The 144,179-nt window shown below is 42.1% G+C and overlaps 1 protein-coding gene across 2 annotated transcripts; it reads left to right on the forward strand.

The window, feature by feature from the left end:
• The first annotated feature begins 6,101 nt into the window (after window positions 1-6,101).
• LPIN1 (lipin 1) lies at window positions 6,102-110,499 on the forward strand. 2 transcript variants are annotated; one of them, XM_089671083.1, is made up of 20 exons: window positions 6,121-6,323; window positions 7,519-7,614; window positions 14,056-14,381; window positions 19,190-19,309; window positions 20,566-20,695; window positions 26,080-26,401; window positions 30,544-30,637; window positions 32,250-32,440; window positions 42,861-42,954; window positions 49,165-49,234; window positions 65,507-65,584; window positions 65,744-65,836; window positions 74,928-75,007; window positions 79,478-79,619; window positions 87,686-87,834; window positions 90,431-90,517; window positions 92,958-93,110; window positions 95,467-95,581; window positions 98,020-98,123; window positions 106,125-110,499. In XM_089671083.1, exons 1-20 carry the CDS (start codon window positions 6,132-6,134, stop codon window positions 106,282-106,284), a joined length of 2,796 nt encoding a protein of 931 aa, XP_089527209.1. In that variant the 5' UTR covers window positions 6,121-6,131; the 3' UTR covers window positions 106,285-110,499. The 2 variants fall into 2 exon arrangements, with proteins under 2 accessions (XP_089527207.1, XP_089527209.1); XM_089671081.1 differs by lacking the exon at window positions 65,507-65,584 and having other exon boundaries at window positions 6,102-6,323.
• Window positions 110,500-144,179: the final 33,680 nt, after the last annotated feature.

Consider the following 144,179-nt stretch of genomic DNA (forward strand, 5'->3'; position numbering starts at 1 on the left):
GCACCCCCAACACACAAGTACCCTAGTAGCCAATGGATCTGTGCTGCACCACAACCAAAGGCACGACATGTACATAAGGGTGCTTTGCGTCATCAGCCCTTAAAAGAGGTTCAATAAATAAAGTTGCTTGTCTGGTTTTTCAAAAGTTGCACCCTGCTCCAAGGCTAGGTTCACATCTATGTGGCTCCTGGGTACAGCAGCCCATTTATTTGAATTGCATTTCTTGCAGGGAAAAGGTCCCTGCACTTTTTTTTTTTTTTTTTTTTTAAATGCAGCACACGTAAATCACATGGTGCTTTTGCACGTTTCCATGTACAGGAAGCAGCACTGTGTTTTTCAGTGTAAGGGGTGCCATTAAAGTGTTACTAAACCCACAACAGTAAAATCAGTCTGTATACGCAGTAAAGCATGTTTGTTATACTCACTGTGGAACCTAAGGGGTTAATCCTCTGCATTGTGTAAAAAGGTTGTTTGAGCCTGTCTTCTCTGATCCTCTCCTTCTACTGTCCCCCATCTATCTGCTGATAGTACAGAGCTCTAGAAGTCACTCTGCACATGCTCAGTTTGGTGTGTATTGTTAGAGAGTTTTTTTTTTTCTTTTCTTGGGAGGGTGCATGTGATCAGCACACACAGGGCCAATCAGCGCTGTCCATACAGAGGTCAGGGTTTCTGCATCCTTCTAGAGCAGAAAAAAACTCCTCCTACAAGCTTTAACATGTGTTTTGTAGAACACTGATAGAAGTCACAAGACTGCTCTAACTGCTGATGAGAAAAGGTATTTAGCAGTTTATATTTACTTCAATAATTGCATTTCCATGTTCAATGTACTGTGGGAGACCAAATAGAGAATGCAGGGTCCTGGGGTTATGCAGCCTCTTAGAACAATCAGTTGGAAATGAAAACTCCTCCTACAAGCTTTAACCAGTGCTCTGCTGGACACTGATAGAAGTCACAAGACTGCTCTAACTGCTGATGAGAAAACATATTTAGCAGTTTATATTTAGTACAATAATTGCTTTTTAATTTGCAGTTCATAGTGTGAACTGGTCCCTAAAAGCATGTTCATGCCATGCACTAAATAAATCCCATTACTGCATGCTGTAACACACAGAAAAAGTCTGAAAACTTTTGGGGCTAAAAAGTTTTGGCTAGGTTTCAATTTTATTCCATGGTTCACTATGAACAATTTATTTATTTTCACTGTAGCACTTAAATACTAGGACCTTTTTTCATTGTTGATCAAGCAGTTAAAGAAATGAACCATTTGTTATATTTGCCACATGTGTGAGTAACGCCCAGGAACACGTATGTCATTGTAAACTCAACCCCCCCTTCCGCCCGACCACACGCTGACACCGCAGACCTGTACTTGTATGACCTCTGTTAGTGGAACAAGTTCTTTGATTTGCAGAGGAGCACGTGAGCTGAGGTTTTCAGTGGATGCTTTTCATCCGATTAAAAGGACAAACCTTGAAGATCAGGGGAAAAATGAATGAACATACAGCGTTTTTATGATTCGTGTATCAATATTGCTGTTGTGTGTTTCTAGAATTTCCAAAGGTGAATAAGGTGTATAGCAGACATCTGAGAAGTGTAGAGCGAACAGTTTAGATCCGTATCTCCTTGTGTGAGTATGGATTTGTTGTTCCACTCCTTGTTTAATGTGCAAATAGCACCTCTTTGTATGTTTATGGTACAAATTCATGAAGTGCGGGGTATAGGAGGCTTCTCTGTTCTCTGACCTGTCCTGTCTCCTAAAACTACCCCATCTAGAGAGAATCCAGGATGAAGAGAAGGGGGTCACATGCAAGAACAGTCCCTATGTGCTCCCTGCGTACCTCCTCTACGCTCCCCTGTTGCCCCCTAGGAGCCCTCTATAAATACCAGATCCTTCCAGGTATGAAGGAGTATATTATTATTATTATACAGGATTTATATAGCGCCAACAGTTTGCTCAGCACTTTACAATATAACGGGAGACAATACAGCAACAATACAGTTCAATACAAGAGGGTTAGGAGGGCGCTGTCCCTTGGAGCTTACAATCTAAGATGGCCTGCTTCCTGGATGCAGTACTTGGGACTGAGCAGCCACTTCGCAGACCTGGACACAGCGCTTGTGGAGGTTGACGTTAGCGCCATGCAAACTACTATGCCATACATTGTTTGGACAAAGGAACAAAATACCAAATTATCATTGGGTGTGGGAAAACCGCAATTCATGCACATTTTCCGCACTGCATTTACAATTGCACTGCCCTTGCGAACTGCAGTGGGTGTCAGTACAATGTTAATGACACCCCAAACACAGAATGCAAATGCGTTTCTAAAATTGGTGCGGGCACTACTTTGGTGAGATGCAGTGCGATTTTATGCCCTTTCAAAATGAATGGACTCAAATTGCACCACACTAAATTGCATGTGAATTGCATAGGGATGCGGCGCGGTTCCTGTGAGATTAATATTGTAAATTTAGACTTGCTGTAACAGATGAAGTATATACATTCTAAGACAAATCTGTGCACAGTGTGCCAAATTGTCTTCAGCAAGGCTTTGTTCAGCCCATTTAGCTCAAATCAATTCATCTTCCCAAGACATACTATTAGATTAATTCTTCTTTCATACTTAATTGGCTGTAAAGTATATAAGCCATTATATAACTGTTTTGAATGCTGGATTGTAAGCTTCTTTGCATCCAGCATCCATAAAAACTGTATTTACCATTATGGCACTCATAGGTTGACGCCAAAAGCTGCATTGTTGGAGGATTCAGTATCAAGTCTCAAAATTGTGGAAGCATTTTCCTTCATTATTTCTTTTGGTCAACTTTTTGATAGAGATTGGAGATCAGGGGCGGAGTGACAACTCATGGGGCCTCCGGGCAATAGGGGATCATGGGGCCCCTGTGTCCTTGCAAAAACTCACAAAAGCCTATGGAAAAGGTACCAGGGGCATCTCATGGGGCCCCCTACTGAACCCGGGCCCTCGGGGAGTGCCGAGTTTCCAAATGGTCAGTCCGCCCCTATTGGAGACTAAGGGGTTTATTTACTAAAGCTGGAGAGTCCAAAATCAGACTCCCTTCTGCTTAGAAACCAATCGGCTTCTAACCTCAGCTTGTTCAATGAAGCTTTGGCAATGAAACCTGGAAGCTGATTGGTTTCTATGCAGAAGGGAGTCTGATTTTGGACTCTCCAGCTTTAGTAAATAAACCCCTAAGTGTTGGTTCACACTAGTGAGAATTCTGATGTAACTTGAGTTGCACAGAATCGTATGACGAAGGAAATCACATTATGTTTAATGGTGCCTGTTCAAATCGATGCGTCACGGCGCAATTTTGCAAAAGGTTCCTGTGCTACTTTGGTGCGATTTACAGTGCAACTTGGCCCTATAGTTGCACTAAAATTGCAACAAAGTCGCACTACATAATTGCAGTGGAAATCGCAGCAAAATCACATCGCTGTAGTGTGAACTGAGCCCAACTTTGGACAGGACCTATAATAATCACATGACATAAGGGGCGGGGCTTGTACAGAAGCAGTTTATTCGTTAGGTGTATTCGTCCCCAGCGCTGATTTAATTGGCTGAAAGCCATGATCTATTGGCACTACATCGGAAATTAAAATGATACTCCTCTCCATTAGAGATAATGACTACAAATGATATCCGGCAATAAAAGCTGTTGTGAAACTTCCTGTGTAACCGTGCTACAACCCGCCAAGCCCGATGCTCCCTTAGCTGATGGTGTGGGATTCAGTTCTGGGCTGCAATCCATAAAAATTCTGAAACATGGAGGAATGTGCATCTGTGAAATGACACCAAATAAATAACAGAGTGGAAAATATATAAATTCTGAGAAAAAGCCAGGAAGACTAGTGATGTTTACATACAGAAGACCCAGCTGGGAAACATCATGACATTATACAGTCTCAATATATGGCCCCTCCAGACACAATCGGGCGAAGCGTCACTTTTGAATTTATTGCTGGCGTCCTGGTGCTTTCTAGTGTTTGAGGGACTGGCGCTCCCAGATTCTATCTGGATGTCATTTACACAATCTTGCTTCACAAAATAGGCATGAGACCATTATTTAAAGTTGCTCTGTCGTTAATATTTACAATTAATTTGGCCTAATAGGGCACATGTAATCGTAACAATATCATATTTTCATCATTATTTTGAATACATTTTTCTTATAAATCCGCCATGTGACTTGAAGCCATGGCAGAAGATCACAAGGCCTGTGGGTAGCAGGAACAATGAGGAGGCAGTCTATTGTTTTCTGACAGACTGTCCATGCCTGGTAGATTTCTAAGGAGATAAATGGGTTTGAAAGGCACACCACTGTGCATTATTACTTAACAGGAGGCAGAACTGGCATATATAACAGGCCCCCCCCCCCCCCATGTAAATATGTCAGAAATGTCAACCCGGAAAAAATATTTATAGGGTATTAAGAGGATGGCAAACAAATTGGGTGAGGCTACTTAGAAAAAGGGGAATTGCTTCTCATGGATATATGTTGAAAAATGCTAACCAAATCCCATTATACTTGGCTTCGGCAATGTGGTTCAGGAACCTACATCAGGTTGGGTAGCACTCTTCTCAGTCAGAGCCTTCCCTGTAGGCTTAGATGGTGGAAATGATCATCTCTGACCACACGCCCCCTTCACCAGCACCCTTTCTATTTCACCAACGTATCACCCAAAACTTATCCTTTTTCACCAACCTGCCACCCTGAACCCCTGACCACACTCCCCCGCCATTAGCACCCTTTCTGTTTCACCCACCTATCACCCAGAACTCCTATTTCACCAACCTGCACCCCTGACCACACTCCCCCGTCATTAGCATCCTTTCTGTTTCACCCACCTATCACCCAGAACTTCTACTTCACCAACCTGCCACCCTGCACCCCTGACCACACTCCCCCCATCACCAGCACCTTTTTTATTTCACCCACCTACCACCCAAAATGTATCCTATTTCACTAAGCTGCCACCTATCACCCCTGACCGCACTCCTTCAGTCACTAGCACCTTTTCTGTTTCACCCTCCTACCACCCAAAATGTATTCTATTTCACCAACCTGCACCCCTGACCACACTCCCCGTCACCAGCACCCTTTCTATTTCACCCACATACCACCCAAAATGTATCCTATTTCACCAACCTACCACCTATCACCCCTGACCGCACTCCTTCAGTCACCAGAACCTTTTCTGTTTCACCAACCTACCACCCAAAACGTATCCTATTTCACCAACCTGCACCCCTGACCACACTCCCCGTCACCAGCACCCTTTCTATTTCACCAACCTGCCACCCTGCACCCCTGACCACATTCCCCCAGTCAACAGTACCCTTTCTATTTCCCCCACCTATCACCCAGAACTCCTCCTATTTCACCAACCTGCCACCCAGCACCCCTGACAGCATCCCCCCCATCCTATTTCACCCACCTGTCACTCAACACCCTTGACAGCCTTCCTGAGTCACCTGGCATCCCCCCACCCTGTCACAGAGCACCCTTTCTAACCCACCCAGCACCCCTGAAAACAAACCTTCTATCACCCTTGATAGCATTTCCCTAACACCAAACACCCTTGTCACTGCTCCTGCTGACACCACCTCTCTGCTCCCCCTTGTCACCCAGCACCCTGACCTGTCATACGGCACTAATGACACCCATCAAGCACCCCAGCATCACTCTCCTTCACTGTGCCTCTCACTTTGATTAAGAAGTCCCTGCATGACCCTGAAATGCCATTGGTTCTATGTCTTCCACGTAATCAAGGTTGTTCTCTTGCAACTACAGGTATGCTGGCTTCCACTTTTCAAATGATATCTGTGTGCTGGGCATTCTTAACATAAGTGCTCTAGATATTCTGGTATGAAGCACACTTGAAAGCTGCACCTGCCCACCTAGAATGCAGTGCATGGTGCCTGGACAGCCCAGTCTGAGTGCTGTCACATGGGGGCCTTTGCTTAGCTTTGTGCAGGCATTGATCATTCTATTGCAAGCTTTACCCTGGCATACCATAATGTGACAGCTTGATTATACCCCTTCGATAAATGTTTCTGCTTTATAATTATATAACAATTTCCATTTGCTGATTTTTGCAGGCTCAAACAATGAATTACGTGGGTCAGCTGGCTGGACAAGTATTTGTTACTGTGAAGGAGCTGTACAGAGGCCTGAATCCTGCTACTCTCTCTGGCTGTATAGATGTCATAGTAGTTCGTCAGCCCAATGGCAACCTGCAATGTTCACCCTTTCATGTACGTTTTGGGAAGATGGGAGTTCTGCGCTCCAGGGAGAAAGTGGTAAGGATGTGTTAATATAATTATCATTTTTTTTACTACAGTTAATGTGCGGACCCTAAGATGGAGACATTTTGGATCAGTTTTTTTGCATGTTGGTTAGGATTTTCACGTTTAAAATACTAAATTATCAGCAGCTACTTTCTTGAATTGTCTATTAAGCAGGCCTTCTTTTGGAGCTGCCCCCACCTGCTATCCCCGTCTCATATTCATTACTGTTTATGTGCCTGCCAGGGGCAGACTGACAACTCATGGGGCCCCCGAGCAATAGGGGATCATGGAGCCCCTATGTCCTTGCCCAAACTCAAAAAAGCCTATGAAAAAGGTACCAGGGACATCTCATGGAGCCCCCTACTGACCTTGGGCCCCCGGGCAGTGCCCGAGTTTCCAAATGGTCAGTCTGCTCCTGGTGCCTGCCCTTCCTAGATTTAGCCCCTGTACATTCTGGGGGACATTTATTAATTCTGTCGCATAGCCAAGCAATGCTAAACAGATGCAGTGACATTGATCATGATACAGATTTATTACATTGCTACTTGATTCTTAAAGCCCAAGTCCAGGCACAACCATAAAATACCATTGCAGTGCCTTCCCTCCCCACGCTGCAAGAGTTATATGCTCATTAAATTCAAGGGGTTGCAGAAGAGGCTAGATTACTTACCTTTTCCTCACTCCAGCAGGTTCCCTTCAGCAGTGTGCTATTCCTCCTGCAACATCCTCTTTTATGCTGCTCCCAGCCGAGGCTGCACTGCTGACTCCACCATGGACAATGCAGGGTTAAAAGCCCTGCATTGTACGTGATGAAGTTGAGGGTCTGCTCACAGACCAGAGCTCCAGGGAGAAGAGAGCTGCGTTGGAGCCTGCTGCAGCAGGAAGTTTGGTACGTAGTCGGGTACACTTCTTGTTCTGCTTAGGCTTAAAGGGTACGTTCATCTTTTAGAACATGTTGCACCAATATTTAGGGCACAACATATAGGATATTCTTGTTCCATCCCTCACTGCCCCTCTGTCAGTGTGACAGCGGGTGGGGGTTCCTCTCCCCCCACCCGCTATCAGATTTTGAAAACTACCAGTCACGTCCTCCACTGCAGCAAACAGACTTGCCCCACTATATCCAAAACTAACAAAACGTTTTGCCTATTGATACACTTTAATTTATAACAGACTAGACTTAAAATAACCTGTTATTTGCCACTAGGTGGACATTGAAATCAATGGAGAATGTGTGGATCTCCACATGAAGTTGGGGGACAATGGCGAAGCCTTTTTTGTTGAGGAGACCGAGGGTAATGAGGTAGGTCATTCTTCGAGTGTAATAGTGATAAACAGGGCTTTTTTTTTCTCAGAGAATTGGTGAAGGAACTCCTCACCTTTTGAGTCACTCCTTGTCTCTGCCCCCTACCCACCTCCAGGGACTGTCCCTTGGTTCCACTCCCTTCCCACCTCCCAGTACAGCCCCCTTTAAAGAATACAGAACCAATTATAATTGGTTATCATTTTGTGGTGCTAAGCAATTTGTATGTAATCTGTTAATAACTAGAAAAGCCGTAAAATACAGTAGATCCCCTGGAGGCAGAAACAATTGATCCCCCACACAATATACCCCCCAGCAACGATGCACCCCCCCCACAACAAAATACCACCCCAGCAACCATAGACCCCCAGCAGCAATAACAGATCTCCCAGCAGCCAGCATCAATAGAATCCTCCGTCAACTGGAGATCCCTCCTAACAACAACTGACCCCCCAGCAACAATGGACCCCCATGCAAAAATAGATTCCCACCATTGACAATAGATCCCCCAGCAGCCGGTATCAATAGACCGTCCAGCATACCCAAGCATCCCTTGCCATTACATAGATTCAGTGCTGGAGGTGCCGGAACTACGTTCCCCCATATTCCTGCTGAAAAAAAGCCCTGGTGATAAAACTCTTGGGAATTGAAGTATATATTCTGTCTTGGACGCTTTGGTCATTCATGGTATTGCTCTGCTATATAAAACTGTATCAGTCATCCTGGTTGAGAATGTGGCTCCGCTCCTTTACTGCTTAGGCCAGTGAGGCTGTACATCATTATGATGGACCAATAGTACAGAGCAAGAGGAGGTGGGCTAAGCTGTATGTTGAGAACGCTGATCAGTTATTGCATCCTTGAGATTCAAAGTGCCAATATACTCAATAACTAAGCTGAGCTCAGGGGCAGTTGCTGTAATCTGCATGTTGCAGTGCTGGCAATTTAGGAATTTCAGTGTCTATTTCAAGTTCGCTTTAAAATATAGTACAGCCATTCTCCATCAGGGTTCCTCCAGAAGTTGCCACGACTTCCTCAAGCTGTGGCTAACTAACCTTCCATCTGATGGTACCTTCATAGTTCCAGGTCCAAAGCCACTTGGCCAAGCCAAAAGAGGTGACATTCTGGCCACCACTGTAAGTGGGGCATTCTTCTTCCCACTGCCTGCCCCCCCCCCCCCAACAGTGTAAAGGGCATTTTCCTAATAACCTCTGACGGACTAATCTTCAAAGGTTTCCTGAGACCTGAAAATCATGTTATAGGTTCCTCTGTGATAAAAAGGTTGAGAAAGGCTGGTATATTAGGAGAATGTGGGTGAATATGCAGCAAAACAATACTGTGTGTTAGTAAGGAGTTAGCGCAGTGGGTGTGTGAGTCTTAAGCTGCAATGTGATAAATATTTTCTTTTGAGTTTCATACTGCTTTACCAGTACTTCGATGTGGTGGCTGCTTTAGTTTTCTTTATTTAGGCTTTTTCTCCTCCTAGATTGTAAGCTCGAAAGAGTGGGGCCCTCGAACCCCTCGTGTAGTGTATTGTTACTGTCTTGTCTCATGTACTGTCCCCCACTATAATGTACAGCGCTGAGCATACCCTTTGGCGCTATATAAATACTGTATAATAATAATATTTTCACCTGGCAATCCAGCCAGTTAGTCTGTTTTTTTTTTTTTTCAACCTATTCTAACAGAGCAAGCTGTTCAGACATAGTAGTAGTTAGAGAGTGGAGACTGACTGTTTAACACTGACAGAGATGTTTACAATGGTCAGATTATAATCATTTATTTAAAACCTTTATTTGGAAAGGAACAAAACTGTTTTCTGTAACTGCTTAAAAAGTGTTAGCTGGAGTTTGGCTTCAAACTGATAGTGCAGTGGTTGTCATCCCACAAGGTATGGGGGGCCTCAAATGTGGTCCTTGACCTCACCAAAGGGACACATATAATATTCTGTATATGTAATGCTAGAAAACACAGTCAGAAAATGCAGACATAATAGAAGTGGTGATGGAGGTGCAGAAGAAGTCATGCAGGTTTGGTTGGAGACTGGGGACATGCTGCAGAACATACTATACAAGGCTAGTAAAAATCATTGCTGTTACCACATTAAAAATCAATGTGCTCATTCCCACTACAGACTGCTGGGGTCTGAGGGCCGCACAACAAGTACCAAAGGTCCACATGTGGACCCTGGGCTGCAGGTTGGGCACCAATGTGTTACTATATCTAAATCTGGCAGTACATCTAAATCTGGGTATACACATGCAGTTTCTTTTTTTTTCGTTTAGCCAGCGAGTTGAACAAAAATACCCTGACAGACCCCCCGCATCAACACATACGATGTTGATGCAGGGATCTCTGCCGTTGTTCTGTTGTATTCTAACAGGGGCACATTACCCCCTCCCCCCCCATCAGAATACACAGATCAGAGCTTGCATCCATTGCTTATGTGCTCTGGTTGAATGCTGGTTTTCCAGCATGATCGTTATTACACCGGCATCTGTTGAACAGACAGTAGTACACACGTGCCTGTGTACCCCACACTACCCCATTCCAGAGGTGTCTCTGTCACTCCTTCACACGGAGTGTACAGTAGGCAGTCAATACAGGAGTTTTGCTACTGTCCAAATCACCAGGGGGAAACCAGGTAAAAAAGCCTAAGAAAAGAAAACTAATGCAGCCACCATATCTAATGATTGGTAAGTTGCAATATATCACATTTTTGGTTTTGGGTTTAATACCGCTTTAAAAGCTAGGGCACCACAGTGGCTAAATGGTTAGCACTTCCGCCTGGCAGTACTAGGGTCGTTGGTTCGAATCCCATCCACGGCACCACCTGCCTGGAGTTTGCATGTTTTCCCTGTGCCTGCGTGGGTTTCCTTTGGGTACTTCGGTTTCCTCCTACACTCCAAAGAAATGCTGGTAGGTTAATTGGATCCTGTCTAAATTGTCCCTAGTATGTGTATGTATGAATGTGAGTTAGGGACCTTAGATTGTACACCCCTTGAGGGCTAGGGACTGATGTGAATGTACAATATATATATGTAAAGCGCTGCGTAAATTGAAGGCGCTTAATAAGTACCTGAAATAAATAAAATAGAAATTAAAAAAACCAGCCATATTGTACTAGACATATTAGTGTCACCCTTCTCCCTGCAGAGATTCCAGCCATCAGAGTGAAGAATATACTAGAAGTTCTCTCCTATTTGTGAAGGTGACATGAGTAATTAGTCAGCTTCTATTTTCTAATGTCTTTGCTCTTTGACATTCTTCAGAATACAGGCTGGTCACATTCATGTAATACCCCAGTGATTTCATGGGTCACAGACAGACGTGGTTTTGTCTTCTCTTGGCTGGCTCCTCGGTACACAAGGGCCTGTCCGGAGTGGGTAGGGAATTTCTTGGCAAGGTCTGTGAAATGCTGAACTATAAGCAGCTACTTTCCTGTTGATATACCAGACAGATAAATGAATAGTCTCTTACACAGGCCCCTCTGATGGTGGTGTCCTAATAGATGTCTCCTGATTACATTTCTCCCTTTAATGGCCTGGTGACTATTGGACAAGTTTCTGAAAATATGCTCACTGACCTCCTTCTGGCAGGACATACAGTCTCTGTGTAACCTGTGATATGTTGACAGCAGCCTAATGCAACAAGTTGACATTGTGTCCATGGCTAATGCCATTAGCAAACAGTGCAACTATGCTAAATGTCCACTCACCAACCACTTTATTAGGTACACCTTGCTAGTACCGGGTTGGACCCCCTATTGCCTTCAGAACTGCCTTAATTCTGCGTTGCATAGATTCAACAAGGTGTTGGAAACATTCCTCAGATATATTGGTCCATATTGACATGAGTTACTGTTGCCTTTCTATTATCTCGAACCAGTCTGTCCATTCTCCTCTGACATCAACAAGGCATTTTCCTCCACACAACTGCCGCTCACTAGATATTTTCTCTTTTTCAGACCATTCCTTGTAAACCCTGGAGAGGGTTGTGTGTGTGAAAATCCCAGTAGATCAGAATTTTTTTTTAAATACTCAGACCAGCCTGTCTGGCACCAACAACCACGTTATGTTCAAAGTCACTTAAATTCCCTTTCTTCCCCATTCTGATGCTTGGTTTGAATGTCAGCAAGTTGTCTTTACCACGTCTAGATGCCTAAATGCATTGAGTTGCTGCCATGTGATTGACTGATTAGCAATTTTTGTTACCAAGCAATTCAACAGGTGTACCTAATAAAGTGGCCAGTGAAAGTCCACATTGCTGTTAATGATATGATTTTACCACTACAGCTGTATTCCAGTTCTGTTGGTTTTGCAACACAAATGCTTTTAATTGGCACAGATGTTTTCAGTACTTGTACCAGTAGGTTGTACATTTTCTGTGCCAACAAGCGTATGGCACTAATGTGAATGTTGACCATATGCTTCTAAGCTTGCCATCAGCCATTCACCACCTGCCGATTCAAGTGGCTAAATGCTTGGTGCAAACTGGATAAGAATGCCTTTGCATTGCAATGAAGTTGATCATTTTCCACTTTGGTTGTATAATATGTCTATTCACATCTTGAATACTATGAAACAGATTGCTCTCTACCTTTCCAAGTGACAGTGTCAACTGGTTTTTTTTTTTTTTTTTTTAATAAATTGAAGACTGTAGAGAGTTTCTTGAATCAGACAGAACTGCCAAAGTGAAGGGCCAGTTCCAGACCATGTGATATTATACTGAGATGATTCAGTGTGGTGATAATTATTGTATTATCATTGTATTGTAAAGCGCTGAGCAAACTGTTGGTGCTATATAAATCCTGTATAATAATAATATAATAATACCAAAAATCTAGAAACAAACCTTAAATATAGTGCTCAGCTTATGTCATGGCCTTCTAAAGTGGCACCTGATCCATACAGCAGCTACCTCCAGGCATTTGTTTGCATCTTCACATTATCCTCCGAGAAGCTGTGCATACCCTCCAGCACATGAGGAATACCAACCACAGCTTCTGTGGTCCATATCTGCTCCCCCAGTTCCTGCAGCCTTCCTATTAGTCTGCAAGGCCGCTCATTCCATTTGGTGACCAATAGAAATGCATAGGAGGAGATGGGCCAAGGATAAGCCAGGAAAGCTTGTCCGTATTTGATAGTAGAATGTCTAGGTTATGGGGTTGCTTAGGCACTCTAAGGATAAACTGGGATACCTGTTTTTTTGGACCTGGGGCAACCTTAACCTTTAACCTCTTATTTAATGTGTACCAAACATTTCTCATACAGGAAACAAACCTAGACTGTAAGGGTAGAAAACAGTACTGCTGCCATCACTGAATATGCCAGGGAAAATATCTATTGCAAATATAACTGATCTCTCTTTTTGAGTTATCCGCCTCTTTTCTGAAGATTTCTGAAATAGAAATGTCCCCAGAATGCACTGGCCATGCTTATATTCCCCTAGAACGGGGGTCTCCAACCTTTCTAAACTAAGAGCCAGTTTACTTCCCTTCAAATTTTAGAAGGGCCAAACTGTAGCCAGCAGGAGTAGAACATGTCTTCGTGTCAGTGGGAGTAAACAGTGTCCCCTTTTTGGTATTAGGAGGACAAACCGTGCCCCGTCGTTGGTGTCAGTGGGAGGAATAGTGCCCCATTAGTGGTGTCAGTGAGAGGAATAGTGTCTGGGGCAGGAACTATGCCCCACTGTTGCTGACAATAGGGGGAATATTGGTTCAAGGGCCGGATAAAAGCAGGCACATCCGGCCCCCAGGACACAGTTTGGAGACCACAGCCTTTTTGTTTTGGTAGATATGGCCATCTTGTGTTGTAATTTAGTATATTCTTTAGGACTTTATCTCACTTGTATTTGAAGACTAACAGTGATGTTCCGGTTTTGTGGTTCAGCACCAGTTCAGTTCAAAAGTCCACAATTTTTAATAGAAAACTTAATCAGACATAACAGCTGTTCCAAGCGTGTGGGACACAACCCCGCGGGGTGCCCACACATCTTTACTATTATTATTATTACAGGTACTTGTATAGAATCATCAATTTATTCAGCTCTTTACATATATATATTGTACATTCACATCAGTCCCTAACCCTTAAGGAGCGTACAATCTAAGGTCCCTAACTCACATTCATACATACACATACTAGGGCCAGTTTAGACAGGAGCCAATTAACCAACCAACATGTCTTTGGGAGGTGTGGAAGGAAACCAGAGTACCCGGAGGAACCCCACGCAGGCACAGGGAGAACATGCAAATCTTTATAGAACTGGTGGGGGATTGAATCTTTCCCTGCTAACTCCAAAACAGAAACCTCCTTTTCGCTTGAAGCTCCCCTTTAATGAACATTGCAATAAACATTTTATTATAGTTTGGTATGTTTATCTGTTAGTATAGAAAAGGTAGAGGTACCCTCTCAGTAACTAGGTTGTCTTGTGTTGTCACAGGAATCCATCCCGTCATACTTGGCAACCTCACCTATCTTACTGGAAGGAGCATCCCTCATGGAAGCCCAGCTGAAGAGAAGTTCAGTAGAGTGGACTAGAAGTCTGGACTCTGCAGGTTCTTCCCAGATCCCCGGAAATACTCACTTGTCCCAATCCAACACAGACAGTACCACAAGTGGATCTGTGAAGAAGAGACGGAAAAGAAGGAGGAAATCCAAGCTGGATAATTTAAAGAGAGACGATAATGGTGACACAACAGAAGATGATGACATGTTTACCATGGAGATGAGCTCAGAGGATGAGACAGAACCTTTGGAAACCGCCAGGTAGATTTCAAAGTGCTGGGGTTTTGCATTAATTCAAATTCCAGTTTTCCAGCTGATAAAACAGAAAATTCCAACCTTGAGGGCAGAACCCCAAAACTGATCAGCCATTATTTTGAGCCTCCTAAAATGCGGTGGTGTCCTTCATCTACCTGTTAGACCTTACTGTTGCTTGCCGTCTTTCTCTCTTTTTTTTGTATGGGTTTTTTTTTTTTTTTAATATTTTGATAGCCTGGTTCTCTTGTCTCACTTGAGTGGTAGACCTGCATGAATAGAGAGAAACAGTTCAAGTAGCCGTAAAGTAAAGGTAGAAGATTTTTTCGTTACCTTAAAACTGAACTTCACCCTAAAGGGAAAGTTCAATTTCATGCCTTCTTCCCACTCCCCTCCTTTTCTGCATTTGGCGCTTTTTTTTTTGGGTGGTGGTGGTGGGGGGCTCTTTCCCTGGTTTTAACAAGCAATCCAACAAGTTTGTTCCGCCTGCTGCAACCTTCTCAAAAGGCTGAGGGACCATTCACAAAGTGCAGTGGGCAGCTGGCTGTGGAGCTGTAAGGAATCATGCCGGTGTTGGGGACCCAAGGACTGGTGAAAAATCTGTTCCGGATCAGGACAGGTAAGCATCCTTTCATTAAAAGTAAGCAGCCACAGTAGAGATGAGAATCTGTCTTGGTAGTGTTACCCGCACACTCCGTGGATTGGTAAGTAGATGGTCTCCCTCCCAACTCCCCAGGTGCGGTGTGAGACTCGGTTACTCCCTGGGGTAGTCGGCCCTGTGGGGTCCCCTCCACCCTCCAGGTCATGGGTCTCCTTGTCCCTACCTACTCTCCTTTCTCCCTCTGCGGGTTGGGCAGTCCTGGGGTTCCCGGAGTGTCCCCCTTTGTGTAGTTGTGGGTCTGGGCTGGTCTCTACTGGGACACTTCCTTCCCCCTGGAGCTCTTACCTTTGCCCCTGCTGGGGCCTTGAAGCATCTGGCTGGTCGGGAGGGGGGCGGGGCAAAGGGGTGGAACACACTCCCCCCTACCCAGACATCCTGCTTCATGTTGTTGCCCAGCGTCCTCTTCCCTTATCTATACCTCCCAACTGTCCCTGATTTCGAGGGACTGTCCCTGATTTGGAACAAAGTCCCTCTATCCCTCTTTCCACCTCATTTGTCCCTGATCTATATAATTGTATACAAAATGCACCATTTCGCTTTCAAAAAAAGTCTTTCTCAGTTCTAAACCTTTCATCAAAGTTCGAAATTGCTTCATTTGTAAACTTCAAACCCCAATACAACAAAATAGTAGTAGTAAAAAAAAAAGCACTTGTTGGTTTAACTAATCTTTTTTTGTATAATTCTCCTTTAAGGGGGCAGCGGGGGGGGGGGTGTCCTATGTCTACATACATTTGCTAATAGGTGTCCCTCGTTCCCATCTCAAAAAAGTTGGGAGGTATGCCATATCCCCTTCCAGGTCTGTGGGGGCGAGGAGTTACGGGTTGCTGTGAGTGGATCTCCATGGTGTGGGGGTCACTGTCATGCAGACTGCAGTGTCTGCTGGTGTTGGCCCACCCACAGGTCTGCATTTCACGCGGTCAGGCATTCACTAACTTAGGCTGCGGCTTGCAGCCTGCTGGAGGGGGCAGTGCTGTGTGGCTGGATGGCACCTGCAGTCGCCGTGCCCAGTGTCCTCCTGGCTGTGCTGGGGAGGAGCGGGCGGCTGAGGTGGCCATCTTGCTTTTGGGCAATGCCCTGCTCAGCTGTTTCTCTGTGCCCATTCACTCTCGCTGCATAAACAGTGGGCGGAACTGCCAATGCTATTGTTTGTGCCCTGCTGCTTATGTCGACAGCCATCCTTGAGTGGCCTCAGACAGCGGCCTTCTTTTGCAAAGACCCTTAGCTGGCAGCCCCCTTTTCATTGCCCCATAACTGGTGGCCCCCTTTGTGGAGCCCCTGGATAGTGGCCTCCTTGGCTGGCCTCAGATTGCAGTTTCCATGGAGAGACAGCTGCCTCCCTTGCAGGGTCTCAAACAATGGCCTCCTTAGCAGGACTCAGCCATTTCCATGGGTGGGCGGCAGCTTCTTTTGCGGGGCCTCAGACTGGGGCCTCCTGTGGCGGCCTCCTCTGGAGAAGCCTCAGATGGCGGCCTCAGCCGGAGGCCTCCACTGCGTTGATGGCCAGCAGTTCTCCTTGAGGGGTCTGAGTTGGTATCCTCTTTGAGAGGCCTCAGTCAGTGGTCTCCACTTGCACGCCCTTTCCTGAGTGGCCTATGCTGGAGGCCTTCTATGCGTGGGCTCAGCCAGCGGCCTTGGTTGGCTGGTCTCCTACTGAGCCTACAGTCGAGCCTTTTTGGTATACAGGCTTGTGTCCATTAATGAACTCAGAGAAAGTGATTTTACAGTAACAAACAAATCCAATTTTTTTCCACTACAAAGACTCATGTAAAAATGTTTGCTTCCATCAGTGCTGCCAAAACTCCTCCACCCTCTTTTCAGACTGATCCTCGCCCTTTTTATTGGACATTTTTATTCAAAGTAAGGTCAGTAGCACTTATGCTTTTTTCCCTGCAGCTGCGTTTTTGTGTGCACAGCAGGCCATTCATTTGAAAACACAGGGAAAAGGTCCCTGAACCATTTCTAAAACCTCAACCACACGGAAACCACATGATGCTATGCATTTTTGTTCACAAGAAAACATCTTGCAGTTTCCAATGTGTGGGGGTGCCATTAAGAATTAAATTGGTTGTAAAGGTAAAAGATTTTTTTACTTTAATAACTTCTCTACATTAGGTAAAAAAAACTTTTGCATGCTTTTCTCTCTCCCGGCTCTCACAGGTTTGGCTGAGAGTAAGGCTACTTTCACACAGAGGAGTTTTTCAAGCATTTTTGCATTAAAAAAAGCACCTGAAAACCATTGCACAGAGCAGGTAAGTATAACATGTTTGTTATTTTAGTGACATTAAAAAAAAGAATCTTTAGTACCACTTTAATGACACCCCTGCGTGTCTGCTAAACAGCAGGGGGTTTTTGCGCATGCATGAACGTGTGCTATTTTACACACAATCCCACACCTGCAGAGATGTGAACCTACATTTAGAGTCTCTCACCACCTGATATGAGCACTTTTACTGTTTCCCTGTAACTATATACAGCACACGAATCTGGACATGGCTACATTTTACATGGGTAATTCATCTACAAAATATAAGGCTGCGTTTGCATTACAGTAGTGTATGAATGCACTCAAAATTGTGCTGTTTTGAACTTTCAGTGCCATTCATTAATGGATATGCATTTTTACACAAGAAATTTGCAAAATGTGCTGCTAACATACACTCAAAACTCAAAAAGATCCTGGCACTTCTTTTCCATGTCTTAGATTGTAAGCTCCAAGGAGCAGGGCCCTCCTATTCCTCTTGTATTGAACTGTATTGTTGCTGTATTGTCTCCCGTTATATTGTAAAGCGCTGAGCAATCTGTTGGCGCTATATAAATCCTGTATTATAATAATAGTAATGTTTGTGTATAGGGCAACTCATTGAATTGATAGGCCTGCCCTGTGCGCAAAATGTGACATTGGGCTAAGGGACAGCAATGTTGTGTTGAAGTACTGTAATCTGAGTATTTAGTGACATCTAGTGGAAAGATATCATGTTGCACCTAGGAAAAAAAAAAAAAAACCTATCAGACACATAATTAAAAAGCAAATTTTCCCAAATGAATAAGGCTCCTGTTAGCATCACCAAATCTCATTTTTACTTTTATTTTAAAAATACTAATTTAAAAAAGGAAACTGTTATCTTTTGGGATTACTTTTAGTTGTTTTTTTCCACGTTTATACATTTTAAACTGTTTTATATCAAACAGTTAACACATAACATTTAACCACCACTATCTGCGATCTGGCCATTAATATTCTGACACATGGCTTCCTGTGCCATGAGAATGTTATCAAAGTTTTCAGGTGAGAGCTAGGAATGAGCACCTATCCAAATTCCCAGCTCTCTCATGCTGCTGTTTGTGTCTGGTCTTACCGTACTGATCAGAAAGCAATCTGTGTGGTTATGACCATGTGATCATCATGACAGCCAATCATTTTGATCACAAGCAGGCTGGAGGTTTATTTGCAAATGAACTTCTCAATCCTGCTGATAACACTTCAGCCCGAAACTGGCAATGTGCCTCTGTTTAATACTGTAGCTGTCATATGCAATTACAGTTTAAAAAAAATTAAGAAAATATTTTCAAATTTTTGTCTTTTGTCAGTCTAAGCAGGGTATTTATTAAAACAGTCTATCAAATAACAGCCTTATATGTTCTAAACAATGTAAAAATGGTTAACCTGACAACAACTCTATAACTAATTTTGCCTACCTAAATCACCACATGCTTCTATTGCTAAATTTGGTATGGGTGTCTAGGATTCAGTGATCTCTGTCCATGAAACGGTTAGTACATGAGAAAGTATTTTTACACAATTATGGGTTAACTAATGAGGTAGTGAGGCAGACCATTGTTTGTTTGAAGTGCTTTGAATCCTTGGACTTGGCAGTCTGATAAGGAATGTGTCACTGTGATGAGTCATCCACTTGGTTGTGCACATTTCAGCTTGAGCTATTGATTTCTGTAAACAGGTTTCTAGCAGATGGAGGGACCGTGGCTTACACAGTGAATGCAAAATATCAATATATATATATATATATATATATATATATATATAAAACTGACCATGATAAAGAGAATATAAGTATGAATTTTTATTTCAATCATAGATGAGAAAAGGAAATGAGCAAGCTATTGACAAGATATTTAAAACTTCTACCTTATTTTATAGATCATCTGTCCAGAACATTTTTAGTGACCGAGTCCCTGAAGTGAACCAGTCACAGAACACTTCCTTCAGTATACCTGAGAAGTACCCGCATTCTGATGGAGAGTGGACACCAGCCCAAAGGTTGGTACATAGATTGTTCTAATTATGGGTGAAGAGCACACAGGGCACAATAGACAAGGTTTTCGGGTCTACGTTTTTTAATCCAGACATTGCTCCACTCTGCTTCCTTTGGCCATTGATCTTTTCAGATGAAAGACAGTCTCCCAATCTGCACTGAAAGAATAGTAATAATGGATTGTTTCCAATGCACAGTTAAAGCACACACATGGCTTTTTGAAAGTGAAAAATTACTCTAAAGCAGTCACCTTTGAGGGTATCAGCTTACATTATCACTTTTGTTGCTTTTCAAGTGTACCAGGAGCCGCAAAGCTTGGGCACTTGATATGCTTTACTGCAGCCAGAGCTGGCATAGTCATATGTATGTGTCTGGATACATTATTTAAAGGTACATATTCACTTCCTTTGCATAAAGTAAATTGATAACTAATAGTGTAGAGCAGGCCTTGAAATTTCCACTCACCTGCTCGCCAATGGCGAGTGGAAATTATGGTGGGTGCCAGTGTGTCCCCCAGGGCCATCTTGCTGAGCAGGCTCAGAGCTCAGGCCAGATCTCATTGGTACTGGGAGCCGTCAGACTGCTCAATAGCTGAGCGCAGTGAAAGCATAGCAAGGAGAGTGTGCTGTGCTCTCTGCCTCCCCCTAGAGTGCAGTACCCGGATCTGTGAGTGAACAACGAAGTACTGCAACTTTTTATAGTGTTTGTGTGTGTGTCTGTGTATGCATGTACGTGTGTGTGTGTATGTATGTGTGTGTACATGTGTCTGTGTGTATGTATGTGTGTGTACATGTGTCTGTGTGTGTGCTTGTATGTATGTGTGTGTGCATGTACGTGTGTTTGTGTGTGTATATATGTACATGTGTCTGTGTGTACATGTGTCTGTGCGTGTGTATTTCTGTATATGTACATGTATCTGTACGTATGCGTATGTGTATGTGTGTGTATACATGTTTCTGTATACACACACAAAGATGAGTGATTCCACATTTGATACTTTTCTCATTAAGATCCATTTAAAACATTAGAAAAATAAAATAAGAAAAGGGAAAGAACTGTACAGGAAAATAGGAACGTGTGAAACCCGTAAACCAAACCATCAGAGTCAGACCTTTTATTACTTCCGGCTGGGGCCCGGGGGCCACACGATAAGTACAAAGGGGCCACAGGATGCAGATTAGGCACCATGAGTTTAGACACACAATTGTCAATGGTAACATATACTATTAGACTGAAGGTATATTTTGATGTTTTGGGTCAGTCCTCCAGGTTCCCGTCCTGCAACACCTAAGAGTGACTCTGAGCTGGTCAGCAAAGCACTGGATCGAGGAATGGCAGCCAGCGAGATCCCAATGCACTGGGCCTGGGGGGAGCTACCTAAGGCTACCAAGGTAGGTAACAGATATTTGTGAATTACTGTGTGCCTTGGGATGATGGTTACTGATTTTCACTAATTAGAGGTTTTCAAGAAGACAAACAGATTTGGGAATCATCATTTGTTGATGATTGTGATACATTACACTGGCCATTAATTGTCTGTTATCTTTCCAAGGATGATGAATGCAGAAATCATGTCTTAACATGACTTAATAAAGTTAGTCTTTTCTATAGACAAAATATGTAACAAAAGCAAGTGTGTGTGTATGTGTAAATATATATATATATATATATATATATATATATATATATATATACATACATACACAGTGGGGCAAAAAAGTATTTAGTCAGCCACCAATTGTGCAAGTTCTCCCACTTAAAAAGATGAGAGAGGCCTGTAATTGGCATCATAGGTAGACCTCAACTATGAGAGAAAACATGAGAAAAAAAATCCAGACGATCACATTGGCTGATTTGGAAAGAATTTATTTGCAAATTATGGTGGAAAATAAGTATTTGGTCACCTACAAACAAGCAAGATTTCTGGCTCTCACAGACCTGTACCTTCTTCTTTAAGAGGCTCCTCTGTCCTGCACTCATTACCTGTATCAATGGCACCTGTTTGAACTTGTTATCAGTATAAAAGACACCTGTCCACAACCTCAAACAGTCACACTCCAAACTCCACTATGGTGAAGACCAAAGAGCTGTCGAAGGACACCAGAAACAAAATTGTAGACCTGCACCAGGCTGGGAAGACTGAATCTGCAATAGGCAAGCAGCTTGGTGTGAACAAATCAACTGTGGGAGCAATAATTAGAAAATGGAAGACATACAAGACCACTGATAATCTCCCTCGATCTGGGGCTCCACGCAAGATCTCACCCCGTGGGGTCAAAATGATCACAAGAACGGTGAGCAAAAATCCCAGGACCACACGGGGGGACCTAGTGAATGACCTGCAGAGAGCTGGGACCAACGTAACAAAGGCTACCATCAGTAACACACTACGCCACCAGGGACTCAGATCCTGCAGTGCCAGACGTGTCCCCCTGCTTAACCCAGTACATGTCTGGGCCCGTCTGAAGTTTGCTAGAGAGTATTTGGATGATCCAGAAGAGGACTGGGAGAATGTCATATGGTCAGATGAAACCAAAATAGAACTGTTTGGTAGAAATACAACTCGTCGTGTTTGGAGGAGAGAGAATGCTGAGTTGCATCCAAAGAACACCATACCTACTGTGAAGCATGGGGGTGGCAACATCATGCTTTGGGGCTGTTTCTCCGCAAAGGGACCAGGACGACTGATCCATGTACAGGACAGAATGAATGGGGCCATGTATCGTGAGATTTTGAGTGCAAACCTCCTTCCATCAGCAAGGGCATTGAAGATGAAATGTGGCTGGGTCTTCCAACGTGACAATGATCCCAAACATACCACCCGGGCAACAAAGGAGTGGCTTTGTAAGAAGCATTTCAAGGTCCTGGAGTGGCCTAGCCAGTCTCCAGATCTCAACCCCATAGAAAACCTTTGGAGGGAGTTGAAAGTCCGTGTTGCCCAGCGACAGCCCCAAAACATCACTGCTCTAGAGGAGATCTGCATGGAGGAATGGGCCAACATACCAGCAACAGTGTGTGCCAACCTTGTGAAGACTTACAGGAAACGACTGACCTCTGTCATTGCCAACAAAGGATATATAACAAAGTACTGAGATGAACTTTTGATATTGACCAAATACTTATTTTCCACCATAATTTGCAAATAAATTCTTTCCAAATCAGCCAATGTGATTGTCTGGATTTTGTTTCTCATTTTGTCTCTCATAGTTGAGGTCTACCTATGATGCCAATTACAGGCCTCTCTCATCTTTTTAAGTGGGAGAACTTGCACACTTGGTGGCTGACTAAATACTTTTTTGCCCCACTGTGTGTGTGTGTGTGTGTGTGTGTGTGTGTGTGTGTGTGTGTGTATATATATATATATATATATGTGTATGTGTATGTATATGTGTGTGTATGTGTATATATATATATATATATATATATATATATATATATATATATATGTATATGAAATGGCGATCGTTGCAACTTTTTTTATGTCACATGGTATTTGCGCAGTAGTTTTTCAAACACAGTTTACCACAATTGTTTTGTAAAATATGAAGGAAGATGTTACGGCAAGTAAATAGATACCGCCCGCTGTTACTGAAAGCAATCCAGTGGATAATGAGCTGCTCAGACCACTTTCATCAGACAGCCGCCGGCTGAAAAAAAAATATAATATATATATAGCCGGGTTATGGCTGATATCTTCAGCCATAACCCTGGTAAATCACTTGCTAACTGCAACGTGTGTATGTATATATGTGTGTGTATGTGTATATATAATATCCGTATTGTGGTTGGCAAGTGGATAATATATTCTGTATATAATTAATGACACTGTAATAAAAAAAAAAAAAGTGTAACAAAGATATTTACAACTGAAATAATTATTTTGAGCAGATGAAAAAAAAAAAAAAAAAAACTATAAAGAACAATGGAATAAATATTAAACATTTCAATATTAATGTACAAAAAGAGAGGGGCGGTAGGTGTTAATCAAGGATGGTTAGGGTAAATTAATCGTTATTAAGTGGTTACATAGCAAGATTTTTTTTAACTTTCAAGGTTGCCTTAAAGTGTTTTTAAAGGCAATTAATAAAATATTTATTAAAATACAACAATAAACATGTTACACTAACCCGCTCTTTTCTTTTCTCCCCTTTTCTCCCCGCTCACACAGGCCCTGCTGAGAGCAGCAGGAGCAATTGGTCCCGCTGCTGTCAGTCAAATCCTGCGACGACGTAGGAGTGATGGGCGGGGCCGAGCCTTGCGGCCTGTGTCAGTGGACATAGGAAGTAGGGCTCAGGATTGAGCCCGCAGGTGTGCCACCATAGGAAGCAGCTTCCTATGTTGTCACACCAAGAAGAGGAGACTTTATAATCACTTTAAGACCTATCCCTGTTCCTCAATATCTAACATCATGTACCCTGCTAATTAGGACCTTTTTGCCACAAGAACAGGACCCAATGTGTATAAGAGAACCACTAAAAGCAGTTTCATTTCACTGTTCAGCATTGAATCTAGTACATTTTGATAATAGGTAAAATTTAGTGGTGACAAGTTCCAATTTCGTTCATCCCTGATGAGAGAAATCACAATCCTTGATAAGTGAGCTTTGTGCCTTACAATCTATACAATACAAGGAGTTTAACCAGTTTGCTGCAGGTTCTTACCTCTGTTTATCACAAAGAACTTTAGAAAGTATCCCAACGATAAGCTTATTTTTTTTTTTTCTTTAATTACTGGCTGGCTCTATTTTAACTTCCAGCTTTATGCAGACCTGTGGGAAAAGTGGCAAGTCCAAAGCTAACAATCATGAACTGTGTGACTGTGACTTGAGAACCTTTAGGGCTCCTGTACATTTGCATCAAAATGTGGTATTTGACACACTTTTTGTGAAGCACTCTGAATGCCAATCAAAGCATCTGTCACTAAATAAAATGATAAGCTTACAGTTCTGTTCATACTGTTGTATTTGCTATGCTTCAAAAATGTTACCCATGGAGCTTTAAAGCATCTTCAAAGCCTCCATAGAAGTCTGACAATGCTCACTAACAGCACTTATGAGAGGCCTTTGTTCAGAGTGGCAGTACAGGTATGATATACCCCAGGATGCACTGGTAAACCATCAAGGGATCCAAAAAGATGTCATCAACAGTCACTTCTGGTTCATGCGTATATATTCTGGAAGTGTCTGGTGCAGATGACCCATCTGGTGTGCAGCGTGGAGCAACAAAAAAGTGAGCAGGGTCCGGACTGGAGGGTAGCAACTAGCAGATGGCACCTGTGGAATGCTATAGTGGAAGGTGAGCTGGGACCAGAGAGAGAAGACTGAGTCACAGAGGATCAGCAGAACTTGGGGGACTGGGACAGGAGGAACTAGCAGATGTCACGTGGTGCTCAGCATGGGAGCAATATAGAGGGAGGTGAGCGGGGAGGATCAGCAAACCAGATGATCAGTGGAGCTGGAGAGTATTACTGAGTGGGGGGGTGGGGGGTCAGCAGAGCTGGAGATTACTACTGAGTCGGGGATCAGCATAGCTGGGGGTTACTACTGAGGGGGGGGGGGTCAGCAGAGCTGGGGGTTCTTACTGAGCAGAGGAACTGCAGAGCTGTGGGTTATTACTGAGTAGGAGATCAGCAGAGCTGGGGATTACTACTGAGTAGGAGATCAGCAGAGCTGGGGCTTACTACTGAGTAGGAGATCAGCAGAGCTGGGGGTTACTACTGTGTGGGAGATCAGCAGAGCTGGGGGTTACTACTGAGTGGGAGATCGCCAGAGCTGGGGGTTACTACTGAGTGGGAGATCAGCAGAGCTGGGGGTTACTACTGAGTGGGAGATCAGCAGAGCTGGGGGTTACTACTGAGTGGGAGATCAGCAGAGCTGGGGGTTACTACTGAGTGGGAGATCAGCAGAGCTGGGGGTTACTACTGAGTGGGAGATCAGCAGAGCTGGGGGTTACTACTGAGTGGGAGATCAGCAGAGCTGGGGGTTACTACTGAGTGGGAGATCAGCAGAGCTGGGGGTTACTACTGAGTGGGAGATCAGCAGAGCTGGGGGTTACTACTGAGTGGGAGATCAGCAGAGCTGGGGGTTACTACTGAGTGGGAGATCAGCAGAGCTGGGGGTTACTACTGAGTGGGAGATCAGCAGAGCTGGGGGTTACTACTGAGTGGGAGATCAGCAGAGCTGGGGGTTACTACTGAGTGGGAGATCAGCAGAGCTGGGGGTTACTACTGAGTGGGAGATCAGCAGAGCTGGGGGTTACTATTGAGTGGGATATCAGCAGAGCAGGATACTAAAGAGCTGGAGATCTGCTGAGTGGGGGTACTACTGAGCTGGTGTTCTACTGGGCTCCTTTAAAACAAATAGAAAATCAACACACACACAACATTTCATTAAAGCTTCAAAAAAGTGTCACAGAAGCATCAAAAACACATCAAAAAGCATGTTGAATCGGTAGGCGCTTTAATGTGTGTTAAAGTTGAAGCAAGTGTAAACGAGCTCTTAGACACTCATTGTTGCTACCTCCTGTTGGTGGGAATGGCAAGTCCCAAGCGTTTTGCAGACGTATATCATGGTGGTTAAGTTCCTGTGGTCATGGATAGGTAGAAGTTCGGAAGGGATAATGTGTTGAAATGTTACAAGTCTAGTGAATTTTGGATCGGGAATTTCATACATTATGGCTAACATGTTAGCAACATAGGATGCATTTTTCATAAAGTCCATTTTCAACAGTTCATTCTGCAGTTTATAAATTTATTTTCTTGACTTTTTCCTTTTCAGTCTTCTCCACACAAAGTGAAGGACACAAGTGTTGTGAACATAAACCCCTCCAAAAGCACACATTTCAGGATCATACAAAGCACTTCTGAAGAAGGGAAAGTCATGTCACTTCCGACAGCTGCTGAGGAGCCAGCCTTGTGCATTGTAGAGGATGTAGGTCCAGAGATGGAGCCACTACACGAAGCTGAAGAGGTTGATATTGAGTCTTTAGGAGCTGCTGCCGCTGCTCCCACATGTGAAGATGCAACCCTTTTAACTGTCTGTACAAGCCAACCATCAACTCAGCCAGCAAGCAAGACTGATTCACCTTCTAAGAAAAAAGGTACTTGGGTTAGGTTGTTGGTGTGAGCTGGCACTTTGGGAAAAAGAATTGAGGTTGCCCCTGCTATAAACAGTGGTCTTAGCCTGGAAGTTTAATTTCTCTGTCCTCTCCATCCCTTTGTACAAGGGGATCCCCTCTTCACAACTCCTGGATTTTACTGGAAATTGGAGTTATAATTTCCAGATGTTTGAACGTTCGCCATCTGTTGGTGAAAACAGGTATAGCACACTGGCCATAAAAATTATGCTGACAACCACAGTATTTTTGTGGACTTCAGTCCACAATTTGGGTGCAGTGTTGCATGACTGCGCAATTGTCAGTTAAAGTAACGCAGCACCGTAACGCAAAAAATGGCCTGATCATGAAGGGGGGTAAATCCTCTGGAGGGCAAGTGGTTAAAAATATTTTAATGCAAACAATAATACAGAAGATGCCTTTTATTTGACTTCAAGTGCTGTGCAGAACTCATGTACAAGCAATGCGCCGGTCACATTAAAATCAAGGTAGAAGTTTTGCAAAGCTATGTAAACAGAGCACTGCTGTCAGTTTGCTGGGTTGCCCCTGTGCCACTTACCACTCAGTTGTTTGTTTTTAGGAAACTGGCAGCAGCTGAGAGACAAAACAATATGTCAATTTCAGCTCCTGAAGCAATCTGTTTTTTTTTTTTTTAATTCCAGAGAGGGAATGCAAACGACAGAACAGTAAACACTTATGCTGAGCTAAATAATGACATGTATTAATGCATCTCCAGCCTGAACACCTTCTTTTTCCCATGTTCTGTACTGCTGAAGCACAGGGATGTTTGCATACTTCACATCTAAACAAATTCTCCATTCAGGTTTATATCCACACATCCAATTTCAGGCTATCTAAAGCTCGGCTTCCACTTTAAACAATTGTACAGATTTTCCAAATGAAAAAAACTCACCAAAAACATCAGTTGGAACTTAGGCGTTCCAGGTTTTGAAAGATTTATGTGGATGATGGAGCATGGTTATTATCCTTGGTCTTATCTTGGCATCACAATAGCAAAAGTATTCAAATTAGTGGGACTGTAGATTTTTACATGAAGAACCATCATTTGTTCCAGGCACAGGCCTTCGTGTTCCTAGAACCAGGATTCTTAAAGAGGACCTAAATTGTATCTGAGCACCACAAACTGAAAACGCTGTTTAATTAATTTTTATTATTTTATTAACCTCCTTAGCGGTATTCCCGAGTGTAGCGCGGGGTAAAATTTCTATACCAAGAGCGGTAACCCCGAGCTATACTCGGGCTTACCATGCGGCGTTGCTCTGGGAGTCCCTGCAGCACTTACCTTGTCCTTCGCTCCCGCAATGTGTCCCCTGCAGCGTCCCCGGCCATCTCCTCTGGCCGATGCCGGCATCCGGCTTCTGTGTTCCGGTCCCTGTGACGTCGGGACGTATGGGCGCCGGAACTGGCGGGAAATTTGAAATTTTTAAAAAATGTCATTTTTGCTGTCATTGCTGTTTCAATGCATTTCACATATATTTTGTCCCTACTGCTTTGTCCTGTGCCCTGCTTGCATTTTGAATGTTCTTTCTGCCTGGAAACTTAGAAAAGCCCATGGCGTCCAAAAAGCGTCCCTTGTCGTCAAAAGTGGTTTTAGAACAGCAATAGTAAATCAGAAGCACTTGCAGAATTGAGTGATAATGATTCGTGGGGAAATTCGTCATCAGACACTGAAAACGATTTTGCGACTTTGCTCAGCGATGTGCGAATTTGCCTCTGTATTTCAAATTTCAGTGTTTTTGGTTTGATTATATTATTGAATTAAATTTATTATTATTTTTTATGATTATTTATTAAATTATAATTTATGATTTCGTGTTTCAAGTTTTATCATATCCGGAATGTTTACTAGACTCTTGTTCGTACAGATTTCAGTGAGTTATTCCTAAAAATTACAGGCCTAAAATAAAAAACTACATATTTCCATGCAAAAAAATGGTACCGCTTTCAGCACAAAAAATCGGAAAGAATCATACCGCCAGGGAGGTTAAAGCAAACTCCCCCACCCATCCATGTCTCCATACTTTTTTCAAAATGATTTCTCAACAAAATAAAGACTGCCTAGCATTTCTGCCTGTGATCATCTTGAGTAAGGGCAGATGATTCATGTAGCATTTACTACTTAAAATCCATCTGCCCTTAGCTCAGGTTTACAGGCAGGAAGGTGTGCCTAGCTGGGAAAACCCCTCCTCCAGATGAAAGAAAACAAAAAGTCCAAGTAGATGTTAAAGTGGAACTTCACCCTCTCAATCAACATGGACTATTTTTAATCCTTATGCTGCTAGCATTAGTAAATAAATAGGAAAGTATATCATATATTTATTTGTTTTTAAACTTTTTTTTTTTCACATTTATTCAGTCGCTTCCTGATTTCCAGGCCTAGGTAAATGATGTCATACATCCCAGGAGTCTTCAGTAGGGGAGGAGGGGTTTTCTTAGTTAAGCACACCTTCCTGCTGGCATGCCTAACTTATGGGCAGACAGATTCCAGGATTCCTGCCCTTACATAAGATGGCCACAGCCAGAAATACTAGGGGGGGTGCTTTTCAATGTGATGTCTTGGCAAACAACAGCATAGATACATAAATGGGGGAGATTGCTTTGATTATTATAAATGAATTAAACAGTGTTTTTGGTTTGTGGTTCTTAGATACAGTGAAGTTCTGCATTAGGGACATATGACTACATTATCACCTAGGCCATAAACCAGGAAGCAACTGAAGAAATGTAAGGGCCAGGTCATACCACAAAAATGCACTCCGGATGCATTCCGAATACACTTCTGCTTACAGTTCACACCACACTTTGTTCCAGTGCTTTCTTGCTGTGTTCCAGTACAGTTCTGTGCAGAAAAAATGCAGCATTTTCTCTTATTTTTTTTTGTTTTTGTTTTTTTTTTGTTTTTCTGCACCGGAAACTGACTGAAACTGACTACACTAGGGTGAACTAGGGTCATTGGAATACATGGAAAACACTGTGCATGCATTTTTGATGCAGAAAAAAATGCACTGGACCACATCTGGTGTGAGCTAGAATGCGGTGCGGGAGAGCCTTGTTCCTGTGCGGCTTCCCGAACCGCATTCCGACTGCAATGCCCTTGCAATCTGCTGCGGGAGTGAGTTAAAGTTAATGACACCCCGAACACAGGTCGCAAACGCATTGTGTACTGTGTGATGCGGATGCCATGCATTTAAAAAAAGTAGTGCATGGAGTTCCAATTACTGACAATGTAACCCACATATCATCTGTTACATCAACTTGGTTTCTATATTTTATTTCAGGTGTAAAAATTCAGGGAAACTGTTTCAATTATTTTTAAAATATCGAGAGATCTAGTTCCATACCCCCATCATTTTGGTTCATCATTTGGTACCTTCAAGTGGAATGGATACCCCTGGTGAGGAACCCTGATCTAGATCCAAAATTAGCTGGATAGAATGAGGGTCATATCATCTTTGCGGAAGTAGAAAAGCACATTAGGTTTTCATTAGCCTGAGAAAATGCTTACCCTAAATGCTATGCCGTTTTTCCATTGCTTTGTCCATTTTATAAATGCATGGCCCATTTACTTGACAGGCGGTAGCACCCACCAAAAGCAACATGGGGTGTAATTCCTGCTGTGGCATGTGTACACCTTTGGCTTCTTCCTCAGCAGCTAAAGGGGTTAGGGATTGTGGGGCATAAAACTGTGATTCAACCTCAGGGTTTTACAACCTCCCAACTTTACATGTGAACAAGCCCTTAGGGTGCTACTGCGATTACAAGAACTCCTTCACAGGTGCAGTAGGCACTGCAGCTTCTCTGCAAAGGCATCCCAGTGCGTTTGACAGGTGGGGAGGAGGCGATATGTTGCCTTCTCATCACCCGATTTAAAGCCATGACTGTCATGCAATGCATGCGATTGTGACACAGTAGTTGGGCATTTAGAGGTTTAAATCAGGTGTGAGGAAGCGGCACTGTGCCCGGAGAACTTTGACTTCTTCCATGTTGTTCCCGTAGACCTTCACCTCTTTAAGGTTGCCTACCCCTGATCCACAGTATATGTACAGAGGAATGTGTTAGTGTTGTATATGTACTAATCTCCAATTTCTGTATGTTCTCTATTTCAGATAAGCGGAGCAGACATCTTGGGAAGGATGGCGTCTACTTAGATGACATCACCTGCATGGAGCCTGAAATTGCTGCATTGTATTTCCCAAAAAGGTACTTGAGCTTCCTTTTTCTTAAACATATACTTTTAATTTTCATCTACAGTGAAACCACAGCTAACAGATACAGAGGAATGATTTTGCATGTGAGAATATTTGTAAAGTAATTAACATGCTCCAGCAGCCCAGTGGCTAAGTGGTTAGCACTTCCACCTGGCAGTACTAGGGTTGTTGGTTTGAATCCCAACCACAATACTACCTGCATGGAGTTTGCATGTTCTCCCTGTGTCTGCATGGGTTTCCCCCAGGTACTCTGGTTTCTTCCCACACTCCAAAGACATGCTGGTAAGTTAATTGACTCCTGTCTAAATTGGCCCTAGCATACGTACTGTATGTATGAATGTTAGGGACTTTAGATTGTACATTCCTTGAGGGTTAGAGAGTGATGTGAATGTACTACAATATATATAAAGTGCTGCGTTATACAAGTTCCTGAAATAATAATAATGCTCTGTGATAAACATGAGATATACCCTTTGGCTTCACAGCAACACGTTTCAGATCCCAAAGTTGTACAGACTTGGTGTCGCTGCTCTGCCTGCTCTTTGGACTACTAGTGAACATCAACACACTCATGGCAGTCACCTGAACTCTCTTCTATTAGCCCTGCTAAATACCTTCTTGTCTCCACTATCTACGTAGAATGTACTGTATGCATTGTAAACCTGATATCAGGTTTCTGGTTTTTCCAGTAGGGCTGGCCATATTTTATGCAATTTTCATTCCTTCAGCCACAGGCTGAAGGAAAGAAAATTGCTGGATTCCCCCATCAACACAGTCAGTGTTGATAGGGGAATCCCTCCCGCTGCACTATTGTATTCTGACAGCAGGAGGTTTCTCCACCATCAGAGTACAATTATCACTGATGCCAACTATAGCCGGCAGCAGTGACCAGTACTTCCAGCCTGTCGTTTTTTTTTTTTTTTTTTTTTTTTTTGTATGATTGATAGATTGACTTCAGTACATCCAGACTGCCCATAGATGGATTGAAAGTCGTCCAGTTCTTGCTGAACCAGCCGAATTTCGATCCATCTATGCCTGGCTTAAATGAGCAACAAAAATGTTTCTATGCCTTTATAAATGAATAGACTAAAGGATGTTCATGAATTTTAATCATTAACTGTCCATGGTAATAGAGGCTTCCTGGAAAGATATCACTCTAAAAGTACTGCTGCTTAAAATGCATACATTTATAGTCATACCAATAACTTCAATAGGAATAAGTAGAGAAGCATCAATAAAGCCGACAGACATTATATTGTTTTCATTTTATTGCAGTGCAAAGTTTAGTGGCTTAGTACAATTGGCTAATGGTAGTTTAGTAGTGCAAATATAAGTCAGCACCCCAAACACTTCAATGTAACAAGAGTATTTTGTATTGAAAATTTCATAATAGTAAAAAAAAAAAAAAATAATAATAATAAAAAATAAAATAAATTATATAAAAGGCCTTAGAGCAGCAAAAATCAGATGGTAGTTGGAATAGCTGGTCAGAGCTGTGCAGGACAAATCGTTATCCCCTATGCCTCCTATTATTCTTCCCTGCATTTGTAATTTGATCATTTTTTCTGCCGTAACACTCACTTTTTTTCTTTGTATCCTTTCAGTGGTGACCCGCCTGTACCAGGGAAAATTGCAGCAGAAAATGGTGTCCGTTCCACCAACCAGTCACCTCAGTCTGGGGGAAGCTCTGGGGTGGACAGCGGAGTAGAAAGCATCTCTGATGGGATTCGAGATCTGCCCTCTATTGCTATATCATTATGTGGTGGCCTGAGCGACAACAAAGAACTGACTAAAGGTATACTTATAGAGCCTATGAACTCTAGGCAATTATGAAGACCGTCTTTCCCTTCTGAAATACAGCAAAAAAAATTACATTTTGTAAAGTCGGTCTTGTGCCCTCCATACCTCTGACACTGCACAGCCATGCAGGTGACGGGTTTATTTACTGGGTTAGTAATACAGATTCTCGTGTCACCTCTCTGCCTCCAGCTTTGACAATGGATAACCAATCTGCATCATTGCCTCCAATAGGCAGGGAAACAATGCAAGAAATGGTAAAACTCAGGCAGAAAGTAATACAGAAGTTTCCCTGGCTATGTATTGTGCCCTACTGTAGGCTTTAAATCTATGTATGAATTTCAGGTGCATGTGTAGCTGTTTGCCTGAAGCTCAATATTAAAAGGGAGATATGGGATTTTTGTTTTTTTTTCAAAATCATACTTACCTAGGTGGATGCAGCTTCGCCCCCCCTGCTGCCTCTAAGTGTGAGAACTCAGCGATCACATGTCCACCGATTGCTTCATTCTCACCGCTGCTGTAAGCAGAGAGCGGTGACTGTCAGTCATCACTGTCTGCTCTGCCACCCCTGCACTCACTGGCGCTGGGAGGGAGACTCTGGAATGAATCCCGACTTTGAAGTCCGGGATCTTTCCCCAGCCTGAACCAGCTGAGTGACACTGCAGCCTGCTGTCAGCTGAAAACGGGTCACAGGAGGGCAGAATGAATTGCACTCCTGTGATCCACAGAAGGAAAGCCAAAAGAGCTTTGGCTGTACTTCTCCTTTAATGCTCCCAGTCAACTAATAAGTAGGCATAGATGATGTGGACACAGGAAAAATGGTTTCAGCAGCTGCAACTACGATCAGGCTCCAAAGCTGGCTATACGCTATACAGTCTGATTGTACAGTCTCCTTTAGATCTATCATCAACTCTGTGCTTGATTTGCTACAAAGGAAATAAATTGTGTAGGTTGGTCCTTATAATATTAAGTCCTGCTACTGATGAATCGAAATTGAGCTCGTTCAGCAGGAACTGGCTGAATGTTGATCCAGTTGTGGGCAGGCTGATTGCACAGAAGTTGATCTCTCAGTTGACTTTTGTACAGCCATCCTGTTGGTTTTTTTACTCAATCAGTGCCACGGACTATAGCTGGCAAGACTGATTATATTCTGATGCGGGGTGTGAAGAATGCAGATGTCAGACCCCCCCTGCCCTTCTCACTAACTTGTGAAAAAGGACTGGCCAATCTCTCACCACACTCACTTATGGAACAATGCCACTCTCGGCTGCACCCTGCACAAAGATTTTTCCAGCTCACAGGACCATGATCTAGGTTCCAGTAGCCTGAGAGCAAATGTCACTAGCAGGGGCGGACTGACAACCCATGGGGCATCTGGGCAATAGGGGATCATGGGGCCCCTGTGTCCTTTCCCAAACTCAAAAAATCCTATGAAAAAGGTACCAGGGGCATCTCATGGGGCCCCCTACTGACCCCGGGCTCTCAGGCAGTGTCCGAGTTTCCAAATGGTCAGTCTGCCCCTGGTCACTGGGTTAAATTAATTAAGCAATTAACTCTTTAAGCTACCGCCATCACCTTTTTACCGAGAAGGAGGAAACTCACAATCTTCGCATTATCAACTATGATTTTAGAATAAACATGTGTAACACACAGTCACCACAGAAAGGTATGTTCAGAGATTTGTAATACAGCAGCACTCTTCAAGAGACAGGGATTCTTTTAGTTTTCATTAGCGCATTTACAGACAATTTCAACACTTTTCAAAATAGGGTTTAATCATGAAAAGGGTAAAATGGTGCAAATAAAATAATTTCATAAACAAAGATATATTACAAAGTAGCAAAGAGAACAAGCAACAACAAGAGGTGAAAAAAGTAAACACTTGGAAAGTCCTTGGTTTCAGCAAGTTAAGTCAATGGGTGAGCAAGGTGTTATCGGCTCTTGGAACTTGACTGATGTTCCTTGGTTGATGGTACATGAGAGCTTCTAAATGTACTGGCATTCCCTGTCTCTGGTATCAAAGGGGTGCTGACAGAGACCATCTGACCAATTAAGCGGCTGAGGATTGGCCATGATGGTGTCACCCTGTTTGACTGTATCATGGCGTTCCCTTACACACAGTTTTATACTAATATTAATAGCTTCCAATATGTAATGTTTGCATTCTGGAAACTGGTAGAATTTTTTGTTCTGCATTATATTTTGTGTCCAGGGACACCAAACACAGTATATCAGATGGGCCTGTCACCCAGGAGCTATCTGACTGCTATCTAACCTTCTGTATACTATAGCTTAGCCATGTATAATCTTGATTTGTTTGTAATGATTTTCCCCATTCAAATATATACTTAATGTTGGTATGTCTTGATTCTGTCTGATTTTTAGAATTTTGTGTAGTTTTGACATGTTGAGTTGGGCAGCACAGGGGGTCTCCAAAAGGTGACTACATTACAATCCCCATTTTCTGGCATGTTCTGTGTCCCTAGTGTTTTAATTGGTATGCAAACCATGGTTGACAGAACTGAAGGATTTTGTCATAGTTTTACGATAGGTCAGAGAGAAGGGTTAATCTACAGATTCTTTTCTGGTCAGTAGAAACTAAAAGACAACCTGCCAGGACTTCAGTTAGCAGTTTACAGCTCTGACAAAGGCCTGTGTGCTGGTGTCGGCTGTCCCTAAGTTGGGATAATAGGCTCTTTTGAAGTGTGTTGAAAGTTAAGGCCATGAATTCGACATCCAACGTCTCTTGCTGACGCGTTTCGTCACTTCCTGACTTCAACTGAGGCTCAGTTTAAGTCAGTAAGTGACATTGGACGTCGACAGGAAGTCACGAAGTGGCCATCTTGGAAGAGGTTTTGTCCATAGGAAATTGCCAATACTTATAATGCTGGTTTTTCACTCTGTTCATGTGAGCATATTTTATGAGATTAAAGGTTTTTGCTTATGGTACATACTACACTATATTTGGTTATGTTTTACACATGTGATGAAGCTGATACAACCTGGACATAGAATGGAATTAAGAAACATCTTTATACGCCATTCACTTTCAACCATCTGGTAAGGTGCATATATAGAAAAGGTGAAGACAAGGGGGTCAACTTGCACAGCGTGAGCATTTGATAAGTGGAGGGCGCCCGTAAATGTTTGGAAAATTCCTTCCTTGTACAAATACACGTTTATAATCGCTTATCTGGTAAGGTGTATAGGTGGTGGTTTATTATTCACCTGTCATAATTGTGATTTGGAGAGCACAGTATTTTATGGGGAAGTTATAGTTACACCCTCACTAGGTGGAGTGTGTGACACATTTGTGCACTTTATTTTGAAGTGGTTTTTAAAGTGTTTTTCACATATTTCCACATTTATTGAGAATACGGTTTTGAAAGTTATCATGCGTTTTTTGATGTACTATTTGCGATTTTGTTTTTTGTTTTTTTGAGGGAATTTCACAGAAGAAGAGTTGAAAAATTTTTTTTCCTTTTAACCACTTCCAGTCCGGACACTTTTACCCCCTTTCTGACCAGGGCAATTTACAGCTTTCAGCGCTATCACACTTTGAATGACAGTTGCGCGGTCATGCAACACTGTACCCATATGAATTTTTTAGCATTGTTTTAAAACAGATAAAACTTTATTTTGGTGGTATTTATTCACTGCTGGGATTTTTATTTTTTTTGCTATGTAAATGAAAATGTCCAAAAATTTTGAAAAAAAGTGTTTTTCTTATAACATTTTGCAAATAAATAATATTTCATTATAAATCTTGGCCAAAATTTATTCCGTTTTCTTTTTAGTAAAAAAAAAATAAGCCACATTAGTTTATAACCAAAAATTATAATTTTTAAAAACATTTTTTTTTGTACATTTTTATTTATTTTTTTTTTATATTATTATTTATTTTATTTTATTTTTTTTTACATACTGTCACCCTAGCAGAACAGTGTCACCATGGTGACACTGTACTACTTGTGAGGGGTGATGAAGATTTTTTTTTTTTTTTTTTACACTGATTGATTGCTTTTACACCCATATAGGATGTAAAAGCAATCATTTCTCTTTCTCTCTGTCTGCATTCTTGCAGCCATTGAGAACTACTGAGTGAGCTGTGATTGGTCACAGCTCGTCACATGGTACAAGGCTGTTGTGAATAGCCTTGTACCATGTGACCTCTGTAATCATTCACAGATTTCACACGTAGTAAGCAATGATGTCAGAAGTGACATCTTGCTTACTACTTTGCATGTGATCACGGATTTGCCAATCGGTGATCACGATAGGGATCTCGTACAGAGTTCCCGTCCGACGACCGGTATTTCACTGTGTCCGGAGGACACAGCGGGCACCGGATCGCGGTGCTGTGCGCTCCCGGGGAGTGCACACAAGCAGGGTGCGGGGAGGCCGTTTATAAACGGCCACCCGACCCTGCAGTGCCGCTGTCCGGCCGTTTATATACAACGGCCGGTTGGGAAGTGGTTAAAGGAGGATTCCTGTTAATTTGGAAGATTATTTATTATATTATTATACAGTATTTATATAGCGCCAACAGTTAGCTCAGTACTGTACATTACAATGGGAGACAATACATGTGACAGTACAATACCAATACAATGCGATACAAGAGGGGTTCGAGGGCCCTGCTCTTTCGAGCTTACAATCTAGGAGGAAGATTATTTTATAAAGAAAACATTTTTGTGGGGTTTCACGTGTTTCTATAGAGACAATGAACTACTGGACTTTATGACTTTGACTTTTGGGGGAGAAAGGATATTTCAGCATTGAGGGCATTTCACAGTATTCTTTTTGGGATAGCACTGATTTATTTATTATACATTACAGGGAGAACTCTCCCCACTGTCAGAATACATTAGCTCCATGGGGAGGGATGGAATCAACTTGCTGGTTGAAAGAAAAAAAAATCAATTTATGACCTGCTTTAGTTTTAGTAACTCTAAAAGATATTGTACAGAAATTGTACAATCAGATTGTATAGTGTATGGCCAGCTGAAGGGTGAGGAATCCATGCTACAATGTCCTCTCACTGCCAGGCAATTTCATTTGTGCATCTATTCCCCCCACCACCAGCTACCAGTAAGAAGTGACTATCTCCTGTATTAATAAAGTGACTTGGACTAGGTGTTGCACTCGGTTGGTAAGTTTACAGTATATATGGCAAGCAGTGATGCTGCTGTTGGAATATAATGGGAGACAAAACAATGCCTACCCTGTCTTGCACCCACATTAAGGTCTGCTATGCCATTTTTTTATTACCATATAGATCACCTCCATTTAGTGGCTACATTGACAGGTCGCAGGATAGTGGCTGGCGAGCAGAGCAGGATCCAGTCTTGTTTCTGCCTTTACCAAGATTTTCTGTAGAAGCGTGTTCCCATCTTGTTTTCCAGCTTGATGTTTTTCATAAATGTGTGACTAAAATATTTATAGCACATTGTTCTACAATCTTCCAGTGTACTTTGTGGATTTCATTAAAACTTCCTCAGCAGAACTAACGCCAGCCGCCTCTAGAGCTAGCGGCTTGTATGCCATCTGTTTATGTTCAGTATGTCTGTTCCAATAACGCAGGCTGCACACTGCAACACTGAGGCACTGCTATATGGGGATCTTGCTGGAGGTGACGTCTACACGAGAACCATACTATTGTGCCTGTCCAAACATATTGTCATCTATAGACATTCACAGTCATGAGGATAATGAGCTGATAGAGATATTATATATATATATATATATATATATATATATATATATATATATATAAAAATCTCTATATTTGTGTGTAGAGGCAATCCTGCACATGGAAAAATGAAAAGATACCAAGGTGCACAACAGGGGTAATATAATATATGCATCCAAGGAGAGCAACAAATGCAGGATTTGAAGAGGAGACCCAAAATTAACATTTTGAACACAGGTAGGCTGTGCCCCCCACTGAAACGCTGCATGCCTAATAAGGCTCCTTTCACATGGACCAGCCAAGGGGCAGTAAAAACAGGCGGCTTTTAACACCCCCATCCTCAATGCTCACCCACCAGCAGACTTGGAGTTGTACATTGATGCAGCCGCAATACTTTGCATCGTGATGCAGAATTTTTAACGCAACATGCAGAGTTTAACAGGTAGCATTTTCTATTAGACTTTCCCATATGAAGTGATTGGGACTGCTTTACAATTACGAGCCAAATGCTTACAATGCAGTATTGCCATTGGGCAGTAACAAACCCCCAAATATTATATACAGTTGTGTTCAAAATAATAGCAGTGTGTTGAAAAAAGTGAATAAAGCTCAAAATCCTTCAAATAGCTTTTATTTCCATACACACAAATGCATTGGGAACACTACACATTCTATTCCAAATCAAAACATGAAGAAAAATAGATCAAATTTGTGTTGTTCCTCTAAAAAAATTGAAGAAAAGTGAATATTAGACTGTTCAAAAAAATAGCAGTGTTTGTATTCTTCTTTACAAACTCAAACATTCACTATATAAACTGAAAAATGTTTGAAGATTTTGCTTTCCTTTGAATCACTTAATGAATATTTAGTTGTATAAGCACTGTTTCTGAGAACTGCTGTACATCTGTGTTGCATGGAGTCAACCAACTTCTGGCACCTGTGAACAGGTATTCCAGCCCAGGATGATTGGACTACATTCCACAGTTCTTCTCTATTTCTTGGTTTTGGCTCAGAAACTGCATTTTTGATGTCACCCCACAAGTTTTCTATTGGATTAAGATTCGGGGATTGGGCTGGCCACTCCATAACGTCAATCTTGTTGGTCTGGAACCAAGATGTTGCACGTTTACTGGTGTGTTTGGGGTCGTTGTCTTGTTGGAACACCCATTTCAAGGGCATTTCCTCTTCAGCATAAGGCAGCATGACCTCTTCAAGTATTCTGATGTATTCAAACTGATCCATGATCCCTGGTATGCGATAAATAGGTCCAACACTGTAGTATGAGAAACATCCCCATATCATGATGCTTGCGCAACCATGCTTCACTGTCTTCACAGTGTACTGTGGCTTGAATTCAGTGTTTGGGGGTCATCTGACAAACTGTCTCCGGCCACTAGACCCAAAAAGAACAATCTTACTTTCATCAGTCCACAAAATGTTGCGCCATTTCTCTTTAGGCCAGTCAATGTGCTCTTTGGCAAATTGTAACCTCTTCAGCACACGTCTTTTTTCCAACAGTGGGACTTTGCGGGGGCTTCTTGCAGATAGCTTGGCTTCACATAGGCGTCTTCTAATTGTAACAGCACTCACAGGTAACTTTACACCTTCTTTGATCTTCCTGGAGCTGATTGTTGGCTGAGTCCTTGCCATTTTGGCTATTCTTCTTTCCATTCGAAGGGTAGTTTTCCGCTTTCTTCCACGTCTTTCAGGTTTTGGTTGCCATTTTAAAGCATTTGCGATCATTTTAGCTGAGCAGCCTATCATTTTCTTCACTTCTTTATATGTTTTCCCCTCTCCAATCAACTTTTTAATCAAGGTACGCTGTTCTTCTGAACAATGTCTGGAACGACCCATTTTCCTCAGAATTTCAGAGAGAAATGCACTGTAACCAGCATGTACAACATTTGCTGCCTTCCTTCCTTAAATAAGGGCAATAATTGCCACCTTTTTTTCAAAGAATGAATGACCTCACTAATAGAACTCCACACTGCTATTATTTTGAACATGCCCCTTTCAATTAGTGATTCAATTACACAGAATCAGCAGCTTGCATGTCATGACTGTTGGGTCTGTTGGATTTCTATTACTCTACTACACCTGCTGGTAAATTATTTGCCATGTAGAAATACCATTTCTACCAAAAACAGTGATTGATCAGGTTAGTGATGTCTGACTGCTATTATTTTGAACACAACTGTGTAGATAGATATATATATATATATATATATATATATATATATATATATATATATATATATATGTATGTATTGCACAGCATAAATGAGACCATCCCATCATATTTGTCAGAAAACCTTTCCTTTCCTTTCAGAATCAACATTTCCTATATCAGAAAGTACTCCCACAAAGGCAGGCAATTGATTGTAAACAAGATTTCTTAATTTGCACACACACACACACAAACATTTTTCCTAACAAATTCATTCAAGACCGTGTTGCAAAAATGAATACACCCTAATGAAAGTTTTATGCAGGCCATACATGGGGTGAATTCCAAACTATTTTTTGTCTGAAAATCTAAAACATTGTTCGCTCGGTAATCTGATGGTGCCATCAATGATTTCAAAAATCAGCCAACCAAATCATACAGTTCACCCCATATAACAGGCGAAACTTCTGTTCCCTCCAGGTCATGGCTCATGCGCAAATTCTGTTCGGAAAAAACGATCGTACGATTTGACCATCATTGAGTCAAAATCGGTCGTTTTTCACGAATTTTCCAACATACCCGAACACCGAAAAGGAGAGGAACCACGAAAATCGGCCTGTGCCATTGACCCACTAACAGAGCGAAAAACAGCCGATTATTCTTAGGTCCTATTTTCAGACTAAAAATCGGTCGAATTTCGACCGATGTATGGCCGGCCTTGGGAGCAAAGCTAAATTTCGGACAACCTAATCCTAATTAACAAGAATTCAACTACAGGTGAGTCTAATTATTGATTAAACAGATGTCCAGCAGACAGTTGATTATAAAAGGTTATTTCTACTCCTCACCTTTACGACGCCATACAGTTTTGAAGCCATCAGTTCCAAAAACATTTATCTTGATCTCATCACTCCAGAGTACAGAGTCCCAATAGTCCTCTTTTTCAGCAAGGACCCTGGCAAATTCTAGGTGGGCTTTTTGTGCATGGGCTTTAGGAGAGGCTTCCTTTGTGGATGTCACCCATTCATGCCATTCCTCTGCAGTGTACGCAGTATTGTGTCACGGGAAGCAATCACCCCAGTTTGGCTTTCTACTTCTTTAGCTAACTGCAGTGAACTTGTATGGTGATTTTCTTCAACGCTTATCAGAAGATGCTCCTATATAAGTGTTAACTTCCGTGGACGGCCTGGACGTCTCTATGAGATGGTTGCAGTTCCATTTTTGTTACATTTTTGTATCACATTTGCTACGGTATTCTGACTGATATGTAAAGCTTTTCTGATCTTATTGTAGCCTTCACCTTTCTTTTGTAAAGAAATGTATTTTTTTAATCCGGGCTTGTGACATTTCTCTTCCATGTAGTACCATTGCAGATAGCATGAAATGGGAAGGGGTTTTCTATGTTAAGTAAAGCCCTTTCATAATCGACTGTCTGCTGGACACCTGTATAATGACTAATTAGATTCGCCAGTAGTTGAATTTTTGTTAATTAGCAATTTGTTGTCTAAAATTTAGCTTGGCTCCTAAGACTTTGATTGGGGTGTATTCATTTTTGCAACATGGTCTTGAATGAATTTGTTAGGAAACATACTTTTTTGTGTGTCCAAATAACAAATCTTGTTTGCAGTCAATGGCCTGCATTTGTGGGAGTATTTTGTAGTATAGTGTCCCATAGAAAATGTTTATTCTGAAAGGAAAGTAAAGGTTTTCTGGCAAATCTGCTGGGGTGTACTCATTTATGCTAAGCACTGTATATATAGACCTCAGGAGGTGGCAATATCACCTCCTAAAAGTCTGCAAACCTCCATTGATTATCCTCTGGAAAGCATTCCACTACAGATTAGGGAGCGCATTTTGTGGCTACTCCTTAAGTCCTATGTGTGCCATATACACTATATTGCCAAATGTATTGGTTGGCCTGCCTTTTAGATGCACATGAACTTTAATGGATCGTAAGTCTTAGTCCGTAGGGTTCAATATTGAGTTGGTCCACCCTTTGCAGCTATAACAGCTTCAACTCTTCTGGGAAGGCCGTCCACAAGGTTTAGGAGTGTGTCTATGGGTATGTTTGACCATTCTTCCAGAAGCACATTTGTGAGGTCAGGCACAAATATCGGACAAGAAGGCCTGGCTCGCAGTCTCTGCTCTTATTCATCCCAAAAGTGTTCTATCGGATTGAGGTCAGGACTCTGGGAAGGCCAGTCAAGTTCCTCCACCATTCATTTTTTCTTTCCCAATACATAGCTGATTTTTTCATATTTGCAAAAATTGTATGTTATCTTTACATAAAATGACCCGTAACTGTAAGTTACATCTCTAATACACTTTCAGCTCTGTCTGTGGGCATTGTGTGTACACCATTCACAGGATAATTGAAGTCAGGCTGCAGAATGTAAAATGACAGTCAGTTCCGAGGCAATCTTTCAAGGCCAGAGAAGATATTGCTGTATAGAATGGGCACTTTTCAGATCACCCTTTTTCTCACCTCATTTCCTTGTGTGACATGGAGGAATGTATGTTCCATTTATCTTACAGATATTTTATCTTTCTTTTCTACAGAGCAGTTCTTGGAGCAAGTGGTAACATACCAGCAATTTGTGGACAATCCTTCCATCATTGATGATCCCAACCTTGTTGTTAAAATCGGAAACAAGTATGTGGCAGTTCAGTCCAACTGTTTTTCTGTTGTCGTGCTTTTATCTACTATAGTGTTCTGTCATTAAATTGTTTGGCTGTATTTACAGTATTTATTGAATGAATAGAGCATGGAAAGATTCATCACTCATTTACAGAACACGATGAGCTCAAAAATCATAGCTGTCCCTTCAGAACCTTGTCTGTCAGCCACATACCACTCACACACACATTAAGGTCTCTTTCACAAAAGCAGTGAAGTTTACTATCCCTTAGAAAAGCAATCTGTGGTTGATCGCTTTTCAGAGGTGGTTTGCAGGGGTTCAGAAGGCGATACTACTGCCTCCTGAAAGCCTGTTTTTTTTTCTTTTTTCTTTTTTTTTCTTTTTTTTGTTCCGAGCCCAGGGGGAATTTTGCATTGCAATGGTTGGCATACAGTTACAGTGTGTTCCCATTGATTTCATTGGGCACATTTGGCAAGTGCCAATATTTCAGTGTGTCACAGATTCTAGGAAGCATTGGGAGAGCCTCTAGATCCACTATAGGTTGCAGTCAGTAAACCTGACATTTCCCTGACATTTGTGTTTATTTAGGCAAGGACATTGTTCACTGTGGGGCAGCACAGCACTTCTGCCTAGCAGCACTAGGGTTGTTAGTTTGAATCCCAACCACAGCACTACCTGCCTGGAGTGTGCATGTTCTCCCTGTGTCCCCTGTTGGTTTCCTCCGGGTACTCCAGTTTCCTCCAAAGACATGCTGGTAGGTTGATTGGCTCCTGTCTAAATTGGCCCTGGTATATGTATGTATGAATTTGAGTTAGAGACCTTCGATTTGTAAGCTTCTTGAGGGCAGGAACTGATGAATATGGTGAATGTATAATATATACAGCGGGTAAAATAAGTATTGAACACTTCGCCAATTTTCCCATGAAATATATTTCTAAAGTTGCTATTGAAATAAAATTTTCACATGTCGGTAACAACCCATCTAATCCATACAAAGAAACTGAAACAATTAAGTTCAGAAATTAAGTTATTTGTAATAAAATGGAATGACATGGGGGGGGGGGGGGAGAAGTATTGAACACGCTAACTGAAATGTATTTAATACTTCGTACAAAATCCTTTGTTGGTAATGACAGCTTCAAGGTGCCTCTTGTATGGAGAAACTAGTCCCATGCATTGCTCAGGTGTTATTTTGGCCCATTCTTCCACACAAACGGTCTTCAAATCTTGAAGATTCCGTGGGCCTCTTCTATGAACTTTGATCTTTAGTTCTTTCCATAGATTGGATTCAAGTCAGGCAATTGGCTGGGCCATTCTAGCAGCTTTATTTTCTTTCTTTGAAACCTATTGAGAGTTTCCTTGGCTTTGTGTTTGGGATCATGGTCTTGCTGAAATGTCCACCCTCGTTTCATCTTCATCATCCTGGCAAATGGCAGCAGATGTTTATCAAGAATGTCTTGGTACATTTTTCCATTAATCCCTTTTCGATTGATATGAACTTTGTCAGTACCGTATGCTGAAAAACAGCTCCACACCATGACGTTCCCACCTTCAAACTTCACTGTTGGTATGGTGTTTTTGGGGTGATGTGCAGTGCCATTTGACCTCCAAACATGATGTGTATTATGGCATCCAAAGAGTTCAATTTTGGTCTCATCTCAACAGACTATATTCTCCTAGTATTACACAGGCTTGTTTAAATGTTCTGCAGCAAACTTTAAATGAGCTTTTAACATGCTTTTTTTTCCGCAATAGTTTGGTGTGGTGATTGTGCATACAAGCCATGGCAGTTGAGTGCATTACTTATTGTTTTCTTTGAAACAATTGTACCTGCTAATTCCAGGTCCTTCTGAAGCTCTCCACAAGTGGTCCTTGGCTCTCGGACAACCCCTATGATAATTCTTTTCACTTCTCTTTCCGAAATCTTGCAAGGAGCACCTGGTTGTGGCCAGTTTATGGTGAAATGATGTTCTTTCCACTTCCGGATTATGGCCCCAACAGTGCTCACTGGAACATTCAGAAGTTTAAAAATCCTTGTGTAACCAATGCCATCAATGTTGTGCAACAATAAGGTTGCAAATGTCTTTAGAGAGCTCTTTGCTTTTACCCATCATGAGAGGTTTATTGTGTGAGACCTTGTGTAATGAGACACCTTTTTATAGGCCATCATATGAGACTGAACTAGCTGATTTTAATTTGCACTGACAAAAGGGCTGATGTCTTGGCTTTCCATGCCTTTTTGCACCTCCCTTACTTCCTGTGATCAATACTTCCCAGTGTCATTTCATTTTATTACACAAAACTTAATTTCTGAACTTATTTGTTTCAGTTTTTTTTTATGCATGGGTTAACGACATGATGAAAATTTTACGTCAATAGCACCTTTAGAAATCTATTTATTGAGAAAAATGGTGACATGTTCAATACTTATTTTACCCATTGTATGTAAAGTGCTGCATTAATTGTCTGTGTTATATAAGTATCTGTAATACATAAATAAGATGTAGCTATGTTATTTTTAATCATCCAATCATGTGCTTGTAAAAATACTGTTTTTGTAATTTCCCTTGCACATGATTGGATGTTTCAAAACGATCACAGGTCCACCACACTTACTATCATTCAATTTATAGAGTGGACATTTTGCCAAGTGAATGGCCCCCTGATTCTTTAGTAAACCAACCCCATTGTGTTCTTGGACTGTGAAAGCATGGAAGAATATCAAGACTTAGAGGGAGCATGCTGAAGGCAGGGCGCTCCTTATGAATGGTTTATGTACTCTGCAAAGCTTTGTGGAATTAGCTGCACTATATGAATAATTGAAACCAATAAATAAAAAATTGTACAAAGTAACTAAGAACCAGATGTATTATTCATTTTACATTACACATTTTTATACTGCTGACAAATTCCACAGAGCTTCATATTGTACATTTGTACCATTTCACATCAATCCAACTCCATACAAGTGTAGAATGCAGTGCCTCTGCCTACTTCATATACACACGTGCATTGACTGTTTTGGATGGTAACTGATTTGTATAAATGCATGTATTCAGAAAGTGTCTCGGCTGGGACCTGCACCCACAAACCCAGTGCTGCAAGATCACAATGTTTACCACTAGACCACTGTGCTGCTATTGGGCCCATTTACACTTGTGCTTTGTAGCAACGTTTGTGTTTTACTGCGCATTACTGCAATATACAGTCAGGTCCATAAATATTGGGAAATCGACACAATTCTAAAATTTTTGGCTCTTTACACCACCACAATGGATTTGAAATGAAACGAACAAGATGTGCTTTAACTGCAGACTGTCAGCTTTAATTTGAGGGTATTTCCATCCAAATCAGGTGAACGGTGTAGGAATTACAACAGTTTGCATATGTGCCTCCCACTTGTTAAGGGACCAAAAGTAATGGGACAGAATACGAAATCATAAATCAAACTTGCACTTTTTAATACTTGGTTGCAAATCCTTTGCTGTCAATTACAGCCTGAAGTCTGGAACGCATAGACATCACCAGACGCTGGGTTTCATCCCTGGTGGTGCTCTGCCAGGCCTCTACTGCAACTGTCTTCAGTTCCTGCTTGTTCTTGGGGCATTTTCCCTTCAGTTTTGTCTTCAGCAAGTGAAATGCATGCTCAATCGGATTCAGGTCAGGTGATTGACTTGGCCATTGCATAACATTCCACTTCTTTCCCTTAAAAAACTCTTTGGTTGCTTTTGCAGTATGCTTTGGGTCATTGTCCATCTGCACTGTGAAGCGGCGTCCAATGAGTTGTGAAGCATTTGGCTGAATATGAGCAGATAATATTGCCCGAAACACTTCAGAATTCATCCTGCTGCTTTTGTCAGCAGTCACATCATCAATAAATACAAGAGAACCAGTTCCATTGGCAGCCATACATGCCCACGCCATGACACTACCACCACCATGCTTCACTGATGAGGTGGTATGCTTAGGATCATGAGCAGTTCCTTTCCTTCTCCATACTCTTCTCTTCCCATCACTCTGGTACAAGTTGATCTTGGTCTCATCTGTCCATAGGATGTTGTTCCAGAACTGTGAAGGCTTTTTTAGATGTCATTTGGCAAACTCTGACCTTCCTGTTTTTGAGGCTCACCGATGGTTTACATCTTGTGGTGAACCCTCTGTATTCACTCTGGTGAAGTCTTCTCTTGATTGTTGACTTTGACACACATACACCTACCTCCTGGAGAGTGTTCTTGATCTGGCCAACTGTTGTGAAGGGTGTTTTCTTCACCAGGGAAAGAATTCTTTGGTCATCCACCACAGTTGTTTTCCGTGGTCTTCCGGGTCTTTTGGTGTTGCTGAGCTCACCGGTGCGTTCCTTCTTTTTAAGAATGTTCCAAACAGTTGTTTTGGCCACGCCTAATGTTTTTGCTATCTCTCTGATGGGTTTGTTTTGTTTTTCAGCCTAATGATGGCTTGCTTCACTGATAATGACAGCTCTTTGGATCTCATCTTGAGAGTTGATAGCAACAGATTCCAAATGCAAATAGCACACCTGAAATGAACTCTGGACCTTTTATCTGCTCATTGTAATTGGGGTAATGAGGGAATAACACACACCTGGCCATGGAACAGCTGAGAAGCCAATTGTCCCATTACTTTTGGTCCCTTAACAAGTGGGAGGCACATATGCAAACTGTTGTAATTCCAACACCGTTCACCTGATGCGGATGTAAATACCCTTTAAATTAAAGCTGACAGTCTGCAGTTAAAGCACATCTTGTTCGTTTCATTTCAAATCCATTGTGGTGGTGTATAGAGCCAAAAAAGTTAGAATTGTCGATTTCCCAATATTAATGGACCTGACTGTATGTACAGCAGTATGTTACGTTGTGGTGCCAGTCATTTTAAGGGGCTCTAATGCAGTAGCAGGCAATGCACCAGCGCTGCAGCACAGAACAACGCACATGCTGTGCATGGTGCTGAAAAAATGGGTTATGTCCTTTTTTCATTGCATTGTGCATTTGCAGCCCATCCTAAATGAATCATTAATGCAATGCAACACAAGGTTGCAAATGAGCCCTAAGGCCATAAGCCACAGATGATACAATTTTCTTTCCTCCCACCAAGTCCGTGTCAATGGGGGGGGAATCTCTCCAACTGAGCTATTGTATTCTGCTCATGAGGAGCCTTTCCTGCCTGCAGAACACAATGATCCATCTATGGCTGGCTGTAGTCTCAGCCTGTCATTGCACGTTATGTATTTGTCTTGGCACTATACAAAATTCCCTACTTGTTTTCAAGTCACTGATTTGATTTTATTCACTTCCATGGTAACAGCATAAAGTGCTGGCTTGAGACAGTGGTGCTGCAAACTCCTAGTTGACTTTTCACACCTGTGTCCCGTCTCATTTACATATATGCAAATACAGCTGTACTATGCCCTGTGAATAATTCATGAAGCATATCATTATTATTGTCATTTACTCCTGAGGAGTGTAGTGCTCAACATGCTAACATCACCTGTGCAACAATTTCACAGCACTAAGCGGTATTAAACCCAAAACCAAACATGCAATACATTGTGGCTTATAAGTCCATAGATGTGGTGGCTGCATTAGTTTTTTTTTAATCTTTTTTTCCCCTCTGTTTTCACCTGGTGATCCAGCCAGTAACACACCTCCTGTATTAGAGCAACAGAGACAATCTGCAGCACCTTCGGCAATCTAGATGGGGGGGGGGGGGGGGGATTGTTACATGCGGTAGCAAATTTAGATATATTAATACACTGAAGCTGAACTCCAGCAAATGCTTTATAAGCAGCTATAGCAAACAGGTTTTTTTTTTTCTTCTGAGACTGGGGTTTTACATAAATAAAAGAATAAAAGCCCCCCCCGCCAGTTGTAAAAGGGTTGTCTTATCCTTCTAACTGTTACATCTGCAGGGCAGCTTGTTCTGTTGAAAAACAACAGACTTGCTGGCGGGATCACCAAGTGAAAAAAAAAGAAACAAAGCCTAAAAAGAAAACGAATGCAGCTATCACATCTATGAATTGGTAAGCTGCAATATAATGTTTACTTTCAGGTTTAATACTGCTGCAATTCCTTGTAAAACTGAATGTGAATATTTTGTTTAATAATCACACTCCGTTACATAACAAGCTCTTATTTAATGTTACTTGTTGTATTTTGTCTTCATGATATGAAGTGTGATGGATGTTTTTTTTTTTTTTTTGTCCTCATTAGATACTACAATTGGCCTACAGCCGCCCCTCTGCTCCTGGCCATGCAGGCTTTCCAGAAACCATTACCTAAGGTACTAAAGCAAGGTTATGAGTACAGACAAGTAAACTTGTCACCAAAGAAATACCAAGGCTACTTTTGCTTGTCTTTATTTCTGGTAGGGCTAGTGATCCGGCTGACCCTCTTGCTTCACTACTTTGTCTCGCTGACCTGGAACAATTATGGCGATAAGGACTTCTGACTTTTTCTTGACTTTTCTCATCTACATTCTAGTTTTGAGTCAGCGATTTAGGAGGTAGTCAAGTCAAGGGGTCGCCGTGTTAGTAAAGCTGTAATATCTTCAGAAAGGAACAAGCAGTGATAGCCCCTGTGTTCCTTTCATGACAGTTTACTCAATCAATGCACAAGCCATTCTCAATCCATGAAACCTCCCTTTGTTATTATTGTGTCTTCACAAGCCACATGCAGTTTTGGTAATTGTTTATTTTGAGAACCAATATGTAGGAATTTTGGGGAAATATACTGATCATTAAATAAAGTCCTTCAATATGGTAGTAATTCATTATAAAATGGCAAAGTGCAGTGCTCCTCAAAAAAACATCACACTAACCATAGCAAACTAACTCAAGTGTATGCAAATTAATATGTGCTAATATGTATTCAAATTATATAAAGGACTTTCAAAAGTACTGAGTGCAAAGAGATGTATATACCCATTCATACATAAGTTGGTTGGGTATTGTTTATCTCAAGCCTATTTGGGGGAGTGGGGCACTTGGAATCGGGAAACAAAGGCATGGTGTCTGTTCCCGCACGGACAACTACCTGCAGCCAAAGCTCTGTTGTTTAAAAATATGCCTGCCTATCATTCATTCTTAACCACTTCCAGTCCGGATACTTTTACCCCCTTCCTGTCCAGAACAATTTTCAGCTTTCAGTGCTATCACACTTTGAATGACAATTGGGCAGTCATGCAACACTGTACCCATATGAATTTTTTAGCATTTTTTTGAGACCGATATTTATTCACAACTGGGATTTTTATTTTTTTGCTATGTTAATGAAAAAGTCCAAAAATTTTGAAAAAAAGTGTTTTTCTTATACAATTTTGCAAATAGTATTTCATCATAAATCTTGGCCAAAATGTATTCCGTTATCTTTTTCGTAAAAAAAAAAATAACCCAAATTAGTTTATAACCAAAATTATAATTTTTAAACCTTTTTTTTTTTTTAATATATTATTTGTTTTTTGTTTTTTTTTTTACATACTGTCACCCTAGCAGTACAGTGTCACCATGGTGACACTACTACTTGTGGGGGGTGATAAAGATTTTTTTTTTTTTTTTTACACTGATTCCTTTACACGCATAAAGGCTGTAAAAGCAATCATTCATCCTTCACTCTAGCTGCATTCTTGCAGCCATTGAGAACTACTGAGTGAGCTGTGATTGGTCACAGCTTGTCATATGGTACAAGGCTGTTGTGAATAGCCTTGTACCATGTGACCTCTGTGATCATTCACAGATTTCACACGTAGTAAGCAATGATGTCAGAAGTGCAGGGGCGGACTGACCATTTGGAAACTCGGGCATTGCCCGGGGTCAGTAGGGGGCCCCATGAGATGCCCCTGGTACCTTTTTCGTAGGCTTTTTTGAGTTTGGGCAAGGGCACAGGGGCCCAATGATCCCCTATTGCCTGGGGGGTCCCATGGGTTGTCAGTGCACCCCTGCAGAAGTGACAGCTTGCTTACAACTCTGCATGTGATCACTGATTGGGACCTCGCACAGAGGTCCCGTCCGACGATTGGTGTTCCACTGTGTCCGGAGGACACAGCGGGCACCGGATCGCGGTGCTGCACGCTCCCAGGGAGCGCGCACAAGCAGGGTGCGGGGAGGCCGTTTATAAATGGCCACCCGACCCTGCACTGCCACCGTCCGGTCATTTATATACAATGGCCGGATGGGAGGTGGTTAATGGCGCCCCCAAGCATCCAAATGCAGTGCATTTGTGGGAACCACAGGGAAATCGCATGGTGCAAAAGCATCATGTGATTTTTCAGCCCCTGCGTTTTCAAAATGCTGCAGGAACCTTTTTCCTGCTTGAAACACAGGCACAGCAGCCCATTCAATTTAATGGGCTGCTGTGGCCGCTCAAGCATGGCCTGCAGACCTGCGATGGTGTGAACCTAGCCTTAGTATGAGTAGAGTTTCTGCCTCCAGAGAGGGTTTTTCAGCTGACCAATGAGATTGTTATTTGTATTAATATTATACAGGTTTTATATAACGCCAACATTTTGTGCAGTGCTTCACGATATACCAACTGACAGTACAGTTACATTGCAATTCAATACAACAGGGTTAGGAGGGCCCTGCTCATGAGGGCTTACATATAACTATGTCAATAGACAGCAGCTTACACCAATCTGTAGTCACTTGTGTTGTCTCTTCAGGAAATGCTGGAAAGTGCACTTATAACACTGTCATAAAATGAAGTATTTTTGTCCATAACATTTCAGTGATGTATGATGATGTGGTTGTGTTGCTTCACTGATTTTGTGTTAGTGTCTCGGTTTGTGTAGCATAACCCATTTTTGTCTTTTCCAGCATTCCCAGATTTAGACATTAGAAGATCATAAAAATGAAAAAAAAATTAGAACTTTGGCCTTCACCCATTAAAAAAATATATGTGCTGCAGCATAATTATAAGGGCATCATTACTTTGTCTTCTCTTAGACTGGCCATACATTATACAATTTTTTCTTTTGGATTTTCCAAAACCATATAATATGAGGTCAAATTTAAACACTGATTGTATGCAGTCAGGCAAGCCTTTGCACTACATAGTTGAAAGTAAATCTTAAGGAAATTGAGTAAGAAAGTTGTATAATGTATGGCCAGCTTAAAGTGTTACTAAACCCAGGACCCTGCATTCACTATATCTGGTCTCCCACAGTACACACAACATGGAAGTGCAATTATTTTAGTAAATATAAACCACTAAATACCTTTCCTCATCAGCAGTTAGAGCAGTCTTGTGACTTCTATCAGTGTTCAGACAAGCACTAGCTAAAGCTTGTAGGAGGAGTTTTCTTTCTGCTCTAGGAGGATGCAAATCCCCTGACCTCTGTCTGGACAGTGCTGATTGGCCCTGTGCTGATCACATGCACTCTCCCAAGAAAAAAAAAACCCTCTAGCAATATACACCAAACTGAGCATGTGCATGCCTACAGTTTAGTCAGTAGATAAGAGGTGGTTGCTTGGAAAAGGGGAGGAACAGAGAAGAAAGGATCAAACAGCCTTTTTACACAATGCATAGGATTAACCCCTTAGGTTCCACAGTGAGTAGAATAAGCATGCTTTACTGCATGTACAGACTGATTTTACTGTTGTGGGTTTAGTAACACTTTAAGTCCTCCTGCAGAGTCCCACAAATACCTGTTGATCCTGCCAGTGAGTTCCGTCTAATGCAGCTTGATGTGATGGTGTGGCAATGATGCTGCACTGCTCCTGAATTCAGAGTGCAGTTGTCACTCTTGTGTAGGCTGTACCTTCTTACACTACAGTGGGATGATAAGAAGCTGCAGAGAGTGTAGCTAATGGCATAGTCAGATTGTAAGCTCGTCGATCAGCATCCGACTACACCTAGTCCTGCCCACTGTGAGCTGCAGTGTCTGGGATGGGATTTTTTTAAATTTTATTTTATAAGGCTTGTGTATCATAGTAGCTGGGTTTGGTCCTTGTTTAGACTGTCATCTGGGAGACTTTAGTTGTACTATTAATTAGATTAGTCTAGTTTTTTTCAGAAGCATTAACTCTTTTGTTCCCAAAACTGGGGCCAATCCTTAAAAATCTGGGGCTGTTGGCAAATATCCATTTTGATATCGTATTAGTCAAGAGAAGCACTGACTGGCAGCTTGAGCAGTTGATAACAGAGTTTCAGTGGATGGCAAGCAAAGTGTTTATAGCGACAGATCCCAAGTGCAATGGGCACATACCAGCCCTGTACTTGGACACTGGCAGCTCACAAGCTGTTAAAGTGACAACACATGATAACCATCATGCACTGCTTAATGGCCCTGTAATCTGTTTTTCATTCATCTCTTTTCTTACTGTGGTTTTCTGCATCCTTGTAACATCCTCCATGAGCTCCTGAACCTCTCACTTTTCCTCTCACTTCTGTTTGCTGAAAATAAGCAGTGCACATTAGTTGCAGTCATGTACATTGCTCTATACGTTATACTCCAATACGGTGGCTATGCTCCTACTTACAGTGGGACCATGGAGAACAAATGTAGCTCCCCTCTAATAGGAGGTTGGATCACCGCAGAAAGAAAAAAAATGTGGAGGAGGTTGAGAGCAATAGTAGTTAAGTGGTTGTAAAGGCTCAAAGTTTTCTTTCCTTTATGCATTGTGTGTTTGAAGGTAAAGAACCTTTTGTGTTCAGCAGCCCCCCCAGCCCCCTCTCACACTTACCTGAGTCCCATCGTCGTGATCCAGCAATGCTCACAATACCCTCAGCTTTCTGGGGACTGTTCCTCCTCATTGGCTGAAACAGCAGCGGATGTCAATCACAGCCAGTGAGTCAATGAACAGAGAGGAGAAGGGCTGAGCCACGGCTCTGTGAATGGACACACAGCGTAGCGGAACTGGAGCGAGCCTGCTCTGGTGCCCCCATTGCAAGCTGCTTGCTGTGGGGGCACTTAGCAGGAGGGAGGGACCAGGAGCGCTGGTGGAGGACCTGAGAAGAGGAGCATCAGGGTTGCTTTGTGCAAAACCACTGCACAGAGCAGGTAAGTATGACATGTTTGTTATTTAAAAAAAATAAATAATTGACTTCTATAATCACTTCAAAGTGGAGCTCCAGTCTCCTATGTTAAAATGAATAGTGATCTGCTACCAAAACTGTAGCAGCTGACTTTTAATAAACAGCCACTCACCTGTCCTGTGTTCCAGCACTGTGCTTGGCCCAGCAGTTTTCAACCTCTGTGTCTCTCTTCCTGGCACCGGCATTTTTACTATAAGCACCTTGCTGACAGCTGGCTGTCCACTGTGCATGCGCAAGCGGCGCTGCGAATTGTGAACGATCCTACAGTCTACTGGGACCTGTCACATGTCCCAGAAGCCTGGGGGGAGAGCTTCTGCTTCTGATCAACTAGGTGGTCGAAGCGGAAGTGGGAGCGGGTACCTGTTAAAAATGGTCAAAATCTCTTTTTCACCAACAGGAGCTGGGGAGGAGGCCTTAAAGCGGAACTTCCCCTTTTGGGTGCAGCTCCGCTTTAAGAATACATACATGAATTGAATATATTCTTCTTTTTTTTTTAAACCAGAGTTTATTGTCATTATAAGACCGCTTTGACATTTTGAGCTTTAATACTGAACATGCCTGTTTTATTATTTGTGTGCAAAGCTTTTTAAATACTAAAAAAAAAAAACAATCTTGTGTGACCAGGTTTGAGGGTGGTGTTTTGCAATACTGGCAGGTTGGAATTTTTTGGCTGGTATCTTCCATTTTGCTTGAGGTGATTGTAGCCGTATTAGTGCATTTGCGGCAGAAACAATTGAGTACTGACGTGATACTTTTTTTTATTTGCACTAACAAACAATTTTGAGGACAAGCTTTTGGGGAGTGTCCCCTTCTTCAAGGTCCAAGGAGTACTGATCACAAAGGTATAGCAGAATGTTAGAAAAAAAAAAAAAGAGAACAGAGATAAAACACAGCAAAAGCAAAGTTGGGGGGAGGAGACAACACTCACAGAGGCAGTCATGCTTGAGGTGATAAAACTGAGGTGATAAACCCCCCCCGCCCCCCAAAAAAAAAAAAAAATTGCTTTTGCTGCTTGGACCTGAAGAAGGGGACACTCCACGAAAGCTTGTACTGACGTGATACTTTTTTTTATTTGCACTAACAAACAATTTTGAGGACAAGCTTTTGGGGAGTGTCCCCTTCTTCAAGGTCCAAGGAGTACTGATCACAAAGGTATAGCAGAATGTTAGAAAAAAAAAAAAAAGAGAACAGAGATAAAACACAGCAAAAGCAAAGTTGGGGGGAGGAGACAACACTCACAGAGGCAGTCATGCTTGAGGTGATAAAACTGAGGTGATAAACCCCCCCCGCCCCCCAAAAAAAAAAAAAAAAAATTGCTTTTGCTGCTTGGACCTGAAGAAGGGGACACTCCACGAAAGCTTGTCCTCAAAATTGTTTGTTAGTGCAAATAAAAAAAGTATCACGGACAGTACTCAATTGTTTTTGGCTGGTATCAAAATTTCCATTCTGATAATTCCCAGAGTGGCCTACAGGTGGCACCCCTTCCATAGCCTTCAGGACATAATCTGCACTTGCTGTAAATGTCACGATTAGGAAAATGTGATGCAGTTTTTGGAAGTACAGTCTTATTACGGGATAATAAAACAAGAGTGAACATCAGTTATTTCCTTCACCGATTTTCTTTCCTTTCTCTTTTCAAAAACTAATTGTAACATCATTAAAATACTTTTTATTTAGATTTTAACAGGTTTAAACTTCATTCAGTCTCTTGGTAGAGAAAGGTAGGTCAGTACTGTCAGTAGGAAGTAAACTGACTACGTCAAAGATCCCGCAATTAATAATAAAACTTAACACGAGCCAGTTCAGGGCACGGTGTGTGTCTACCAGGTGCATTGTGGGTGTTTTATGTAAGCAAAGACTGCATAGGGTCTGATGTTTTTCATTAGGTGGATGCAGAAGGAAGTAAAGTCTGTTATGTAATAAGAAAAATTGTCAGCTCCTATTTTCATATCTGATTGAAAACTGTGCATAAGAGCAAGACTTTAAAATGTTAACACACATACTTAATTTACTTATCGTAAATGATCTTATGGACCATTATTGTATAATTTTAAAAAACAAAAACCTTTTAAATGAGGGTTTTGGCTTTACACTGATATTGAGCCTATTCTGTGCCTTCACATCCCAAACACGTTGTGCGTTTTATAAAGTTTTTAAACATTCATATTTGTTACAAAGTATTGCGTTAAGTAGGCACACCCTCAGTAACCTAAAATGGAAAATTGACATAATGGTTATTTGTCAGGCAAAATAATAGAGCTATTCAGCTGGTGCCTCTAGTGAGCAAAACAAATAATTTGGGGAAAATGTAATAATCCTGCAGTGTGAATGTGAGTTTATGCCCCCCTGCGGTACTGTAAATGAGGAACTCGGCTCCCCAGTTGTGATTCTAATTACAGCCAGCAGAGTGCAGAAGAGGCAGCTATAAAACATGGCGCAGCTAAACAAGACATGGCGTGTCTATCTGTGCACCGTGATATTAGATCTGTTCCTCAAAAGCGGATAATTCTATGTCTGCTGGGTGCCAGGAGTAAAAACCACCTTGGGGTGGCCATAGATGGCCAGATGTCATCCTGTAATGACAATAGGGAAAATCTGCTGGTCATGAGCAACATGACCTGCCAAAAATGATTTCAGTACTGTGACAGTAGCATGTGTGATATTTTCCTCCTTCCTTCTACATACAGTGATTGATCGAATCGCTTGCAGGAAAATTCTCCAGTAAAGCCAAAGGTTTAATGCAGGAGTAGGCAACCCTGGAAAGGTGGAGATCTACCGGAACAACATGGAAGAGATGAAAGATCACCAGGGTGCAGCAAAGCCAATGAAAAAGTAAGGAAGGTTTGAAGAGTACAGGGGTCAGGCATAAATAAAGCTGAGTCCAGGGATCAGTGGCAACACAGAGTCCAGGGATCAGTAGTATGTAACAGAGTTATTATTATTTTTATTATACAGGATTTATATAGTGCCAACAGTTTGCTCAGCGCTTTACAATATAAAGGTAGACATTAAAGCAACAATACAGTTCAATACAAGAGGGAAAGGAGGGCCTTGCTCCTTGGAGCTTACAATCTAAAAGGGAGGGGCTGGTGGTACAAAAGGTAATAACTGTGGGGGATGGACTGGTAGGAGGAATAGAAGATTCTGTTATTAGCTGAAGACAGGATAGGCTTCCCTGAAGAGAGAGGTTTTCAGAGATCGCCTAAAAGTGGGCAGAGTAGTCGATAGTCTGATAGATTGGGGTAGAGAGTTCCAGAGGATGGGGGAGGCTCTGGAGAAGTCCTGGAGACGAGCATGGGAGGAGGAGATGAGGGAGCCAGAGAACAGGAGGTTGTGGGAGGAGTAGAGAGGACGGTTTGGGTGATTTTTGGAGACAAGATTGGTGATGTAATTTGGGGCAGAGTTCTAAATGGCTTTATATGTTGTTGTTAATGTTTTGAGTTCAGGGATCAGTGGTACGTAACAGAGTTCAGGGATCAGTGGTACGTAACAGAGTTCAGGGATCAGTGGTACGTAACAGAGTTCAGGGATCAGTGGTACGTAACAGAGTTCAGGGATCAGTGGTACGTAACAGAGTTCAGGGATCAGTGGTACGTAACAGAGTTCAGGGATCAGTGGTACGTAACAGAGTTCAGGGATCAGTGGTACGTAACAGAGTTCAGGGATCAGTGGTACGTAACAGAGTTCAGGGATCAGTGGTACGTAACAGAGTTCAGGGATCAGTGGTAACTAGCAGAGTTCAGGGGTCAGCGGTACGTAGCAGAGTTGAGGGGTCAGCGGTATGTAGCAGAGTTGAGGGGTCAGCGGTACGTAGCAGAGTTCAGGGATCAGTGGTACGTAACAGAGTTCAGGGATCAGTGGTACGTAACAGAGTTCAGGGATCAGTGGTAACTAGCAGAGTTCAGGGATCAGCGGTACGTAGCAGAGTTGAGGGGTCAGCGGTACGTAGCAGAGTTGAGGGGTCAGCGGTACGTAGCAGAGTTGAGGGATCAGCGGTACGTAACAGAGTTCAGGGATCAGTGGTACGTAACAGAGTTCAGGGATCAGTGGTACGTAACAGAGTTCAGGGATCAGTGGTACGTAACAGAGTTCAGGGATCAGTGGTAACTAGCAGAGTTCAGGGATCAGTGGTAACTAGCAGAGTTCAGGGATCAGCGGTACGTAGCAGAGTTGAGGGGTCAGCGGTACGTAGCAGAGTTGAGGGGTCAGCGGTACGTAGCAGAGTTGAGGGGTCAGCGGTACGTAGCAGAGTTGAGGGGTCAGCGGTACGTAGCAGAGTTGAGGGGTCAGCGGTACGTAGCAGAGTTGAGGGGTCAGCGGTACGTAGCAGAGTTGAGGGGTCAGTAGTAAACATCGCAAAGTATAGGGGTCAGTAGAGCGCAATTCAGAGGTTAAAGTGATTGTTTAAAAAAAAATATGGGTTTACAAACGTCATACTTGCCTTTAATGGTTTTGCACAGAGTATCCTTGATACTCCTCCTCTTCTCAGGTCCCCGCCCGGGTCTCCTGGCTCCACCCCCTGTTATTAAAATTCAGGTGTGTTGTAGAAAGGCTGTAAACCGGCGGCTTAGCTGCCATTTTTTACTGCACCCTGGCTGCCTGTGAGAAAGAGCCCTATGGATCAGTATGCTGCAATATAATACTTTTTTTCTTCTTCCATTTAGATATGCTTTAAGTATACAAGCTTTATGCATAAATGACAAATGAATATTCAGTATACTATATAAAGATAGTTCCTTAACATATGGCACACAGAGCCATTTAATTGAACATTTCTTGCAATTGTAATACGTCTGACTTCCATCTGTCTTCCAACATTAAAAGTTTTATGGGGGGGGGGAGAATTAATCCCCTCTTATATAATTCAGCAGTGTGCCAGAGCTTTACCACTCTGGGCAAAGGATATTCATTTACGAGGTTAAGAACAAACGATTGTTGGCAGAAAGAGAAAAGCTTTCTCCTGTAAGATGGAGTTGGTTGCTATGGGAAACTCATTATTCATATATAAACATAATTGAGCCGTCCTATTGTCAGATGCTTTTTCATAAGGACAGATTGGTCGCACAGCAATATTTTCCATTAGAACTTGCTTTGTTTATCCCGAGAATAATAAGACATGAATCATGTAATTACCCATTATAGCTGTGCGCCATTCTCTCTCCCTGGATAGGAACAGAATTATTTGTTTGAGAATGTTTTTTTTCCCCCCTGCACAATGGCTGATTATCTAATCTGGAAGCTAGGACTATTCAAACAAGCTTAGTATTTATACAGAGCTGTTTACTGTAGCTAGATATAGTCCATGGCGCCATATCTCTCTCTTCCAGATATTGACAATGCAGTTATATAATACATGTGGGCACATCCGTATGTAGAGCTGTATTTGACAAATAAATAGGAAAACATAAGATTATTATACAGTAGATGTTAAAGCTGAACTCCGGGGAAAAGTAAAAATCCTCCCTTGCAGTGGGGCTGTGTCTGCGTAGTAAGGGTTAATTGCTCGTTTACGTCTAGTGGGGTGAGAATAGTAGTTTTAATTACTTGATCCTGTACTACTAGACCATCCCTCGCAGCCTCTTCTTCTCTTTCCGCTTTGGTGGTTGGTTGCCTCTGACATAATCAGGACACATGCAGGGACCATAGCCTTGCATTGGACGTAACAACACCAGGGGACAGTCCCCTACTGGAGTACGGCTTGTCGGGGAGGATCAGGTAAGTAAAAGTGCTTTTCCCATCCCCCAGCCATAAACAGACGGGTAACCTCTGTGGAGTTTTTTATCCCAGAGTTAGGTTTTGAAGTGGTAGTAAACTTTGTTGAAATTTTTTTTTTTTTTTGTAATCATACCCCTGCAGGTTAATATGATGCATGCACTGCATACTAGTACAATATGACATATTTACCTGTCATAATGTGCCCTCCAGCGCTGCAGTGTTACTGATCATGTGGGTCCCTAGTGCTGCCATGTTTGCCTGGTTTTCCTTCCAGGTTCCATCTCTTTGGCCGCTTGAATGGCAGGGTTGCAATGACAACTCTCCTATGCACATGGGAGTCGCATCATCGCGGCACAGATCAGGCGCCATTAATGCACGTGAGCTGCACATGCACAGCTTAGTGTACATTATAGTTGACAGACAGGGGAAGCATTTATGACAGAAGGGACCAATAGGGTCTCTTCTGTCATGAATGCCCTACCTGAAGTCAATTTTCAAAAAAGTGGATTGTTTCCCACTTTACGTTCTCTATAAAAAAAAACTGTTAGTTGCAAATGTCTGATCCAAGCATCCTTTGTCAGTGGGATGATGTTGGTGATTGACTGTTTCCTAATACGGTACAAATGGTCATTTTTCACTTTTGGCAAATGTCTTTAGGATTGTGCTTTTTGCCTTGTAGAAATGAAAATGATTCAAACCACAACTTAAAGCTGAATTTTGGGTAGTAATCTTCCCATGTGGTGGGAATGCCCCCCCCCCCCCACACTGCAAGGATAAAATGCTTGTTTAGGCCTAGGGAGCAGAAAAACCGTTTTAATTACCCATTCCCCTGCTCATGCAGGTTTCCTCTGAACCTCTAAACTGGTCTCTGCGGCTTCTTCTTTCCAATGTCCCAGTGGTCGCAGAACCTCTGACATCAACTACAACACAGAGCCTATAGCCTTGCAGTGAACACGAGGATGTCAAGGAGCAGTCCACTGGAGCGTAGGGAAGTAGACGAGCACTAGTTGCCACAAGGTGGAGGATCGGGCAATTAAACTGCTTTCCCATTCCCCTAGACATAAAGGAGCATTTAAAGCATTTGTTACTCCAACATTTCATGCTCCTGATATGTGTTCCATGTACTTGTGTTAAAAAGTATCTTGTTCTCTTTGCATTGCTCCCTTTGTGGTCCTGCCAGTCCCCCTGCTTTCCTATTGCAAACTGACCATGCTAGATGTGGGACCACATCCCTCCAAGTGTAGTTTGTTTTCTGGCTGTACAGGGAGCACAGCCTGCTTGTCCTCCAGTGGCCAAGATCTGTTCTGAACCCCCCCCCCCCCAGCTCTTCACTGGAAAGATCAGCGTACTGCTGTGTCTCTGCCTCTTGCTCTCGCACCCCTCTGCAGTCTCCACCCTAACCTCTCTAAAACCCTTATCAAGCTGAAAACAAAGGCAGGAACAAATTAGGTGGGAAGCCTCACTTTTGTCAATCACTGCATGTGCTGTTAGTGATACGGAGTCATGTCAGAGCTTACTGAGCAGCAAGAGGGCAAATTGCTGGTGCCTGCTTAGCTGGTGCCTCTATGATGGAAGTTGCCAATTTATTTGCCAAGTCATGGGGTACGGTATCAAAGGTTATGATGGCATATACAGTTTCTAGATAAACTTAGTCTGATTAGCTTAAGCACGGTCGACATGATCAACTAACCAAAAGAGACAAAAGGACATTGTGCAGGATTGTGACCTGGAATAAGAAAACTGCTGCATAAGTGACTGCAGAGCTCAATCTCAGTCCCTTGAAGACTGACTCCTGTGAAGGCTCAGTCTTACAGTTGGTTTTCTTTAGAAAGCTGACACAGTCTGAGTAGAAAAGCCTATCCCCTGCCAGCATGCTGCAATGAAAAACTCTTGCTCTTTGTGTGGAATCCGTAGTCTCTCTGCAGAGGTCCAACACGCTCCCCACTCAGTCAGAGCTGGAGCTTACCAATCACCAGAGGGCATGAGCTTTGCTGATTTGCAAAGCTATAGGAATTCTGGGCTTATAAATGAAGTACATGTGAATAGTTTCCAGTGGACAATACAATGGACCCTACACATTTATTATCCTGAAACAGTTCATGATTTCAGCTCATGGTTCCAGTGTATCTTTCACAATTTGGAGTCAGACATTTTTTCATCACACACTGGAAGGGGTCTTCTTGTGAGTTATACCAGTAAATGCTGCATCCATTTAGTTGTGACAACCCTGGAACAGAATCATCTGGTGTTATCTTGTGTATTTGTTCTAGTCGCAGGCAGTGCCAGAGCTGTAACAAGGAAAATACACATGCTTTGCCTAATCTACTACAATTTTTATTTTTATCCAGTTTTCTTCCTGCTGCAATCCTAGTGCACACAATATTGTTTTTACAATGCTTTGTCTTCTGCTTTCCATGGGCTGTAACCTGAATCGCCGCCATCTTTGGTGTAAATAATAAGCAAACTGTAGTTTATCTAGAACAGATGTCTAAAAAAACAAAAGATTCAGTAGGGTCCCTCCCCAAGGGGGCCAAAAAAAAAGAAGCTGTATCAACATTCTACGAGATCTTTGCTGTGCGTCCACTGAGAGCCACAAAGCCTCTTCCAAAAAAATCTCCTGGCCAGGACCTACATCTGCCAGTCATGGACATCAGAATGTCCAATCAGTCCTTCAGAAAAAGCTTTTACAGAGCATGGCCAGAAGACATTCTGAAGAGAGGCAGTGCAGGTTCTAGAGGCCACGCAGCAAAGATCAACCTAGAAAACATCACCCAAAACATTCAGTACGTTTCAGTTTTGTATGGGCGCTAGGAAATAGTTACTTGCTGGAATCTTTTATCTTCTGAAGATTCCACTGGTGAGATTTACATGTAGGAGTTTGCATCCTCCATCCATGTGGACTTATTAAAAAGCATCTCCTGCACATGGCCTCCCGAATAATTTAACTATTGTACATTAAGAAGAAGCTAATGAGGGAGCAGGACACCAGCTTTGGGCTTTTTATTATCCTTAACACTTTTTAAAACTGTAAATTGTGGTAGACCTAGCTCTCCCCACTGAAGTCCCCAGAAGAGCAGGTGATTCGGCTTGCCAACAAATGCCCAAAACTGAAAATTGTGCTAGACCTAGCTGTCCACACTGAAGTCCCCAGAAAAGCAGGTGATTCAACTTGTCAACAAACACCCAAAACTGAAAATTGTAGTAGACCTAGCTCTCCCCACTGAAGTCCCCAGAAAAGCAGGTGATTCGGCTTCCCAACAAACACCCAAAACTGAAAATTGTAGTAGACCTAGCTCTCCCCACTGAAGTCCCCAGAACAGCAGGTGATTCAACTTGCCAACAAACACCCAAAACTGAAAATTGTGGTAGACCTAGCTCTCCCCACTGAAGTCCCCAGAACAGCAGGTGATTCGACTTGCTAACAAACATGCTAAACTGAAACGTCAATTTTTGTGCAGAGTTCTCCAACAAATTGGTGGATGGTAACAATGGAAATACACAGTCAATATTTTTATTTCCTAACAAAATCCTTTGATGGAGTCTTTTTTGCAGTTTTGACCCTTTCTGTCTTATTTTGTAGTTTTTCCTTTCTGTATTCTTGCCTCTTGCCAACATTCCTCTATGGTAAAAAAAGATGTACACAAATTTCCAATTGGCCAAATCTTCATCTAGAGATGCAGCCAAAATACATTTGTTCCCAATCAAACCCATTTCCTGGGGGGCACCACCTCACCCTGAAAATCTATGAGGCGTCTGAGGACTGTTGGCAAGTGTACTTTCCTAATTACACGTTTAGCAATGCGTTTCCTCTTTAACAAAATGCATTTAAAAGGACTGGTGAATCCAAAGTACAGTTTACTTTTATTGATCTGTATGTGAACATTTTAAAAGCTTATCAGATTAGATCTGATATCTGAGATAGATCTATAGTCCCGGAGGGATTCATTTTGCAGTTCCCACCAGCCTTCCCATGTCAGCTAATCAGCTAAGTGGGCTCTTGTCCCCCACTTACATCTAATGTAGTAGGTACACTAGTCATAGCATGTATGTAGAGGGTCTTGGCCTAAAACCTTTACATGCATGTCATATATGATATATTCTATGATATGATAAGAAAATTGTATTTTGGGTTTACTAGTCCTGAGGACAACTCCACACAGATTAATTGTCATCTACATATATTCTTGCAGAGAATCCTGCAATTGGTTGTGTTAGTCACCTTCCTGTGATTCTTTGTTGGAATATGTATAGGAACAAGTTTCAACTAAGCAGCATGGCTTTGCAGTAGGAAATCTGTGCAACAAAGAGATTAAGACCTCTCTCCGTTCTAGACCTTTAAAGCAGAACTCCAGGCAAACATGAAAGCAGCATTTTAAGTGGTTGTAAACCTCAGACATGAAATATGAAAAAAGCATATCCCTCTATAGTGTATACTTGTCTCAAGAGTATCGAGTGTCATTACTGTCTGCTGCTTTGTTCCTCTATCAGTATGAGTCACTTCTAACAAAGTTTTCTGACACCAAGAGAAAAGAGGTGACATGAGAGGGACCTCCAGCACACAGCCTGTGATTGGCCGTCTCAGCACTGTGTGCTATGTGAAGGTGGGGGTGTCCCTTCCCTCCTAGGCTCCCCATTTCAGCTCTCCGCCACCCCTGCTTTATGAAAGCTCAGACAAGCTTTTTAAATTCTGGGCTTTGAACTGATGTAGAGAAGAGAAGACTGCAGATTATGAGGTACAATTTATATAGGAGGATTTGTTTAATATTTATCACCTGAGGTCAGTCTTTTCATTGGGTGTATGTAAGGGTTTACAACCACTAATGCTGTTATGTATTTATTAAATATCATTGTTTTTTTCCTTGGAAGAATCCAGTGTAAGTACCTGAATCTATCCGATATCCATACACTGTCCCTTAGACAGGAAGAGGGTAGGGCATCTCTATGTTCTAGTCAGGTTCTGCTGTTTGCAAATGTGCAGGTGAGCAGAGGGACAACTTCTCAGTTAAGTTGGGGGATGTATTTTTGATCAAGCCATGCTGTCATTGAGGGCGAGGACCTGGCTCCACTACCAGCACCTGAGTGGGCTGTATTGAATAAAGAGAAACTTTACTCTCCTAATCAACATTAATTAATTTTAATCCTTATGCTACTATCGTTCGTAAATATATAGGAAGGAATATTATATTTACCCTTTTTTTTTCATCTGTTGGAGGTGAGGAGGGGCTTCCAAACACACCCTCCTACATGCGTGCCTGAGATAAGGGCAGATGGATTCCAGGATGTAAATGCTACATGAATCATCTGCCCTTACTCAAGATGGTTACAGCTATAAATGCTAGGGGGTGTTTTTCAAAGTGATTTCCCGATTGAAAATGGATGTATGGGTGAGTTTGCGTTGAATATTAAAAATGAATTTAAATTGTGTTTTCAGTTGGTGGTGCTCAGATACAGTTGAGTTCTGCATGAACTTCAGTGTAGTGTGCAGGGAGTTCTTTAACCGGGATACAATGTCAGGTAGGGTGCCTGGCTCATAAGACTAGCTGAACAGAATCACAAATCCTTAGGCTGGTAAAACAGTTTCCATATATGTGTGTGATAACTTTCTAACTGCATGCCTGGAGTTTAGCCTTAAGAGTCTATTGGGAGAATAAACATAATGCTGTTTCACTTTCAATGGAATAATCCTTTCGGGTGAAGTTGTCCTTGGCAAACATTTCATCTCCATCTAGCATTCATGTCCGTATGTAATTCCAAATACTAACAAACTTTTGTGTTTTCTTTTTCTTGTGTTTTTTTTTTTTTCAAGTACTCTTGCTTTGATTACGTCTGTGCTCTGGTAGATTCCATTAGATTTTGTTTTTCTAGTCTCTGTGGCCAACAGACAGTATGTATGTTTCTCATACCTGTGCTTGCTTGTCATTGGTTCATTGCTTTTTACATGTTTCTTTTTGGTTGGCTTATTATTTCATTCATTTAGATGTTTTTCTGTTTTGCTTTTTTTCTTTTTTTTTCTTTTACTGTGGTCACCGTGCATTTATCACAGGTTACTGTGGACACTTTGATGAGAGACAAGATGCCAAAAAAGGGAGGCAGGTGGTGGTTCTCCTGGCGTGGACGGAACAGCAGCATTAAAGTAGTAAGTCTGGCAAGCTTCACAATGCCTTTTCATATCTTGTGCCTTAAATAGATTATATGATATACCTGACTAAGCTGTTTAGGCCTTAAAGGAGAAGTTCATCTTTTACTAAAAAAAATAATAAATGCACATTTTTTTTTGCAGGCAAAAAAAAAAAAATGTGCACTTATTAATTTTTGGTGCAGGAGCCTGTAAACCATTGTATCAGCGATCAGCAGATCACTGGTGCCATGCAGGTCTCCTGCATACCTGTCGGTATATCTGCTTGCCCATACGTGACATACCGGGAAGCAGATATACTGACAGGAAGAATCAATAAACTACCACAGTGCTCCACAACGCCATGGTAGTTCATTGAGAACTACAAGCCAACAGCTGCTAAGGCTGTCGGGACTTGTAGTTTCTCATTCACAGAGGGCTGTGAATGAGTGACGCAGCTGGGCGGATGGAGCACCTCATGGCCGCATTTTTTTTAAATATTTTGACAGCTAGCTGTCAAAGCGGGAGGAGGGGATTGCAGCGGAGGCCAGTCTATTCATAACATGCTACACCCAAGAATATGGGTGTAATATGTTATGAAATGTGAACTTATCCTTTTAAAGAATGTTACCCCCAACATTTCATATTCCTGATATATGTTTGCTGCACCATGTACTTGTATGAAAAAGTATTCTGTTCTCTGTATTGCTTCCTTTGTGTGAAATACTTGGTGATCCCACCAGTCCCCTTGTTCTCCTATTAAAAACTGACCACAGCAGGCATGAGAGCACAGTGTGTTCAGATTTCAGGTTGTTCTGGGAACCCAACCTCCTTTCCTCCAGTGATTACACTTGTGCTGACATGCCTCCCTTGCACAGCCATTCACTGGGAAGATCATTGTCCTGCTGTTTGTCCTCTCCCACCTCTCAGAGCTCCCTGTGTAGCCGAGAACAGAGAGTATGTGATCACTTATTAAAAAGGTATTTATAATATTTTTTTATGTGTATATATACATTTTTTGCCTTTCATTTCTATTTTAAGTTGAATGGGTTGTTTTACAAGGTGAGGGTTTACATACACCTTAAAGTCAGACCCTGGGAAACATAAAAGTTCTATCTCTTGCCGTGGGACTGCACCTATGCTGCAAGGGTTAACTGCTCCTTTAGGTCGAGGGGTCATAAAAAGGAAAATGTACTTGCCTGATCGTCTGTGCTGCTAGAGCAGTCCCTGCAGTGTCCTTTCCCCCATGCACCAGCTATTTAAGATCCTGACTTCATCAAGTCCGGTGCAGGGTGCATAGCTCTGCATTGAGCAAGTTGATGCCGAGGAACAGTCCACTGCTGGAGCATGGGGAAGCCCCTTCTGCCAGGGGAGCAGAGGATTGGGTAGGCAAAAGGTCTTTTAACTCTCCCCGTAGACTACACAAGCAGTCAGTAGTTGGGATTTAAAGGAAGCATGGCATAAGGGAAACCTCTAGGCTGCCATTGCTTACCTCCTCTTCTGAAAATGCAGGTTGCCTGGCTGTCATGCTGATTTAGTAGTTTAATACCTTGAATCACTGACCCAAAGCATGTATACAGATAAGTATTTTTTTTTCTAACTTTTTAGTTCTGCATCAAACAGGAAAGCAGGAGTCTGCAAAATTGGAAATGGGAGGTTTATTCAAAAATGCACATACAGCAGTAAGGATGTCTTAACCGCAGATCATGAGATAAGTACAGTGCCTTGAAAAAGTATTCATACCCCTTGAAATTTTCCATATGTCATGTTACAACCAAAAACGTAAATGTATTTTATTGGGATTTTATGTGATAGACCAACACAAAGTGGCACATAATTGTGAAGTGGAAGGAAAATGATAAATCGTTTTCAAAATTTGAATCAATTAAATATGTGAAAAGTGTGTCTTGCATTTGTATTCAGCCCCCCAGAGTCAGTACTTTGCAGAACCACCTTTTGCTGCAATTACAGCTGCAAGTCTTTTTAGGGATGTCTCTACCAGCTTTGCACATCTAGAGAGAAAATTTTTTTGCCCATTCTTCTTTGCAAAATAGCTCAAGCTCTGTCATATTGGATGGGGAGCGTCTGTGAACAGAAATTTCAAGTCTTGCTACAGATTCTCAGTTGGATTTAGGTCTGGACTTTGACTGGACCATTCTAACACATGAATATGCTTTGATCCAAACCATTCCATTGTAGCTCTGGCTGTATGTTTAGGGTCGTTGTCCTGCTGGAATGTGAACCTCCGCCAAATGTGTCAAGTCTTTGCAGACTCTAACAGGTTTTCTTCTAAGATTGCGTGTATATGGCTGCATCCATCTTCCCATCAACTCTGACCAACTTTGTTGTCCCTGCTGAAGAAAAGCATCCTTACATGATGCTGCCTCCACCATGTTTCACGGTGGGGATGGTGTGTTCAGGGTGATATGCAATGCTAGTCTTCTGCCACACATAGCGTTTTGTTTTTAGACTAAAAAGTTCAATTTTGGTCTCATCTGACCAGAGCACCTTCTTCCACATGTTTGCTGTGTCCCCCACTTGGCTTCTCGCAAACTGCAAATGGGACTTCTTGTGGCTTTCTTTCAACAATGGCTTTCTTGTTGCCACTCTTCCATAAAGGTCAGATTTGTGGAGTGCACGACTAATAGTTGTCCTGTGGACAGATTCTCCTACTTGAGCTGTGGATCTTATGCATCTCCAGAGTTACCATGGGCCTCCTGGCTGCTTCTCTGATTAATGCTGTCCTTGCCCAGCCTGTCTGTTTAGGTGGACAGCCATGTCTTGGTAGGTTTGCAGCTGTGCCATACTCTTTCCATTTTCGGATGATGGATTGAACAGTGCTTTTTATAACCTAACCCTGCTTTAAACTTCTCCACAACTTTATCCCTGACCTGTCTGGTGTGTTTCTTGGCCTTCATGATGCTGTTTTTTCACTAATGTTCTCTAAAAAACGGGGCGGCACAGTGGCTTAGTGGTTAGCACTTCTGCCTGTTTGCATGTTCTCCCTGTGCCTGCGTGGGTTTCCTCTGGATACTCCGGTTTCCTCCCACACACCAAAGACATGCAGTAGGTTAATTGGATCCTGTTTAAATTGTCCATAGTATGTGTAAATATGAATGTGATTTAGGGACCTTAGATTGTACACCCCTTGAGGGTTAGGGACTGATGTGAATGTACAATATATATATATGTAAAGCGCTGCGTAAATTAATGGCACTATATAAGTACCTGAAATAAATAAATAAAAAACCTCTGAGGGCTTCACAGAACAGCTGTATTTATACTGAGATTAAATTACACGCTCTATTTACTAATTGGGTGACTTCTGAAGGCAGTTGGTTCCACTAGATTTTAGTTAGGGGTATCAGAGTAAAGGGGACTGAAAACAAATGCACGCCACACTTTTCAGATATTTATTTGTCACAAATGTTGAAAACCATTTATTTTCCTTCCACTTCACAATTATTTGCCACTTTGTGTTTGCCTATAACATAAAATCCCTATAGAATACATTTACATTTTTGGTTGTACCATGACAAAATGTGGAAAATTTCAAGGGGTATGAATGCTTTTTCAAGGCACTGTATTAGCCTTATAGAAAAGTGCTGTAGTGTGGAATACTTAAAGGAATTCTTACTGCAGTATGTGGATCTTTGAATAAACCACCCATTTAGTGTATTACTCCTGCGGACTCCATGTTCCTGTTTGGTTCTGTATCTCTGCTTTGGAGTCAGAGAATTCGGAAGGAGTTGATGCATTCTGTTTTCTTGCAGAAGTCTTTCATTTATGTCATGATCTATATGCTTGTACTAGGTCAGAAAGGTGGTTGTTCAGCATAACAGCCAGGCAGTGAGCATTTTCAGAAGAGAGTCAGCAATGGCAGGCCAGGTACTTCTGTCATTATAAGAATACTGAATACTTTTCTACTTCAAGGTCGACCAATATATATATATATATATATATATATATATATATATATATATATATATATATATATATATAGTGTGTGTTTGTGTGTCTGTGATTTTTTTTTTGGGGGGGGGGGGGGCTTCCAAATGTGCATTTAGGACTTATTGTTAATAGACAGCTGTGGCCCTATAATAATGACCAGTAGCCATTTTGGTTAATTGCCGGTCTTGTGATCACTGTAACAGCTGGTGAAAGAGATTATAAATAGCTTTGTTTTGTATCTAATATGAACGTATTTCTTGTCTAATCATCTTTGTAAGCTGCAACCATTATGCAAGATAGAATAGAGACTTATTTTTAGTTGTGCCCAGCATTCTAAATGGGGAAAAAAAAGCTAAAAACCAAAGAACAGTTGTCAAAAAGTTCATCAAATCCTGACAACAGCTCCAATCATGAAGCGCTGAATTTGTCAAACATGAAAAGCCTTGTGTATGAAAGTACCGAGTCTTCAAGTCCAGGCTCAGTAAAGTGGACTGCTGTAGGCACAGACAGATCAATTAGTTATTCTTCAACACTTTATTGATGTTGGTGACAAGTTTTGGATAGAGTAGGGAAGGGTTAAAACCAGGGCTGTCTTAATAGCATCATGGGCCCCTGGGCAAAGTAGTGCACTGGGGACCCTACCAGCCTGCCCCAATTTGCGCACCTTCTCTCTAGAATTAAAGTATAGATAGCTGATAGAATTAAACATATATTATTATTATACAGTATTTATATAGCGCCAAAAAGTTTGCTCAGCGCTGTACATTATACTGGGGGACAGTACATGAGACAATACAGTAACAATACAATCCAATACAATACACGAGGGGTTCGAGGGCCCTACTCCTTGGAGCTTACAATCTAGGAGGGAGGGGATAGTGGTACAGGAGGAAATGGCTATAGGGGATAGAGTGGTAGGAGGAGATCGGCTGTTAGGTGAGGCCGGGGTAGGCTTCCCTAAAGAGATGGGTTTTCAGGGTGCACCTAAAGGTGAGGAGGGTATATGACAGTCTGATGGATTGGGGTAGTGAGTTCCAGAGGATGGGGGAAGACCTGGAGACGTCCTGAAGTCGGGCATGGGAGGAGGAGACCAAGGAACTGGAGAGTAGGAGGTCTTGTGAGGAGCGAAGAGTACGTGTTGGGTGGTATTTGGATATCAGGTCAGTGAGTAGTTTGGGGCAGTGTTATGAATAGCTTTGTACGGAAGTGTTAGTAGTTTGAATTTTATACGTTGGGCAATCGGAAGCCAGTGGAGGGAATGACAGAGGGGGGTGGCGGATACGGAGCGATTGGTAAGGTGGATGAGTCTAGCCCAGCAATGGGCAAACTACGGCCCGCGGGCCGTATACGGCCCGGCAGACCTTTTAATCCGGCCCACGGAGCGTGGCAAACATTGGCTGTCAGGATGTAGGCGGGGCAGCGTGACGAACTCCTCTCACAGTCCGCCCTGAAGACCGGAACGGCGCGGGAACACGGCGAGAGGAACGCGCGGAGCAAAGGTAAGTGAATTGACACAATATGGGGAATGAATTACTATAGGGGAGATGAATTGCTATAGGGGGGATGAATTACTATATGGGGGATGAATTACTATATGGGGGATGAATTACTATAGGGGGGATGAATTACTATATGGGGGATGAATTACTATGGGGGATGAATTACTATAGGGGGGATGAATTACTATATGGGGGATGAATTACTATATGGGGGATGAATTACTATTGGGGGATGAATTACTATAGGGGGGATGAATTACTATAGGGGGGGTGAATTACTATATGGGGGGTGAATTACTATGGGGGATGAATTACTATATGGGGGATGAATTACTATGCTTACTATGGGGGAATATTACTATACTTACTATGGATGGCATGGTAGTGGCTGGGCCGGCCAGCAGCTAGTCCGGCCCCCGGGTCCAATATATGAACCCATTGCGGCCCTCAAGTCAAAAAGTTTGCCCACCCCTGGTCTAGCCGCTGAGTTCAGGATAGACTGAAGCGGGGAGAGTCTGTGTTGAGGTAGGCCGGTGAGGAGGGAGTTGCAGTAGTCGAGTCGTGAGATAATAAGGGAGTGAATGAGTTGTTTAGTAGTGTCTGGGGTTAGGAACAAGCGTATTTTGGAGATGTTGCGGAGGTGGAGCCTGCATGAATCTGCCAGCGATTGGACATGGGGCTGGAACGATAGATTGGAGTCTAGAGTGACACCTAGAACTTTGGCTTGCAGGGTGGGACTGATGGTGGCATTATTGGTCGTGATGGAGAGGTTGGGGGGGAAATCTAGGAGCTCGGTTTTGGAAAGGTTTAATTTGAGGAAGTGGAGTGACATCCAGTCTGATATGTCGTTCAGTAGGTGGGTGATACGGGCAGAGACTGAAGGGGTGAGGCGAGGGGTGGAGAGGTAAATTTGCGTTTCATCAGCATAGAGGTGATAGTTGAAGCTGTGGGAGTGTATAAGTTGGCCAAGGGAGGAGGTGTAGATGGAGAAGAGAAGGGGCCCAAGAACAGAGCCTTGGGGGACCCTAACAGAGAGGGGGAGGAGGGGGAGGTGGCAGCATTATAGGTAAAGTTGAAGGAGCACTGGGATAGATAGGAGGAGAGCCAGGAGAGAGCGGAGTCTCTGATGCCGAGGGAGTGTAGTTCTTTAAGGAGGAGGGGGTGGTCAACTGTGTCAAAGGCCGCTGAGAGGTCGAGGAGTAGGAGGACTGAGTAGTGGCCATTAGCTTTGCCGGTTAGAAGGTCGTTGGTGAGTTTGAGTAGGGATATCAGTGGAGTGTAGGGGACAGAAGCCAGACTGTAGGGGATCAAGGAGGTTGTTGTCGTTGAGGTGGGAGCTTAGGCGATTATAGACTAAGCGCTCAAGGAGTTTGGATGTAAATGGCAGCAAGGAGATGGGTCTAAGGTTGTTCAGGTCGGTGGGGTCCAGGGAGGGATTTTTGAGTATGGGGGTGATGTGCGCATGCTTTAGGGGGGAGGGGAATGCGCCAGTAGAGAGGGAGAGATTAAATATGTGGGTGAGGGATGGTAGGATGGAGGAGGAGGGTGACCGTAGGAGTTGTGTCGGGACAGGGTCAAGGGGGCAGGTGGTGAGGCGGGCTTCGGAGAAGACCTTAGTGACCTCTTCAGTGGTAGCAAGGTCGAAGGAGTGGAGTGTTGGGGGCGTTTGAGTGTGCGGGATGTTGGGTGGGGGTCTGGGCAGTTGCGAGGTCAGAGGAGGGGAGTGTTGAAGGGGTTATCATGGGAGGGAGGCTAGGTGGGGTGGAAGTCTGAGCATTGGCAATGTTCCTACGGATTGCGTCGATCTTGTTTTGGAAGTGGTTAGCAATCTCGAGGGGGGTGAGTGAGGTACTTGGTGGAGGGGGGGGGGGAGAGAGTAGGGAGTTAAAAGTGGAGAAGAGCCGGTGAGGACTGGAGGAGAGGGTATTGATGAGGGTTACAAAGTAGGCTTGTTTGGCAGCATGGAGAGAGGAGGTGTAGGTGAGGACGGCAGTTTTGTATAGGGTGAACGCTTGTTGGGATCTGGTTTTGCGCCATAATCGTTCCAGCGCACGACTTAAGATTCTTGGTGTAGTCATCCTGCCAGGGCTGAAGCGGTCGGGGTCTAGTGCTACGTGTGGTTAGGGGTGCTAAGGAGTCTATGGTGGCTGAGAGCGAGTTGTTATATGCAGTAGTGGCCAGGTCAGGGCAGGACAGTGGAAGGATATTGTCATAAAGTCGGTCAGCTGCAGGGTTCAGGTTGCGGAGGTTACGGCTGGTGATGGTTTGACGTTTGGGGGGGAGGTGTTTGAGGATGGGGAGACAGAGAACGTAATGAGGTTGTGGTCAGAGAGAGGGAAAGGGGTGTTTGTGAGGTTGTGGGGGATACAGAGATGAGAGAAAACAAGGTCCAGGAGGTTCCCGTTGGAGTGGGTGGAGGACTGTGTACACTGTGTGAGTGCAAAAGAGGTTAGGTGGAGGAGTTGGGATGTAGCCAGGTTATTGACGTTGATGGGGATATTGAAGTCTCCAAGGATGATGGTGGGCAGTTCTGAAAAGAGGAAGAAGGGTAACCAGGCGGAGAAATTGTCGAGGAAGCGGGATACGGGTCCAGGAGCCGATAGATTACTGCAATCCTCAGAGGGGTGGGAGAGAATAGCCGGACGCAGTGGGCCCCAAAGGAGGAGAAGGATAGAGAGGGGGGGTTTGGGAGGACCTGGAAGGTGCTCAGCGGTGACAAGAGCATGCCGACCCCACCACCTCTGCGACCACTCGGTCTGGGTGAATGGGTCCAGACGAGACCTCCATAGGAGAGTGCCGCAGGGGAGGAAGAGTCAGTGGCTTGGATCCAGGTTTCGGTGACCGCTAGGAGGTTGAGGGAGCGGGAGATAAAGAGGTCATGAATGGCAGTGAGCTTGTTGCAAACCGATCGGGCGTTCAGGAGTGCACACGAGAATGGAGGGGTGGCTGTGGGGAGCACACATATTTATTAGTACTTTCAATAAAATGTATTTTAATCAATAAAAAAAAATGCTATCACTCAAAGGCTTATCTACATAAAGGACACAGGACTTGAGGGGGGGGGGGGGGTAGCAGAAGTGCACAGTAGAGGGAGGAGTCAGGATGGTACAATACTGGGAACAAGAGGGCACAGTACAGGTTCTGGGATGCTGCCCGGCCCATCCTTAGACAGCTTAGTGAAAAAAATGTGACTATCCCAGCAAATCCGGGACAGTTGGCAAGTATGATAAAATGCAAGATCATCATGGGACCCCCCTTTTTAAAGGATAAGATTGCCTCCTGCAGCATGTTACATGGTAAACCCTCACAAACATAGAGGGACATGCAAGCTGCATGCAGATAGCTCTTGTTCAGTAGTGACCGCGGTACTCCAGTACTAGAAATACAGCTTCAATTAGCTGGCCTTCTCTGCCTGGGATTGTGAAAATCTGTGTTTGTAATTTCCCAATCCTATTCTGTACAAAATGAATCCACATCTTCCACCACCTTCCTTTTCATTTCCTTTGTTATGCGTTGTGCTATACCTGTTTTAAAGCTCTGCTTTGACCCGTAAAGAATTTGACATCTGGAATACAGATAATGCCTTCGGCACCTTGAACTACATTAACGCGCACACTTCCCCAACCATATATAATAACTAGCCTAACCATTCATTTTATTAGGAGTCTAAAGCAGAGCAAGGCTTGAGCGGAAAAGGACTTTACATTGGCGAACAGGGTGATGACAGCAGCATGGAAAAAAGGTCAGTAAAAAACACCTATTGGGGTTGATTTGTTAAAGGCATATAGGCTGTTCACTTTGTAAATGAATTTATCCTCTACAATTGTAAACGAATTCCCTTGCAAAGTGAACATTTTAGTAAATCGCCCCCAATGTGTTCATAGTACAAACACACGTAGTAAAACTAGTCTGCGCATGTCAGTACAGTTCCTGTTTAAGGGCTTGTTAATATGACTCTGTACTCTTGATTCTCCCCATCATGGTTTTTTTTTTTTCTTTTTTTTTTTTTAAAGAAAGGGAAGGCAGAATGCAGTAGGGCAGCTTGCTGTGTATTAAAGCGAACCCATAAATGAACATATGGACATTAAAGTATTTATAGATTATTAACATGCAGTAAATTGGCTTTTATATTAGGCCCTCACTGATCTCTGTAGGCAGTCACTGTGAAACAAATCATGCTCAAAGTTCACAGCAGAATCAAGAAGGGTTCATTCAGACAGATGATCAAACCCATCCTTAGATCTGAGCTACTGTCTGCTGCCTTTGAATCTGCATCAGAGCTGTGTGCAGGCAGCCCATAGACATGGATGCAAATTCAGCGGCTGCACAGACACAAAATTTGACTTGCAGGAAGAAGCAGGTGCACACTCCGAATGCAGACAGTGTGCATTGGATCCATCCACCTGCTCCTGCCTGCATGTCAAATTTAGACTTGTGATTGTGTTCATGCGGCCGTTGCATGTGCATCCACTTCTATAGGCTGCCTGCACGCAACTCCAAGGCTGGGTTACATGCAGAAGACAGCAGCTCAGAGCAAAGGACTGGTCTGATTACCCGTCCTAAAGCTCTTCAAGTCGTTCTTTCAGCAGCTCGTCTCTTTCTGCTCCCCCTTCTCAGCAGTGACTCTGCGACCTCACAGCCGGCTGATCTCAAATGTATACTCGGAGGAGTGCATGTGCACATAGTTCTGAGAGTGCCAGTTTCTGGGACTAAGTGGGTGCATGGATCCAAATGGCTCAGTGCCAAAATGACTGTCTTGCGGTTTGCACTCTTTGATAAATGATTGGTGCCATGGGTGATTGCACACTTGTGTATTTTCATCCTCAAAATGTACTGAAGTCATTCAGGTTTTTCTCCCTGCTGCTTGGTTCACTTCTTCCTCCTTCAAGAGCACCTTCTCTGCATGTACATTAAAGATTTGAAGGCTGCTGAGTCACTGCTGGGAGGAAGAGCAGGGAAATGACAACTTGAACAACTTTATTGCTTCAGATTTAAGATTTGAAAATGAATTGCTCCACAGTGGCTGCAGCTGCAGACGTTAGTTAGGTCTTGTTTGTTGATTTTTAGTAATATGTAAACGGTTAATTTCCATATCCTTGCCATGGGGTTCACTTAAAATGGGTGCATCCCTGATGTCAACTTGTCCCAGGCTTAGTGAAGAGTATACACTAGGAAACAAAACAAAAGGTTTCTGCATAGTTACTCTGTGGTCCTCTGCCTATATGTTCCACACAGCCTGTTATTTTGTTTACAAAAATGTAATTGGAAGGATGGATCTGAAACAGCAGTGTACATCTATTATTTTAGTAGGTGAGAGACAAGAGTTTACAGCATGTGTGTTTGGAAATAAGTCTTCTGCTTTTTTTCATCAAAGCGGGTCTGCAGACAGTAGGTAGTGGTTGGGATAGTTCATTAGAGTCATACCTGGATGGAACTGTAGCTCTAAGCAGGTAGGCTGTGCTTCCTACAATATATGCCTTCCATGGCTTAATATGTTTTTTTTTTTTTTTTTTACTTGAGTATGCCTTTTTAAAGGAGGTCCACTTCCATAAAGAAAGTGAGAATCCTTTTTTGATATAGCACAAAAAGGGGGTAAGTGAGCGCTAAAAGTCAATACAGCCGCTAAAACACCAAATGGTACCAAAAAAACCCTCCTAAATGTCTATATAAATTGGGTGTAGCGCTAAAATAACCACATTCATATGTAAACCATAATAGATATAAATACTAATAAAACCGTAAAATGACAAGTGACAAGGTGCTGGCAACAATAAAGTGACTTAGTGGTACCATAAAATCGTGTCACTCTGATCAAATATATATAGTATTAAGATAAAGCAAACAGGTATAAAAGTGAAACCAGTGGTAAAGTGCTGACAATTGAATAAGATGGCTGAATGGTAATAAAAGTTTGTCACTAAACAGTGACCAATAGTGTATATAGTGCTAAGAATTGATGATCAACATATAGTCCAAAATAAAGTGCATGGGAGATCGTGAAGATCTTCAATATCTGGTGGTCTTATCCAGTAAGGTGGTGATGTGGCCAAGATTGTAAAGACTGCGCACTCACCAGATGCACAATCAATGTGCGCATTTAGAGATAACACTCTCAGTAACCTGGAGGTCCTTTTAAGGTGGAAAAAGTCTGGTCTGGTCTGACGTCCTTCACTGCTCAAGATCCGCTGTCAGCAATGGCACAGCCGCTCTGTGGGTGGTTAGAAACTCCCAGGGAGCCCCAGAAAGAGGAGGCCAATAGCGTGATATCGTTTCATAAGTGATTTGTGTTTATTCCAAATAACAACAGCAGTAAGGGATAAAACCGCATTAACTGACCAGATACAGGCTCCAAAGATGGCCGCCGGGACCCACGTGGTGCTGGCGGCGTGACGTCACAACGCTATAGCTCCTCCCTGACGCGTTTGTGCAATAGCACGTATTCATAGGGGTTGTGCCTCTATGAATCCTTTTTTGCTGGAAGGGAAGTCCATACCTAGACCTAGTGAAAATTGCAAAAATGCAGCTTATGAAATAAACCTGTGTACAAAATAACCGTGTGATGCAGCAGTCCTAATTGTGAACTAATAGACACAAAGTTACAAAATATACCATATAGACCGCGCATAAATGGTGTGAGACACAGAACAGTTTATTATATTCATAATAACCAATACACATCTATAAAAAAACCTTTAGTGCAGTCCCAGTATGTGCAAATAAAGTGCAAACGTGCTGAATCCTTGATAGTACACTCCGTATTGAGGTGACAAGTGCTTCACTTTGCTCAGACTGATGCCCCACATGGATTTATACTCACCGTGATTCCATGACCACCTATCTCTAGGTAGGTCACTAGCGCTTTAATTGGGTCTATCCCAAAATGCCACATGTTGGTGCTTTTTCCTGTATGTTCCACGAGGTTGCTACTGGTAACCAGTGTGTTATCACCGGGTCAAGTGGTAAGTGATAACCAGTAATCCTTCTCTGGGACTAGTTTGATAGTAGCACTAGTCCTCTCCTCCACAAGCAATGTAGTATGTTGTCAGCATAGAAAAAAAATAAAAAAACAGACATGTCAGGAAGTGTCACTTCCTGATGACTATCTATTGGTCGAAAGGCGTTGAGGTTTGATGAGGTAACTTCCGCCCCTTGGAACGCATCGGCCATCATTTTCTTCCAATACAAATGAACAGAGCTGAACACATTAAGTGCTGAGGGTTAGGCACTTATTTTGTGAGTTTTATTTCAACTATTTATCCCCAATATTAAAAGTGTACAGTTTTACACTATGGAATGTCCATTTTTTTATTGTATTTCTATGCTGACAACATACTACATTGCTTGTGGAGTAGTGCTAGTATCAAACTAGCCCTAGGGAAGGATTACTGGTTATCACTTTCCCCCTGACCCAGGGATAACACACTGGTTACCAGTAGCAACGTCATGGAACATACAGGAAAGAGCACCAACATGTGGCATTTTGGGATAGTCCCAATTAAAGCGCTAGTGACATACCTAGAGATAGGTGGTCATGGAATGACGGTGAGTGTAAATCCATGTGGGGCACCAGTCTGAGCAAAGTGAAGCGCTTGTCACCATAATACAGAGTTCACTATCAAGGATTCAGCACGTTTGCACTTTATTTGCACATACTGGGACTGCACTAAAAGTTTTTTATAGATGTGTATTGGTTATTATGAATATTAATATAATTAACTGTTCTGTGTCTCACACCATTTATGTGCGGTCTATATGGTATATTTCATACCTAGACCGTAATCAGGTGGTATGATAGCTGGAAGGCATACACATTATTGAAGACCACTTCAGTCCGTGGGGGCCTTCTGCAATCTATTCTGGCCACTGCATTAAGCTCACTTTGAAACCCTAATGTTAATGTATGTAACATGATAAGAGCTGAGACATTGCTATTTTTACCCATGATTCCAAATCTCATCCTGCCATGTCTCTCTTAGCAGAGTGCTGAGTATTATTGGAAATGATATTCTCAATGGAAGATATGAATGAAGCATTGAGCACAAATATCTCATTGATACTTTAACATGCAGGTTTTCCATCTCCTCCCTGGAGACTTGTGTTTCAAAAGACAATCAATTAATGCACTCAGCCATTCATAGCAAATGTATCTATTGAGCCGGCAGCCAAATGCATTTTTCCGGTTCATCACGTAATCTTCCTGTGTTTGTTCCAGAATAAAGGATGAGTCTTCTTCCAGCGACGACGATCACAGGGCAGCCAAGCAGAACATAGGCTCTCTGCAGTCCAGCCAGAGTCATCTTTCGTCATCGGGTATTGCGTATAAGAAGACACTGCGGTTGACCTCTGACCAGCTTGTGAGTTCCACATCTATACGTCTCTGCACAGGAGAGCATTAGAATCTAAATGGAAATAGATAGCAATGCAGTCCGAGCATCTCAGATCAGAGTGTTATCTAAGGCTGGCAATACACGGATCGGTTTTTTTTTTTTGATCAACCAGCAAGCTGATATATATACGGTAATAAAAAAAAGAAATAATTCCTCCCTGCTGTGCTATTGTATTCTGACAGAATTAACTCCTCTGCTGTCAAAATACACTGATCATCGGCTACAGGCACTGATCGAATGACGTTTTTCCAACAGTCCTGTTCTAAAGAAGTCGATCATTAGACTTCTCTTGAGTGGGAACAGAAATATATGGGTCAGAAATTCGTTCAATCCCTGCTGAACCGTCCAAATGTTGATACCTTTATGGCCAGCTTTATTCATTGCACAGAGATCAGTATATGTTAGTTTTCCTTTCATTTACAAGTTATTTACAATGGCCATTGTACTAAACATGTAAAAGTCTGCAAACATATATTCAAGCAATTAAAAAAATTGCCAAAATCAAAAGTGGATTGCAGTGAGCGCTCTTGTATAAACACAGCAGCTAGAACACCTAAGGCAACCACAATGCCTCTAAATGCAAAATATAAACATGGGTAGTATGGTGCAGCGCTAAAGAAATTAAACTGAAAACAGTAAGAAGTCAGTGTAATAATATTCGTGGTTTCCTTTAAAAGGGTGCAAACTTCCAAAGCTCTTGCGGCCTCAAATAATAGCAATGCGCACTCACCAGAAACGCATGGGTTATGCGCATGTAGGAATAATCATTCCAGATGTCAGATCCTTCAAACATCAGATGGCAGGCATCCCTCTCCCGGTGGGTCACCGAAAGCTCCAAATTGGATCCTGAGGTCCCCTTTAAGGTCAATCAGGCACTCCACACTGGTGGTGACACTCTCTCCTCTGAATGGTACAGGCACCTTCTCTGTGGGGGTAACAGCTCCACAAAGGAGCCCCAGAAAAAACAGGTGCCAGAGATAGTGTAGTATGTTTAGGAAAAATGTATTTGCTTCAGCATAAAATACAGGGTAGCATGCAGATCCAGACCCATAAAAGGTTAAAGAATAGGAAAGTAGCAATACTGACCCTAGTAAAGATGTCCGCCGAGCCTCCTCGTGGCTCCGGCGGTTCGAATGACGTCACGCTCTGCACAGCTCCTCCTTAGGCCTTTCGTGCTATAGGCACATCATCAGAGGGGAGGCTGTACAGCCTCCACCAGTGTGGAGTGCCTGATTGACCTTAAAGGGGACCTCAGGATTCAATTTGGAGCTTTCGGTGACCCACCGGGAGAGGGATGCCTGCCATCTGATGTTTGAAGGATCTGACATCTGGAATGATTATTACTACATGCGCATAACCCATGCATTTCTGGTGAGTGCGCATTGCTATTATTTGAGGCCGCAAGAGCTTTGGAAGTTTGCACCCTTTTAAAGGAAACCACGGATATTATTACACTGACTTCTTACTGTTTTCAGTTTAATTTCTTTAGCGCTGCACCATGCTACCCATGTTTATAATTAAAAAAATTGCTGCTTTAGCTAATTTACAAATGAAAGTATAACTAAAGGCAAAACTTTTTTTTTAGTTTTGGATAGAGTGGAGAGGGATTAGAACACCTGTCAGGTTTTTATTGCTGTCTGTGTCCATTAGGTAGACTCACCCTCTGTGTTTTTCCTGATTTATCACCGGAAGTGAAAGTGAAAATAAATCCCAAATTTTGGGTTGTCGCCAGAAGAGTAATATAGGGGAAATCTTCCATTTGGGACAATCGTTCTGGTGACAACCAGTTATTTCCTCACTTTGGAAGGATTTCTCCTCATTTCCAGTTTTGGATATGTGACAGGAAGTGATAGGAAATCTCCCTCATGGGACACAGATGGAAAGATAAATCTAATCTGATTCAATTAGCGAAAAATAAATCTGAGGTCATAACCCTCCCTTACTTAATCCGAAAAAAAAAAGCTTTGCTTTTAGTTCAACTTTAATTGACTCATCGCTAACCAGACCAATCCCTGTGTGCCTGTGCAGCCCCCTTGGATCACCCATGGTACTTTAAGGACAAGACCTACTCCAGCCAGCTGCGGAGTTATTACAATTCTTGATTTTTTTAACTCAGTGGGTGAATTGTCACAAATGGCTAATCACCCATGGCGGTCTTTTTTCTACAAATTTATATCTCTACAATCAGTGTTTGTGAGCTTTGCTTATGGTCTGTGCCTGTAGTGTCAGGACAGTTTTCCATTTTCACCCAAATAGATTCCCAAAACCCAGTAGTTTTTGATGGGTAATAACAGGAATGATGGCTTTACTTTGCACCCAATATAAATAAAATAGTAGTACTTAAAGTGGATCTACACTGCATCTCAGCACCACAAACCAAAAACGCTATTTGATATCATTTTAATATTCAAAACAATCTCCCCCATCCATCCATGTCTCCATGCTTTGTTTTGGTAAGAAATAATTTTCAAAACTATCCCCCTAACATTTCTGGTCATGGCCATCTTGTGTAAGGGCAGATAATTCATGTAACATTTGCTTCCTGGAAGCCATCTGCACTTAGGAATGCAGGCAGGAGGGTGTGCTTAGCTGAGAAAACTCATGCTCCCTTCCAAAACACTCCTGGGATTTATGACGTAATTTGCCTAGGCAAAAAAACAGGAAGTAACTGAAGAAATGTAAAAAAAAAAGGTTAAAACAAGTAATTATGATATACTTTTCTATCTATTTACTAATGCTAGCAGCATAAGGATTAAAAATAGTGCATGTTGATTGAGAGAGTGAAGTTCCGCTTTAAATCATTTTAGCTATACTGCGTTTCATTCCACAGTTAAATCAAGGTGTATATTAAAAGAAATCCATTTTCCTCTTGAGGATCATTTATTGGTAGAATTCACTTTCCAGGATGTGTCTTGTACTCTTATAGGTCCTACCCACAGTCCTCGTGTATTACTGGGACCACCAGTTGCATTTCTTGGGTTTGCATACAGTGCCATCTGCTGCCCAAGTCCAGTGTTACAGAAAAGCCATGAAAGATTTGCTAAGCATTATAAACAGTGTAGTGGGGTCTCACAATTGTTTCCAAGGGGGCTGTGAGACTTGTGTTTTGCTCCATAATTACATTCTGCCTAATTAATGGTAAGTACACTGTGCCCCCTTTCCTTAGCAAATCTTACTGGATTGTGTTTTTTTACCAATGCCAACAATTAGTAAGCATGAAGCAACAATATAAATACATAGACAAAGCAAAAGAAGTGATTATTCCTGACACTGTGTGTGCGAAGCAAGACAGGAATCACACTTTGACAGGAGTGTGCAGAATCTGAATATAATTGGTCTGATGTTGGATGGGAGAGCATTAGTGATATCCATTAGTCGTATTGCCATTGTGTAATTGGTGTGTCTGGAAGAAGGCTCCCGGGCCAGTAATGAGCCAAAATCAGACGAAATGTATCTCTGCGCGGGAGAGATTCAGAAGAAATGTTTGAAGTGAAAGATGAAAAAAAGAAACTAATGGCTTACAGGGGGAGTAGATGGCAGGACTGAATTATTAAACATTTATGAAGAGGCAGACACCATCCTTTGTGCATTTGCAAGCGAAACACCAAATAAATGCTCCATTTCTTTTTGTTGGTCTGCTATGTGATTTTCATGATGAATAATGCTGTTCATTAAATCTTCAGTGAAGTTGCTTACTTAGTTGGCAGCATGGTCCAATGGTAGTTTAACCACTTCAAGTCCGGACACTTTCACCCCCTTCCTGTCCAGGCCAATTTTCAGCTTTCAGCGCTATCACACTTTGAGTGACAATTGCACGGTCATGCAACACTGTACCCATGTGAATTTTTTAGCATTTTTTTGAGACAGATAAAACTTTATTTTGGTGGTATTTATTCACCACTGGGATTTTGTTTTGCTATATAAATGAAAAAGTTAAAACATTTTGAAAAAAAGTGTTTTTCTTAGAACATTTTGAAAATAATCTTTCTTTATAAACCTTGGTCAAAATGTATTCAGTAATTTTTTTTGTAACAAAAAAAAATAACCCAAATTAGTTTATAACCCAAAATTATAATTTTTCTTTTTACATTTTTATTTTTTTTATATATTTTTTTTTTTTTACATACCGTCACCCTAGCAGTACAGTGTCACCATAGTGACACTGTGCTACTTGTGGGGGGTGATGAAGATTTTTGGTTTTGTTTTTTTTACACTGATTGCTTTTACACCCGTAAAGGCTGTAAAAACAATCTTGTCTCCTTCTCTCTGGCTGCATTCTTGCAGCCATTGAGGAATACGGTGTGAGCTGTGATTGGTCACAGATTGTCACATTATACAAGGCTGTTGTGAATAGCCTTGTACCATGTGATCTCTGTGATCATTCACAGATTTCACACATAGTAAGCAATGATGTCAGAAGTGACATCTTGCTTACTACTCTTCATGTGATCACTGATTGGCAAATCAGTGATCACATGATCTTGACCTCACACAGAGGTCCCGTACAACGATCGGTGTTCCGCTGTGTCCTCTCGACACAGCAGGCAACGGATCGCGGTCCTGCGTACTCCCACGGAGCACGCATAAACAGGAAGCGGGGAGGATGTTTATAAACGGCCACCCTCCCCTGCACTGCTCCCGTCCAGCCGTATATATATATATATATATATATATATATATATATATATATATATATATGGGCCGGACGGGAAGTGGTTAAGGGTGAAGTATGTGTTGACTAAAACAAAAAAAAAAAAAAAACAAGCCTTCATCCTAACCTCTGTGCTGCTGCTTCATTGTCAAGATGGAGCTGTCCCACACACCGGCTCACATGATCACTGATCTCTCAGTTCCCAGTCTGCTCTGAGTGGAAAGCAGTGACTGTTAGTCACTGCTCTCTGTTCTGCTCCTCCATCACAGCACCAACTGAAGTGCCAGGCTGGGGAGGCCATTGGCTCCCTCTGATGTCAATCACAGCCAGTGAGTCAATGAGGAGAGAGAGGGAGAAGAGCCGAGCCGTGGCTCTGTGTGTGAATGGACACACAGAGTAGTGAGCCTGCTTGGGTGCCTCCAAAGCAAGTAGCTTGCTCTGAGGGGACTTGGCAGGAAAGTAGGGCCAGAAGTGCCAGTGGGGGACCTAAAAAGAGGACGATTAGGGCTGCTCTGTGCCAAACCACTGCACAGTTCTTCAGCTATCTGCATTAGTCAATTCTAACAAGTTTTCCTGACACCAAGAGAAAAAAAGGTGACAGTAGAGGTACCTCCAGCAGTTTGACAGCCTCAGCTCTGTTACTGTGTGTTGTGTGAAGGGGGTGTGCCCCTTCCCTCCAATCAGCTCTCAGAGCTCTTCTCATTAAGCTCTGTAGTGTGTAATTTCAGCTCTCTGCCCCTTTTTTCTGAACTCTCATACAAGCTTTATACATTCACCATTTTGAACAGATGTAGAGAAGAAATGACTGCTGGTAGACAGGTACAACTTGGGTGGGAGGATTTGTTTCCTCTCTGAGTATCACCTGAGACCAGTAATTTCTCTGGATATATATATATATACAGTTGTGTTCAAAATAATAGCAGTCAGACATCACTAACCTGATCAGTCACTGTTTTTGGTAGAAATTATATTTCTACATGGCAAATAATTTACTAGCAGGTGTAGTAGAGTAATAGAAATCCAACAGACCCAACAGTCATGACATGCATGCTGCTGATTCTGTGTAATTGAATCACTAATTGAAAGGGGCATGTTCAAAATAATAGCAGTGTGGAGTTCTATTAGTGAGGTCATTCATTCTTTGAAAAACAAGTGGCAATTATTGCCCTTATTTAAGGAAGGAAGGCAGGCAGCAAATGTTGTACATGCTGGTTACAGTGCATTTCTCTCTGAAATTCTGAGGAAAATAGGTCGTTCCAGACATTGTTTAGAAGAGCAGCGTACCTTGATTAAAAAGTTGATTGGAGAGGGGAAAACATATAAAGAAGTGCAGAAAATGATAGGCTGCTCAGCCAAAATGATTGCAAATGCTTTAAAATGGCAACCAAAACCTGAAAGATGTGGAAGAAAGCGAAAAACTACCATTCGAATGGATAGAAGAATAGCCAAAATGGCAAGGACTCAGCCAACAATCAGCTCCAGGAAGATCAAAGAAGGTCTAAAGTTACCTGTGAGTATTGTTACAATTAGAAGACACCTATGTGAAGCCAAGCTATCTGCAAGAAGCCCCCGCAAAGTCCCACTGTCGAAAAAAAGACGTGCTGAAGGGGTTACAATTTGCCAAAGAGCACATTGACTGGCCTAAAAAGAAATGGCGCAACATTTTGTGGACTGATGAAAGTAAGATTGTTCTTTTTGGGTCTAGTGGCTGGAGACAGTTTGTCAGATGACCCCCAAACACTGAATTCAAACCACAGTACACTGTGAAGACAGTGAAGCATGGTTGCGCAAGCATCATGATATGGGGATGTTTCTCATACTACGGTGTTGGGCCTATTTATCACATACCAGGGATCATGGATCAGTTTGAATACATCAGAATACTTGAAGAGGTCATGCTGCCTTATGCTGAAGAGGAAATGCCCTTGAAATGGGTGTTCCAACAAGACAACAACCCCAAACACACCAGTAAACGTGCAACATCTTGGTTCCAGACCAACAAGATTGACGTTATGGAGTGGCCAGCCCAATCCCCGGATCTTAATCCAATAGAAAACTTGTGGGATGACATCAAAAATGCAGTTTATGAGGCAAAACCAAGAAATAGAGAAGAACTGTGGAATGTAGTCCAATCATCCTGGGCTGGAATACCTGTTCACAGGTGCCAGAAGTTGGTTGACTCCATGCAACACAGATGTACAGCAGTTCTCAGAAACAGTGCTTATACAACTAAATATTAATTAAGTGATTCAAAGGAAAGCAAAATCTTCAAACATTTTTCAGTTTATATAGTGAATGTTTGAGTTTGTAAAGAAGAATGCAAACACTGCTATTTTTTTGAACAGTCTAATATTCACTTTTCTTCAATTTTTTTAGAGGAGCAACACAAATTTGATATATTTTTCTTCACGTTTTGATTTGGAATAGAATGTGTAGTGTTCCCAATGCATTTGTGTGTATGGAAATAAAAGCTATTAGAAGGATTTTGAGCTTTATTCACTTTTTTCAACACACTGCTATTATTTTGAACACAACTGTGTGTGTGTGTGTGTGTGTGTGTGTATATATGTATATATATATATATATATATATATATATATATATATATATATATATATATATATATATATATATATGGGTTTACAATCACTCTAAATTAGATCGCTGGTGCTATTTGGTATTGCAGCAAGACTATTCTAAAATACAAGGAGGTTTTATAGGAGCTGCTAAATACTTGATTGTTCATCTTAAAGCACTGGTAATATAAACAATAGTAAAACAATGGGGATGCCTAAAGGGTGCAGTGGGAGATGGGGACCATTTTATCTTCCTCTACAGAATTCCATTTTCTTTAACTTTTTTGGTGCTGGTCCTAATGCTATTATTGCACTGCCTTGGGAGGTCTGGCTTAGGTTCAGTGTTTGTATGACATAAGGAATCTGAGCATTCCCTTATCCCTGGCTCTCTCATATTTTATACAGTAGTTAAAGGACCTTCCCTTAATGTTTTCTGATATTGATATGAACAATACCTAAAGATCCTGACCTGTGTCTGCATAATTTTATGCATTGCGATTGGCTTATTAGATAATTGCATGAACAAGCAGATGTGCCGGTGTTTCTAATAAATTACTCTGTGAGTGTATAATAAAGAAAAACCTTTAGTTTTATTTAAACAGATTTCTAATTAGCTCTATCAAGTGACATATGGTAATGGTTGTATAGTTCATTATGTTTGCATTTCATTTATCTCTGGCACACTGGTTTTGCAGGAGAAACCTAGCAAATAATTTCTTCCTACTATTTGCTAAGATATTAAATACCTCCAGCTGAATAGGGGCGCCAAATGGATTTCATACTATAATTATTTTCTGTTTTTACAGAAAAGTCTGAAGCTGAAAAATGGCCCCAATGATGTTGTGTTCAGCGTTACGACTCAGTACCAGGGAACATGTCGCTGTGAGGGCACCATTTACCTGTGGAACTGGGATGATAAAATCATCATTTCCGATATTGATGGAACAATTACGAGGTGAGCTCTTTCTGGAGTTGCACAATAGTTACTGGTAAAGGCAGAGTGCGCAGAATTTGCTGCTTTCATTTTCCTTCGTTTAATTGCCTCTGTAGAAAGTTGTGCTGGGCTTCTATTCAAACCTAGACTGACAGAAAGCTTATTTTTACAATAAACGATAGAACGCTAGCAGAATATGATTGTTCATTGACCCATGCTCCTTTTCCTTCACTTTCCTTTTCTCTTATTCTCTCCCCCCTGTCCCTGTCTCTAGATTCTCTCAGCCCCTCATTTTCTTTCACCCTCCCTTCACGTCTCCTCTCTCTCCTCGTCTATTTTCCTTATTCTTTCCTATTCCTTCCTAAAGCCTGTTGGCATCCACATTTTCTCCTATTTCCTTAAGCCTGCTGGTAGCCATCTTTCCTTCTATTTCCCTAATCCTGCTGGTAGCCATCTTTTCTCTTCCTGCTATTAGCCTTTTGGAATTCCTTTTTCCTCTTGCTGACCTAGGTCTGTTGGTATTCCTCTTCCCTTTTGCTGACCTAAGTCTGGTGGTATCCCTCTTTCTCCCCTATGCCTGTTAGTATCCATATTTCTTCTTCCTGCCTTTAAACCTGTTGGCGCTTCTCTTTCCTCTTCCTGTCCTAAATCTGTTTGGTATCCATATTTCTTCTTCCTGCCTTAAGCCTGTTGGCGTTCCTCTTTCCTCTTCCTGCCCTAATCCTGTTGGCGTTCCTCTTTCCTCTTCCTACCCTAATCCTGTTAGTATTCATCTTTCCTTTTCCTGTCCTAAACCTGTTGGTATCCATATTTCTTCTTCTTGTGTTAAACCTGTTGGAGTTCCTCTTTCCTTTTCCTACCCTAATCCTGTTAGTATTCATCTTTCCTCTTCCTGCCCTAAACTTGTTGGTATCCATATGTCTTCTTCCTGCTCTTAGTCTTTTGGAATTCCTCTTTCCTCTTGCTGACCTAAGTCTATTGGTATTCCTCTTTCCTTTTTCTGCCCTATGCCTGTTGGTATCCATATTTCTTCTTCCTGCCTTTAAGCCTGTTGGCGTTCCTCTTTCCTCTTCCTGCCCTATTCCTGTTAGTATTCATCTTTCCTCTTCCTGCCCTTAAGCCTGTTGGCGTTCCTCTTTCTGCCCTAATCCTGTTAGTATTCATCTTTCCTCTTTCTGCCCTAATCCTGTTAGTATTCATCTTTCCTCTTCCTGCCCTAAACCTGTTGGTATACATTCTTCCACTTCTTGCCCGAAGGCTGTTGGTAGCCATCTTTCCCCCTCCTGTACTAAGTCTTTTGATATCTGTCTTTAGGTTTCCTGCCCTGAGCTTTTCTTTTTCTCTATGTTAACCCTTTTCTGTTGTAGTTTCCTTAGACTGACCAACAAGGTCCATTTCATGCTAATTATGTAAACAATAAGAGCATCATCTGTGCAGCACAGATATGGATCAGTCCAGAAACAGCATCTCTAAGGGGCTAATGCAACTGCTTCTGGCTGTGGGAGTTTCTCTTTATTGCACCCAGAAAGTTTACAGCTTGGATTATGGTGGACCCCCCGTATTACAATCTTATTGCCCTTATTCCTTCTTCAGTTATCTGTCTTTAAATGACCAGTATTAAGCTGGTTAAGCAGACACCCCCAGCACTGATTTCTTGAGTAGAAAACACTAGCAAGTCGGACAAGGTTTTTTTCTGACTAATTGCTTGATCTTGAGCCTCAGCTAGCGAGATCTTTTGGTGTCCTATAGACACCAGATCAGTGTTTCTCAACCATGGTCCTGCAGGCACAGGACCCAGTTTGCCCTGCATTAGCGTCATCAGTAGCCATGGTGTGGGTAGGCTGTCCTCCGGCAGCATAACAACCATTAGGGCCATGGTGCATAGCGTTGGTGTTGGTGGCTGTCTCACCCGCTCTTCGGCATTGTGTTACTCTGATCCAGGATAGGTTGTATGCAGGCCTCTGCCCAGCATTCAGGAGAGGACAGAAGTCCTCTTCCTTCTGCCCTTTGCCGTGCTGATGGAGCCAAAATGTAGAGCTCGGAACAGGAGACTGTGTGGTTTGAGAGGCTATGTGATGAGGGAACACTGCATATTGTGGGGTACTCTGTGATTGGGGGCCTCTGATGTATAGAGAGGTTTCTGATGAGATGGGGGACTCAGATGTGAAGGAGTGCTTCTGGTGTTCATTTCATCAAGGTGGTTGTGTGCATCATCCCAGGTTCAGGTTTCCCATCGATGAGGAACATTTATATTTTTGATTTGGGTGTCTTGAGATTTTGCATGCTTTTTTAAAGGGTGGCCCTTCTGAAAAAAGGATGAGGAACACCGCACTAGATCATCATTGATCCAACTCCAAACAGCCATACTGGAAGACTTGGTGTGTCTGTGGACATCTTTACTCACTTTCCAATTATCTCCTCATTTCTCAATCATGGCTTGCTTTTTTCCCCTCTTCCTAATATGTATACATGCTAATAATAATGTGTTTTGTTTCCATTTCATATATATGTTTCCAGGCTCAGAGCCAACAGGAAAATTATGAAAAAACTCAAATACATTTTTTCCAAATGTGTTAACTATGTGACGTAATTTGTGTCTTTTTCCTAACCTTTTCAGGTCAGATACATTGGGTCATATTTTGCCAACTTTGGGAAAAGACTGGACCCACCAGGGAATTGCTAAACTGTATCATAAAGTTAGCCAGTAAGTATTGTTTATGCTGCCTGCACATATGCCTATTGTGAGCACATTACATACCTCTAAAGCTAAAGACTACCAGGATAGAAAGCGATTGCAAATCCCCAAAAAAAGCTGCTGTCACTGGATCACCAACAGATGGGAAATTGTTCAATTGGGGCACATGTCCCATGACAGCTGTCCTAGACAGTGGAAGGAAATCTCTAAAGAAATCACCTCTGTTGTGTCTCCAGGGCAGGAAGTGAGGGAAAACTATCCCAGCAGGACACAAGGGATTTTAAACATTGTTTACTCTATTTAAAACTTATATGTCACAGAGCCGCTCCAGGCTGTGGAAGGATACCAACCATATTGTTTGGATCCACATTGCTGCCTGGTTGACAACTGGCTGTACCTGCCCCTCTCCTGCTGGCACTCCAGTGAGTGCTGGAGGGCAGAGCAGAGAGCGGTGACTGACAGTCACCGCTCTCTGCTCAGAGAGGACTGGTAACTCAGCAGTCAGTGGACATGTGATCGCTCCGTTCTTGGGCTTAGAATCGGTTTGGGACAGTTGCAGTATAGAAGGGAGTATGTATGTTTTTTTATTTTTTAAACCCTAAACTTCTCCTTTTTAATATGACCTACTGCCTCTAAAGAAACACAATGGAAAGCATGTCAAATCCTCTGAACCACAGTATACACTGCTTAAATAAAGTCAATAGGATTTTGCTGACCTGCATTTGAGATGTGCTCCAAACACATGTCCAATGCAGGAAAACAAATCCTGTGAACATGAACTCATAGGACGTTAGACTGTATGCTCCTTCAGGGCAGGCACTGATATGAATAGCTTCTTTAGTCTGTAAAGCACTGTGATACAGTGGGTATAGAACAGATTCACTCCCTTTAAAACAATCACATTTTGTTTGATTAGCTACACCTAATTGAGTTTGCAAGTCATTTTTAGGAGAGGGATGATCCTTTTTCCAATTCAGTGATTCTGTTTTAAATTTTTTTTCTGACATTGGTGTTATATCTTTTACTTGGATGTAATAAGTTGCACTGAGTAAATACAGCTGGATACAACAAAAACTGTGTCTGACTTCATTTCAGGCTGCAAAGCAACAAAATGTGATTATTTATAACGGGGTGGGGGGTGATTATTTTCTATATGCACACTATACCAGTGCGCTGTACAAATTAAAAAAAAAATAGGCTACAAGAGAATTTAAAATTTTTGGCTAGTTGCCTATTGCTTCTATAAATGTGTGTGCATGTAGGATATAGGTTCATATAATTTCTTGTATGGTTCAGGAGAGCAATGTTGGCTGAGGACTGGTAGAAACAAGTACTTGATGCTTTAGGATCAATAAAGAAAGTATGCTCCTGAATGGGTTAACTTAGTGTTTTTATAATAGCTGAAGTGTTAATTTTATGCATTCTAAGCTATGGGTTTGGGTTAGGGTTTAGTGCAGGGGCTCCAAACTGGTCCGCGGACCGAATGTGACCCTTTGCTTGCCTTTATCCGGCCCTTAGGGAACTCTTTTTTCCACTGAAGTGAGGCATTATTCCTGTCACTGACCCAATGAAGGGACATTATTTCTTCCACTGACACTAGAGATGGGGAACTAATTTTTCCACTGACACCAATTATGGGACACTATTCCTCCCACTGACACCAACATTGGGGCACTATACCTCCCAATGACACCAACATTGGGGCACTATACCACCCACTGGCACCAACGACAGGGCACTATACCTCCCAATGACACCAACGATGGGGCACTATACCTCCCAATGACACCAACGATGGGGCACTATACCTCCCAATGACACCAACGATGGGGCACTATACCACCCACTGACACCAACGATGGGGCACTATACCTCCCAATGACACCAACGATGGGGCACTATACCTCCCAATGACACCAACGATGGGGCACTATACCTCCCAATGACACCAATGATGGGGCACTATACCACCCACTGACACCAACGATGGGGCACTATGCCTCCCAATGACACCAACAATGGGACACTATACTTCCCACGGACACCAGCAATGGGGTACTATACTTCCCACCCGTACCGGCGATAGGGTAATTTTTTTTGCTCCCACTGACCACTAGGCAAGTTTACCATCCACCAATGCCAGAGCATTTTCTACTCCCAATGGCCACGTTCTGGGACCCCGAAAGTGTGGAAAGTAAACTGGCCCTATGTTCTAAAAGTTTGGAGACCCCTGGTTTAGTGGGTTAAATGATGTACTGTTATGTGCAGTCCCAGGAAAGGAAGAGTTAACCCAATGTTTATGGCTAAGCTTATAGACATGCAATCTATATTATACACACAAAAATCCAAATGTACCATAAGTCCACTGTATGCGTAGTACAAGTGACAACTCTTCATGTGTTCAAACCCTTTGTATATTTTGTTACTATATTTTTATTTTATTCATCAGGAATGGATATAAATTCCTATACTGTTCAGCACGGGCTATAGGAATGGCTGACATGACTCGAGGCTACCTGCACTGGGTAAATGAGCGTGGCACGGTGTTACCTCAAGGACCTGTACTCCTCAGTCCTAGCAGTTTGTTCTCTGCACTGCACAGGTAGGCAAAATATTGCTGATATTTGTCAGCAGCACATTTTTTCATCATAGTTATATGCAGTTCTTCTTTTTGTTAAATTCTCATCTTTCTCCAAAAATTTGCATGGCTGGGTGTGTGCTTTCACTGACTGGTAAAATAAGAGAGAGAAATGAGAGCTGGACTGAGTATCTTCTGTTTAGGCACTAAAGAAGGGTAGACATTCTCGTCAGAGAAAAGCTATTTTTTTCAGCAGGGGAAATGCCACCCGAAATTTGAAAAACTATGGGTATATCCTTCTTTAGTGCCATGGTTGTCTGTCCCAGGCCTAGCACCAATCTCTTTAATATCACAGAGGTTATGAATTACAATAATATATTTTTTAGCGTGGTATAGGTACATAAATATAGTGTATCACAAGGCAAATCAATCTCCAGTCTTTAAAGTGAATATAAAGGGAAAATGTTTTTTTAATAACAGGTTATACTTACCTGCTCTGTGCAATTATTTTGCACAGAGTAGTCCCAATCCTCGTCTTCTCGGGTCCTCCACCGGTGCTCCTGGCTCCTCCCCACTGCTGAGTGCCTCCAGAGCAAACCGCTTGCTATGGGGGCACTCGTGCAGGCTCATTCCCGAGCCATTGTGTGTGCCCATTGACACACAGAGCACACCTTGGTTCTGTCCCCGTTTCATTCTCACTGTCTCTGTGCCAGTGAGGAGAGAAAGAGAGAGAGCAGTGAGGCTGCATGCATGCAGGTTCAGGTAAGTATATGGGGGGCTGGGGGGAGCTGAACTCAGGCTTTTTACCTTAATGCACAGAATGTACCTTAATGGTTTGATTGTACTGTAACAACATTTATACTGTGCAGTATAGTTAAAGGGTAACTCCACTTTCGTGGAGAACAAAATGGCAAATAAAAAAAAAAATAGCATATACTTTTGCTATACAAGTCACATTGTAATTTAAAAGACAAATATGGTATTTATTTTTAATTTTTTTTAATCATACTTGCTTGTGGATGCAGCATCGGTCCCCAAGCGGCTCCAAGTGTGAGAACTCAGTGATCACATGACTGCTGATCGCTGAGTTCTCACAGCCGCTCTGGTCTTTCCCCAGCCTGGACCGGCTAAGTAACGTCAGCTGACAGTGGGCTTAAGTTAGCTGAAAATGGGTCACAAGAGTGCACAACAAACTGCATTCCTGTGATCCACAGGAGAGGTACAGCCAAAAGAGCTTTAGCTGTACTTCTCCTTTCATGTCATTAAAAAATACCTTTTCTTTTCAATTTTCTGTAAAAGGCAATGCAATATGGCAACCTAGAGGCGTTCCGTGTTTGTATACAGAACGCCCCCAGGAATGTCATTTCCTGCTTGCATGATTGGCATACTGAATTTCCAAGAAGTCTGATAACATATCAGATTTTAGGCATCCTCTGCAACAAATTTCATTTTTGGTGATTCTCCTAAAGGGTTAATCACTTCTAAAGTGATGCAGACCCTGCATTTTCCTCATTAGGACACTGCAAGTGCATCAGCTGATTAATAATGAAAAGTCACTCCCATTCAGATTCACTCTGCACATTGACATAAAACAAGCAGATTTTTCTTTAGAGCAGAAACAGGTAGGAATATGCAACAAAGTTTGTTAAAATCCCTGCAATGTACATTGATCACCCAGAGAGGATTTTTTTTTCTCAACAAAAGTGGAGTTAACTCTTTAAGTTTTTTAACTTCTGTGAATAATATCATGCAATGAATGTATGCAATTCACCTGATTTGTATCTAAGAACAAACGGAAGAATCTAAGATGTACGTTTATGTATGTTTTTGTTTTGTTGTTAAAAAAAATTACATAAAAGCAATAAAAAAGCTGATTTAAAAAAAAAATAACAGTAGACATAACTTTTTGCATTTTAACAAAGGGGTATATGCCTTTGTGCTTATGTCTTTGATACAAGGGAGATTTGACTTGCTTAATTCTTGCCATTAGGCTGTTGCTCCTATGCACAAGGCATTGGATAAGAGGCAGCTTAGAGCGTGCTTCACTACAAGATATGTAGGAGAACTGCTGCACATTTTTGACATTTTCAAATCTCACTCTAAATCTTGTTAGACTTGCAGTCACAGGTGCACAGTACCTTAGAAGGTCTCACACTGCAGATATGCGGTTATGAGGCTCAAGGCACAGGAAGTGTCAGTGTCCTTGCTGGTCTCCTTTCGTATGTAAAGAATTTTGTATGGAAAGAATATTTAGACTCCTTTAGGTCAGTGAAATCATTGTTTAACGTTTTCTAGTTTTAACATTCTTCTCTTTTTTGTACTTTTGATCCTGACTTTTTGTCAAGCTAATCACAGTTCTTATGTCATTTTTTTTTTTCAGAGAAGTCATAGAAAAGAAGCCAGAAAAATTCAAGATCGAGTGTCTGACAGATATAAAAAATCTCTTTCTCCCCAATACAGAGCCCTTCTATGCTGCTTTTGGGAACCGACCTACTGTAAGTAATTTTCCTAGATCTGTGATACAGCCATATTACAATCCAAATATAACAGCTTCACAGCTATAAAAAATGATGTTAAAGGAGAAGTAGGGCCACAGCTGTTTTGGCCCTACTTCTCTTATGGATCACAGGAATGATTCATAATGCACTCCTGTGACCCTTTCTCAGCTGCTGTCGGCTGACGCCACTCAACCGGTCGAAGCGCTGGATCAATTCCGACTTTAGGATCCACCCAGCAGCCTGGACTGGCAGCTGGCTCAGCCCCTCAGAAAGTCACTGGGAGACTGAGCCAGACCCTTTCACCTCTTGCACAGCTCAGTGCTCCAGTGAGCTCTGGAGGGGCAGAACAGAGAGGCAGAACTGACAGTTACTGCTCTCTGCTCAGAAAGGAGGGGAGAACTGAGTGATCAGCAGTGTTTGATCGCTCAGTTCTCAGTGTAGAGGCAGCGGGGGACGGATGCAGCATCGGATCAATGCTGCATCCACTTAGGTGATTTTCATTTTTTTTTGGAAGGGGGGGGGGGGGTGTCTACTCTTTTAAAGAAACACTATTGTGAAAATAATTGTTTTCTGATTGCTACATTTAGTTAGCACCTGTAAAGAGTATTTGGTGTATTAATATAATTTTTTTATTTTACTCTCTGTATTTACATGTGCATATACTGTATTTGCAGTTCTTATATCACTATTCCTATCTTTTCTACTTTCTTAAATCAGTCAGATATGTTCACTGCTTGAACCCAAAGGCCTGACCTTTTTGTCACCATTTGAGATTACCACACGGCTTCTATCTATATGACCCTGCAGAGTCCTCTCTATAGGGATCATTTCATCTCTGTAGGGCTCCTTTCCCCAAACAATCTTCTCTGTATAGATCTTTTCCCCAAGTAATAATCTCTAAAATGTTCCTTTCTCTGAGCAGTCACCTTTGAAGGGGTATGACTCCAAGCAGTCATCTCTATAGGGTTCCTTTTCCCCTAGCAGCCATCTCTTTAGATTTCCTTTCATTAAGCAATCATCTTCATGGGGTTCCTTTCCCTAAACAATCATTTTTATAGGGTTCCTTTTCCCAAGTAGTCTTCTCTATAGGGTTGTTTTCCCCAAGCAGTTATCTCTATATGGTTCCTTTTCCCCAAGCAGCCATTTGTCTAGGGCTCCTTTCTCCAATAACTCATCTCTATAGATTTCCTTTCTCCAAACTATCATTTTTATGGGGTTCCTTTCTCCAAGTAATCATATTTCTTGAGTTCCTTTGCTCAAAAAATTATCTCATAGGGTTCCTTTTCCCAGGCAGTCATCTCTATAGGGTTCCTTTCCTCAAGCAGTCATCTCAATAAGGTTTCTTTTCTTCAAGCATTAGAGTGGTCAGAAAATTGCACAGAAGGGAGTATCTTTTTGAATGCTTTCCTTGAAACTTGAGCTCTTAACAAAAAATGTGATTCAAGAGCCCAGCAGCAAGGACTGAGATGACTAAGCCACCAATATTTGCCAGGCTGCTGGTTTAGGTTCCTCACCGTCTCCTCTCCTGCACAGGGCTTGCCAGACTTATTTTGCCAAACATCAAATTGTACCATAGTTCAGACATTTCTTCTATGGAAAGGACATTCTCCAGCAGTTATCCAGGACTGCTATCTAGCAAGTGGTCCACTGCACCTTAGAACAACCTAGATAGATAAACTTCAAAACTGGTTTGCCTATTGGAGCTTAGTTGATTTGTTTCAAATCACCCCTCCAGCCCTGACTGGTGAATTGCTAGAGGCAAGGAGACCTTTAGTACATGCTAGAGCATTTCCCAAAACACATATTTGGCAGTTACGTATACAAAAGACCCTTATTTGAAGGACTGGCCAGCTTTACACTAATCCTTTCATTGTTACTTGTTAACCTTAATACTGAATAAAAGAAAAATAGAAAAGTCTATTGTATTTTATTATCTTTTTGATGGGGAGCACAGCCATCTCATGAAGCTTGTTCCATGTAAAGAAATAAAGGAGTGTTTCTTAGGTGAAGGCATGAGTCGATGAGCTTATTAATATTTTATATATCTGTACCAAGCAGAAAGTGTTGTGACATCCCCACAGTGTATTGCTCCCTGCGGTAACAAGATCCCAGCTCTGGCAGGATTAGACTCGCTCCACGGGATAAAGATTAAACTGTTTGTATTAATCCAATAAGACTCGTCTGTGAATTTACGACATTGTCCACGTAAAATCAAAGCACTTGGACACACTTAAAGAAAATTTATTGAATAATACATGGATCTGTTTTTATGGGGCTTTTCCACATTCCCTTATTTTATCGGGTTCTGTAGAGGACTCCATTTTATGACATCATAAATCAATTGGCATGTTGTAAACTCTGAGCAACTGACGCAGTTATCGCTGCATTAAACTGTCCGTTTCATAAACTAATATGTGGTTGTATGATTTATGCAGGATGTTTATTCGTATAAGCAAGTGGGAGTTTCTTTGAACAGAATATTTACGGTGAATCCCAAAGGAGAGCTCATCCAAGAGCATGCGAAGACCAACATCTCCTCGTAAGTACCTCCTTTTATCCCAGGGCTGCAAGAATCAAAAATCTTATCTTAAAAACACAGCAGGCATTGATGTCCAACAAATGAAACACAGACAGGGCTGTGTAATAAGGAAGCGTGAAGTATAATAATGATGTGTAATATGAATTCTGCTTGGCTGCAGTGGGTTACTGCACTTTGCATTTAGCACTTTGGCATAAGTATGATTGCTTAGCATTTACTTGAAATCTGAAACAGGTGATGCAGTAGTTTATTATTGTGAGGCAATCGTATAACTTTTTAAAGCTGAACTTGAGGCAGATATAAAAATCACAAACTATACATATGATGTTGCACAATCCAAATAAAAAACAAAATGTTCCGCCTTCAAATGATATCACAGGTGTCCTGAAAAGTCCTCCACCAATGTGCCATCATCTTTATGCTTTCTCTCAACGTCCTAAAAATCCCATCCAGGTGTTACATGCATCCACCCTGTGCTCATATCATACTCTCACCTTTTTTTTTTTTTTTTTTTTTTTTTTTTACCCCAATGATATATTAAGGTCATAGCACACTTTTCGCCCCACCATGGGCTATTAGGCATCTGGCTTTTATTCTCCACCAGCAATTCTCCACTCTCTCGTAGATACAATATGCATGCAAAAAAACAAAATGGGACCAAAATAGTGCTTTCTGTATAATCCTTTTTTATTAAAACTCCCAAATGAATAAACTCATATTAAAAAACAGCCCAAAGTATTATGTTAACAGCAAAAAAACGACATGGGTTATGGCCAGTGCGTCCACATATCTAAAGCAATGTATAGCTCACCAGTGTGGCTCCTGCTCCTATACGCGTTATGCTTCTAATAAGAGCTTCTTCGGTAGCACCAGAATACAAAATCACCTTTTAAAAGACCCTTCATCTGTACCATTAACAGAGACGTATCGGCTTCCTTAAAGCCCACCCCTGAACCAGTTCTGATCGTCTTTACAGCATTCCCCAGTGCTTCTTCTGTTGCAGCTGCTGCAAATACCCAGTGCGCTTGGGTCTTTTGGCCAGTTGCTATGTATGAACATTGTGATTTGATGAAAGGTTAGCATCATCATTCCTTGTAAGTTCCAACACCAGTAAGCACCTGGTATTTCGAAACATGAGCGGGAAAGGAGACAGGGTCTTTTCATTTGTGGTTGTACATAGCATTCCAAACCATTTCAAAAATTTTTTTTTACAAATAGCTTGTCTAAGTAATTGACTTTCTCTTGATATCAGCCCTTGTCATTTCCTTGACACCGAAGCACTCAAGCTGTGAGAGGGAAGGGCAGCACTAGGAGCCAATCAGCCTCTGCTGCATGTACATGTGCTTGGAGTAGAGCTGGTGGCTCATCAATGTGTTCCTGCTTTTTCTGTCAACAGGCAGTGGACAGAGAGATGATACCACTGTTCTCCATCAAGACATGGTTGTCCCATGACTGCCACTTTGAGGGCATATATGACAAGCCATAGATGAGTCAGTCTTCTTGCCTGTAACCATGGGTTGCAGGAAAGAAAATTGCTAGATTTCCCATCAATGCAGTGAGTGTTGATGGGGGAATTCCTCCTGTAGTGCTAGTGTGTTCTGTCGACAGGGAGAATTCCTGCCCAGCAGAACACCGTGATTGCTGCTAGCGACTATAGCCGCTTGCAACTAATCATGTGTAAAAAATCTGACAGGCTTGTTGTACCAAAGTCAATCGATGGACCAACTTGGGTACAACCAGCCTGTCCCTAGATGGATGGAATCTCAGCCAGGCCCTGCTGAACCGGCCGATATTCGGTCCATCTATGGCTTAAAACATTTGTGTATTTTGCAAGGTGCCTGGAGTTCAGTTTTGAATTCCTTCTGCAATATTCAAGTGAATAAAAGGGGCAAATCGTGATTTGGGACAACTTTTTTTTTTGTTTAAAATTCCAGGTAAATGGCAGAAAGTGGCATAGATTTGGGAGATCTTAATCCTGCATGGTCCTGGACATTGCAAATAGTTGTTTAGTATTACTTAGAATGTCCAGGTTCATAGTTTTTTTTTTTTTTTTTTAATCCAGTCCCTGACAGATTCTGCATAAACAACGGTGGCTCATCTAAATTTTTTAAAAACAGGGAAGCGCCTATTAGATATCTATGACATAATGGATATCTGTTACTAAAAAGCATGTGTGTGTATATATAAATGCAACAATTCATACATGCATGCATCATAAATGAATAAGTATGTGAAAAAAATGGTAACTGGTCAACTGCTGTGCAAGTGCTCTTTCTTCAGTGACAGAATCATAAAAAACAGTGCTGAAAGTGCAGTACCACATACCTACCAACCAGAAATCATATTTAATTTTTTTTGACAGCTCTAAAATGATAAAGGGGGAAAGCAGCTTACTGTGGATAATTGTGCAGAGTGCTATGCTTACATTATTAAAGGAGAGTTTCAAAGAGAAGTTGTACGTCTGTGTGGAGAATGAAGGTAGTCAGGGCCAATAATGTGGATGTAGTTCTCAAACCCAACTCTGTGATCCATCAAAATGTGCCATGCTGAGTGTTGCTTCCACCAGGACCTTGTGTGGTTTCTCATCTGCACTCCTACCCAGGCGGTTCTCCCCTATAGATCTCTATGGGGAATCTCCTACTAGACTCACATCAGTGATAATAAGGACTTGTGTACATGCTTATTGGAATGGCTTTTTATCCATATAAGTGAACACAAAAGTAACATAAAAAACTCAGAAGCACCTGAAAGCATAATGCATTTTGTGTCATCTTTTAGTCTGATGCCCTTGTGCATGAACCTGAAGGTTTTATACATATGGGCTTCAGTGTGTGTACAACATGATTTTGCAAAATATTTTCAAAGATTTCAGCTAGCTTTGCTGAAACCCATTTCAAATCAATGAGGTGCTGTGCCTGTGCAAACGTGGATGCTGGGATACTGGCATAGTTTGAACCTAGCTGCACCGCGTATTTAAAAACAAAATGAGAAAAAAATAAAAGAATTTAGATTTGTTGAAAGTTTTCTTTAAAAAAACCCAAACTGTTATATAGTAAATGCATCTTTGTATAGTCTAGGTTTGGTCTAGGCTAAAATGATTTCTGATTATAAAAGGGTTAAAATCTATAAACCTACAATATAAATATATAATAATAGTATGATTATTAATACCATTATTACAATTATAATCACTGTCATAAAATTACTATGTTATATAAAGCCAAGATTATTATTTTTCTTTTTTACATTTTGGATAGAACGGGGAGGATTAGAACTCCTTTCACATTCTTACTGCTGTGTCCCCATTATAAAGATCCATTCTTTGTCTTGGGGACCATTGCCACTGCACCAGGACTAAAGAGGAAACATTTAAATTTTGAGTTCACACCAGAAAAGGAATAGAGGAGAAATCTTTAGTGAGAACACAAGTTCTGTTAGCAACTGACCAAGAGAGAAATTCTCTTGCTTCCTATTGTATCCTCAGAACAGCAAGTGAAGGGAAATTTCTCCAATGGGACACAGATGACAGAACAAATCTGTCAGCTGTTAAAGCTTACTTTTTCCAAAATACTTTATAAACACCAGTAGGCCAATACCATTATGACCACCTGTCATAACATTGAGTAGGTTTCCCTTTTTTTCTCCACAAAACAGCCCTCACCCTTCAAAGCATGGACTTCACTAGATCTCTGAAGGTGTGTTGTGGTATCTGACATGTATCACATCCTTAAAGTGCTGTAAATTGTGAGGTGGGACCTCCATGAATTGGACTTTTTTCCAGCACATCCTACAGATGCTTGATTGGACTTAGATCTGGAGAATTTGGAGGTCAAGTGACACAAGTCAGCACTTCAAAGACACCTTCTATCATTGTTCAGTGGTCCAGCTCTGATGCTCATGTGCCCGTTGTGGCCACTTTTAGCTGTGGACACAGGTCAGAAAGGGCACCCTGACTTCTCTGCTGCTACACAGCCCCACACACAACAAACTGCAATGCATTGTGTGTTTTGATACCTTTCCATCAGAATCAGCATTAACTTTTCAGCAATTGAGCTACAGTAGCTTTTCTTTTGGATGGGACTATATGATCCAGCCTTCGCTCCCCACATGTACCACCCATGACCCTGTTGCCGGTTTTCCTTTCTTGGACCATTTTTGGTAGGTCCTGACCACTGCAGATTGGGAACATCCCACTGAGAGCTACAGTTCTGGAGTTGCACTGACCCATTTGTCTAACCATTACATTTCAGCCCTTGTCAAAGTCACTCAAATCCTTAGGCTAGCCCATTTTTTCTGCTTTCAACACATCAACGTCAGGGACAACATGTTCAATTCTTGCCTAATATATTCCACCTGCTTTTAGATGCCATTGTTACTAGATATTCAGTGTTGTTCGCTTTACCTGTCAGTGGTTACAAAGCTATGCATGATTAGTGTATGCTGTATGTATGTTTTGTTTTATTAGATTTAAAGGTTATAGCTGATTGGTGTATTCCCTTTAACTACTAGCCTACAGGGCACTGATACCCCCTTCCTGCCCAGGCCAATTTTCAGCTTTCAGTGCTGTCACACTTTTAATGACAATTGCGCGGTCATGCAACACTATACCCATATGAAATTTGTATCATTTTTTTTAGACCAATAGAGCTTTCTTTTGGTGGTATTCAATCACCTCTGGGTTTTTTTATTTTTTGCTAAACAAACCAAAAACCACTGAAAATTTTGGATAAAAAAAGTTTTTTCTTAGTTTTTGTTATAAAATTTTGTAAATAAGTGATTTTTTTTCCTTCACTGATGTGCGCTAATGAGGCTGCAGTGATGGGCACTGATAGGCTGCACTGATGGAAACTGATAGGTGGCACTGATGGGCATTGACAGGCATCACTGAAGGGCACTGAAAGGCAACACTCATATATGGCACTGTTAGGCGGCACCGACTGGCACTGTTAGGCGGCACCGACTGGCACTGTTAGGCGGCACCGACTGGCACTGATAGGTGGCACTGGCTAGCACTGATTGGCGGCACTGATAGGTAGCACTGGCTGGCATTGATAGGTGGCACTGATGGGTGACACTGAAAGGCAGCTCAGATGGGCACTGATATGTGGCATTTATGTGCACTGGTAGGCACTGATATGTGGCATTGATGAGCACTGACAGCTGGCACTGATGGACACTGACAGGTGGCACTGCTGGGGCTACACAGATCATCAGGACACACTGATCATCAGTGCCCTGATTATCAGTGCACATGTCCCCTCTGAGGAATGCCAATTACTGGCTCTCCTCTCCAGCTGTCAGCGTGACAACTCGTGAGGAGAGAAATGCTGATAACCGGCATTTCCCTGTTTACATGTGATCAGCTGTGATTGGACACAGCTGATCACATGACTGAGCCGACATCTTCGGCTCTTTCAGTTGATCGTTGATCCGCCGCGCTGCAAGCTCTCGGAGCTGCGCATGCGCGGTTAGAATGGGAGGATGTCATCTTACGTCCTCCCAGAACAAGAGAACCGTCTTGCGCCCATCATTTCCTTATATGGCGGTCAGGAGGTGGTTAAACATAAAATAAGTCATTACTGGCTATTGCCAATTAATGGTTTAACCCTTTCGCTGCCAGGTTCATATGTATTATGGACCTTACAGCAGGGAGTTTTATAAACAATCTGGTGGCTGCAGCCACTGGAATTCTGTCTAAAACGGACAGGCAGACTCCTGCCTGTCAGGTGGAAGCAGTTGGGCGGCTGTACTGCTACTCGATTGCTCCCACACAACCTGGTATCGGAGTTCACAAGTCCGCTCTCCTCCCCTTCTTCCTGTGACCTGGAAAGCAACGTGTGTGATGTCACTTCCAGGTTACCCCTGTCACTTTCATGGCTACCACAGCCAAGAAGCAATGTATTGCAATACGATCTGCATTGCAATACATTGAGTGGAGCCAAAAAGAGACATGCAGGGTCTCATTAAAAACAACCTGTCACCAAAAATCTTCACACAAGGGACTGTTTGTCCCCTATGTGCTGAAAAAAAAAAAGTTAAGCAAGAAAAAAAAAACGTGCCTACGCATGAAGACATCAATTGCGATATCCATGTTACATAACCCCACACACGCCAGAGTGAGAGCAATAATTCTACCACCAGACCTGTGTAATCTTCAGGCCCGAAATTAATTTTTAAACGTATGCAAAAAAAAAACCAGCGAAAGGGTTAAAAGCAATATATTTTTTTTCCCAGTAGTTAGCAGCATTAGAACATATTTGATGCTCCCGTTTTGCTTTGATTGCTGAAGACAAATAGATATGCAGATACCTGTGTTGGCTAAATTAGAAATTTGAATCAGAGTAGATGTAGAAAGAGGTCAATTACATAAAATGGGGTCAATAATAAGTATATGTTACTAATATTTGGTACAAAGAATTTTACTGTTCTCATAATGTCAGATTTAGCACATTTTCCCAGAACAATATACTGAGGCATCCTATAATTAACAGAAGCAAGGAACATTATTATCAGCAGGATTGTACACAGCTTAATAACAAGGGGGGAGATAATTACTGAGGAAAAGATACATTATAAAGTGTGAATCTAATTAATCACACATGTGCTAATGAAATTTCAGCTATTTTTACATCCAACTGATGAATGAAACCCAGCTCACTATTTTGACAGGTGATTAAATAAGTCGCTCAAAACACATTTGATCTCTTTTGTCTGTAAAAGAAGAAAAAAAAGCTTTGAGGCAGACATAAACTCCACAAATAGCTTACCTCTGCTTCCACAATGTGAGGTCCTTGCTGGTGCCATCTTCTTCCCGGTCCTTCTGGGTGCCGAGTATTTGACCACTTTATTGGATGAGCAGTTCAGTTGCATTTTTGCTGTCTCACCGAAAGGCTAATAAGGTGGATTATTGGATATTGCACAAATGCTTAAGGCTAGTTTCACATATGTGCGTTTTCTGTGTGCTGTGTTTGTGCGGGCACAGCAGCCCATTCATTTTTAGCTGCGGGAGATGTAAGAGAAAAGTACACCTTTTTCAAATCATAGCTGCAGGGAAATTGCGTTTTCAGCAGTAAAAATACTGCTTTTGAAAATTCAGTTATAATGTCACATTGAAAATGCAGCTGTAACACATATCATTAGAGCCCCAGTTGAACCTAGTTTAGGGTACAGTGGGTTCAACTGGGGCTTTAGCAATATGAGGAGGCTCTAGAGCAGGGGTTGCCAAACTATGGCCCTCCAGCTGTTGAAGTAATACAAGTCCCATCATGCCTCTGCCTCTGGGAGTCTTGCCTGTGGCTGTCAGAGTCTTGCAAGGCCTCATGGGACTTGCAGTTCCTCAACACCTGGAGGGCCATAGTTTGGAGACCCATGCTCTAGAGTCTTCAGCATCCAAAATGTTTGGGTGATTCAGATGCCTGCAGCTCTCTGCTACTCAGTGTGTCTCCCCCTGGATTTGCATGGACATTCTAATGATATAATGGCTAGGGATTCATTGCAGGATGATACAGGCATCAGATACATCCGGAAGTGTTGGATGCTGAAATCTCCAGTGGCTCCTCTAGCACCACAAGAGAGCACAGGTAGAAAATGGAGGAGCTGGTGTTAAAACAATTTTCCATAGCAGTATTAAAAAATACACAGTATTACAGTATTAAAAAGTACAAATTCTAATCACAGTGATTATTTTATAATGACTTGGAGAGAAATAGTGACCATATGTATGGCCAGGGCCTAGGACCCAAGGTGCTTCACAAGGATTCCAGCATGTCAACAGGAGTCATCACATTTTAAGTCTGGACAGGTTCATTTCTTTCATGAATATGGAATAGTTCTGCTGTTCTTGATGTGAACATACCCATTCTCTGACCATGCCTATCTTTCTTTCCTGAGCTGCTTTGTATTGTGCCTATATATAACTCCTGCAATTTTCTTGTCAATGGGAGGACAGATTTGAATTGATAAATTGCTCTGTGGAATTCATATTCCTGTCTATTGTTTCAGCTACGTACGTCTCTGCGAGGTGGTGGATCATGTCTTTCCGCTGTTGAAGAGAAGCCATTCCTCAGATTTCCCCTGCTCCGACACTTATAGTCAGTTCACATACTGGAGAGAGCCAGTACTGCCCTTCGAAAACCAAGATATCCATCCTCCAGCCTCTTAAAGACAGAACTCTCCTTTTGTTTCCACCCGAACTGCAACATTTCATCAAATCTTTCAGCTGCACTACTGTGCGAAGAAAAAAAAGAGAAAAAAAAAGCTAAAACTATTTTTTGACTTGAAATAACTCAACTGAGATGTCTTCTATTTTCCTGAAGGTTTATAGAGAATTTAGTTCTTCAGAGAAAAGTATTGATTGACATGAGTAATTTGCGCTTTCGACGTACATGGCTGGAGGGCTGTATATTTGTACTGTAATACAACACTGTGCTCCCTCCCCCCCCCCCCACCTCACACAGGAGGCTTCTGGGAGCTTGGTTTCCATCTGAGAATAGAATCAAGGCTGTGAAATTGTGCAGTGTGAAGAAAGATGCAATTAAATCCATCCAGCCATGATTTTCCAGAGTTATAGGTGAATTTCTTTAGGTAGGGCTTATTTATTATTTACAGGTTCCATCAGACTAACTTCCTAGTGCAGTAATGCTGACAGGTTAAAAAGTGCTTCTTAAAGGGCTCATTGAGTTTTTGCTGAGTAAGTAGGTACTTAGTTGTAGATGCACTGCTAAACTAATATTTGCGTAGTAAATGCTCACCACACTTCCCAGTAGCCAAAAATCTGGTGCTACATCACTAGAGCGCTGATATAAGAAACTTTGTGACGTGCATCAGGGGCTCTTGGGTGTGGGTCCTCTACTTATGTTCATATAAAGTTTTGTGTTGAGTGAAGTTCAGCTTCAAGTGATTGCAACTTATAGTGGGACTTGAGTCTAAACTGATTTAACTGATTTTCTTTTAAGCTTTAAATAGCTTTGGAAAGGCTTAACACCTTTGTCAGGCTTTTATTGGTCTTTATCCCCATAGAAAAAAAAAGATGCTCTGAATTGTCCATGTTCCCCAGGACAGGAAGGGAGGGGAAATCTCCCCAAAGGGGGTGCAAGACAGTGGTTAAAACTTGAACCTTGGGGAGATTTTTCTTTTACTCCCCTGGTTACAGTCTGTTCCTGGGACAGGATGTAAGGGGAGATCTTCCCAATTGGAACAAAGAGCTAAACAAGTTTCGGTTTCCATCTAAAACTAAATAAATTTTGTTTTGGCTGGTGTTCCTCTTGAAGTGCCACTACAGTTTAAGTTACATGAACCGTATGAAGGTAGTTCTGGGGTAATAAGCAAGTGGCGGCTACAGTAGCACTGATACCTATACACTGTACAAAGAGATTCAGCCAGTTTTCAATTATAACAATTTTAAGTGAAGTGACATTTCAAAATATACACAGCCCGATGTTGAAGGCGAAAGTGATGGTTAGAAGCCTTGTTTAAGACTTCCAAGCTGCCAGATATACTTTGCATTTTGAGAAATTCCTTAGCACTGAAACCATCATGGCCATAGAAGGACCTGCAATTTGACTTTGGTTTTAGGAGCCATTCCCCAACAGTCCCCATTATACCATCAGAGTGCCATTTGTCCATTGGAAGACCAGTCTTTAATGCCTCCCTGTCCGGCTGCACTCTAATATAATAGATGGATATGTATGACCACATGGTTGCCAGTACTCCTCTCCACTACTATTGGTTGCACCAACCCTGCTGTACTATTTCCACACCACATTCACTTCTTAATCATCCAACAATAAATGAAAGGGAAATTCATAATGACCTACTGAATTCTATTCAGGGTCTATTGTAGGCGCTACTCTGCGTTACCTGCATGTGTTTATATTCAGAGCTACTATATTCAAATATGCCACAGGCTCAGGGAGTTCTACAGCTGTTGCCACCGCAGTGTCTACTGTTACAGATGATCTCTTTTGGCACATAATATTGGAAGTTTTGTCATCTGGCAGCTATTCCTGCTTAACTAGACCACAAAATCACAGCAAGTAAAGAAGCTTTAGGACCTTTGTATACAGGCTTTTCTTTGCATCCAATCTGTTTTGCTCTCTTTGCAAGTATATTGGAATTCGCTTGAAGTTTGTGGATGCAGCTTAGATAGATGGAAGCTGAATGCACCTGAAAGCGCACTGCATTTGCCCATCAAAAAAAGCTCCTTAGGTAAATCCACATCAGACAGTGTGATATGTTTACTTTACTTCCCCTGTCCCAAACAGCATATCTTGTTCTTACTCCTGATCGCTCCCTTTAACTAAGTGAAGATAGGAAGATGCATGTTTACACAGGGATGAGAACTCTCTCCTAACCCCAATGTGACTGTGTGCTTAGGCACCCAGCCCTGTCACATGGAAGGAAGGGTAAGGAGTCACATGCTCCCCCAAACTCAGAAGTACCAGATATTTCCATTCACCCCTTGCCAGTTGAATGGAGAGGCGGGAAGGAATGGTATGTACAGTTGGAGGGAGCGGAGTTCATTGTACCTGCAAGGTCAAAGCACACATTCACATTAAGAATCACATATCCATGCAAAGTATCAATTACCATAAACCCATCCAAAATCTGGCTGTTGGATACATAAATTCTCTTTATTCTCTACTTCTTCAATGATCCCTAAACATCAATGCTACATTTCGCATCAATTTTACACTGGCTTTAGAAAGATGCATTTATGGTGGACTGCTTGTGACTTTTCAGTAGCACATATTGCTTTTGTCTTGTTCCATCCATCTACAACATTTTCTAGCTTCCAGTTAAGCTGTCCCCTTAAAGAAATGCAATTTGTCCACTGACCATGGTTATCTTGTACCAGTGACGTGACATTACTCACAACTCCACTCCCGTTGAAGAGTAATCTCAAAGGAATAATGGGGTTGCAGGGAAACAACTTGCACTTGCAATGCTAAAAACATATAAAGCCATTTTCAAGTCTCATTTATGGACTTATTCATTTAACAATAGCTTTATAATATTTTTGGTACAATTGTGATACACAATATTAATGCAGTTCTGTGGTGCAGAATAGTTGTGGTGCATAAAATAAATACATTCTGCAATTCAGTAAACACAAGCAGCCATACTGTTGGAGTCCTTTCATAGTCTTCCACGTAGCCCTGAAAAAAGTTAGCTTGATCCAAAAGGTGACCCTTTCCCATGTCACCACTCTTTAGCTATCCCTAGATAGCAGCTGTAAAAACTCTGTATAAAACTACATTTTACCCCTTTTTTGGCTGTCCATAGCTGGAAACTGATGTGTGCCCTGGCATAATCCCTTTTGCAGATCTGATTTATGAGAACTAGTTAAGGAAGAACACAGATATTGTTCATAGCAACAGATAGGGCTTTTTGTTTTTATTATCTGCAATGCAAAACCGACCATTGAAATCTGGTTACTACAGACAATGTTTGTATGTCGGCCACTTTTTGGGTAACAATCATTTTACTACAACTTACAAATGTACAAACTGTTTGGCATCTGATAGCAAACAAGATTGCTATATAGAAGAGGAGCTTGCAATCTATGCAACGCAAGCTAGCATCCATATGACAATATGCAAACCTGCCTACTCTGGTCCCTATGGCCATCCTGTCTGTACCTCACCAAATTTAAAGTGAACCTGCCATGTTAGAAATATGGGATCTACTGGTGCCAGCATTTTCTTGCTCATTTGCTGACTGAGATAATTATCCTGAGGCTTTACTAGTTTGTGAGTCCCAGACTCACGCTTCACTGGCTGCATACTTTATCAGGTCAATGACTCACAAACAGGTTAAGCAGCATTATGACCAACTGGGAACTAGTAGAGATGTGGTTGTTTTCATAATAGGTTCCCTTTATTAACCTGCCATTGACTTTGTAATGCAGTATACTTTTGCTTTTTTTCCCCAAATGCTTCAATTTTGCTGTGCAAAATGTATGCCCCCTTTACTGTGAGATTGCAGTTCACGAGCACACTACCTACATACACCAGATTCCAAATAACAAAAATGGAATGTTGTGTGGAGTTTATATTCTTTCCATGAAAGAAAAAACATGGGCTGCTTACTTAGTAATGCTGGTTTCTGTTAAAAAGATGTTTTATTCAACAATAAATTCATATACTGTATATTATTTTTTAGCTGTGTAATTGCTGCAAGAATGTTATGGAGGTGCAAACAGAATTGTAGTGTCTTTTTTTCTTTTTGCATTGTATTTGAGCATACTTAACTGGCAATGACTGATGTAACTGTGATGGTGATAACAATAATGTTACCAGGACATTTTGTTGCACTTGTGTGTTTAATATTTACTGTATATACAATGTATGAATACAACATAAAGAAATGATTTCAAGTCTTCGTGTTATGGATATTAAGTGGATCTAGCATGACATTACCTATCATGCATATATCTAATGTGTTAGTGGAACTGTTAGGCCTCATGCACACTGAGAAGCTGAAAAACCTTATTTTGAGCTACAGGAGTTTTCAGGAAAAAAAATGTGGTAAAGAACTAAGTTTTTGCATGCGTGGTAATGTTCGTTCCCGCATCTGGTATTAATGTATTCTATTGGCCAGAATTCTGCGCTAATGCCTTTTTTTTTTTTTTTCACTTTTCAGCATTTTTTTTTGCTCAAAAGCTCCTCTCCTGAATGCTCAAGAGATGTCATTTTCAGGAGTTTACAGGCAGAAAAAAATTCCAAGTGTGCATGGACACAAAGGCTAACATGGAGGGGAGTTAATGGGCAGAGAAAAATAAAAGCTTAAATCAGTCCAAACAGCTGAAAGAGCAGCTTCTTAGAGCTGCAGTGTGCATGAGGCCATAAAGGTATTTATTGCTCTCAAAGAGAACATCAAACTCCCCTGCAAATGCTTTCATCTTCCTTTTTTCCCCCCAGAGGACTGATACCTAAACCATCATCCAGGGTCTTCATCTACTTCTAAAACTAATTTGTTGACTCCATGCACATTAGCGGGTTTTTTAACCTCCTAGAAGCTGTTAGCATTTTTTTTCTGCTCCTAGAAGCCAAATAGTGTTACCCTATGTGTTCATGCACACTACTTTAGGCTGTTATTGTTTTTGAGCTTTAGTGTCTACAAAAACATTTTTTTCTGCTCCTAGAGTTTTTTTTTTAAGCATTTTTTAAGCAGAAAAAATGCTAAATGCTACTAAAATGCTTCTAACATTTTGTTTTCTAGCTTTTTTCTACATGTACTGTAAAAACGCTACTAAAATGCTAATCTTCCTAAACACTACTACCAGTGTTTTTTTATCCAGTGTTTTTCCAGCATTTTTTGAGCTAAAAAAAAGGCTAGTGTGCATGGAGCCTAAATAGTTCTGTAATTCCCTGTGCAGTAGCCTTAAAGCATACTTACCCCTGGTTCACATATATGCGGCCGTGCGGGCCACGTTTTGCGTGGACTCCCGTGCCCTGTAGGGAAGAAGTCCCTGCACTTCTGAAAATGCAGCCCGCACAAGAACCTCGGTTTCCAGTAACAGTTGCGTTTTCCAGTGCGGGCGTTGTGCCATTAGAACTAATGGCACTTGCCCGCGAGTCCGCATTTCTCTGTGCGGGTGGTGCGGCTGCACGGATTTTCGTGCGGATCTGCAGTGGCACCACCCGCACATCTGTGAACCTAGCCTTAGTGTGAGAGTAACTGTATAGGAGCTGTCATTGTTGAGCACCTTCTGAAATGCTTGTGGCCTGATTGTATAAAAAATCCAGAACAAGCATGTTTTAAGTAAGTGTCAGATTCAGGAAGGGTTTAGAAACCTTTAGTCTGGGTGACAAACACAGCAAACTAGCCCTATCATGGTAGGGACAGATTTCTGGAGGCTAAAACAAGTGTACCATGCAAAGTGAGTTATAGGGGGTTATTTACTAAAACTGGAGATTACAAAATCTGGTGCAGCTCTGCACAGAAACTCCTATCGGCTAGTCAGTTCGAAGGTGATTGGCTACCATGCACAGCTGCACCAGATTCTGAGTACTCCAGTTTTAGTAAATCTCCCCTATGGTGTCTCAAATATTGGTGAACATACTGCATTCCGAGGTCTGAAACAGGAGCAGAAAACCATAAAAAGACCAGCAACTGTCACTGACTGCAGATGATTCTCTGATTGATGCCTGAATAGTGAAGTATGTCCACTCAGGGCCTAACCAAGCTCACTAATACTGGCCCAGGGGGCAAATAATCATGGGCAGGGAATTTATTAAACAGAGTAACAAATTAAAACTGTATGTCCCTAAAAAGTAACATTTAAGTAGGCAAGTTAAGCAATACATTCAGATGCTGCTAACTTTGTCCTAGGGATTTAGGTTTCAATGACCTCTAGTTATCAAAGGGTTATTGTTACCCTCCTGTAAGGTTTGCCAGCCACTTATCTCTTTAGGGTCTCTGCTCTTTCTTCTGGACAATCATTCTAATGAGGTGGTGCATAGTTTCAGTTAAGATTGCCACCCAGCAATTGTTTTTTTTTTTCTTTACCCCTTTTTTTTTTTAATTTAAGAAAGTACCTACAGATCAGTATGATTCAGTTGACAAAGTTGAAATTGGAGCTTTACTTGCTGGGGAATGCCTAATTAGATGCCAAAGAGTGCACTCACATTGTGCTTGGTGAAGCAATAAAGCAGTGCTTCCATTAGAATTTGCATTTAAAAAATCCATAAATTATATTGTATACACCACAGCAACCTGCATTTCATGATTGTTGTATGTGACAACCAAGACCAGATGTATACTTCCTGCCACCCTCCTAGCCTAGTTAACTAGATAGCCTTAGTGTCACACTTTTGCTAATCATACAATAGTCCAGGGCTCTCCAAACGTTTGAAACCAAGGATCCAGTGTATTGCCCTTTAAACATTAGGAGGGCCCGACTGTGGCCAGAGGAAGCAGAAATGTCCTGGCATTGGTGGGAGTAAACAATGTTTGGTGGTCAGTGAGAGTAAAAAACAAATTAAATTATTGGTGTCAGTGGGAGAATTAGTTCACCAGCTCTGGTGTCGGTGGTAGGAATAGTGCCCTGTCTTTGATGTCAGTGGAAGAAATAGTTTCCCAAGGTCTAGATACAGGCAAGCAAAGGGCCACATCTGACCCGCGGGCTACAGTTTGGAAACCCCTGTACTAGTCGAAAAATTTAACTCACTTTCGAAAAACGAACACACGATCGTGAGAGCAAGCCATGTTGCCATAATGTAATGACCGATTTTCAAACAATAAATTGTTCATTGGTCATAAATGAATTTGTTTTTCATTTGTTTTGTCACAGATGTGCAGTACAAACAATTTGATTTTTAAGGGGCGAGAAACTCATTAACATTTCAATGCATCGTCCGTTCAGAGGACGTTATTAAACTTTTCCTCCGATTCTTTTCCTCAAAAAACATCAAAACTTATTTTCTATTTGTGCTAATTAACTGGACAAAACACCAACAAACTGTCTAAATCAGTGGTCTCCAAACTGTGGCCCTTTGTTTAAAAAGTTTGGAGACCCCCTTGTCTAAATGACAGATTTCCAAATCATTTTTCATCTATTGTTTGGGCACCATTAGGCAGCCAATAAGATGAGTCTGTTTTTTTGTTCAACCAGCAGGTTGAATGAAAAAAAAACAGATTTACCAATAACTCTTTTTCTAGAAGTCTTCCAGGACGGCCCCTTGAGATGTAGAGCTCCTCCCTAGACAGGAAACACGTAAGCCTAGAACCTTTAAAGGTGGACCTCCAGTCCTCCCTCTTCAGTTTTCCCTAAGAACCACACGAAGACACTAAAAAACAACCATTTATGCATAAACACACATTACCGTACAATACTTAGGGTGGGAAATCCTGGCTGTCTTGGAAGACTTATAGCAAAGGAGTCAACAGTAAGTATAACTCTGGTTTTCTCAAAAACGTCTTCCAGGGTAGCCCCTTGAGACGATAATCAAGAACTTACCCACTAGAGCGGGGCTACTGCCTGGAGGACTTTGCGCCCAAACACCTGATCCTCACTAGAAAGCTTATCCAGGCGATAATGTCTCACAAAGGTAGAAAAGCTGTAGCAAGTGGCCATCTTAAGATTTGTTCTGGCGAGGCACCAGCTCTCTCTGCCCAGGATAGTGACAAGGATCTGGTTGAGTTTGCATTAACAAACGGGGGCAAAATCTCTAATAAATTATACGATTCCACGATATCCATCCTAATCCATCCAGCTATTGTGGATTTGGAAGCATTGAAACCCTTCTGGACTCCTGTGAAAAGAACAAAAAAAGAGAATCTGATTTTCTGAACTCTCTGGACCTACTAAGATAGGCCAAAAGGCTCCATCTAACAAATTTAATCTTTCCTCCTGCTTGCTTGTGGGAGCAGAACAGAAGGTCGGCAAAATTATATCTTGAGATCTATGAAAGGAGGAGAAAACTTTGGGAAGAAATCTGTTTTGTGCACAATTCTATCCTCGAAAACTGACAAAAAGGGTTCCCTAATGGAAAGCGCCTGCAATTTACTCACCCTACAGGCCAATGTGATTGCTACCAAAAGTACAGTTTTTAGAGTTAAAAACTTTATTGAAGACTTCTCCAGAGGTTCAAAGGGATAAAGGATCAACGGTTTTAGGACTAAAGACAGATCCCAAATTGGACAGGACCTGACCACCGCTGGCCTGGCTTTGGAAAGGGCCCTGAAAAAAATCTGCAATAAAGGGATCCTGCTGGAGGGGGACCTGAAAGAAAACACTAAGGGCCGAGGCCTGCACCTTTAATCACTTGCCCTCCTGAGGATTTACCCCACGTCCTGACCAGGCGCTATAAAAAAAAAAAAAAAGAATGACGATTTTGAGAAAAGAACAATATTTTTGACTTTTTGCTATTAAACATGTCCAGGAAAAAAAATGTTAAAAAAATCAAATTGTATCATAAATTTATGGCAAAATATATATTGGTACATGTCTTTGCTAAAAAAAAAATTATTCCAATACGTGTAAATTATTATGTGAATGTTAGTGTTTACAAATAGTGGTATAGATACTGGAAATTTTTTTTTTTTCAAGTAATGGGTGCGATCAGCGACTTATTGCGGGACTGCGGCGGGCATTCTGACACTGGGGGGAACTGACTTGGCGTCACTGACATCCCCAGTGACACCAATACAGTCATCAGTGCTAAAGAAAAGCACTGACACTGTACTAATGGCTCTGGGCAGGAAGGAGTTAACATGAGGGGTGATCAAAGGGTTAGCTGTGTGTGCTGGGAGTGTTTTACTGGGAGGGGGGGCAGTGTGTTGGTGCTTCACTATATGCACACTGCTCTGGATGGCTGTGCTGTGCCCGAGTCGACAGGGAGGAGGACTGTTAGTAAACAAAGCAGTCCTCCCTGTCGGAAATGTTCTGTAATCATGCGCGCCCCCTACCCTGAAATACAAAATCATGTATATATAAGTGATTTTGCGCACCCCTGCCGCCCTGTAGCAGTATATCTGCTATAGGGTGGTCAGGATGTGGTTAAAGTGCTAACTGAAAGGCCCTGATCTGCTCCATCCTGGAAGAAATCTAAGACGCAAAGGGCTCCAGAGAACTCTGACCCTTATCCGACAACCTGGAGTTGAATCTTTTCCATAACAGAGACTGAATTCCCACATGTTTGCGAAGGCATATACCCCCAAGACACGATCCCGTGGATTTAGGGAGAAGAACCGGCTGACTGCCCTGTTTTCTTGGGAAGCAAAGACATCCGCCTCTAGCACACCCCATTTCATAGTGATGAACAAGATATACCTGTGCTCAAATTCCAATAGCTAGTACATGTATTTATCCATCAGGTGCTAAAGGGGTGTAACCACATATTAACATTAGAAATTCTGAGGACCCTCTGCACACTGGTATGTACCCTTTCAAGCAGACTCTGCAATAAATAGGGATTTACATAGGCAGAGCAGAGGACTGGCCATACTTTGACGCAGTTGGCCAGCTTAAATATGTATTGCAATATGTGTGAACTAAATATCCCTATTTATTGCAGAGTCTGCTTGAAAGGGTACATACCAGTGTGCAGAGGGCCCTTCAGAATTTCTAGTATTTCATAGTGATGGTTGCAAACACTTCCTGGTTGAGATACCATTCGTTGTGCTTGACTGGATGCTGACTTAGGAAGTCCGCTAGGGAATTCTGCGCTCTTTTCAGATGGATGGCAGATATCGAACACATGTTTTGCTTGGCCGAAGACAGTATGCTGTCCGTGATTGCTTGGAGAAAAGGACTGTTTGTTGATGTATGGCACCGTAGCCTTACTGTCTGAACGGATCTGCAGGTGACAGTCTATTAGATCTGCTTGAAAAGCATCCAGTGCTCGCTGGACTGCTAGAAGCTCTCTCTTATTCGGTCCCCCAAGGACCATGACCCCTGGGTTGCTGTTGCCTAGGTGGGTTCCCCATCCAAAGCTGCTGGCATCTGTTGTAATGATAACCAGATAAGGTGTGGTCCATTCCAGACCCTTGGCTAGATTGTACTGCGATCACCACCACCAAAGGGATCTCTTGATACTGGACGGGAGTTAACTGCAGACCTGTCCCCATTCCAAACCATCAGAAGAAAAGACTGCAGTGGACACTGGTGGAATCTCACCCAGGGGACAGCCAGGAAGCATGATGTCATGAGACCTACTGCCCTCATGATATTCCTTATTGTAATGGACAAGTTGTTCTGCAGCTCTGCCAGCACCTGATCTATCCTGAGAATTTTTACCCATGGAAAGAAAATCTTTTTTTCTACTGAGGAAATCTCATACCCCAGATAGGTAACTCTCTGTGAGGGAGCTAAACATGACTTGTCTCTGTTTATGAGCCACCCCAAACTCTGAAGGAAGTCCTGGGCAATCCACAGATCCTCTATCAACTGTTGGTGAGACCTGGCCATGAAGAGGAGATTGTCAGATAGAAAATGATCATAATAGACTTCATTCTTAGGGGGGCCAAGGCCTCCGCAGCCATTTTCGTAAAAATTCTTGGTGCTGAGGCCAGACCAAAAGGTAGAGACCCACACTGCCAGTGGTGGATGTCTGTACCAATCCTTGCCACTATACTTAGGTATTTCTGACACGCATGTCGAATGGGGATGTGAAGATACGCATTCCTCAGATCCAGTGTAGCCATGAAAAAATCTGGGTAAAGGATGTTTTTTAAAGAGAAGACCGATTCCATCTGGAAGTGTTTGTATATTAAAGACTGATTGAGAGGGCGCAGGTTTAAGATAAGGCGAAACTTGCCTGGGGGCTTTTTCACTACGAAAACATGGGGATAAAATCCCATCCCCTGCTCATTTTGGGGAACTCTGAGTAAGGTCCCGTTGATCCACCAGGTCTCGAATTAGGCCACACAAAGCCTGTTCCTTCTCCTGATCCCTGGGAATATTAGTTACCAGATACTTGGCGGGGGTACTGGAGTCAAACTCCAACTTGTACCCTTTTTCTATCAAGTCCAGAATGTACAGGTTTGAGGAGACTGAAGCCCACTGAGGGAGAAAGGTCCCCAGTCTTCCTCCCACTGGGACGCTCGAGTCATTGAGACTTGGCGGGGCCCTGAGGAGGATTGAATAAGATCCCCCCTTACCCTTGTTCTTGTGCCCTGTCCAATGATTCTTGGGCTGAACATCCTTACTTTGCTGGACCTGCGTTTTCTGACGAAAAACCCTCCTGGAATAAAATCTCTTTTTACTCTCTGGAAACGCCCTCTTTTTATCAGCTGTATGCTCCAAGGCCTCCTGGAGACCTGGACCGAAAAGGCTATCCCCTGAAAAAGGTAAGGCACAAAGGCATAGCTTGGACGCTGAGTCCCTTGCCCAGGTCTTCAACCATAACACCCTTCTAGCTGATTTCACCAGGGCAGATGTTCTCAGGGCTAGTTTAACTGATTCGGCCGAGGCATCAGTGAGGAAACCTGCCGCTCTAAACAGCAAAGGAAAGGACTTTAGTATTTGCTGCCTGGAGGTCCCTGCCGAGAGATGCGTCTGTAACTGGGTAAGCCAGCATTTCAGATTTCTGGTCACACAAGTGGCCTATAAAGCCAGCTTAAAGCTGATAGAGGTAGAATTCCAGGCCCTCCGGAGCAAAATTTCTCCTCTCTTATCCATAGGATCCTTTAGAGCCCCTATATTTTCAAATGCTAGGTTTGTTTTTTTAGAGACTTTAGATAAAGGGGCGTCCAACTTTGGAACTTTATTCCATGGCTGGGATCTGTGTTCCTCAAAAGGAAACCTCCTTTTAAGACTACCAGAGAAAAAGGGCTTCCTTTCAGGGTTTTCCCACTCCAGCATAATGGTATCAACCAGGGAACTATGGATGGGAAAGACCCTAGTCTTTTTAGCATGTAGGCCCTGATACATGAGGTCATGCTTGGACAAATATAAAACCTCCTCAATCTCTAAGGTTTCAAAAATAGCCTTAAGGAGGTCATCTACATCATTAAGGGCCAATTTGTACCTGGAACCCCTATAGGAGCAACCTTCTCCGTCATCCTCCTGTGAACCTGACCCCACTTGTGAAGAAGCAAGGGACCTAGGATCCTCTTCTGGGTCTTTTCAAAAACAACAAACTTAACGTTTTTGTAAGTGTTGTGCATTCTCTGCATTAAGGTAAAAAATCTTTTAAGAGCAGCTCCCCCCACAGCCCCCCTAAATACCTGAGCCCGATCTCGGTTCAGCGCTGTGCACGTCTGCAGCATCTCTTATCCCTCTCCCACCTCTCACAGACTTTCCTGAGAGCAGCGGAAGCCCTTAGCTGCTGTCAGTCAAAACTTGTGAGCAGAGAGTGAGGGGTGGAGCAAAGCCAGGCTGTGTGTCTGAAATTATGCAAGTAGCTCAGGAGTGAGCCCACATGAGTGACCACCATAGGAAGCAGCTTCCTATGGTGGGCACTCGACAGGGGGAGGAGCCATGTGCACTGGCAGAGGACCAGAGAAGAGGAGGATCAGGCTGCTCTGTGCAAAAGCAATGCATAGAGCAGGTAAGCATGACATGTTTGTTATTTTAATTAAAAAAGAAAAAAAAAGCTTTAATGTCACCTTAATGGCTGGATCACCAGATGTAAGAAGAAGAAGGAAAACCTAAAAAAGATAACTAATACAGCCACCACATCTAGAAACTGGCAGGCTGTAATATAATAAATGTATGCTTTTGGGTTTTATACCTCTTTAAGTACACAGTACATCCTTTTACCAACAAAAACACTCAAATTGTTCATAGACAGTAAAAATGAAGAGATACCCACCTTGCTCCAGTACATAGTCAGGGTGGCAGTCTAGAAAATGTTATTATATATGGGAGTATGGGAGTGCATTACTGGTGGTCAGCAGCATGATGTGTAGGAGGCTGTCTGCAGCTCTTGGTAGGCCATTTAATCAAATCCATGAGCTGTGCTGAAATCTGGCCCTACTGACAGCCAAAAATGCTACTGTTCATGTATTTGGTTGTACAAAGTACTAAGGTCACCATTACAAAAGAATTCTGATAATGATACATACATCACAAAAAACTCAAATTTATCATCAAAGGAACAACCCATTTCATTTTATACTCTTTACTTCTTTTATGTGAAGTTTTGATTCTAATACATAATTAACTTTCCTATGAAGCTAATTAAAAGGATGTCTAAAAAAAATAAATCTCTAGGCGTTGACAAATTTATTTTATTTCTCAGTTTTTATTTAAACACTTTTTTTCTTAATCAATAAATCCAATCTAAACTCATATAATTATGTAAAATTGCTTTCTGAAGCAAGGCTTTAGGAAAGGATTTGACTTCTATATCCTGTGCTATCAATATCTTATATTTTTAGTAAAGTCCAACTGGCTCATAACTTTTATAATATTCTGCACTGTACAATACAATAAATTCTTGAAGTGGGAAGCGTACGTTGCATCTTTTACATCAATATTTAATTTGCATTTGTCCCCCTCAGCCTCTGTGCAGAGAACTGAGCAATCAAAGACTGTGATTGATCAGTTCTCCCCCTCTGCTTTGAACAGGAGCAGTGACCTTCTCCATCTCTCTGCTCTGTCCCTCCAGCACACACTGGAGCGCGGGGCTGTGGAGGGGGTGGAACGGCTGGCTCAGGCTCTTGGCGTTTAAGGGCATAGCATGCACAAGTGTCCCCATAGAAAGCAGATTCCTATGGAGGCACTGGGCAGGGGGGAGGAGCCAGGAGCACGGCAGGGGACCTGAGAAAAGGAGGTTTGGGGCCACCCTGTACAATTCCATTGTACAGAGCAGGTGCGAACCTGTTTGTTATTTTTTTTTTTAATATGTTTACAACCACTTGAAGCACTCTAAAAGGGTATGTGTCAGCCTTTTCTATTCTCTGAGCTCTGATTTTGCTCTCCCTTGTAATTACTTTTTTATCAAGGTGCATTTCGCATTAAGCCACCATTGCAGCACCCTTTGCTTCCATGGGATCTGCACTTGTTTTTTTCTACCCTGCAGAAACCCCCCTTTAAACCCATCAGGGATATTCCTTTAGATGACCTCTTCTGCAAAGTAACCTTTTTGGTTGCTCTAGTCGCCCTCTCCTGTAAGGACCTGTTCTTCATACTTCACAAAGACAAGGTTGTCTTATTCCCAAGACCATCCTTTCTTCCCATGTTGGTATCAGTCTTCCACCTCAACACGGATATATTCCTACCATCCTTATTTCCTGCTCTAAAGCATCCAAAGGAAATTTTTCTTGATTGTCTATACGTAGTCAGAGCTATTAGAGTCTACCTCAGCTACAACTTCAGTCAGACAGATGGATTTCCTGTTTCTCCTATCCTCAGAACTATGCAAGGGATACCCTGATTCCAAGTCCACCATTCTGAGAAGGATTTGAAATCTGATCGCTAGACCTTGCACACACAAGGACAAATCTCCTCCTGCATTTTTACTCATCTATTAAACCCGATCAATGCGTTTCCTGGGCATTTTAGCACCAAGCTACTGTAGCTCAGCTGTGTAAGGCCATCACCTGGTCCTCTGTTCATACGTTTTCCAAGTTCTACCAGGTGGATATCCAGTTCTCTGTAGATGCAGCTTTCGGCTACCAAGTTTCATGTAGCTGCACTCCGAAGTTGGGTTTTCTTGACCCTTGTTGTCAGACCTGTTGGCACAGTTCTGCTTGCCTAGTTGTTTCCCATCCTTATTCATTGCTTGCGGACATCCCAGGATCTCTTTGAATGCTTTGCTGTGTCTTGTACAGTTCTATTAGCATAGGAGGCATTTTGACTTAACTGTAAATTCCAAAGCTTTGAGTATAGTACAGGATATAGGCCACACTCCCTTCTATTCTTTGGTTATTTTGCATTGCTTACAGCTAAACAGAGTGGGGTAGGGTTATATGGAAGGTGGCCATGGGGTGTGTCCTCAAAAGCATTGCCTGTGCCCAGTCACCTGAAGCTATGAGCCTATAACCCAGGGTCTATGAATACTTTGCCTGTGTTCTTTACTGTACTCCAAGATGTGGAATTTACAGGTAAATCCAAATTCTCCTATTTTTTCTTTGCATCTCAGCCCATCTAAGTGTGGAAGAGTGTACTTATTCCCACTTTGAATCCTGAGCTATTGAAAGTGGTTAGGGAGAATTGAACCATCCTAGAAGCTTTTCAGCTTGCTGAAGAACCTCCGTTGTGATGAGTCTGTGCCAGAGATCAAACTTCTATCCAAAACTTCTCATTGCTCCAGGTTGAGCTCAGCTAGCTTTCCATAGTACAGTTAGTAAAATACACAATAATCTTAGCAAACACAGGGAGGAGGCATTTCCTAAGCCTAAGAACTCATCCAGAGTGAGATAGCTGTTTGAGTTCAGGAAATATCTACCTTTAGGGCCCGATCCTCTGTTTGCAGACCTAACGTGCACTTTTGTGCCCCAGTTAGGTCTCAATGACCCTCGTGAGCTTCTCTCTAGGTTGACATCTCCAACTTGCTGTCTGCTGAAATGGTGTTTGAAGGAGCCCTGGATTGCAGTGAAAACCCAACAGTAGTGCTTATCCTTCCCCACTACTTTTAAAACTTAAAAATAGTAAAAGAATATACTGTATATTGACAATACTATTATTGTCCTCATTATATCAATTGCCAGGAAGGTGCCAGGTTATTACTTCTCATTCAGGAGTGCCACAATATGCTGCCCTAGGCAGAACAAAATCACTTTCTCCGCCATCCACGTCTTGATTGTGCACTGTAAATTTGCCCACAAGTAAAGTGAGTGTAAAGTGTATTTGTGGTCAACAAAAACATTGTTAAGAGGGTTGGAGCCTCTTTCAGGTTTTTTGCTGTGTCTCTGTTGGGAAGATTTAACCTATATTTGTCCTGATGACCATTTTCACTGAGACAGAAAAATGGGAAATGCACAATTTTACCAGTTTCCCCTTGCAAAGTGTTTATTGAAAAATGAACATCTAATTGTAACCACATGCTAATGTGCCTCTTCCCTCCTCTAATCTCACACTGTAATTTTTACTCCTGGACGCCATTGGTGACCGACTCAACTTCCTCCATCTAATCCAGGTTACTGTCAGAAAAAAAAAAATGAATGGGCCCATTATTTTATTTCTAACAGATCTCACAGTTCACCTGTGAGAATTCCTTGGAAGGCACTGGTGACACAAGCTTCCAGGGGGCATCCGTGAGGCCAGGGTTACATTACCAGTGCCTATTCCATACCAGGAACTGAAATCACAGAAAAATTTAAGTTAACATATAAATCTTTTTAATTTTTCCTATTTAAAATAGGACTTATACTCCAACCACTCTAAGCAAAAGACCAGTTTACTGTCCTTCAGACTTTTAGGGGGCCAGGATGTGGCCTGTGGGAGTATAAAATGCTCCAAAGTCAGTTGGGGTAGACAATAGCCCATCACTGTTATTACTGAGAGGAATAGTGACCCATTGATGATGTCAGTGAGAGGAATAGTGCCCCATTGCTGGTGTCAGTGGGAAGAATAGTGCCCATTGCTGCTGCCAGTGGGAGGAATAGTGCCCCATTTTTGGTGTCAGTGAGAGGAATAGTACTCATTGTTGGTGTCAGTGGGAGGAATAGTGCCCCATTGTTGGTGTCAGTGGGAGGAATAGTGCTCGACTGGTTGGGGTCAGTGGGAGGAATAGTGCCCCATTGTTGATGTCAGTGGGAAGAATAGTGCCCATTGATGGTGTCAGTGGGAAGAATTATGTCTCATTATTGGTGTCAATGAGAGGAATGGAGCCCCAAAGGCTAGATAAATGCAAGCAAAGGTTTGGACACCAGTGCTCTATGGGATTGTAGAACAACTTCTTAAACTTGCCTGATTCTGCACTCTACCTGCCTCCAACACTCTCCTCCTCTGGCCAAAGTGGGCGGAGCCTCAGCACCACCATGTACCATACAGGAACATTAAGCCTGTATGGTACGCTGAGACAGTGGAAGCCACACCCCCCTATTTAGTCACACCCAGTTTTTGCTGCAACATGTGCCCCTGCTTTATCACGCTATAAATTGTTTTCTCATGTTGACATCTCATCATGCTGTGCAGCAATTACTTTGACCAAATCCTTGAAGTATTCTTACAGTATATTGCGTGGGTAAGAGTTAATGCTGGGTTTATGTTTGTTTCATGAGCTGTATGGCAATATTTATATCCCGACAAGTAAAAAACCCTGCAGCCTCTATGAGTCTATATATAGCCACCTCTTCACTCTCCAACCTCTGTGTTATGTGTAATAAACAATATATTTTTAATATGCAGCACACCAATTGCACAGTGGATTTTACTATCCTCAGTGATTCACTGACAAATGACTCAATATACTACGGTGAAAAAGGGTTTATACATAATTTAAAAACGTAAATGAAAGTCTCTACTTCCATGCTGTGATATGAATATTACAGAATTGCATATTTGCATTTATTCACTCCCAGGCCATACAGACAAAAAGGACAATAAGAAATGAGGATAAAGGACAGCCATAATTATTCCAATGATCTTTGTAAATATCAATCAATGCAGGAGGATGATTATTCATGGGATAAAGCCTTTTCCCCTCAGCAACACTCCAAATTTTAAGGATATTCAAAGTTCAATGAGCAAGTGGCATAACAATATCCATGGCAGATCATGCGGCTGATATTGGGCCGGGGGGTTGGAGGGGTGCCCCATTAGGGAGGCTGTAGAGGAAACTGTACATTTTCCTGTATAGAAGGGCTGAAATCACACCTCAGGATCCTCATTGGCAGTGGCATAAAAATAGCTGTACTAGAACATGCGGCTGTTATTGGGCCTGGGATAGAATTGGTGCCCCATTAGGGAGGCTGTAAAGGAAACATAAAGTTCCCCGTATAGAAACTGAGGTCATACCTTTGTATCCTCATTGTCGGTGACTGAAAAATAACTAATACAGCCCATGTAGCTGCTCCTCGGTCTGGTGTAGGAAGGGGTCCCCATTAGGGAGGCTGTAAAGGAAACTGAATTTTTCTGTATAGAAGGGCTGAAGTCTGATCTCAGGATCATAATTATCAGTGGCGTAACAATAGCCATAGCAGCTCATGAGGCTAATCTTGGGTCTGGGGATGGAGGAGGGTCCTAATAGAGAAGCTGTGAGAGAAACTTGATATTAGCCAATGCAGCCCATGTAGCTGCTCCTCGGTCTGGTGTAGGAAGGGGTCCCCATTAGGGAGGCTGTAAAGGAAACTGAATTTTTCTGTATAGAAGGGCTGAAGTCTGATCTCAGGATCATAATCATCAGTGGTGTAACAATAGCCATAGCAGCTCATGAGGCTAATCTTGGGCCTGGGGATGGAGGAGGGTCCTAATAGAGAAGCTGTAAGAGAAACTTGATATGAGCCAATGCAGCCCATGTAGCTGCTCCACAGTCTGGTGTAGGAAGGGGTCCCCATTTGGGAGGCTGTAAAGGAAACTGAATTTTTCTGTATAGATGGCTGACGTCTGACCTCAGGATTATAATCGTCAGTGGTGTAACAATAGCCATAGCAGCTCATGAGGCTAATCTTGGGTCTGGGGATAGAGGAGGGTCCTAATAGAGAAGCTGTAAGGGAAACTTGATATTTACTGTAGAGAAGAGCTGAAGTCAGACCTCAGGATCATAATTGTCAGTGGCGTAACAATAGCCATAGCAGCTCATGAGGCTAATCTTGGGCCTGGGGATAGAGGAGGGTCCTAATAGAGAAGCTGTAAGGGAAACTTGATATTAGCCAATACAGCCATGTAGCTGCTCCTCGGCCTGGGGTAAGACGGGGTCCCCATTAGGGAGGCTGTAAAGGAAACTGAATTTTTCTCTATAGAAGGGCTGAAGTCTGACCTCAGGATCATAATCGTCAGTGGCGTAACAATAGCCATAGCAGACCATGAGGCTAATCTTGGGCCTGTTGATGGAGGAGGGCCCTAATAGAGAAGCTGTAAGGGAAACTTGGCCAATCAGCACTGTCTGGACAGGGGGACAGGGGTTATGCAGCCTCATAGGACAGTGAGAGGAGAATGAAAACTCCTCCTACAAGCTTTAACCATTGCTCTGTTGAACACTGATAGAAGTCACAGCACTGCTCTAACTGCTGATGAGAAAAGGTATTTAGCAGTTTATATTTACTAAAATAATTGCACTTCCATGGTCTGTGTACTGTGGGAGACCAGATATAGTGAATGCAGGGTCCTGGGTTTACTAACACTTTAAGGACATTATAAATGAAACTGTGAAGTTTTCTGTATGCAGTGACTGAAGTCAGACCTCAGGATCCTTGACCTTGCTAGTCACAAAGCCCACTCTGTGCAGTAAGAAACATTTACTTAGCTGTCTTATCAGCAGATATTTATTGCCCTCTGAACTGCTGCTACATACTAAATTTAACCCTGTATTTCTAATGCAGTCAAAAAATCAAAAAGTCAAAAAATTAGTCTCTCCTCATCTAAAACATTATAGGACAGCTGAAGTTTGTAGTTCTCCAAAAAATAAAAAAGTTTAAAGAACTTTGTATAATAATTATAAAGTAATTGGGGGAGATTTACTAAAACTGGTGCACTCAGAATCTGGTGCAGCTGTGCATGGTAGCCAATCAGCTTCTAATGTCAGCTTGTTCAGCTAAGCTTTGGCAATAAAACCGAGAAGCTGATTGGTTTGTAAGCAGAGCTGCACCAGATTTTGCACTCTCCAGTTTTAGTAAATAACCCCATTGTGTGCATGGTCAATTGTGGCGTAGTGACTATGCTGTGAGCCATTCTGCTGCCTGTCCTTGATTTAGTCATACTTTGGTAAAGCGATATTAAGCCCTCATTTTTAAGCACTTTCACAACCTTCTTTATCTTTTAATCTTTGTTCCTGTCTAAGTTGGTGCCATTATCACTGTCCCAGGTTTCCTGTTTCAGGGTGCCTTTCTCTTGCAGTATCCTATGGAGCCACCTTTTCATGCAGGGACTAGGGTTGTGTCTCCCAACATTGTGTGCATTAATATAACACTCAGCCCCATAGCCTAGGACAGTGATGGCGAACCTTTTTGAGCCCGAGTGCCCAAACTGCAACCCAAAACCAACTTATTTCTTTCAAAGTGCCAACACTGCAATGAAACCTGAATATCGAGCTTTTGGTTTAGAAAAAACAACTCGTACAGTAGTGCAAACTAATTAACAGTACAGGGATGACCAGAGACTGCGGACAGTACAGGGATGACCAGAGACTGCGGACACAGTACAGGGATGACCAGAGACTGCAGACACAGTACAGGGATGACCAGAGACTGCGGACACAGTACAGGGATGACCAGAGACTGCGGACAGTACAGGGATGACCAGAGACTGCAGACACAGTACAGGGATGACCAGAGACTGCAGACACAGTACAGGGATGACCAGAGACTGCGGACACAGTACAGGGATGACCAGAGACTGCGGAGAGTACAGGGATGACCAGAGACTGCGGACACAGTACAGGGATGACCAGAGACTGCGGACAGTACAGGGATGACCAGAGACTGCGGACAGTACAGGAGATGACCAGAGACTGCGGAAAGCACAGGGATGACCAGAGACTGCAGACAGTACAGGGATGACCAGAGACTGAGGACAGTACAGATGACTGCTGACCTTTGGGGAGGGAGGGGGAGCGGGTACCTGAATTTGACAGGTACCTGCTCTTACTTCCGCAGAGTTTTTTTTTTTTATCTTACCTGTTCCTTTATCCAGCCGCGCGCTGTCTTCCCGGCTTCTGTAGTGTGGGCGCTCGTCGGACAGCCGGATGCCCAGTGCGCATGCGCGAGAAGCGCTGCGCTTTGTGATTGGTCCGGTGGCTTCTGGGATCTGTCATGTGTCCCAGGTACCGCCTTACCATTCACAAAGAGCACTGCTTCTTGCGCATGCGCACTTGGGACCCGGCTGTCACGCACACTGGATAGAGGGACAGGTACGGTCCCACTGCAGAGCTGAGCGGCCGGCCCTGTATTCTGACACGGCGGCGGTGGAAATACCGGACCGGCCGCTCTATATTCGCTCCATAAGACGCACTGACATTTTCCCCCCTTTTTTGGGGGAAAAAAAGTGCGTCTTATGGAGCGAAAAATACGTTATTCTCCTGGCGTGCCCACAGATAAGGCTCGGCGTGCCGGCTGTGGCACGCGTGCCACGGGTTCGCCATCACTGGCCTAGGATAACAAGGCACTCCAGTGCTTCCTCCTTCTTCTCTCCCCTTTCTTCTCCAAGCTATCATGACTGACTTGAGATTGCAAGGTCCACTTTCAACATTTTCTGTGAAGACCAGATGTTCAGGGAAGAGAGAGCAGGAGAAGGCAGCATTGAAAGTTCTATACTGCAAGTGTTGGGGTAAAAATTTTATCAAGCAGTTTACTGAGAAATGTTTATTTTATGGTGCTCAATGTGTTAAGCTAAAAAACACTGCGTTCAATATTACTTTAGCAGGGGTGCTGAAATTTTTTAAAAACTACTTGTCCAGGGACTAAATTGGTGCCCCAATCTTCTTGTCCCTCATGATAATCTACTCGTCCAAATAAAAAAAATAAATACATTTTAACCACAACCGTATTTAAATCGGAGGAGATATTAGGAATGTCTGGGGCTTTTAAAAACAAAAGGGGCTTTATGCGACTTAAACATTTAATATTTTTAAAATTGCTCTGTATATCTCCTCCTCTCCTCCCTGCCTGTCTCCAGCACTGCACCCGGGGACTTACAGGGAGGGGAGAGACCTTGCAGTGTAATGAGCACTGATTGGCTGCTCCTCAGGAATGGGGTGTGTCGGGTTTATCCTTTATCACTTTTGCTGTCAGAGCCATTTTTGCATTTTTTGCACAAGTTTAAAAAATAATTTTAGGTCTAAAGATTACAGAAAACCAAACATTATATATTTTCTGAAATCAGAGACTCTAGAGAAAAAAATAGTTCCAATTTTTTATGTCGCATCATATTACCGCAAAATTTCAGTAAAAAAGTAAATTTTAGGGCACAAAAAAGCAATAAATTACCCTATTATTTTTTAAAATATAAAAGATGAGGTTGAACCGAGTAAATAGATATTCAACATGTCAAACCTTAAATTTATGCACGCTTGTGAAATGGTGACGAACTTCAGTACCTTATATTTTCTATAGTAATGAGGGATTTAGTGAGCGCTAACCGACACAGCAGCTGATACACTAAAAAGGAAAACCATCAACCTTCAAATAAACAATATAAGATAAATAGTGCAGCGCTTGATGTTATATGACTGTACCAGTATTGAAGATGGTGCAATATTCCTTACTTAAATGTCAGCAGATGTGGACCATACGCATTATATGTGACCAAACACACTATATGTGATCCTCCCAAAAGTTGGAAACAGGAGGGGGAGAAGGAATGACATGAGCTCCAACAATTTTCACTTCACAATACAAAACGCACAATATAAATGCACAGTATAGTCCAGTCATCAAAGAAACACAGATGAGTGTATCCCGATGAGATCTTTGTAATGCATGTAGTCCGGCAATATGCAGAAGAAATGAATAAATTGCGCACTCACCGGAAGCACAATTTAAATGTGCGTTTGTGTCTCATACACCAAAGATCACTCCGACTGTGGATGAAAGGAAACTCCGAAAAGGTGGTTCTATGATGAAAGATGACCCATCTGGGGATTCCTACTGGCATACAGGTTCCAAACAGGATCAGCTGAATATATCTCTGAGCCTTGGGGTAATCGCCTGGTGGTCCTGAGGAATTAAATGCTCGATGTGGAGCAAAAAGGAATACCCATAGTGTAGTATTTATGTTAAATTATGAAAAAAAATTTATTGTATGTTAAAAAACACCACACTTAACATAAAAATGAGAATAAAATCAATCCTTGTGCACTAAGGATATCATGAATGACACACTGACCAGCTGGTATAGAAGAGTGGCCGCCGGACCCCCTTTGATCCGGCGGCTTAGCGTCACGGCTAGCAAGGGCTCCTCCTTGACGCGCGTTTCGTATCACACGTACATCATCAGAAGGAATAAGAGCCATAGCTGCCGGACGCCACAAAAGCCATATATATAGTATATTGTGTGCCTGTAATAAAATTAATTGGGTGCCATTTTGCCGAAGTCCCGCATACTGCGCATGTGCGGGCGTCCGGGCGCCATTTTATAGTGGTCTAAATGATATGTGCATCCACCGCATATCCAACTGCGGTGGAACATATTCCACACAAATGAATAAACTGATGGGGAGGGGCTCACCCCTCTCTCCCACATGTCGCAGTCCCAGGCTTCCCCAGGTACCCCCAAGGGAAAGTAGAAAAAGCGCCGATCGATGCGGATCGGCGCCATATTCCCGGGGGCTGGCTGTATGAATGCGCATGCGCGAATGAGCACGACAGATCGACGCCATTTTACCGTGGGTCGGTACAGCAGTGCGCATGCGCGAACGAAACCGCCATATTCCCGTAGTCTCAGAAAATGAAAATAGAAGAAGCGCCGATCAATGCGGATCGGCGCCATATTCCCAGGGGCTGGCTGTATAAATGCGCATGTGCGAATGAGCACAACAGACCGACACCATTTTACCGTGGGTCGGTACAGCAGTGCGCATGCGCGAACGGAACCGCCATATTCCCGTGGTCTCACAGAATGAATACACACTCACTGTATCTGCACAAATGCAGGGACAGTAAATGAACAGTTAGGGATATACTTAAAAGCTATACAATGTCTCATTTACCTAGGAGAGGCTATGATATAAAAATTAGATACATCATACTTAATTTAATAAGTGTCACATGTGGTATCTTATGTGCCCATTCATAACATATATTTAACTCTTGAATAATCTATGGTGATCAAAAATCACTGTAGTGAAACTAAAAATTATATACAATGCTTAAAACCATTATGCATAAACAATATTACTGTATACAAACATGTATAAATTTATACACATATTAGCCATTGGGAATCATATAGACTAAAACATGGGGGCTATAATGAATATACATAACCATACAGTATATGTCCTCATTAAACCCACTTCAATACAGTAAGTTACCTAAAATTGAAACAAATCTTTAAAAGTTGCAGTGACCAATATCAGAAAAAATATATATGAATAAAATTTCTAATTTTTAAATGGGCCATATTAGGAACCTTATGAATCATAATCAACACATAAATAGATTGTTATGGTAACTAAGGTAGTATTATTCATATTCATGTAATGTAGTGATACTCCTGATAATCCACAATATAATCAGAACTATACAGAAGGCCATATGAACAGTTGAAGACATAGACATCAACTGTTATCTATATAGCAATTTATGTCTACCTCTACGTTATGGCCAAGAGGGGATAAAGTTCTCATCTCATATATCCACCTCGTTTCCATTTGAGAGACTTGTCTGAGCTTATTTGTACCTCGCCAATGACTATGAACTACATCGATCCCTGAGAATTTCAAAAAAGTAGGGTCCCGGTTATGGTGGTAGCGGAAATGTCTAGAAAGAGGATGTTCTTTCCGGCCCTTTTTGATACAATTAACGTGCTCTCTAAACCTGTCTCTGAGCCTTCTGGTGGTTCGACCAATGTATTGCCGTTTACATGGGCACTCTAAAAGATATACCGCATAACGGCTATGGCAGGTGATCAATGTAGAGATGTCATATGTTTTCTGAGTTACAGTGGAAGTGAAAAATTCTATTTTCTTTTTGCGTGTACCATCTAGCTTACATATAACGCACTTGTTACATGGGTAAAAGCCCGTCATATTACCAAAAAACGTAATTCTAGGGGGAGGGTCTACTACATTTGGTGAGATTTTATCTCGTAAAGTAGGGGCCTTTCTGAAGACTATTTCAGGCCTATCAGGTAATACTCCAGCTAGGATTGGGTCAGCCTTAAGAATGTCGCAGTTTTTCTTAATAATCTTACCGACTTGTTTGTATTGAATAGAAAAGGATGTAATAAAGGGACAAAATTTGCCATTCTTACGTGAGGTAGAGGTGGTTAACATCGTATCTCTATTCATATTTGCCACTCGGGCCATCTCATCATCTAATACCGTAGCATTATACCCTTTCTCAATAAACCTTTCCTTTAGGACAGTGGCCTTCTGATGATAGGTGTCAATGTCTGTACATATTCTCCTTATCCTCATGAACTGGCCTTTAGGGATATTGGCCAGCCACGAGGGGTGGTGGCAGCTGTCCGTCGGGATGTAACTATTCCTGTCTGTGTTCTTGAAGAAGGCTTCTGATGTTATAGAGCCTCCATTGTTAATCAGTGTTACATCTAAAAAGTCGATCTTAATGGTACTATAATTAAAGGTAAGTTGAATGTTGAGATTGTTATTATTTAAAGTCCCGAAAAAATTGATAAGTGCCTGTTCATCCCCCTGCCAGAGGAGGAAGATATCATCAATATACCTCCTATAGAATAAAAGCTCTGGCCAATCACGAGAGTATATTATATCTTCCTCCCACCTGGCCATAAACAAATTGGCCAGGCTGGGAGCAAACTTTGCTCCCATTGCTACGCCTCTTTTCTGCAGGTAGATTTAAAAAAAAGAAAAAATACTTTAGGGATTCTAAAGATTATCAAGAGAAATGCATTTTTAAATGGCAAACCTCTAGAAATGACTATAATAACGTCATCCCTAATGTCAATATGGCTCCTGGGAAGCATATCAGTGACATATCTAGTAGACATATACCTGGCATTCCATCAGAAAGTCAGTATGGTCATGATTCTCCTAGAAATCCTGGGCAGTATGAGGGAGCACCCATCCCATTACATAATCGTTTTGAACGTCTATACCAAGGTCCTGATAGTGATATGAATAATATTGGACTGAGAGACATGAGGTGGCATCCATTACAGAAGAATAATAAGAACAAAAAAAGAGGTTCTAATAAGAAATCCACTAAGGGACCTAAAAATCGGAATAATTATCAATATAATGATCGTGTCCCCAGTCGTAATCACAATCAGTCAGATGATTGTATTCCTAATCATGATTATGATTACAATTATGGCCAGAATATGTATAAACCTCAGTACTATACACCCAAGAAAAATTGGGGAACTCCTCGTAACATCCAGTATGATAGGCCTCCAAGTTACCCGCAGGATGTGTATAAACCTCATTATTACACACCCAGGAAGAATTGGGGAACTCCTCGTAATATGCAATATGATAGGCCTCCAGGTAACCCCGATTACTATCAGGGAAGAAATAGACACGAGGACTATGATGATTACCCAGTCTATAACACTGGGATGATCCCTTCAGATGAAGTCCGGAAGTGACTTTTTGAGATATTTTGGGGGTAGGTGGATATACACATATTTAATTGCTTTATTTTGATGGATTCCATATCTTTAAGTACCATTTCCTTAAAGGTATTAATATGTGACTGAGTTTGAGGAGGAGGGTTGAAGAGGGAAGCATTTCTTAATTTGGATGTAGATGGTTGGGTACTGTTCTGATCAATCGCTAATGGTTTATTAAGGAAAAATCGTTTGATTGCCAACCTCCTAGTAAACTTGTGTATATCTAAGTACGTCTGAAACTTATTTAGCTTAGACTTAGGAGCATATTTTAAACCTTTATTAAGAACCTTAAGCTCTTGTTGGGATAAAGTAGTGCCACTCAAATTGAAAATACCTTTATCTGTTATAGTTTCCTCTTTTTGGGGTCTATTGACCCTCTTCCCTCCTCTACTTCCTCTGTGCGGATGCTTCTTTTTCGTGTGGTTCCTTCCCCTAAAAAACGAATCTGTTGGAATGGTTCAGGCTGAGTGTTATAGACTGGGTAATCATCATAGTCCTCGTGTCTATTTCTTCCCTGATAGTAATCGGGGTTACCTGGAGGCCTATCATATTGCATATTACGAGGAGTTCCCCAATTCTTCCTGGGTGTGTAATAATGAGGTTTATACACATCCTGCGGGTAACTTGGAGGCCTATCATACTGGATGTTACGAGGAGTTCCCCAATTTTTCTTGGGTGTATAGTACTGAGGTTTATACATATTCTGGCCATAATTGTAATCATAATCATGATTAGGAATACAATCATCTGACTGATTGTGATTACGACTGGGGACACGATCATTATATTGATAATTATTCCGATTTTTAGGTCCCTTAGTGGATTTCTTATTAGAACCTCTTTTTTTGTTCTTATTATTCTTCTGTAATGGATGCCACCTCATGTCTCTCAGTCCAATATTATTCATATCACTATCAGGACCTTGGTATAGACGTTCAAAACGATTATGTAATGGGATGGGTGCTCCCTCATACTGCCCAGGATTTCTAGGAGAATCATGACCATACTGACTTTCTGATGGAATGCCAGGTATATGTCTACTAGATATGTCACTGATATGCTTCCCAGGAGCCATATTGACATTAGGGATGACGTTATTATAGTCATTTCTAGAGGTTTGCCATTTAAAAATGCATTTCTCTTGATAATCTTTAGAATCCCTAAAGTATTTTTTCTTTTTTTTAAATCTACCTGCAGAAAAGAGGCGTAGCAATGGGAGCAAAGTTTGCTCCCAGCCTGGCCAATTTGTTTATGGCCAGGTGGGAGGAAGATATAATATACTCTCGTGATTGGCCAGAGCTTTTATTCTATAGGAGGTATATTGATGATATCTTCCTCCTCTGGCAGGGGGATGAACAGGCACTTATCAATTTTTTCGGGACTTTAAATAATAACAATCTCAACATTCAACTTACCTTTAATTATAGTACCATTAAGATCGACTTTTTAGATGTAACACTGATTAACAATGGAGGCTCTATAACATCAGAAGCCTTCTTCAAGAACACAGACAGGAATAGTTACATCCCGACGGACAGCTGCCACCACCCCTCGTGGCTGGCCAATATCCCTAAAGGCCAGTTCATGAGGATAAGGAGAATATGTACAGACATTGACACCTATCATCAGAAGGCCACTGTCCTAAAGGAAAGGTTTATTGAGAAAGGGTATAATGCTACGGTATTAGATGATGAGATGGCCCGAGTGGCAAATATGAATAGAGATACGATGTTAACCACCTCTACCTCACGTAAGAATGGCAAATTTTGTCCCTTTATTACATCCTTTTCTATTCAATACAAACAAGTCGGTAAGATTATTAAGAAAAACTGGGACATTCTTAAGGCTGACCCAATCCTAGCTGGAGTATTACCTGATAGGCCTGAAATAGTCTTCAGAAAGGCCCCTACTTTACGAGATAAAATCTCACCAAATGTAGTAGACCCTCCCCCTAGAATTACGTTTTTTGGTAATATGACGGGCTTTTACCCATGTAACAAGTGCGTTATATGTAAGCTAGATGGTACACGCAAAAAGAAAATAGAATTTTTCACTTCCACTGTAACTCAGAAAACATATGACATCTCTACATTGATCACCTGCCATAGCCGTTATGCGGTATATCTTTTAGAGTGCCCATGTAAACGGCAATACATTGGTCGAACCACCAGAAGGCTCAGAGACAGGTTTAGAGAGCACGTTAATTGTATCAAAAAGGGCCGGAAAGAACATCCTCTTTCTAGACATTTCCGCTACCACCATAACCGGGACCCTACTTTTTTGAAATTCTCAGGGATCGATGTAGTTCATAGTCATTGGCGAGGTACAAATAAGCTCAGACAAGTCTCTCAAATGGAAACGAGGTGGATATATGAGATGAGAACTTTATCCCCTCTTGGCCATAACGTAGAGGTAGACATAAATTGCTATATAGATAACAGTTGATGTCTATGTCTTCAACTGTTCATATGGCCTTCTGTATAGTTCTGATTATATTGTGGATTATCAGGAGTATCACTACATTACATGAATATGAATAATACTACCTTAGTTACCATAACAATCTATTTATGTGTTGATTATGATTCATAAGGTTCCTAATATGGCCCATTTAAAAATTAGAAATTTTATTCATATATATTTTTTCTGATATTGGTCACTGCAACTTTTAAAGATTTGTTTCAATTTTAGGTAACTTACTGTATTGAAGTGGGTTTAATGAGGACATATACTGTATGGTTATGTATATTCATTATAGCCCCCATGTTTTAGTCTATATGATTCCCAATGGCTAATATGTGTATAAATTTATACATGTTTGTATACAGTAATATTGTTTATGCATAATGGTTTTAAGCATTGTATATAATTTTTAGTTTCACTACAGTGATTTTTGATCACCATAGATTATTCAAGAGTTAAATATATGTTATGAATGGGCACATAAGATACCACATGTGACACTTATTAAATTAAGTATGATGTATCTAATTTTTATATCATAGCCTCTCCTAGGTAAATGAGACATTGTATAGCTTTTAAGTATATCCCTAACTGTTCATTTACTGTCCCTGCATTTGTGCAGATACAGTGAGTGTGTATTCATTCTGTGAGACCACGGGAATATGGCGGTTCCGTTCGCGCATGCGCACTGCTGTACCGACCCACGGTAAAATGGTGTCGGTCTGTTGTGCTCATTCGCACATGCGCATTTATACAGCCAGCCCCTGGGAATATGGCGCCGATCCGCATTGATCGGCGCTTCTTCTATTTTCATTTTCTGAGACTACGGGAATATGGCGGTTTCGTTCGCGCATGCGCACTGCTGTACCGACCCACGGTAAAATGGCGTCGATCTGTCGTGCTCATTCGCGCATGCGCATTCATACAGCCAGCCCCCGGGAATATGGCGCCGATCCGCATCGATCGGCGCTTTTTCTACTTTCCCTTGGGGGTACCTGGGGAAGCCTGGGACTGCGACATGTGGGAGAGAGGGGTGAGCCCCTCCCCATCAGTTTATTCATTTGTGTGGAATATGTTCCACCGCAGTTGGATATGCGGTGGATGCACATATCATTTAGACCACTATAAAATGGCGCCCGGACGCCCGCACATGCGCAGTATGCGGGACTTCGGCAAAATGGCACCCAATTAATTTTATTACAGGCACACAATATACTATATATATGGCTTTTGTGGCGTCCGGCAGCTATGGCTCTTATTCCTTCTGATGATGTACGTGTGATACGAAACGCGCGTCAAGGAGGAGCCCTTGCTAGCCGTGACGCTAAGCCGCCGGATCAAAGGGGGTCCGGCGGCCACTCTTCTATACCAGCTGGTCAGTGTGTCATTCATGATATCCTTAGTGCACAAGGATTGATTTTATTCTCATTTTTATGTTAAGTGTGGTGTTTTTTAACATACAATAAATTTTTTTTCATAATTTAACATAAATACTACACTATGGGTATTCCTTTTTGCTCCACATCGAGCATTTAATTCCTCAGGACCACCAGGCGATTACCCCAAGGCTCAGAGATATATTCAGCTGATCCTGTTTGGAACCTGTATGCCAGTAGGAATCCCCAGATGGGTCATCTTTCATCATAGAACCACCTTTTCGGAGTTTCCTTTCATCCACAGTCGGAGTGATCTTTGGTGTATGAGACACAAACGCACATTTAAATTGTGCTTCCGGTGAGTGCGCAATTTATTCATTTCTTCTGCATATTGCCGGACTACATGCATTACAAAGATCTCATCGGGATACACTCATCTGTGTTTCTTTGATGACTGGACTATACTGTGCATTTATATTGTGCGTTTTGTATTGTGAAGTGAAAATTGTTGGAGCTCATGTCATTCCTTCTCCCCCTCCTGTTTCCAACTTTTGGGAGGATCACATATAGTGTGTTTGGTCACATATAATGCGTATGGTCCACATCTGCTGACATTTAAGTAAGGGATATTGCACCATCTTCAATACTGGTACAGTCATATAACATCAAGCGCTGCACTATTTATCTTATATTTTATATTTTCTATAGGTTGACACATTTAAAACCCCTTATAGGTCATCAGTTTAGCCTTACGGAGGAGGTCTGGTGCTAGAATTATTGCTCTCATTTTGGCGTGCGTGGCGATATGTAACATGTGTATCGCAATCAACGTTTTCATGAGTAGGCGCCACAGCACGTGATTTTATGTTTGTACGTGCGTATATGTGGGGGTGGCGGTCCTCAATTTTTTTGGGGGGGGCGGTATGTGCTTGGGTGTACAATTTGTTTTTTCTTTTACTTTTTTTTTTTCATCACATAAGGGACAAATGATGATTTTTATGGTGACAGGTTCTCTTTATTGAGGCATCCAGGATCTAAAAGACCCTGCATGTCTCCCCTGTGCTTCACTGAATGTAATGCAGTGCACATCGCACCACATTACTCCCTTTCCCAGCTTACATGGCCAGGAACCTATCAACGGAGACCCGGAAGTGACTTCATAACATCACTTCCAGGTCAGGACAAGAAGGGGAGGGCACCCTGAATTTAATATTTGGTAGCACACCCCTTGGAAAAAATAAGTGAAATCAATCACTTCCTGTAACCATCAATGAGTTTCTTCCACCTCTCCACTGGAATTTTGGACCACTCTTTTTTCGCCAACTGCTCCAGGTCTCTCAGATTGGAAGGGTTCCTTTTCCCAACTGCTGTTTTGAGATCTCTCCACAGGTGCTCTATGGGATGGAGAACTGGACTCATTGCTGCTAAGGTCAGTACTCTACAGCGGTTTGTCTTCAACCATTTCTGGGTGCTTTTTAACATGTGCTTTGGGTCATTGTCCTGCTGTAAGACCCATGACCTCTGACGGGGACCCAACTTTCTGACCATGGGCCCTACATTGCTCCCCAGAATTCTTTGGTAGCCTTCAGATTTTATATAGCCATGCACATGGTTAAGACATTCAGTGCCTGAAGCAGCAAAGCAACCCCAAAACATCAGTGACCCTCCACCATGTTTACTGTAGGGATTGTATTCATTTCTTTAAAGGCTTCATTTCTTTTTCTGAAAACAGTAGAATGATGGGCTTTACCAAAAAGCTGTAATTTGTTTAGTCTGTGCACAGCACATTCTCCAAAAAGGATTTTGGCTTCCTCGGGTAAGTTTTGGCAAACTCCAATCTGGCTTTTTTTTGTTTCTGTGTCAGCAGTGGGGTCCTCCTGGGACTTCTACCATAACGTCCCTTTTCATTCAGATGGAGACGTATAGTGCAAGCTGACACAGTTGTACCCTGTGCCTGAAGATCATCTTGAATTTGGCTGGAAGTTGATAAAGGTTGTTTAGCCACCATTCGAACAATCCCTAGTTGCAATCTTTGATCAAGTTTTCCGTCAATGTCCAGGGAGATTAGCTACAGTGCCATGGGCTTTAAACGTCTTGACAATGTTGTGCACAGTGGACACAGGAACATTAGGATCTGTTAATTAATACAGGTAAGTTTAACTACAAATTACAGGAGCATCACAAACTTGGAATGCATTACTTTTTACAGTTTTGAGAAGGTGCCAATAATTCTGTTCAGTCCATTTTTGGACTTGGAATGTGTCAGATTTGGCTTTTTGTTTCTTCACTTTTTTGTGTCATACCAATACAAACAAAAGAAATGAACATGAGAATGCCTAAACATTTGTAATTGCAACAATTATCTGGGTGAAGTGGTGCATTATCTGACAGAAATGCAGTTGTGCCAATTTTTTGGCCATGACTGTATATCTCTGTTAATACCAAAGATCATGCTTCCAGCTGATTAAAGAACGCTAGCTCTGACTCCACATATAGAGCAGGGGTCCAAAATGGCCTCCTCATGTTGTGATGTAAAATGGATGCTTCCAAACTGTTAAAAGAGATCATCTGGAGCCATGAAGTGTGTCAGAATTATAATGTGCTTTGTTCATTGTACTATTTTGTAGAAGCCAATCACATTTGATTTATAAGCACAGAATTTTTATATCTGTGCAATCAGCAAATATCATACCCCATGCTGATTAGAAAACTCAACATATGAGTCAGCAGAGAGTGTTGCAGGCCTCTTTAGAGAGACCAGTGCTTCCACACTGTTAGAAATTCTGTATATAGCTCTACAGAACTAACAGTGCACAGTCCATGCGTGCTTTTCTTCTTCAGTGTAACCACGAAACAGGAAATTTTATTCAATGAAAAGACATAGAGTTTATAATAGATGCAGCTACAAACTTATAAACACTGCCATCTACTACCTGAAGAATATATCTCTACTGAATACTGATGTAGTCGTTGCATAAAATACATGAACACTGTATTCCAACACCCCCACTAAACAACTACTCATTATGTTAGTCCCATTTCAGATCTCAGTTCTATAAATCTGTTTCTTTTGGGTTGGAAGTCTTTGCCTCTGATCCCAGGAATCTGGCTCTGGTTTTAAAGCTATGCGAGCAACATAGGACAGACATTTGGCTGGGATGCCTTTATTGCTTCTGGTAGATTTCCTGATTGAACCTTTTATGGCCTGGTTTCTTCTTTTACAGTATTTGGATTGTCTGCATTAATTTCTATTTCTGTGTCACTTTGTTGCTTATGTTCATGTGACGCTGCTGTGGAATTTTCAACTACAATTACACTTCTACTGATGGTTACCTTGTTTGTGTCTTGGTGCAGAATTCTGTATCCCTTTTGAGATTCACTGTACCCCACAAGTACACCTTCCTTTACGCAAGCACTCCATTTTGTATATTTTTTTTTTGAGCTGTGCACATAGGCTTTGCTTCCAAAAATTATAGATGGTTATATGGACTTTTCTCAGTTGATTTTCCTAGTAGTTGATTATGAAGATAGCATGTGGTTGGCATATCTGCATCAAACGACATGGTTCTTCCACTGTCACATAGAGTACGGCTCATTCTTTCTGCAACTCTGTTTTGCTCTGGGTTGTATGGTACAGTAGTTTGAAATATTATGCCATGCTTTCTGAGAATCATCTGTGTGTTGTCACCTTTATATTCAGTTCCATTGTCTGATTGCAATACACTCTGCATGTTGCCAAATTTGTTGCTTACCTGAGCCTTCATTTAAAGGAGCACAATTGCATCAAGATGACTTGGCACACCTATAGATTGCACCATTGTTATTTAACCGGTTCCTGCCCGGTCAATAGCACAAAGGCAGCCGGCAAAACACCTCGTCCCTCCGGGTGGATGCCATATGGTGTCCTTTCATGCATGCGCCTGCCTGCAGGGCCGCTCTGTGGTGCGATCTGTCACCAGCCGACGACAGATCTGTGTACCGGCCACATTTCCAGTACCATTTGACCTGCTGTGACCAATCACAGCAGGTCACATGACAGGTGTATACAATGGATGGCTTCCTTTCATGCCTTCCATTGTATACTAGTGTGTCTAGCTGTGAATGGTCACAGCGATCACATGCACAAGCTGTGGCCAAATCACAGCTAAGCATGAAAAAAAAACCCCTGAATGAATCGATGTCATTCAGGTAAATGCTTGCTTATAGCAAAGTAATTTTTTGCTATAAGCAAATTGTGTAAAAAAAAAAAATAAAATACTGATTACTTCCACAAAGTAGTACAATGTTACTATGGTAACATTATACTACTTTGGTCATAGTGAAATATGAAAAAAAAAAATCTTAAAAAAAGAGAAAAAAATTAATAAAAAATTAAAACGAATCACCGTCATGCCAGTTATATGATGACGCTGTACTGCACTGGTGACAGTATGTAAAAAAAGATAGTGAAAATAATTTTTTTCATTTTTTCATTCTTGGAAAAATTATGACAAAAAAATTACAACTTCAAAAAACTCGCAATGATTCTTATGAAATACGTCGGACTGTCTACTCTGCAAAAAGGGGTCATTTGGGGGATATCTGTACTGTTCTGATATTCTTGGACCTCAAGAAATTAGATTGGCTGTCAGTACTTCAGGATTGATCAATATTCAGATCTATACCATAGTTTGTGAACTCTATAACTTTCCTACAAACTAAATAATACATCCTAATTTGGGTTATTTTTACCAAAGACATGTAGCAGAATACATCTCGGCCTAAATTTATGAAGAACAATTATTTGTTTGCAAACATTTATAACAGAAACAAAGAAAAAAGTGTTTTTTTTTTCAAAATTTTTGGTCTTTTTTTGTTAATTTAGCAAAAAATAAAAACCCCAGTGGTGATTAAATACCACCAAAAGAAAGCTCTAGTTGTGTGAAGAAAATGATAAAATTGTAGTTTGGGCACAGTGTTGCATGACTGCGCAATTGTCATTCAAAGTGTGAGAGCGCTGAAACCTGAAATATGGCCTGGGCAGGAAGGGGGTAAAAGTGCCCGGTATGGAAGCGGATAACAAGCAACCTCTTATGGGCCGATTGAAGACAGCAAGAGGGCAAGTAATCCACACTCTATAGCAGACAGTATGTGAGCAGGTCCGGATATAGACTGCAATATAAAGATACAGGTAATGTGTCCCCCTTACCAATTCGCACACATGAACATCCATTCACTGTGTGTAGGCCCCATTTGCCATCATTTTCTCATTTGGCCAAGTCATTTTTCTCTTCACTACCGCAGTGCTGTCTGTGTATTTGTTCTTCTATCTGTAATCCAATTGTACACCTGTGGGGAGTGATTAAAATGAAACCTGCTTGGCTTTCCACTGTCTGCCTGCAGGAACATTTTCCCAGCATGCTGTGACCTTGACATTGAATATTCTTCACTGGGGAAGAGCTGGAAAAGAGAGAACAGGCGTGCATTGTGCCTGGTGGGGATAATCACCTGTTTATCCTAAACCCTACTAAAAAGGAAATAGATTTTTTATTTTCAGTTCCCTGTGTCTGATTACTGCAGAGCAGGAGAGGAAAGAAGAAATGACAGAGCTAGCGGTTGATTTCCAATGTGAAATGCAAAAACCACAATCTCCGGTGCAGTAAACAGAATGAGTCACAGGAAGGGGCTACTAGCTTGTAAAACTCATTAAGGGCGATGCAAGGCACATTGGATTTCCTACATCGATAAATTGATTTTTGGGGAGACGTCATGTCTTCTCTATTAGAATTACGCTTATATATAAAGCCATTTGATATATAATATATTAATATATCTGTCATTGTATAGTTAGTGATATGTACACATTACTGGAATGTTTATTTTTGTCTGCTCTTTATAGGATTTATTCTACATTTCCTTTTGTATGCCTCTTGGGCAAAGAAATAAATACACATTTAGATGCCGCCATTTGTTTTCTTATGGTTACAGACCTTGGTGTTCTCCAATGCCAGTAAAAAATATGTGACGTTTTTAGCTACATATAAGGCTCCATGTACACGGGACGTTTGGAAAACTCTTCTGAACGATGGAAACCGACTGCTGGAAAACGTAGGTTAAAAAACGTTTAGATGCGTTTGCATACCGCGTTTATGAGCATTTGCATTTAGAAGAGTTTTTTAAAGACCTTCCAAAATGCCCGGAATGCACTGAAAAACAGTAAAAAATTAACTATTTCAGACATTTTGAGAAAAATAGAGAGAGCAGAAGCAGAGAGAGCAGTATTTGTTGAGATTACCTGTCTTTTCTGGTTGTATTCACTATGGATCCCATCATGAGCATAATGCGGTGCGTTCTACCATTTTTTCCTTCATGCAAAACCTGAAACTGACTGCGCTGGTGTACTGGGTTCATTTGAATACATGGAAAACACTTTGCATGCATTTCTGATGATGAAAAAAGGCTCTGGATAGCATCTGGATATGGAACAGTTAAAAAACATTTCTAAACATAAACGCTTACAAGCATGGTTAACCGTATTTACACACGTTTACAAGTGTTTGGCGTTTGAAATCCTGATAACATCTAAAAAAAAACAACTGTAAACTCAACTGCCTGTAAACGACTATAAACAATGATGTGTACAAAGACACATAGGTAAACATTAGGCAGAGTTCAGGGGCTGCTGAAAAAAATGCAGAAAAGCTCCTTGTCACGGTGTGCCTGCTCCTCCGTAGGAATCCCTCCACCCCCCTCCTGGTGCCTGTGTCCACTCACACCCCCCCCATTCTCATCCTGTAGCGGCCTTTGAAGATGAGCAGCACAGGATGAGAAGTGTCAGGTCTCCCCCCTGCAGCTGTCACTTCCTCCCATCCTGCGCAGCCGGATGGGAGGAAGATGACCCCCTGCGGTGGCATTCACACCTCTCCAGCCATACAGGCCAGAGAGGGGTGACCTCCTGCCGGGAGGTTCCAGAGCAGGGCCGCCGCGTGCCCCCCCGGCGGGTGCAGCACGGGCACGAGATTTCCCCTCGCCGGAGACAAAGGCCGCGCTCTCGAGATCGCGGCCAGTGTCAAGGGGGCATGCCTCGTTGCCCTGGCAACCTGACACTGGGCCGGCCATTGCCGGGGCAACCGGGAAGTGTCCTGCGCCGGCTTAAGAAGGCCAGCACAGGATCCCGGTGAGTGCGTGTGTTCGATCCCCGCTCGGGACAGGGTGCTGTGCTGGGTCTGCTCTGAGGCCAGACCCCACAGCCAAGACCCTGCCAAGCCCATGCAAGCCTGCTGTGTCCCTACCTGTTGAAGCCTGCTGTGTCCCTATCTGCAAGCCTGCTGTGTCCCTACCTGCAAGCCTGCTGTGTCCCTACCTGCTGGAGTCTGTTGTGTCCCTACCTGTGGAAGCCTGCTGGGTCCCTGTCTGCTGATCACTAGTCGTCCC

This window comes from Staurois parvus, unplaced genomic scaffold (genome assembly GCF_062004578.1).
Source record: "Staurois parvus isolate SC_StPar_1 unplaced genomic scaffold, SC_StPar_1.0 ptg000098l, whole genome shotgun sequence".
NCBI lineage: Eukaryota > Metazoa > Chordata > Amphibia > Anura > Ranidae > Staurois > Staurois parvus.

Bases quoted from the DNA above. Each gene is read 5' to 3' on its own strand.
- LPIN1 (XM_089671083.1), top strand. From the start codon at position 6,132: ATGAATTACGTGGGTCAGCTGGCTGGACAAGTATTTGTTACTGTGAAG. The intron at 26,402-30,543 runs GTACTTGGGTTA...TCTCTATTTCAG, and splicing joins TTCACCTTCTAAGAAAAAAG to ATAAGCGGAGCAGACATCTT. The intron at 65,837-74,927 runs GTAAGTCTGGCA...TCATTTTATTAG, and splicing joins GGAACAGCAGCATTAAAGTA to GAGTCTAAAGCAGAGCAAGG.